The sequence below is a fragment of the Myotis myotis genome, unplaced genomic scaffold (assembly GCF_014108235.1).
Source record: "Myotis myotis isolate mMyoMyo1 unplaced genomic scaffold, mMyoMyo1.p scaffold_m19_p_9, whole genome shotgun sequence".
NCBI lineage: Eukaryota > Metazoa > Chordata > Mammalia > Chiroptera > Vespertilionidae > Myotis > Myotis myotis.
This window is the reverse complement of record NW_023416401.1, coordinates 64,979,436-65,101,331: the sequence shown is the minus strand read 5'-3', so window position 1 is coordinate 65,101,331 and position 121,896 is coordinate 64,979,436. Positions and strand designations below refer to the sequence as shown.

At 46.8% G+C, this 121,896-nt stretch overlaps 3 protein-coding genes and 1 pseudogene across 7 annotated transcripts; 2 read left to right on the top strand and 2 right to left on the bottom strand.

Moving 5' to 3' along the window:
- Nucleotides 1–398: 398 nt before the first annotated feature.
- RASSF2 (Ras association domain family member 2) lies at nucleotides 399–42,170 on the top strand. Of its 4 annotated transcripts, none has more exons than XM_036321871.1 (12): nucleotides 402–693; nucleotides 19,202–19,292; nucleotides 21,267–21,342; nucleotides 23,727–23,878; nucleotides 26,635–26,723; nucleotides 28,339–28,499; nucleotides 29,247–29,348; nucleotides 30,273–30,324; nucleotides 31,039–31,160; nucleotides 32,411–32,508; nucleotides 38,461–38,513; nucleotides 41,886–42,014. In XM_036321871.1, exons 2-11 carry the CDS (start codon nucleotides 19,234–19,236, stop codon nucleotides 38,495–38,497), a joined length of 948 nt encoding a protein of 315 aa, XP_036177764.1. In that variant the 5' UTR covers nucleotides 402–693; nucleotides 19,202–19,233; the 3' UTR covers nucleotides 38,498–38,513; nucleotides 41,886–42,014. The 4 variants fall into 4 exon arrangements, with proteins under 4 accessions (XP_036177766.1, XP_036177764.1, XP_036177763.1 ...); XM_036321870.1 differs by lacking the exons at nucleotides 38,461–38,513; nucleotides 41,886–42,014 and adding exons at nucleotides 11,894–11,965; nucleotides 33,671–37,583 and having other exon boundaries at nucleotides 405–693; XM_036321869.1 differs by lacking the exons at nucleotides 38,461–38,513; nucleotides 41,886–42,014 and adding an exon at nucleotides 33,671–37,583 and having other exon boundaries at nucleotides 406–693.
- Nucleotides 42,171–64,332: 22,162 nt separating this feature from the next.
- Nucleotides 64,333–70,062, bottom strand: PRND (prion like protein doppel). The gene is made up of 3 exons (XM_036323131.1): nucleotides 69,995–70,062; nucleotides 68,128–68,220; nucleotides 64,333–67,880 (listed from the first exon to the last, which is right to left on the bottom strand). The coding sequence occupies exon 3, from the start codon at nucleotides 67,867–67,869 to the stop codon at nucleotides 67,321–67,323; it is 549 nt and encodes a 182-aa protein (XP_036179024.1). The 5' UTR covers nucleotides 67,870–67,880; nucleotides 68,128–68,220; nucleotides 69,995–70,062; the 3' UTR covers nucleotides 64,333–67,320.
- An 8,415-nt stretch (nucleotides 70,063–78,477) lies between these two features.
- On the top strand, nucleotides 78,478–80,946 carry LOC118662465 (annotated as a pseudogene).
- A 2,086-nt stretch (nucleotides 80,947–83,032) lies between these two features.
- LOC118662646 (prion protein) lies at nucleotides 83,033–99,445 on the bottom strand. Of its 2 annotated transcripts, none has more exons than XM_036321268.1 (3): nucleotides 99,308–99,445; nucleotides 96,298–96,393; nucleotides 83,033–85,370 (listed from the first exon to the last, which is right to left on the bottom strand). In XM_036321268.1, exon 3 carries the CDS (start codon nucleotides 85,358–85,360, stop codon nucleotides 84,578–84,580), a length of 783 nt encoding a protein of 260 aa, XP_036177161.1. In that variant the 5' UTR covers nucleotides 85,361–85,370; nucleotides 96,298–96,393; nucleotides 99,308–99,445; the 3' UTR covers nucleotides 83,033–84,577. The 2 variants fall into 2 exon arrangements, with proteins under 2 accessions (XP_036177161.1, XP_036177162.1); XM_036321269.1 differs by having other exon boundaries at nucleotides 99,312–99,355.
- Nucleotides 99,446–121,896: the final 22,451 nt, after the last annotated feature.

The window sequence follows — 121,896 nt, the reverse complement described above, 5'->3', positions numbered from 1 at the left end:
GCCTGGGAAATCCGGGGAGCTCGAGCGGGGCTCCCCAGGACAGCGTGACTGTTCCCTGGGAGTGGCTGTCACAGCGCGGGGCCAAGACCCCATCCCTCTTGGAGAGGGCAGAGCGAATGGGGGAGGGAAACCAGCGCATCCTCCCCGCCCTCGCACACTAACCCCCTCCACGCACTCACCCCCCCGCCCCCCCCCGCTCCCCCACTCCCCGCCCCCCCAGAGCCCGGAAGAGGCACTGACAGTCCCAGCTCTGACTCAAAGGCAGGGAAGGAGGGGACGCTCAGCCACCCCATTGTCTGGGAGGGAGGGGAGAGGCTCCGCCCCCCGGGGGGAGGGGGAGGGGGAGGGGGAAAGGCGGGAGAGCAGGAGAGGAAGAAAGGCGAGGGAAGAGGGGTGTGGGGAGAGATGGAGAGCTCAGGAAAGAAGTGGAGGGAGGATGATCACACCGGATAGGGGAAGATAAAGGCTTAGGGGCGGGCAGAGGGCGAGGAGGGCGGAGAGGGAGCGAGGAGGGCGGGGCGTCCGACCCCCAATCTCGTGGCGGTCGCCGGCCCTGCCCCGCCCCGCCGGATTTGATCCGAACCCGCTGAAGGGTGGCCGAGGCGCAGGCTGGAGCAGCCCCCCTGCCGCGGCACCCCGGCTTCCAACCTACGGTCTCCGCGGCGCGAGCGATGCTGCGGGCTCGGAACGCAGGCAAGGCTCTGGGCGCGGGGCGCGGGGGCGGGGGCCAGGCTCCGGGCGCAGCACGCGGGACGCCGGGTGCGGGGTCCCCGCGGTCCTCTCTCCCCTGCCAGTCTCCGCCTCCCCGAAAGTTTCCCCGCACGGCCGGGTCCAGGTCAGCCCCTCTCTCCTCGCCTGCCCCCCGCGCCCCCGGTCTCCTCCCTCCTGCCCAACCGCTGGGGGTTCCCGTGGGGTTTCTGGGGGTGTGGACTCCCCAGGGACTGCGTAGGCATGGAACCCCAGCCGACCTGCCTTCCGGCCGGAGAAAGTTGTGGCTCCAAGTTCGTCCTCCCGCCCCGAGCCCGGGGGTCCTTCCTTCTCTCCGCAACCTGGGCGGCGGCTGGAAGGCTCCTCCGCCCCATCCCCGGGGTCCCGGCGACTCCCTGGCGAGGTGGGGCAGGGCGGCAGGTGCAGGGAGGGGAGGCCCCCACAACCCTGGTGAGTGCCCGGACTCCAATCCGGTCCTCTCCTTCCCGGCCCAACGGACAGTCCGTTCCTCAGAGGCGGGTTCCAGCCTCCCCCCAGCCCCCCCGGGCTCCCTCTGCCTCCACAAGGGCTCAGGGTGCTCGGGGCCCCTGGTCCTCGGGACACTTCCCCTCTGCGGTCTCCCGCCCGCCTCCGGAGCTGGTGCTTGAGGTCTAGGGGACCTCAGCTTTTCGTCCTCGGCGCCGGAGAGAGGCAGGTGCCTTGGGCGGACGCGGCCACTTCTGCATTTCGAGCGCCTGCTTTGCATTCAGCTTCTAAACTGGGAGAAACCGGGGACGGCCGAGCGGCGCAGTGGCCGGGCTGGGAGGCCCAGGGTCCCCTCTTGCCCCAGGGCGCTCTGTGGGGCCTGGGTGGTTCGCAGCACCTTTGCACCTCCGTGACAGGAGGAACTGGGCAGGCGGCTGCTCGCGGCTGCCATGCGCTTCATTTCCAGGTGGCCGGAATCTGGGCCCTAGAACGTGTTCTCCCAGAGGACAGAGGCTGTGTCCAGAGCCGGCCAGGCTTATAGCGAGTCCCTTACATGTAATGAATGAACGTCTGAACCAGTGAGCTGCCCGGTAACAATTTGCGCTGGAGCGGGACTCAGTTCCTGCCACAGCTGATCTTGGTACAATGGGAGGAAAGAATTAGAAACAATGATTGTTTTGAGCAGCTGCCTCAGCCAGAGCCAGGAGCCTTCTTTCCAGATTATCTGGATGAGGAATCTGGGGTTGGAATGATGGTACTTACCAGTCCACATTGACCTACCGGGAACTTTTTCTGCAGGGGGTCTGAAAAATTAAAGACACTTCTCATGACGAAGTCATATTTATTGCGTTGTTTGAGGAGAGTTCTTTCTTTTTAGCTCGTGTCCAAAGGCAGTGTCCTAGGGACAAAGTGTGGGTGGGAGGTGCCCATTTGGGAACAGAGACCCTGGAGTGGGGCCATGAGTCTGCACACCAGCTGTGCTTTCTCCTCTAGACAGGCCAGCTGATGCCTAGGAGCTGGGGCAGGGAACCTGGAGGGGGGGAGGGGGACGGGGTAAATTGAACAGGGAGGGCCTCAAATGATAGTTGAGCTCAGAGAGGTGGGGTATTTTGGAAAGAGAATAGTTCTTGCTCTGGGAGAAGGAGGCATAGCAAGCAGCCTGCGGGGCACCTGGGAGTCTGGGCTGATACAGGTTGGGGCTCTCTGTGCTGGAGAGGCTGGGGGTGACTCCTGCTCCTGCTTCAGAAGATGGGAGAGCAGAGGGAGAGTATTGGGGAGATCGGATAATTGTGTGGTGCAGCCTACACATATCCCTTGCTCCTCTGGCTTCGTTTTCATGCTGGTGAAATCTGTTAGAATGATGAGGGGCACTTTTGGGGAGCCTGGCTGAGAGGAGGTCAGGGGATCTAGGGCCCCCAGTCATGCCCTCCTCCTAGGGAAGGTGGGGTGTACCTTTTCCACCAGGCTGAGTGGGCCAGGGCATATGCAGTACTTGCACCTGCTGCATCTCTAGCTGGCAGCACCCCACCTTCCTGAGGGTGGTCTCCCCCTGCCCTGGGTCTCCGTAACTCACCTCTCTGCTTTTCTGCCTGGCTTCTGTTTGGGGGTTCAGGCCTTCTCTCCAGTTTGTGTTATCTTGGGAGTGGTAGATGACCCTACATCTTGTTTTTGATCCCTCAGTCCTCCTCAGCTCTCTGATGCACTGGCCTACTTGGGACTTTTCAGTCATCTGCTGGTTTTGCTTGGAATTCTTGGTCTATTTCCTGGTGCCCTGGAGCCAAGATTTGTGTCTGCTAGCAACGAAAATAATTTTATGGCCCTAACCGGTTTGGCTCAGTGGATAGAGCGTCGGCCTGCGGGCTGAAGGGTCCCAGGTTCGATTCCGGTCAAGGGCATGTACCTTGGTTGCGGGCACATCCCCAGTAGGGGATGCAGGAGGCAACTGATAGGTTTCCCTCTCATCGATGTTTCTAACTCTATCCCTCTCCCTTCCTCTCTGTAAAAAATCAATAAAAATATATAAAAAAAATAATTTTATGGTTTGGGGCCACCACAACATGAGGAACTGTATTTAAGGGTCGCGGCATTAGGAAGGTTGAGAACCACTGGCTTAGGAACGGCTGAGAGAGTGGGCTAGAGAGAACCCAGGAGCACACATCCTGGCATCTCTGCGGGGTGCCCAGGGCTGGACCCGGGACCTTGCCAGAAAGGGGTCCTGTCACCAGAGGACCTCGGCCTGATCATTGCTTTCAGTCCTGTCTAGGGTACTTTGGCAGGACGTGTGCTCACTGGGAGGTGGGGTGTAGAATCAGGGCCAGATTGCCGGCGAACCCCATGGAGAGAAGGGGATTCGAACTGGGTGTTCTAAGAGCAGCTGCGGGACTTGCCCACGTTTCCTTCTCCCCTCCCTCTGAGGGAACCCCGGGCAGGCCTCCGCTGTGCAGTTGGGATGGAACAAGACCCCCAGCCTCTGTCTGTGTCCGTAGCTGCTGAGAGCTGCTACAGCTGGTTTGTAAAGCCAGGGCAGCGGTCCTCTCCCCCCACCGGCCACAATACGGTGCAGTGATTTACCCAATGGCACACTGTCCTATTTAAACACCTCCCTGCCTCTCCAGAAGAATTTAATAAAACAAATCTTAAGATGGGTTATGCTCCCACAGACCCATGATTGTGGTTTTATTTATCTGGCCTGCTTGTGGGTTCCCATGAAGCATGTTGAGGGGTGGGGATGGGGCAGGAGGCAGAGGGAAAGCAGGACACAGAAAACAGGGACAGTCTTCAGCCTCGACTGGCTGGGGGACTAGGGGGTCATGTTGGTCATCCCTCGGATGGCAGACTAAGCCTGTAATCACAGGTTGATGCAGCTGCTGGGATGATGACAGCTTGGGGCTCAGGACTCCCGCCCAAGGCAATTGTGGCTAAACTTCAGAGGGCAGCCTCTCACAGGAGAAGGGGGTGGGGAAGGGCATTTGGCCTGTTCCCGAGGGAAGAGCAAAGGAACTTAGAAGGGCTTTTCTATTCTACTAATAGAAATTGGTAAAAAGATACCCTGTGCTTTCCTTGGACATGTCCACCCAAAGTGCTTGGACAAAGTAAGTTTACTTCACCAGCAAGTTTACCCATAAGTGGCACTCATTTGAGTGTTTGTTTGATTAATGGCTCATTTCTTCAAGAGTAATGAAAACAGTGTTGAATTTGGAGTTGAATTGTATTTGACCATTTCCTAGCTGCGTGGCATTGAGCAATGGCAGCACCCTTCCCATGTTCCTCTGGCCTCGAGCAATGGCTGATGGGAGAAGGTGCATAAACACTCCAGCTCCCTCGACTCTTGGTTGGGGTAACTTCGGGGCATGTTGTCTGCTGGCTCACAGGTAACTGGCTCCCTCCATTGGCTGCCTTCCCTTCCCTGTGCACTTTCTCACTGCCTTCCACTGGCCCTTGAACCCTTATCTTGGGGTCAACATCTGGGGAATACCACCCTAAGAGAGGCTTTAGTCCATAATTAAAGTCATCGGGAGTCTCTTGAGTTTCAGTTTCCCCAACTGTAAGACAGAACTGATAACTGTCTCACAGGGATATGGTGCTGTGAGCTCAGCTCGGGGCCTGGCAGACAGCAAGCATTCAGGCAAACATTTACTGGCGCATTGATTAGTACCGAAGGGGCTGTGGTGGATTAGGGAGTGAAAATTATAATGGACCATGGAGAATTATAATGCTGTCCTTAGGTTAGGTGGGGAACCCAGGTCAACTGCTCATGGTTTTCACATCTAGATTGTGACCTGTGATGTGCTGAGGAATGTTTGGCTGGGCAGGAAGGTGAATAAGCCCCGTTTGGTGGCGTTTGCTGGTTTCTGTGATGTAAATTTACCCACGTGGCAGATTTCAAGCTACTAACATGGCATCGCTCAACACTGAATTGGGATGAGATGTGCTTCATCAGCGCTTGAGAGCCGGTAGGAGTCAACCCCAGCACATGTCTGGTCATGTGTGAGCTGGGATGTGACCTCAGATCTTTTTTTTTTTTAAATACATATTTTCATTGATTTCAGAGAGGAAGAGAGAGGGAGAGAGAGATAGAAACATCATTGATGAGGGAATCATTGATTGGCTGCCTCCTGCACCCCCCACAGGAGCCGGAAACCCAGGCATGTGCCCTGACTGGGAATCAAAACGTGACCTTCTGGTTCATAGGTTGATGCTCCACCACTGAGCCACGCTGGCTGGGCTGATCTTAGATCTTGATTTCCAGTTTCGTACACAGGGTGAGGAGGATAAGAATTGTACTAGGCGTCACAATTTGGAGTATGTCCAGCCCTGGCCGGGTGGCTCAATTGGTTAGAACACCGTCCCATACACCAAAATGGTTTTGGGATCCATTCCCCGGGCAGGGCACATACCTAGGTTGTGGATTTGATCCCCAGTCAGAGTGTGCGGGGGGAAGGCAGTCGATGGATGTTTATCATCCCCCACCCCTTTCCTCTCTCACTAAAATCAATTTTTAAAACCCAAAACATATCCTCAAGTGAGGATTAAAAAAAATTGGGAGTATGTTCAACACTGCCCTGAACTGGCTGATTCACTATGTGTGAAATTTCTGGGTTCATTGAAAGATTACTGGAATGTTTATGCTATGAGTCTTTCAGTTTCCCTATCTCCAGGGCACGGGGTTAGATGATTCCACAAGTTCCTTTTAGCCTTTGGTCTCTTTAGGAAGGTTCCATTGCATTCTTCCTTTGTCCACACAAGAACAAAACCTTTCACAAAAGAATACCTTTCGCGTGTCCACACGTGTGTTGCCCACTGTGGGGCACCCGGCACTGGGCCATCCTAGGTTTTGCTATAGTCTTTTTCTGCTGGCCCAGGGAATTCGGTAGGCATTAACCCAGTAAAATTCCGCCTTCCTTGTGTACCAGTGTCACTTCATCACACAGGCATGGTGTGTCCCCAGAGGAAGCCCAATGGGGACAGAGCGGAGAGATGATTTCTCATGGAAAAGGCAGTCCCTACTTCCCCGAACCACTATGCAATGTCATAGATGCCCAAGTGGAATCCAAGAAATGCCCACGTGGAGAAATGGACTTTTATATGACAGAATTCAACATCCCTGCTTCAGTTTTTTGTTGACAGTCCTCCCAAGGGAGTCTTGGACTCAACAATTCCACCTGTAGGAATTCTTACCCTAAGGATTCAATTGGACAAGTGCAGAAGAATACGTGCACAGCGATGTCCTTTGTAGCATTCTTTATAATAATAACCATCAGAATAAAAATGGAGACTAGATGTCCAGTCATAGTAAACTTGTTAATTACAGTATGTCTATGTACTTTGGAATACTACATGGCTACAAAACGTATAGGACTAAAGAAGTATATATATTAACATGGGAAAATATGCAGGCTCAATCCCCAGTAGGGGGTGTGCAGGAGGCAGCTGGTCGATGTTTCTCTCTCATTGATGTTTCTCTCTCTCTCTCTCCCTCTCCCTTCCTCTCTAAAAATCATAAAAACATACAAAAAAAGGTGATACATATACAATGGGGCCTTGACTTATGAGTTTAATTCGTTCCGAGACCGAGCTCGTTAAGAGCTGGTTAAGGAGCTCGTTAATTCAAATTACTCTATCAACTCAATGCAAAAAATCAGCCGAGAGGCAGCTGGTATCTCAAAAAACTCGTTAGTCGGGACACTTGTAAGTCAAGGCCCCATTGTATTTCTAAAGAGCTGGTTCCTAAACATTATGCTATTTTTATAAAATATATCATGTCATCCATTTATGTTTGCCTCTGTGTGGGGAGCAGCTACAGTGTTTGGACAGGCTCAAGCCTTGGACTGATGAGAGGGCACAGTCCTCTCATTGCCACATGCAAGTCCCAGCTTGGAGGGCAGGGCCCTCCCAGCTCAATTATAGCCAACAGCTATAGTTGTAAGCTTGAACCTATGGTCCGAACATGTGGCCCCATGTGCCTGAGTGATGTGGGCTTGGTAGAGTTCAGGTGCATGTAGTTGAGTAGGATTGAAACCCAGGAGAATGTTGTAAACATCTTGGTCACACCCTTACTTTGCCTCGTGGAATCCGGCTATAAAATAAAGGCATGGCTGTGGGCGTGGTCGCTGTCTCTCAGAGAAGCAGCGTCCCACTGAGACCCAGCTTTCATTCTCTAGTCTGTCTTTTCTAAGCCTTTCAGCCGCCCCCACTCAGGTTCACCCTTGGCTGTGCTGGTGCGGCACACCTCTGAAATGATGTTTGGCAAAATGTTACTGCTGCTGAATGCCTCATCATCCCAGGGTTTTTGTATGTGTGTGAGAAGGGTGGGTGGAGGAGATGAGGGGATAGAGAAGTTGTGCTTGGGGTTCACAGCTCTCCTGCAGTGAGTGAGGTCCAAACAAGGTGAAAACCATCTTCCTTAAAGATTGTGAACGAGAGCGTCAACCTTTCTATTTCTATTTGTGTGTTTCAAACTCTGCTAAATACCCACATGGTGGCTGTGGGTATGGCTGCTGGATGTTTGTGCACAGTCAGGGTCCGCTGTCCGCTGCTAGAGTCCGGGAGGCCCCCAGAACTCCGGGGAGATGGGTGGTAGCCTCAGATAATGGGTGCTGTCTTCCTAAAGCTCATACACATCTCACAGCCACTCATATGGACATTTGGGACAAGGATTGCTCTCTTGTGCATGTGCTGGGTTGTGTGTGTGACGGGGCAGTCAGACACAAGGTGCAGTGGGGTGGGGGATGCGGGGAGGCAGGGGAGGAGGTGTGTACGCTTTATTCCTGTCTGAGGTGAGAGGAGGTTGGGAAACTTCTGGACCCAGAACCAGGAAACCAGTTCATGACTCTGTTCAGGGGTCACAGGGGTGGGTCAAATGGCTTTGCTCTGGGACAACTAGTGCTGTGGGGAATGCCCTACCTTCTTTATTGCGGGAGCTCCCGTGAGGGCCTGTGAGGCTTCCACTGAGTTGAGGAGAGAGTGTAGGTCTGGGAGGGACACGTACCGCTGGGCTCTCCAGGGCTTTCTTTACCTGGTGCCTGGCTCTGCCTGTTTCCTGTCTGCCCAGGAGGAGGCTGCTCTTTCACTCCCAGAAAGTTGGGGAAATGCAAAGAGTTTACAAATGTAAAGAGAGGCTTCTGAAGGCCATTTTGAGGAGAAGTTCTGCTTTTTTTGTGGTGCTGGTTTTCTGTCAGGGTTAGTCAGCTGGGGACAAGGCAGCGGGGGAGAGTGTGAATGTGGTTTTGTGAAAAAACTTCCCCTCAGTCTCCTGGAAATGTTCTGGAAACCCCAGGACGTGCCCTCTGTCCTGGCAATTTGAGGGGCAAGAGATCTGCTGTGTGAGGGATCTGCCGTATGCAGTTGTAGGGAGCACACAAGGTTAAAGGGGAGCGGATGTAAGGTGCCCCCCAGTGGCTGCCCAGGGGAGGGCTCAGAACTGGGGACCCTGCCTCCACTCTCCCCTCGGGACTGCTGCCCAAGTGCAAGGAACCTCCCTTCTAGGCTGGAGGAGGCCAGTGGTCCTGGCTGTTGGGTTCCAATTCTGGCCCCAGGTAGCAGGGAGGGGAAACCCGAAGGTCTCAGCATTCAAGGTCGGTGTCAGCCTGTAGCACCAAAAAAGGAAGCAGTGCTGGGGTTCCCTGAGGAAGGGGATGTGAGGTCAGAGATGAGTCTTAGAGAAAGAGCTCAGTAAACAGGAAGTGTGGCCCGAGAAACCTGTGCTGGTCGGAAATGGGGAACAGGAGGTGCCCCTCCTCACCTGCCCGGATAGGTCGCAGGTCCCTGCAGAGCTGAGAGGCTAACCCACACCCAGCCAGTTGGGGCTCTGAGCACAATGGGGTGATACAGGCCCCGATCACATGGGTCTCCACTTAAATCCTGTAATTACTGGACTGGAGAAGAGCTTAATGTGCCCTTCCTGAGTTAGGACACGAAACTACCCTGTAAAAGGGCCCTCAGTCTTGAGAGATGCAGGTCAGGGAATGCTTCATCTTATTTGCCTCATTAGGGCCAGTGTCACCTCCACCAACTTCCCATGACTTCCTCTCAGTCACACGGAATTTCACACTCTGTTGGCTTTTAGCCCATGAGGGGTGCATCCTGGCTGGGCCCCTCTGGTGGAAGGTGATGTAGGTGCTGCTTTAGAGAGGCAGATGTGACCATGCTCTTCCCTGGGGGTCTGTAGATATCATGAGAGAGTTAGCTGTCTAGGTCTTTGGTTTCTCTGAGCCAGAATCTAAGTCGCGCGCACGCGCGCATGTGTGTGTGTGTGTGTGTGTGTGTGTGTGCGCGCGCGCGCGTGCATATACACTCCATACACACACTCTCACAGATCCATACTTATACATTCACACACATACACACAGCTTTTTCTGTCTGGAGTTTTTACTTCCTTTATGCCTTTTTTTGGTCTCACTCCAACACCCCGATTCTCTGATGTGAGGCTATGGGCCTTTGGGCTTCTTTCTAAACATCTATCCAGATGTTGGGATTTCCGTCTTTCTTCCTGGGGTGGTTGTGGGGATTAAGTGAGTCAGAGCAGGTAAGAGCCCGCAGTAGGCTCGCATTTATGGTAGCTACCTATTATTCACATGTGTCGTCTTATTATGAGCACAATAATAACACTGTGATTGTTCTGCTCCGGGTTTATGGGGAACAGGTGTCCAGGCCTCCTGTAACTAGTCTGCTAGTTCTCTTTTCTACCTGCCTTTAGGTAAGTGCCTTTCTTGTCAGGCAGGGCAAGCCACCTTCTCCCATATGCCTTTCCCTTCCTTCTTGTATGATGCTTGACACTCTTTGAGGCGGGGAGGGGCCAAGCCTTTTATTCAGTCACAGTAAAGCTGAGAAAGTGCAGTTCATGCACCAGCACACTTGACCTTAACTTTCCCCTGGTGGTGTTTGATGCTTAGGCCCTTTCCTGAGCAGAGTGCTTGGGAGAGCTTGGGTGGATCACCCGGCCCCCCAGGGTGGGAAAGGGGATGGAGGTACATTTCGGGAAGGGAGGCTCAGGGATCAGTGGGGTGGGCAGGTCCCAGAGAGGACAAGGGCCTGGCCAATAAGTGGGCCTTTTATTGAATAACTCAGGCAGGCAGGAGGCAAAATTGCATCCTGTTTCTTTCCAAGGCAGCCCGAATTGCCCACGTCCAGGACAGGCTCGGGTTCGGGAATCGGGAGGTGGAATCTCTTGTAATCTCTAGATCTTGGCAGGGCCCCAGGCCACAGCTCAAGTCTCATTCCTCGTGTGGCAACAGGGCTGGGGTTTCCTGTTTGCCATCTACATTTCTTCCTGCCCCGATAGCAGGGGGCCGAAGTGCAGAGGGGCCAGCACTGTCTCCGTCAAAGCTGCTTGGCTGCGAAGCAGAGTCCTCAGGAGACCGGCTAGGGCGGTCTTTAACTCTGTAGCACGAAGCACTGTGTGGGATAAAGTGCTTGTCCAACCCAGGAGATACAGATTGTCTCCAGAGGGCAAGGCGGAGTTCAGAGGAGAGGTGGGGAAGGCCCCAAAAGGGGAAGTCTCCAGCGAGCATTTCCTTTGCATCTGGGCCTGGGGCTGGCTTCCTGGCTTCCTGGCCTCTGTGGTGTGGTGCCTGGCTTTGCGTGACGGGCCCTTTGGGTTGGCTGTGCGCCTGCATACACTGGCCCTCTGGGGGCTCAGCATTGTCCCCTTACCCCTTCGGAATATTAGTTATGGGGAAGGGGGGGCGCTAAAGGCCAAACTCAGTTTGCTTTTAGAAAAGTCTGTCCTCTCCACTCTCGAAAAGCTGCTTTGAGAGGCAGGTGTCGGTGTCCTCGGTCTCTGTTCCTGTCAGATTTCACGCTGGTTCTCAGCCCCGGTTGTACATTGGCAGGACCTGGGGAGGCTTTTAAAATGCTCACCCTGGGCCCCACCCAGAGCATCTGATGTTACAGCCTGGACGTGGGTATTTTAAATCACCATCCTGCCTCCCCCAGCCCCACCCTCTGACCCTGGGAGAGTCTAAAGAGGACCTCTGAGATGTCCTGTGGTGTCTCAAGGTCAGCTGCTCCTCGGTCCCCATTAGGTTTCAGGGGAGGCCCTGCCAAGTGTGCACAGCCCTCTCACTGCTCAGGGGTGGTCCTGTGGGGTGGCCCTTGGTATTTTCTGTGGAAATCACGCCCCTCCCCACGCCTGGCCCTTTTCCTAGCTATACTTCCTTAGACACGGACTGCCTGTGTCCTATAAATTAGCTGTTGTCCCCACCTTCCATCCTACTCTGGGAGCTCAGGTGGGAGTGGGGAGGGGCCAGGCTCCTGCTATACAACCAGGAAGACAGTTTAGGAGACAAAAAAAACACAAACCACCAAAGGGGGTGTGGTTCTTCATCTCACCCTGGACTTTCCTGCCAGGGTTTGCCTACCTTTCTGTTCTGCATTTGTGTGTCCCCCCCCCCCCCCCCTTTCTCTTCCCCTGGGGACTTTACAGATGATAAGTGAGCTGAGAGCCACTTTGTCTCTGGGCTGGAACTGTATAGCGATTAGCCCAGTCCCAGGGATGCTCCAATACCCGATTAATTGCCTTGTGTTTTCGGGGCACCCTGGCAGAGTGGGAGTGAGGGCACTGGAGCTTGGAGGAACCAAGAGCTAGGAACAGAGGAGAGTCTACTCTTTGGAGCAAGTTTTGTTTTATTTTATATTTGTTATCATTTTTTTGAAGCGAGTTTTGGATGGCTTTTCCCACCTGCTTGCGTTTCTTGAGAGTTGATGTTTGCCCTCTTCACAGGAAGCTGAGCTGGTGACTTCCATTTATCTGAGAGGCCTGGAGTGGGAGGCTGGAAGCGCCTGTGAGTGGGAGGTAGGTCTGTGAGAAGGAAGAGGAAGGGATCCTTCCTGCAATAACTTCAGGGTTTTGACTGGTCCAGAGCTTGGGCAAGTCTATTCCCCGTTCCCACAGCTCAGCCCCTCACTGCACCTGGCTATCCTGTGTGGGCAGCTCTTTCCTTCCAGCCTGAGGGTGTATGGGAGAAGGTGACAAAGCCAGGAGCTGCTTCAAGCCCAGACATGGGACAGGCAGTGGACGATGCGGTGCCCACCAGGATCCCCTGTACCTACCGCATGCTGTGGGTGTTGACGTGGGGGGCCTTAGCTGCTCCCTAGTCCTGAGAACTGCTCTTGCAGGGAAGTGCCTGGGAGCGCAGCCTGTCCTCTGAGGGCTGGCCTGGAGTCGGTGACTGACTGGCACTGGATACAAAGGCCTGGCCTGCTTGTCTCAAGGCGGGACAACTGTGCAGTTATTCACACCCTACAGCTCCCATGGGATCAGGCGGTGGCTGGACTCCCGCTGGGCCCACAGCACTCCCGGTCCTGCTTCCCTCGCTCCCTTAATGGGTTCTCCTGAAAGCATTTCCTCAGTAGTCACGTGCACAGGAACCCTCATTTCGGGCTGTGCTTCTAGGAGTCCTCATTTTGGACTGTGCTTCTAGGTTTTCCTTGGGCTGGCTGCTGAACCCACTCCCTCTCTCGAAAAAATAATGATAATGAGAATATTTGCCGGAGAGGCTCAGTGTGGCAGCTGGGGGTCCAGAGAGAGGAGGCTCCAGGTCCAGGAGGGAAGAGAGACACCAGAGGATGGTTTCTGTGCGGGAAGTGCTGGGAGGAAGGACAGGCTGAGGGGTGAGCTCCTGTCCCTACTCCCCCCTCCCTTGCCCCCCCCCCCCATCACAACTCAGGGGCAGTGGGGACAGTTTATGGGAAGAGCTGGGTTTTGGATCAGGGTCCCAAAAACGTGAGGGTGCTCGGGTCTGAGGAGGAGCGTGGGCACGCTCATGGCGGGTGAAACGCAGGCCCAGAAAGTTCTCTGTGGCTGGGATGTCATCATACTCAATGGTGTAGGAATCTTCCCTTTGTCAAGGCCTTCTCTTGAATCTTAGGGAGGGTCTTACCTCTGGGTTGTCTTTGAAGCAGGCAGCAAGTATGGATGGGCCTCCACATGGGACATATGAGGTTCCACGGACAGGCTGGATGGCATCGCCCAGGCCTTTAACGGAGCTGAGGAGAACCTGGAATATTCTGCAGGGGCATGTCGTCAATGCCAGAGACTGACTGGTCGGTGGCCCCAATGTGTCTCCAACAGGATTAGGTCCTGGGAGGCTCCCGGCCCACCTTGGCTCTTGTAAATGATTCTTACAAGGCATTTTGGCGTCCAGGTAGGGCCCATAAATTCTTTTTTAAAAACTTGTTGTTGTTGTTAATCCTCACCTTGAGGATATTTTCCCACTGATTTTTAGAGAGAGTGGAAGGAAGGGAAATAGGAGAGGGAGAGGGAGGGAAGGAGAGAGAAAGAGAAAGAGAAACATTGATGTGAGAGAGACTTGACTGGGAATCAAACCCCAGACCTTCCATGCGCAGGCTGACCCTCTAACCAATGAGCCACACCAGCCAGGACAGGCCTTAAATTCTTAGTAATAACAGAGTTGCAACAGCCAGCTGAGCGAATCCCTCTCTCGAAGGCTGCAGATATTGGCAGGCACCTCGGAGGAAGTGTCCTCCACATTCCAGCTCATCAATGGTCTTCCTCTGGCCCTTCCTTACGTGAGAAACAACGCTCTGTTAAGGAGTCTCGGACTGAACTCTGAGTTTCCGGCCTTTTGTCAGCTCTGCTGCAGTGTTGGCCTTAAAGTGTATGCAAATTTAGCAGGCTTTACTTTTTCTGTCCCCTCCACCCCCCAGCTGGCTGGAATAACCAGTGATTTGTGGTGATGGTTGGAAAGTTTGTCGGGGGAGACGCAGATGTTGTCCCGGAGGCAGACTAAGGAGGGGCTCGGTTGGGTCCTATAATCAGTTACCTGTAATTTCAGTTCGACAACGTGGTAGGCGATGTATTTTCCTAACACTTTTAATGCAAGGAATGTAAAAGTACCAAGAAAAAAGGTGGGGAGGAGTCCGGCTGGAGATAAAGATTGGACAACATGAGCCTTTAGGTCGGATTTATAGTGATGGCCTTGGTAGGGTCACCCGACAGATTGAGAGTGACCAAAAGTCTTGGAGAATTCCCGCATCTGGGCCTCACGACTACTTGATTTATATCTGTAACAGAGAAAAGAGTTTGTCCACCGGGCGCTGCAGATAGCCAGTTGCGCTGACACTGGTGCAGTGAAAGAGAGTGGCAGTGATTGTATAGCGCTGCACTGGGGAGACCGGGTAGCTTGTGCTGGAAAAACCCAAGCTCCTCGATGCTTTACAGACAAGGGCTTTCACAGAACAGAAACCATGAGCGAGGGGCTCAGGGTCCTGGGCTGTGTTGATTGGTCAGTTCTTACTCAAGCTTCAGCAACCTGATTGTTTTCAACCCCTGGGGGCTTCCTGTCTGGGTCTACTTGACTGTGGGAGAGAACACATCTTGGGGTTGTGAGTCAGTGACATTATCCTAAGAACAGTAGGAAAAGAACAGAGCTTTGCATTCCATGCTTCACGGTGTATGTTCTCCTGTTATCTTAAGCGGAGTATACGTACCTTCTGAAACTTGCTTTGCAGGCGGGACTGCAGGCCCCAGGACATGACTATATTGCAATGCAGCTATGACTCTGAAGGGCTAATTGAATAATTTTAACTAAAAGCTAGATTCTAATATGTCTAGTATGCTATGATTTGCTGTTCGCTTCTATCAGTTGGTAGGTAAAAGTAAAGTGATGAGAAAGATTTCATAGTTTATTAACTATTTGTGTTTATTTCTCTTCGAATTGTCTGTTCATGTCCTTGGACCAATTTTTACCGAGGGTAGAATCTTTTTCTTTCTGATTTATTAAAGCCCCGTACATAGTAAGTATTGTGCCGCGCCAGCATGGCCAAGGGTGAGTCCGAGTGGGGGCAGTGAAGGATGGAGAAAAGACAAGAGAAGAAAGCTGGGTCTCGGTGGGATGCTGCTTCTCTGAAGGAGAGAGAGCGCCAGCGCCCACAGGCCGTGTCTTTATGTTATAGCCGGGTTCCACGAGGCAAAGTAAGGGTGTGGTCAAGATGTTTACAACATTCTCGTGGGTTTCGGGCCTACTCAATTACATGCACCTGAACTCTATCAAGCCCACATCACTCAGGCACGTGGGGCCACGTGTTGGGACCATAGGTTCAAGCTCACAACTACAGCTGTTGGCTATAATTTTGCTGGGAGGGCCCTGCCCTCCAAGCTGGGACGTGCACGTGGCACTGAGAGAACTGTGCCCTCTCCTTAGTCCAAGGCTTGAGCCTGTCCAAACACTGTAGCCGCTCTCCACAAAGGATATTAGCCTTTTGTCACGTTTTGTAAATATCTTCTCCTAATTTGTCCTTTGCATTTTGACTTTGGGTAGGGAAAAAAATTTTTTAAACAGAAATTTAAAATTTTTACAGATTGGTATCAATTATGTTTTTATTATGCCTTCTGGGTTTTGTTTTTTCCCCCCAAACCCAAACACGTTCTTCCCCTTTGGCAGCCATCAGCTTGTTCTCTATATCTATGGCTCTGTTTCTGTTTTGTTTCATTTATTCGCTTAATTTTTTAGATTCCATGTATAAGTGAAATCATATGGTATTTGTCTTTGTCTGATTTATTTCACTTAGCATAATACCCTGTAGGTTCATGAATGTTGCTGCAAATGGCAAGATTTCATTATTTTTTATTAATGAGTAATTTTCCATTGTACGTATCATCTTTTTTTTTGTATGTTTTTATGATTTTTAGAGAGAGAGGCAGGGAGAGGGAGGGAGAGATAGAAACATCAGTGAGAGAGAAACATCGACCAGCTGCCTCCTGCACACCTCCTACTGGGGATTGAGCCTGCAACCTGAGCATGTGCCCTGACTGGGAATTGAACCAGTGACCTCTTGGTTCATGGGCTGACATTCAACCACTGAGCCACACTAGCCAGGCTATATCATATCTTTTTTAATCCATTCACCTATTGATGGACATCTAGTTTGTTTCCGTATCTGTTTGTTTTTGTGTTGTTATTTTATTTTATTTTTTTCAGATAAATACCCAGAAGTAGAATTGCTGGGTCATCTGGCAGCTTTGTTTTTAATTTTTTGAGGAACTTCTGTAGTGTTTTCCATAGTGACTGCACCAATTTATAATCCCACCAATGGTGCATGAGGATTCCCTTTTCTCCACATCCTCACCTACACTTGTTGTTTGCTGATTTTTTGATGATGGCCATTTTGACAGGTGTGAGGTCATATCCCATAGTGGTTTTAATTTGCATTTTCCTAATGATTAATGATGAGCATCTTTCCATATGTCTATTGGCCATCTGTATGTGTTCTCTGGAGACATGTCTATTTAAGCCCTTTAGCCATTTTTAAATTGGATTATTCATATTTTTTGCTATTAAGTTATATGAGTTCCTTATATATTTTGGATATTAATCATTTACGAGATACATGATGTGCAAATATTTTCTCCTGTTCTGTAGGTTTCTTTTTCATTTTGCTGATTGTTTCCTTTGCTTTTTAGTTTGATGTAGTCTCAATTATTTCTGCTTTTTTTTGCTTGTGCTTTTAGTATCATATCCAAAAATTTTTTTGCCAAGATCAATGTCCAGAAGCTTTTTCTCTGTTTTTATTTTCTAGAATTTTTACAATTTCAGGTTTTACATGCAAGTCTAATCGATTTCAAATTATTTTTTGTAAGTGGTGTAAGATAAGGGTCCAATTTCATTCTTTTGCAGGTGAGTTTCGAGCTTTCCCAATATTTATTGAAGAGACTGTTGTTTCCTCATTAAGTATTCTTGGCTCCCTGGTCAAATATTAGTCGACTGTATATGCATGGGTTTATTTCTGAGCTCTTAATTTTGTTTCAATTGGTCTATGTGCCAGTATCATACTGTTTTGGTTACTAGACTGTTGTAGAAGACCAAAGAAACCCAAGTGACACTTAAGAAGAAATGGAGTTACACAGCTTTATTACACCAGCGGTCTCAGAGGAGTTGCCTCCAAAGTCTGAGCAAACCAATATGGTGGAAGCTCTTTTTTATATACCCCTTTGGCTTCTTTGTCCCCCAAATATGGATCATACTTCCGGATCTTTCGTGGGCTTTGCAAAAAGCCCCATGTGTTGGGATGGGGGCCTTCAGATCATATCGAAGGGCCTGGCCTGGTGTCAGTGTTGATAACCCCATCCGGGGGCTCATGGTTTATGGCCTCTGTAAAATGTGAGCATTTAGGTAACAGGTCTTGCAAGACCAGATTGTGGAGAAAGGGGCAGTGATTTAATTATAGGTTATCAAGAATGTACTTTAAATTACTGGCACAGATTCAGATTACTAGCCCCCCCCCCCCCCCCCAAACATCAGGGTTACATTGGAATTAGCCACTTAGCCTTCTCAAGACCTTTGCAGTGTAGTTTGAAGTCAGGAAGTTTGATGCCTCCAGCACTGTTCGTCTTTGGCAGGATTGCTTTGCCTATTTGAAGTCTTTTGTGGTTCCATACAAATTTTAGTATATTTTATTTTATTTTTGTGAAAAATGCCATTGGAATTTTGATAGGGATTGTATTGGATCTAGAGATAGCTTTGGGTAATTTTGACATTTTAACACTGTTCTTCTGATCCATGAGCATGTGATATCTTTTATTTTAGTCTTATTCAGTTTCTTTCATCGAAGTCATAAGTTTAAGTGTGCAGATATTTCAACTCCTTGCTTAAATTTATTCCTACGTATTTTATTATTTCTGATGCTATTATAAATGGAATTGTTTTCTTTATTCCTTTTCAGATAGTTTGTTGTTAGTGTATAGATATGCAACTGATTTTTGTATGTTGATTTTGTGTGCTGCAACTTTACTGAATTCATTGATTAATTCTAACAGTTTTTTTGGTGGAGTCTTTAATGTAAGATCATATTATCTACAGAGACAACTTTGCTTCTTCCTTACTGATTTAGATGCCTTTTTTAAAATTTTACTTGCCTGATTGCTCTGGCAAGGACTTCCAGTACTATGTTGAATAGGATGGTGAGAGTGGGTACCCTTATCTTGTTTCTGTTCTTAGACAAAAAGCTTTCAGTTTTCATCATAGAGTATGATGTTAGCTGTGGGCTTGTCATATGTGGCCTTTATTATGCTGAAGTACATTCTTTTTATACTGAATTTGTTGTAATTTTTATCATGAAAGGATGTTGGATTTTGTCAAATGCCTTTTTTTTGCATCTATTGAGATGATCATATGATTTTAATCTTTCATTTGATTAATGTCATTTCATTCTATGGCATTTCATTATAATGTTGATGAAATGCCTTAGGAACTTACTCTTGTTTATATCAACTAGCCTATGGTAAAATTGTGTCATTATACATCGTTTTGCTTAAAGTTATAGAACCAATCGATGACATTGAGGCCTGACTGCATATATATAATTGAAATCTGAATATATATTTATTCAAGTAAATGTATATATATTAATATTTCATGCTTACATACTAGTATATATATATATATATTTAAAACACATTTTTACTATTGATAGTATTACAGATATCTCCTATTCCCCCTCATTATCCCCCTTGCTTACATATATTTTAAACAAAATTAGACTCATAGTTGTATAGCATGTGCTTTCATAATGTATTGTCATTTTCCCAGGTAATTCATTTGCCTTCACAGTATCATATTTTAATAGTGATTATAGATGTGTACGCTGCGATTTTTTGTCCCCAGCTCTGTTTGGGCATTTTTAGGTGGTTTACCAATCTTTAGTAGAATCTGAGCCTTCCTGTCAGATGAATCTCTATTCTGTGTTTGGAGGTCTCTTCAGGGAAGACTCACTGGTTGACCTTGGGACCAAGTTGGGTGTCAACATTCTCTATGGCTAGGGCACTCGTTCTGGAGCTGTCCACGGTGGTCATCTTTCCTTTGGGCATTTTTTTCTCTCAGAGGCTGTGGCAAGCAGAGGCAGCAGCCGGCAGTGTGGCATCTCACTAGCCCTGGGTCACCTTTGGGCTGCCCACGCTGTAGGTCTGGAAGGGGGAACAGAGAGCCATGTGCCCCTGGTCCCCTGGCCCAACTTCTGCTTATTCCTAAGGACACAACCTAACTCTAATCTCTGCTTCTCCTTTCAAATACAGGTCTCTCCTTCTGATGAAAAGAGGAAAGAAGAATGGACTACAGTCACCAAACTTCCCTCGTCCCATGTGGAAAAGATAAATACATTTCCAAGTAAGTCTTTTTGCTGTCCTGTTGTGTCCCCATGTGGATGGGAGCCACTGGCCGAGATGCCTCCTCTGTACATGAGAGAGCTGAGGCTCTTGTGTGTGAGAAAGAGCTAAGTAAGTAGCTGAGTGTGGACTAGTAAAAGCATCAGCAAGGCTGCTGCTCTAGATAACACGTCCCCAGAGTCTGGCCATAGAGAGTGAACTAAGGGGGGATCTTTAAGATATGGCACCTTTGAAAGCTCAGAAGAGATGGGGTCCTGGAGGGCTACCAGGAGGAGGAGTCAGCAGTGGCTGCTTACTGTCCTGTCTGTGGTGTCTCCCAGGGAGTCCCAGCTGAGTTGTGTCGCTATACTGCTGCGGTTCTGGCTCAATCACAAGTTCCCCCGAAAAGGAGAAGACAGTGTTATTGCTTTATAGGCAATAAAATCTCCTGAACTCAGCTTTTTGCTAATGTGATGGGGCTGAGCCAAAATGGGCTTTTTTGAATTATAAGTTTCAGGTTATATATTTATATCCAACACAGGGATTTACACATCCTGGAAGCTCTCTATCTTAATTAAATGTTTAATTTTTCTGAGTTCAAATTGTACTAATTTTTTAAGACACCCTTGGCCATCTACAGACACATGTTGTGTGAGATAATGGATCATTCCTATCGCTACACTGAAGGATTTCCCCAGGGACTTCTACTGACCAGTGATTTTGCATTCTAGTTTCAGATCTGAGTGTTCAAAAGTAGCAACAATTTTTTGGTTTAGGTTGTTTGGAGTCCATTTTTCACTAATTCATTTAGGCTTGTGAAGAATTACTCCAATTTATCTGGACTTAGCTTGTCAAGAGCTTCTTAGAATTCCCAGCCAGCTTTGATCTCTGGCATGGCCCCAAATATCCCCATTGAATGGCTCCATTGCCCCTTGTCTGAGCATAGACAAAAGCAACTAGCAGCCTCCTCAAGCTTCTCTCCCTCCCAGCCCTCATGCACTACCATGCATTTTTAGACAAAACTCAATCAGACTATTCTTAGGTTTGATGAGGGCTCACTCTGATCACAGAGGGATGAAGCCCTCTCTCTTCCAGGCTCAGTAGACCTGGGTCCCAGGGGGAACACTTGGGAATCAGTATTTAGCAGCTATGAAAGCCTGGTAACAGGCTTGTAGGTTAAAAAACATTTTTTAAATAAACGAAAAGCACCTAGAATAGAATATTGCCAGGGCCCAGAAACCCTCTCCTGCCCACTTCTAGTCACTGCTCCCCAAGGTGAACCACTATCCCGAATTCTAACACCCATTTCAAACTTTATATAAATGGAATCATACAATATGTGCTTGTTTGTGCCTGGCTTTTACTCAGCATAATATCTGTGAGATTCATCTATGTCGTGTGTAGTTTATTCATAGTCTCATTGCCATCTAATATTCTGTTGTGTGACGGTAGCTGCCTTTATTCATCCATTCACTGTCGATGGGAGCTTGTAAGTTTTTAAACACGTGATCAGGTCATGTCCATGAAGCATAAGTCCGTGTCTGTGAAGCATTCTCCAAAGCCCAGAAGTTCCTGAGTCTCACAAAAGAATCCTCCAGCGATTGTCCTCTCCTAACGCCCAGCATGCACGAGGGAGGAAAGGCTGAGAGGCAGGAGGCCTGTCTGTGAGCTCATTTACTGGGTTTGAAGAGTAGCATCAGAGCTGCCCACCTTCGCCAGCAGACAAGGCCCGCCTTGGTTTTCTAGAGTTGCTCCTTACGTTCAGTCTGTTGTAGGTGGTGTTTACTATTGTTCTTAATCCTGAAGGAAGATGGCGATGGGGGTGGTGGTAGACTGTGTGTGTGTGTGTGTGTGTGTGTGTGTGTGTACACACGTGTGGACAAGCACCCAGACTAGGGTGAACAAGGCCAGGTTAGAGGTGAGAAAAAGAGGGAACAACTGCATTATAAGTGGCTTCAGCTAAGAATGTTTTACCTCTTGTATTTTTTCGCCTAAGGAATGAGCTTCTCCTGCATCTGAAGACCTACAACCTGTACTATGAAGGCCAGAATTTGCAGCTCCGACACCGTGAGGTGAGGAGGCCCTGGGGAAGACCTATGAGGCTCCTTTTCTGGTGGGCCAGCCCAGTCTTTGTCTCCAGGTGCCATGGGCCTGGGGCCCTATGTCCTGGATCCCTGTCCCTCCTGCCACAGTGAGTGGCCTCTTATTTAGGGCTAGTACCAGCCTGACTGGGGGGAATCCTCCAAAGGGAGGCTTTTATGAAATGACCCTTTCAGATGGCTTCCAAGCAGGCTTCTGCCCTTGGGGCAATTCAGGTACTTCCCAGTCCTCTATGTTTACACATTTTGGCCCACGTCTTACGTTGCAACAACACGGGTACATCATCTAGGCTCTGGGTGGTACCCTTCGCCTTTCTCCAGAACTGCAGCAGCCTTCCTAGGTGTCTTCTTGGAAAGCCACTTGTTATCCACCTGTCTCTCCCCAGCCGCCATCCTGCATCTAAGCTTACTCCTCTTGTATCCATTTCTGTAAAACCTGTTATCAGATAGGTGGTGAGTTATACAGGAGCCTGGCAGAGTAATTTATACTCAAGTGTTCTTGACTGATAAGAAGGGATGTGTAATACCCTTCTAAACACATTTTCAGGTTATCAAGCCAGAGTGATTTAATCCATAGAAAAAGATAGCCGTTGGTAGAATTTCAGCCACTAAGGCAGGCTGGTTGGGGATGGGATGTGGATGCAGTGGCCTTCTCTGTGTCCCTCAAATAATTCCACTTATACAAAGCCCTACTGTGGGTTAAATTCTGTTTTATAGGAATGTAACGTAAAGCAATGATGCCAGCATAGACCATTTAGAAGGCCATATATGTCACTTGTACTTAAATAAAGCCTTTCTCCCCAAGATCCACAAATGTCCTAAAGTTGTTCAGCTCTTCTACATTCTTTTTTTTTTTTTTTAAATATTTTTATTGATTTCAGAGAGGAAGGAAGAGGGAGAGACAGAGAGAGAAACACCAATGATGAGAGAGAATCATTGATTGGTTGCCTCCTGCACCCCACCCCTCTACTGGGGATTGAGCCCGCAAACTTGGCATGTACCCTTGACCAGAATCGAACCTGGGACCCTTCAGTCCACAGGCCGACGCTCCATCCACTGAGCCAACCTGGCCAGGGCTCTACATTCTTTTATTCCCTCTCCCTCTCTAAGGATGATTCTGGGACTCAGGTTAGTTGTCCCCTGGACAGGTATCATTTTCACCCAGGGGGCTTTTCCTGAAGATGTGTCCACAGCTCGGGTCTGACATCTGTGGGCCCTGCCCAAAATAGATTTTTCTTCGACTTGGAGACAAGGCCTGACCCTTTTAGGCACTGACCTCAAAGCTTCTACTATTTAGTGGTTGGGCCATTAACAAGATTTTAGTCCTTAAACAGCTTTTTCGGGGTGTGTCCTATAGAATAAATTCCCAAAATGCTTGGTAATTAAAGGGTTTCATGGTCATAAATGAGATCCATTTCTCCGGATCATGCAAATGCCCTTAGAAGGCTTTCACATTTAACTTATTAGTGAACAACTCTTGAGTATAAATTTGGAATTCTTGAAAGATTTATTCACCTTTCACATAGTCACAATCTAGCACATACGTTTATTATAGGCTCTGGGAAGTTCTGCTGTTAAGAATTCTGATTAACAGCATCTCCCAACACATGATCACGTGACACCCTTTTAAAGGTAACAATTGAGCTGCTAGAGCAGCGGTTCTCAATCTGTGGGTTGCGACCCCTTTGGGGTTCGAACGACCCTTTCACAGGGATCGCCTAAGACCATCGGAAAACACATATATAATTACATATTATTTTTGTGATTAATCACTATGCTTTAATTATGTTCAATTTGTAACAATGAAATTGGGGGGTCACTACAACATGAAGAACTGTATTAAAGGGTCGCGGCATTAGGAAGGTTGAGAACCACTGTGCTAGAGGATTCTGGATTCTGCTAGGTGTTCTGTGTATTCTGTAGAATAAACTTGGGGAAATGTTACTTTAAATCTCCTTCAACCAGAAGGTCAGATTGCTAAATATATGTTGTAGCTTAAGACATCGTTTTTTTTTTCAGAGTGGGGGAGGGGGGGAAAGCTAATTCTGTTTGCAAGGTAGTCTCATTTACTTTAAGAGATGTATTCTTCTTTCTTTAAAGTCATTAGTATTAAAAACAACAACAACCAACACACTCTGTTCTTACAATTTGCACATGTGTACTTAATCTCGAGGCAACTTGTGTCCTGACCTGCCAGGTCCACCTCAGGGTGGTTTAGAGTGGAGAGAGTCTGGGAGCTGGGGTGTGAATATAACTCACGTGAACCCAGCCAGGATCCTGTCCGTTGTCCCCCAGCGTGATGCTGGCTTCCGCAGGGCTTTTCTGCTGGACTCACCACACCGATTGCTTTGTGGCAGGAAGAAGATGAGTTCATCGTGGAGGGGCTGCTGAACATCTCCTGGGGGCTGCGCCGGCCCATCCGTCTGCAGATGCAGGATGACAACGAGCGCATTCGCCCCCCTCCCTCCTCTTCCTCCTGGCACTCTGGCTGTAACTTGGGGGCTCAGGGGTGAGTGAGGAGGGATGGGACTGGGGATGTCTGGGGGTTCGGTGTGTTCTCGAGCAGGTGGATGCCACCTTCTTCCAGCCAGCCTTGACCCCCGCTGCTATTCCTACCTGCTCCATTGCCCAGCTGCTCTGCTCTGGGATAAGGAGAAAGGGGCAGGTGTGGGTGTGATCAGGCTTCCATGGAACCTGTCACCACAATTACTGAGTGACAGACAGAGTGAGGAGGGGAGATGCTGAGTCAGAGGGAAGTACCAAAGCCTGGGTGAGCAATGTGTCCTCCCTCATGGAGAATTCCAGAGCCTCTGAGAGGTGTTGGCAGCGGCCAGCCAGGCCCAGCCTGCAGATGTCTGACAGGACAACTGGGGCCCCGCAGCCTCCCCATGGGGACCACCTCACAGAGAGACCCTGCTCTGGAGACCTTCAGGGCTTTCTGTGTCTTGGGGGGATGGGGCAAGGAGGGGAATGTCAGGCCCTGTGCGAGGCAGCCAAGAGAGGTGGGTGGTGGCATGATGGTCAGTCGCCTGGGAGGTCCTCTCTTCGGAGCCCCCACTGGAAGGTCTGCAAAGACCACGCCTGTTCCTCCCCTCCCTTTACCACCAAAGGAGAAGCTGAGGGTTCTGGGAAGGCACACCCTCCTTACTGTCTTTCTGGGACTTCAGTTTTCAGGGTCAAGTGACTAGCCTTGTGCCATCTTGAAACTTGCTGATGCGGACTGCCTTCTGGCCAGAGCGTGGGTGGAGCGTGCCAACCTCTCGGCCAAAACCACAGTGATGTGTGTGTGTGTTTTTTATATTTTAAATGAGAACCAAGCCCTCTCTGTTGGCCACCTTGAACGTTTTGTTAAACTCCACAGCCAAAGCTATCTTTCTCTAAAATTGAGGGGAACCCACACTGGGACCAAGCCCTGGAGCGGACCTGGTTGTTTTCCAAGGGAATTCAAGGGGGAAAGCCTGCCCATCCCATCAGACGCTGGGGTGGCTGGTCATGGCTCTGATTTTGCTGGTTTCACACTCCGCTTTGCATGCAGAACGTCTACGGTGCTTGGTTTCCAGTGGGCCAGCCCCTTTCCACAGCCCCACCCTGACCCCCAGACTCGGTTACGTTCTGTTCCCTAAGTGAGATGATTTTTGAAATTCCATTGGACCACGTGGCCTTTGGCTGGGCCTGCTAACCGGTCCTTCTCTCCCCTCATTTGTTCCTTTTTCCCTTCCCCCGCGGCATCAAACTGGTGCTGGTTGGTTCTTGAAACCTGCAACTACTGTGAGAGAGTTCTCAGGAGTGGAAATAATGTTACCCAGATGCCTGCTGTGATAAAATGCGTACTTGGACCACGGTGTTAAGAAGGATGCTGAGACCAGTTTCTGCTTCAGCCAGAAAGAGGGCTCTGGACAGAGAAGGTGCCCAGTGTTCACCAGTGCCGAGAGTCTCTGACCAGTTCCATTCTGGGGTCAGAAGTTTACAAATTATGCTACAATAGGAAGTTCCTATAGGTTTTCAATTTTAAATTGATTTCAGAGAGGAAAGGAGAGAGAGAGAGAGAGAGAGAGAGAGAGAGAGAGAGAGAGAGAGAGAGAGAGAGAGAGAGAGAGAGAGAAACATCTGATGGGGAATTGAACTGTAAACTCCTGGTTCATTGGTCGATGTTCAACCACTGAGCCACGTCGGCTAGGCTAGATGTTCAGTTTTAATTGTCTTCCCTTAAAACGATCATTCCCTGAACATGAGTCCTGTCTGTCTACTGGGTCCCAGGGAGACCATGCTCTTCTCTCCATGGGATTATCCTAATCCTATATAATAAAGATGTAATATGCAAATGATTGTTACTTAATGACCAACCGCCTAACGACCGGATCACGGATCAGCAGGAGGGTGGGGTGAGCTCCAAGCAGGCGACAGAGAGCTACAGGAGGGGGCAGGGCAGCAAGCCAATGGGGGGGGGGTGTGGGGGGAGCTACAGGAGGGCGAGGCAGTGGCAGAGAGGTACAGGAGGGCAGCAGTGAGCTACTGGCGCACGGATTTGTGCGCAGGGCTACTAGTTGTTAAATATTCTTCTCTCTGGCGAAATCCTGTTGATTTGGGGTATGTTTCTTGGAGCTGCTCCCATTGTCCTTTTGGCTTTGAGGAGTTATTTGCCAGTTATGGCAATACCAGGTCTCAGCTCAGACTGCCTGCTTGTGGCCCTTTCTCCAGTGTGGCTCACGAGCACCGCTCAGTCCCTGCAACCCTGAGAACACTGTCATCGGCGCCCCTTCCAGCGCCGCCCCAACCCGTGGCAGCCAGCCCGTTACTTTCCATTCTGTTTAGATGCCAGAAGCAGTTTCTGAGTTACTCCTCTAACAGCAGTGGATCAGAACTGGAATCTTGTCTGAGAAATGAATGAGCATTATTGGGGATTTCCAGATAAGCTGTAGAACCTGCACCTGCTTAGAAACTCAGCCCAGGGAACACACGGATTTTGTTCTTTGCTGTTCCCCACCCTACGCTTGACGAATTGGGTGCTTATGTTGCTGCAGCTGCTGGGAATGAGCGTCTTCTCCCTCCAGAAATCCCCCACCCCACCCAGTGCTCAGCCTGGAGCTGGGCCAGCCTCATGGCACACTCAGCACAGCCCACCCAAATCCTTTATCACCTGATGTGTGCTGGTCCCCAGCCCGGCACAAGCAAAGTGCCCCCCATGCAGTGTGGGGTGGGGTGGGGTGGGCTTGGGGCATCTCCCCACAGGGGCTGAAGCAGCCTCTCTTTGTTTTCTGCCCCCAGCACCGTCCTGAAGCCCATCACCATGCCCGACATTCAGATCACAGAGGTGGATGCTCCCGCTGAGAGCGACCAGATGTCAAGCCCCACAGGTACCTCACGGTGGGAGGAGCCTCCAGTTTGGGGCCAGTGTGTGAAGACTGATGTGATAGATGCTGTAAACTGTTATTTACTTTTTGAATAAACAAAATCCACATGGATCAAGATTCAGAAATATTAAAAAGAATGAAAAGGTTTCCATATGGTTTCCGTTCAGAAATATTAAAAAGAATGAAAAGGTTTCTATGTGGTTCCCTCCATAGAAGCAACTTCAAGGCATCCTCCTGAGATATTCTTTGCAAATATAAGCAAATATACACCCAGAGACCTTTACGGCTGGATGTCAATTCTTTTTTTCCCCTTTTTATATAAGTGGTAGCACTTGCACATCCCTGTTTCTGTATCAGTTTGTCTTGAGGATTGTCCCATACAAATCCATAAAGAACTTCTGCATTCTTCATAGCTCCGCAGTATCCCATTGTATGGAAAAATGACCATTTCTGTAATCGTTCCCTATTGATAGACATGTAAGTCATTTCCAGTCTTTTGCTATGACAAATAAGATTGCAGTCAGTGGCCTTGTTGACGTGTCATTTCACACATTTGTCTGTGTCTGTAGGATTCTTTCAAGGGGGATTGCCAGGTCTGAGGCCATAAGCATTTGTAACTTTGATAGTCAGTTTGCAATACCTTGCAAGTCTTTTGTTGTGCTTGTCCTATGTCAGGCATTGTTCCAAGTGCTTTACATGAATTGACTCATTTAAACCATCACAACAACCCCATGAGCTGGGTGCCGTTATTATTCCCATTTTATAGTTGAGGAAACTGAAGCAAGAGAGGTTAGTGATACATAGCAATGGTAAAGTTGGGATTAGAATCTGGGAGCCTGGCTCTGAAGTGTGGGCTCTAAACCTTGTATTACATCTCAGTAAGTTATGCATTGTGTTGTTCCCCTGGCAGGAAATACTGATTTTATAAAATACTAGAGGCCCAGTGCACGAAATTCATGCACTGTGGGGAGGCAGGGGGGCGGGGGTTGTCCCTCAGCCCAGCCTGCACCCTCTCCAATCTGGGACCCCCTCACAACCTGGGACTGCTGGCTCCCAACCACTCACCTGCCTGCCTGACTGCCTGATTGCCCCTAACTGCTTCTGCCTGCCAGCCTGATCGCCCCCTAACCACTCCCCTGCCAGCCTGATTGATGCCTAATGGCTCCCCTGCTGACCCGATTGCTCCCAACTGCCCTCCCCTGCTGGCCTGGTTGCCCCTAACTGCCCTCCCGTGCTGGCCCAGTCGCCCCTAACTGCCCTCCCCTGCCAGCCTGGTTGCCCCTAACTGCCCTCTCCTGTTGGCCCGGTCGCCCCTAACTGCCCTCCCCTGCTGGCCTGGTCACCCCCAACTGCCCTCCCCTGCAGGCCTGGTCCCCCACAACTGCCCCTGCTGGTCTGATCACCCCCAACTGCCCTCCCCTGTCGGCCATCTTGTGCCCACATGGGGGTGGCCATCTTGTGTGGGGTGTGATGGTCAATTTGCATATTGCCTCTTTATTATATAGGATATGTTTGGGCAGAAAGTGAGTGCTATAGCATTGGCCACCAAAAGGGTACCGTATGCAAACTGCCACATGTTGGTGCTGGCAGACAGGGCTCATTCCCCCCTTCCTCTCAGACTCCAGGGACCTGAAGCCCGTGCAGGAAGACACCCCGCAGCTGATGCGCACACGCAGTGATGTTGGGGTGCGTCGCCGCGGCAATGTGAGGACAACCAGCGACCAGCGGCGAATCAGACGCCACCGCTTCTCCATTAATGGCCATTTCTACAACCACAAGGTAGAGGGGACAGAGTGGCAGGGGGCAGGGGGCAATCTGAAGGGAGGGACAAAGGTCCTTCCTAGGCAGCTGACACCTCAGGGCGACAGACACTGGGGAAGCCAAGTATTTACCATTCATTCTTTGAGTTGTGGGTGGGCTGCTGGCTCTGTGAGGAACAAGGAATCCCAGAGCAGGAAACCCCCTAGGTGGTGGGTGAGATGATCCCTCAGACACCCCTCATCGGATACCAGAAAATCCCTGTGTTAGCCTCTTCCTGCCTCCCAGCTGCTGTGTGGTCTGACTTTTCCATGAGCTAAGGGCACCCCCTAAGCAGAGTTGTGGGACTCAGATAGGGGGTATTAGGACTCCACCCCAATTAGCTGACCCTCCTTTCCTCCTCCTGCCTGGGTCACATCTGGCCCCAGAGGCAGGTGCATCGTGAGAGAGTGGTCAGAGTACTTGCGTTGAAGTCGCAGTGGAAGGGACTTTGTGTGTTTTATTGGGGGAGAGGGCCTCCCTTATCTAGTCCTGTTCCCTCCCCAACCCTGCCCCTTGGAGATCAGCCCCCTCGAGCTCCTGAGTTAGGCAAAGCCGAGGGCTCTGTTGACAACAAAGCCAATACTTGCCAGGTTATTCGAGGGCTGTCAGTGAGCACAGGTTGAGTGTGATTGTCCCTGTGCCCTTTAGTCCTGGGAACAGGGTGGGACTCCTCGGTTTTAGACCCTGTCCTTGTCCCCACCCTGAGCTGGACCCCTCTATTGGCAGACGTCGGTGTTCACCCCGGCCTATGGCTCCGTCACCAACGTCCGCATCAACAGCACCATGACCACCCCGCAGGTCCTGAAGCTGCTGCTCAACAAATTTAAGGCAAGTTCCCTCTGCTGGCTGGTTTCAGGAGGCAGCACGTGTGCCTCGGTGGCCCCAGAGGTGTAGAGGTGGGGGCTGTGGAGAGCGTGGTGAGGGGGGCACCAGGCAGAAGTTTGAGTTCTTTGGACCCCAGGCAGCAGCATCACCTGAGAACTCCTTACAAAAGCAGATTCTCAGGCCCCATGCCTGAATCAGACTGGCTGGATCTGAAGCTCAGAGGTGAGGCCAGGGGACCTGTTCCACAAGGCTTGCAGGGAATTCTGGGGCCACAGAAGCCTGAGCGGCTGCAGCCCTTGGGTGCTTTATAGACAGCTGGAAGGACTGCAGGCCTGACAACTAGTCTGGGGTCCTGTGCACTAAGTAGGTTGGGGAACCTACTTTGAAAATGAACCTTCAATAAGATGTGCAAATGATAGTGCATGAATGTTTTTAACATCCTGTTATTTTATATATTTTCCACAATCCCCTTACTATAAATCTTTGGGAGACCAGGTATTTTTATTTTAATGGAAGCCAGTGTCACCGAGTGGCCTAAGGGCACAGGCTCTGGGTTCAAATCCCACCCATCACCTACTTGCTGATTGGATGAGTTGGGCAAGTTACTTAAGCTCCCTATGCTTCTGCTTCTTCATCTGTAAAATGAGGATAATAGGACCCTATTATGGGGGACTAGGTGAGTTAAGACATAAAGTGTTAAAATGTAGAAACACCTCACCCAATCCAATAAATGGTAGCTCTTATCTATTATCACTGATAACGTCACCTGCTGCCCATTTCCTTATCATTTCTGAGAGAGCTGCAGATGAACAGCCCTCCCTCAAAAGAGCCACAAATCTATGTAGCTTTGCAGTGATGAGGCAGGATTGGCTCGGGTCCGGGTGTGTAACGTGTGCTCTCACCAAGCATCTTTTGCTTCTGATTCAGATTGAGAATTCAGCGGAGGAGTTTGCTTTGTACGTGGTCCATACCAGCGGTGGTAAGTCTGAAGAACATGGTGTACTTTAAGACTTTTAATTAACTCAGAATAGTAAGTTAAAAAAACACACATACACAAAACCAACCTCTGCCTCATTTTGCTTGTTGTTTATCGTTTGGAAACTTCCAAGTGCCGTTTGCCTCCAAGGCTGGTGGAATGCCAGGTGTGGTCAGTAAGCAAGCACTAGAACCTAACTGCCTATTAAAAAAGGAAGTGGCCGAGACCGGTTTGGCTCAGTGGATAGAGCGTCAGCCTGCGGACTGAAGGGTCCCAGGTTCGATTCCGGTCAAGGGCATGTACCTGGGTTGCGGGCATATCCCCAGTGGGGGATGTGCAGGAGGCAGCTGATCGATGTTTCTCTATCATCGATGTTTCTAACTCTCTATCTCTCTCCCTTCCTCTCTGTAAAAAATCAATAAAATATATTAAAAAAAAAAAGGAAGTGGATTTTCTTGGGAGACAGATAAAACCAATTCCTCCATTGCAGCATCTTCCAAAGGGTTCGAGGCACAGGGGTATTGCTGGGGAGAGGTGAGGGAACAGTTACATTGAACAACATTTATTAAATTGCACATTTGCAAATCAGTCTCCTGACTTGTATGGCCGCATCTCCTAAGGTGCCTGTTCCATTTGGGACCCTAAGTGGACCCCTACTTATGGTGACAAAGGCCTCAGGCCAAACTCAGGGCTGCTCTTGGCTGTGTGTGTTTCCAGAAAAACAGAAGCTGAAGAACACCGATTACCCACTGATTGCCCGGATCCTCCAGGGCCCGTGTGAGCAGGTCTCCAAAGTGTTCCTTATGGAGAAGGATCAGGTGGAGGAAGTCACCTATGATGTGAGTCCCCTTTTAGTAGATGGACTGTCCTCAGGAGGGTGGGGGTTTGTTTGGTTTACCTGCAACTGGGCTAGAGCTTGATTTTCTGGCTAAGGACCATGCCCCATGCTGTTGCCATTCCTCAATACAAGGTTTTGTCGAAGCAGTAATGGCCATGGTCCAGGAGAATAAATGTAAGGGACTAGTTTGAGGGTGCGCCCCGTGGGAGTTGTTGGAGGAATGTTCAAGCACGAAGTGATTTCTATAACAGGTATAAATGCCTTGAGCCTGTACTGTAAGAGGTCCTGTAAGAGGGCTGAGAAGTTTCTGAAAACCCTCTCTTAGCAACTTCAAGAAGTTAGCGGTGATTTCACCTTATCTTGTGTATTAGTCAGCTTTTGCTACAGTAAGAAACATCCCCAAATCTTAGCCACTGACAACAGCAAACACTTTTTGTTCAGGATTCTGCAGGCTGGTAGCAGCAGCTCTGCTCTAGGCTGTGGGTTGAGGATCTGTACTGCATGTCTCATTCAGAGACCCAAGCTCAAGGGGCAGTGGCTACCTGGGGTATGTTTCTCATGGCCAATGGCTGGGATGCATGAGACCAGGCCAAACCATGTAAGCTCATTTGAAGCCTCTACTCAGATTTGCTGTTATGTCATATTCATATACATTCCACTGGCCAAAGCAAGTCACATAGCCAAGCCCAACATGAAGAGGGTGGAGAAATATACTTCTCCAAGGCAGAAGAGTGGATAGAGTAGGGTAGGGATTCTGGTGGGGGAGGAAGAAATGGTTGTTTAACTTCAACTCACCTGGGAGCCACCCCCCACCCACAGCATCTCAGGATCAAGTTCACATTCAGATGCCTATTTGAGACCGGAGACACAGTCATAATTCTGAGTCACAATTCCTTAAATTCTCTTAGGGGAGAGCAGGGAGGTGTATTAAATGTTATGGGTTCAGGCCTTTCTCTGCATCGTGGAATTAGAAGAAAGTGCTATTCCATGTTGGACATCAATCACCTCAGCATGGATTGGATACGTGAGACGAGAAATGCGAGGTATGAGATGCGTGTCATGTATGGTATATGCAGACGCTTTATCAGCCTTGGAAGAATGAGGCGTGGTTCCTGCCTTTAAGGAAATCCAGGATCAATGCAGAAACAGATTCCCCAAGGCTCTGTGTCTTACAGGAGAGAGACGCCCAAAGGCATTGGAATAATGCTGGGAGGGGGAGGCACCCAGCATTACTTACTTCTTCCTCCCCAGGTGGCCCAGTACATAAAGTTCGAGATGCCTGTCCTCAAAAGCTTCATTCAGAAGCTCGAAGAGGAGGAAGATCGGGAAGTAAAGAAGCTGATGCGCAAGTAGGCATGGCCCCCGGGTGGCTGGTTGGGTTTCTCCTGGGGCCTCAGTGGGAGGGCTCTGTTCAGGTGCCTTGCCTGGGGCTGAGCTGCTGCACAGGCCGTGTCTTCTCAGCCTTCTTCAGGGACCTTCTCTTTGATGAATCCAAATTTCAGATGGTGACACCAAACTTCAGTGCCCTGGTCTCTCTGCTTCTCAATTTGTTGTGAGACATGGACATGTTCTGGAGACTTCAGGCAGGTTGTCTTAGCAGTGGCGAGTAGCCTGAGCAACCTACCTTTGAAGTCCTTTCCTCACACCCTTCCTCTCTTTTAACATTTCTCTTGTGGAAATTGCACTCGGCTGGCAAGTTCAGTAAAACTTCTCTATGGAAAGGATTTTATGATTTTTTTTTGAAATGCACAGTCATAACGTAGAATGTGGTAGAACAATTGATTGGTTTTTGTCATTAGAGAAGAAAGCCAGTGCTATATTTGCTGTATCGATGATAATAGCAAGTATGATAGCAGTTAACATTTATTGAACACTTACTATGCACCAAACTTTAAAAATAACTTTAAAAATAGTTTGTTGTGCAGTGCAAAGCCCTGAACATGAGGATTTTCCCCTTTAGCCCTGCATTGCTATAGTTCAGGGAAGGGATGGGGATATTACGTTCACCAGTGAGCCATGGGCCTCCAGGCCTGGTAGTTGTTATGGCCTCTTCTGTAAAATTCAGGAACTGGTATCAGGTTGAACCACATGAAGTGGTCATTTTTGTAGCCTCCCCCACCCACCCAATAATAGATAATGGTAATTTCATACGGTCCAGCCTAGGTGAGGGTCTGCTATTGTGAGTATAAAGGACTACGCACAGTGCCTCGGGCACAGTAAACACCCAGTTAATGGGCCCCTTATCATTGTTTCTGTTGTTATTCCACCTTCTCACCCTTCTTTGCCAGACTTTCTAACTATAGGAAAGCAATCTAGGTTGGGGTTATCTTTTTCAGTCCCTCTCACCCGGTTGTGGAAATGAACACAAGCAGCCAAGTGGCTAAAGAGTGGGCCACTGACAGAAGCAAAGGGACAGGACAGTCGCCCACACTGTGACCTGGGTTGGGAAGCAGGGTGGAGAGGAGGTGTGTGTTGCTTCCTGCTCTCCACCGCGGCTATTTCTGTTCCCAGGTACACCGTGCTCCGGCTAATGATTCGGCAGAGGCTGGAGGAGATAGCTGAGACCCCAGAAACAATCTGAGCCACAGAAAGAGGGGATCCAGACACCACAATGGCCGCTGATGACACGAGAAGACCCACAGGAAGCTGGGTGCCTTCCTTCCACAGAAGCACTGAAAACCTTCAGCTCCTGACAAGCCACCATTGGCAGCCTGGATGGAGAAGCCAGCTGACAGCTCCCCATCCTTGGATCTCTGCTCTTCTCCTTTCCTTCATTCACAAGGACTTTTGATTTTTGTTATAAGGAGGACCCAAATGTATATGTGCGCGCACACACGTCCACACACATATACTAGTACATGTCCACGTGCCTCCCTGATACAGTCACATGCAATTAAATTCCAAGCAACCAGCACAAGTGCCACGAGGCTGGCGGAGGTGCTGCTCGTGGTCAGGAACATCAGGGGAGTCACCAATCTGAGGGGCTTTATGCTGAAGAAAAACTTCTCCCCTCAAGTGCCGGGGAGCAGCCACATATACCTGCCCATCTTTAGAAAGGGAAGGGGCCTCAGCCAGCTCACAGTTGGGGTATTTACATTAGTAGGGATTCTCCCTGTAAACCTAGAAGGGTCTGTGAATGTGAGATCCTTGGAAGTTAACAAAATAACAGCCCATGCACTTGGGGCAAGTCTGATGGGAAGAGAAAGAGAAACCATCAGTGGGGTAGCTGCAATAAGCCCACAAGTTGTTACACTGGAAACTTGGATTTTAAATAACAAAGATGTATGTGATGAACTACGTGGATGCCTGTAGAGAACGGATTCTGCCTCCGTCCTTGCCTCCATGGCCACCTTCCTCTCAGCACGCCAAGCTGCTGACCCCAACTCTGGTGCCTCCCTGAGTTGAAGGAAGGATCTTATGAGACAGGCCTCACTCTCGCTGGTTTGCACATGGCACTGACTGGCTAGTGCGACTTGATCTGGGCTTGATCTGGCCTCCTGAGGGTAGTGTAGAGGTGCCTATGAGCCCAGCCCATTTCACAGCGTCAAGGGGGCTTGCTGCACTTCTGTGTGTTTGAAGTCAAGGCTTTGTTCCTTCCAAGGCTGGATTCTTGCAAGTTGCCCTTGCTTTGTGAAGATAGACTCCAAGGATGAGGACTTGTCCTGCTGCCGACCCACTGTGGGGTCCAGGGAAGCTCTTCGGGCTGCCCTGTGAAGCTTCAGAGCGACCATGGAACTTCAATTGCAGCGTCTCTGAGCAGCCACCTCGGTGATCTTTAGAGCAGACCCCAACTGGCGGGGGTGGCGGGGGGGACGGGACGGCAGGAACAGTCTGTCCCCCATGGCCCTGATCAGGAAGATTGCCAGGCAGCTGGACGCCAGTGTGACTGATGCTGTTTGATGAGGGGCAGACAGATGCTTGGAGAAGGGTGCCTGGCTGTGGAGATCAACCAAGCAAGGCCAGGAGCTCCTGATAGCAGGCGTCTGTGAGCCCTGTGCGGGCAGGGACGTTTCCCATCTCTTCTCCACCTCCTTGCCAAGAATGGTTTGAAGAGCTGGCCAGTTGAGGAAAGGAGAACCACTGATCGGTACCTGCAAGGAAGGTGGAGCTTTGTAGCAGTCAGTGCCTTTCCTGCTCCAGGCACCCTCCTGCTCTCTTCCACCCCTGTGGCCTTTGTGGCCGCTTAAGCTGGCTCACAGCTGGTCTTATTGTTGACTTTCAAAAAGATGGCATGCTGCCACCTGGCCCTTTGCCAGGGTCTCTTAGCAAGCCTACCTCCTCTGTTGGGACAGCACCATGAGCCCAGTGGGGTGTGGACTGGAAATCCGGCGGGCCTTAGTCTCAAGCAGACACGTCGGAGGGCTTTGCAACATGCACAGAATTGGGGAACAGGGTTCCTGTGTTACCCATGAGAAAGGGCAGTTTTGTGAGTGCAGACATACTTCCTGAGTGTTGCATTTGAGAAAATGAGTTGGAAAAACTTCTCTTCCAGTTGTTTTTAAGTGCTCAAAGCCTTTGTTGGCCCCAATGATTCTTCTTGGGGGCCAGGGAGAAGAATTTCCACCAAGCGAATACTAACCACTAACTTATTGGACAGCTTTTTCTGGGTTATAAGAGTTCTCCTTAATTTGCACTAGCACTACGATAGTGTTAAATGTGGGAATGTTGTACAGTGTCAGGTTTGCCTGGTCACTTTGTAAAAATGTGGTAAGGTCGGGATGAATAGGAGCGGAAACGGTTATTTTACACAGTGCATTGCATTTCATGCAGGCCGCACGTTTCCATCTTGGCCCAGCCTGGTTAGAGATCATTTCTCACGTCCTTAATAAACACGATCAGGAATTTTGGAAAGGTGCTTTGAAACAGCAGCAGCTGAAACAAATGCTTCTCCACAGCGTGGAGCTGGATTTTCTCATCGGTATCACATGGCCCTGCAGCTTTGAACTTCTCCACTGATCTGCGTGGGTTTATGTAATTGCGTGCAATGAACCTGAAATCGCGTGAAGAACAAAGGCCAATTTATAGGGTTTTCCCCTAACTTGTGACAAGCAGTGTAGCCACAATCGCTTTCTTTTGCCAGAGGCTTGTGTTACAAGGTGATCAAATGAAGGAAAACCTGAGTCCATCTGGCTGGGAAGGGGTTCCTGCTCCCCCAGGTGATGGTGGAGTCTAGCACAAGGTCACCTTCTCTGTGACCACATTAGTGGGAAGGTGATGAGTTAAGTGGGGGCCGGGGTTACCTGGGGGAGGGACTGGAAAGCACAAAGGATGGGCGTGGCTGTGCGGCTGGTGAGGAATGTGCACACTGGTCTCCGGGCCGGACAGGCTTGACCTAGATGTTGAGGTGGAGGCGTGAGGATCTCAGATTAGCTACCCATCCACGTGAAAAATGCTGAGACCTCAGGTTGAGATTTTGGTCTGAGACTTCAAAGAGAAATATTTTTATTCTAGTCTCCTCCATACTGGGGGAAAAAAACAACAACCCATACTCTCTCCTGGAGATATCCAGATAAAGACATTTTACGGCAAGTGTAGATAACACTTTGGCATGAAGTGACCAAAAAATAAATAACTGCTCTCCAATGCAAAAACTTCTTGGCAGGAATTCTTTTCTGTGGAGTTGGGTGGTTATCTGAGTGTCCGTAGCGTGGGATGGGCCACAGAAGGGCATGGAGCTCTTTTAAAGAAAAGAGCAGCTCTTAAGACCCCCCCCCCCCGGCACAAACACAAAACCCACCCCCACAGTTATTTCAAAGCTCTATAGCATGGAGAACCTGGTGTCATAGATGCATCTCCAAGACATAACTTTCTATATGAACAAGGGAATCTCAGTCTCATATAGACCAAACCGTGATGTGGGGGCTGAGACAGGAGACGGAGGAGATCTGAAGCGCCCCTGACGCAGCAGCATGAACTTTCCAGACTCTGCTTAAATTGTTTTACACAAAGTCTTGTTTGAATTAGATGAGATGGGAAAGATGTCCTATCTAGATAGAAATAAAAATAAATACGGCATTCCTTTCTGATGTAACTGAAAGCCTTTACCCCGTCACGGGAGGCTACAGTGCCCCCTGTGTTTTAAGCACAAGACACGGACAAGCTATGAAGGGAAAGCCTCCATTTACTTCTGAGTCAGATCGCAGACCTGTTTCCCGGGCTGCTGGTTTCCGTGTGTTTTTGCTAGTGTTTTCTAAGGGTTTTCCCCACTTGTTTTAGCTTCGTGAAGTGTTCTTTTCTTAATCATAACTTGACTTTTAGCAAAGGTACATGACCTGGTTTAATGCTTGGTTCTGAACTTATGAATCGATGGGTTTAGGTGTCTTAACATAATTTGACAAGGCCTCATAGGGAGCCGTGTAACGTTTTGATATGTTTTAAAGCATCTGACTTAGATCTTGTTAAATAAAGCACTTTTCAAAGAGCAGTCCCCTGAGGATGGTCTGTGTGTGTCGGCTGGGTGGGAGCTCTGTGCTATGTGAGGGTGTGGGATGGGAATGTGAGAGTGCGCCCAGGAGGAAAGTTGATTTCCTTGGCCTAGAGTTTACGGTTTGAATGGATTAGGACCTGGCTGTGATATTCCAAATAAGTGAAATGAGGGTGTTCCTATATACGTCTTGAGTTCAGGCCCTGGTGGAGACAGGAGTAACGGTGGAAAGGGCTGGGAACTATCATTCAATGAGGCTGGATGTTTGTCCTGACTTGTTGGGACTAACTCACGGAACCTTTATCTAGGACTTGGCTTTCTCCTCTACAAAATGGCCAAGCCACCTCTGTTGGAGGCAGCTCCCTTGGAGTCACCAAGTGTAGGACCTCAGACTAAGGCAAGTTCCGCCCTATGGTTAATTTTACCCGTCAACTTGGCTAGGCCACGGCACCCAGGTATTTGGTCAAACACTAGTCTAGATGTTGCTGTGGAGGTATTTTTAAACATGAGATTAATGTTTAAATCAGCAGACTGTGAGGAAAGCAGATTCCCCTCCACAATGTTGAAAACAGTCGGAAAAAGACAGATTCCCCTGAGGGAGAGGAATTCTACCTCCAGTCTGCCTTTGGCCTTGAGTGGCAACATCAGTTCTTCCCTGGGTCTCCAGCCTCCCCTATTGTGTGAGCCAATTCTTTAAACTAAATCTCTCTCTATGGATACACATTCTATTGGTTCTGTTTTTCTGGAAAACTCTGATTAACTCAGAAGAGTATGTGGTTGGTCCATAATGTTTGAATGTGTGATTGATAGTTACCTTCCTAGGAAACTGGCCATGGAGCATAAACAATGACCAATATAATTTTATTTCTACTTTTAGGAGATGGGGTGTTCCTCTCAGCACGCCAAGCTGCTGACCCCAACTCTATAAAGGTAACATCCAAGACAAGGTTTTAGCAATGCCCTCAAACAATGCTTATATGTTTTTTTAAAAGAGAAAGGTTTAGATAAATCACTATTCCCTTTAAGTGTTGTTTTGATTTTCTATATTTAGAGTTTTCACTCAAAGCAGTTGCTTTTTAGTTGCTGAATTAATGAAGCTGGGTGCAGTAGATGGGCAGATGGTTGACACTTCTAAGGCAGGGAGGTTTTTGGCTGCACAGCGTGTGGATGTAGATGCCAATGTAGGTGACATAGACAAAATATGATAAATGGTCCATGTGGGGGCCCCACTGAGACTCCAAATCAGGCAGTAAGCCATAGAAGTTAGAGTGCTTACAACCATCCAACAAATGCTAACAGCCTTCTGCCAACGGCGCCAGCAGTTCTTGCCTTGCTTTGTGGAGACAGATTTGATGAATAATTTGGCGTTGCCCATTTTAGGCAATGAAATTTTCACCGAGTGGAGTTTGCTGTGAGCACAAGACTTTGCTGTGAAGTTTTGAATACATTTGATTAGGTTTCAAATTCATTTGAACAGGCTTGGCTGACATGCTTAAATGCAAGCAAACCTACTGAAAATTGAGCTTGTTCTTTTTATTTTAAAATCATGCAACATAAAAATTACTACTTATGAATTAAGTTAAGTATATGTTATATAAATAGATAAATTAACTTTATATAAGTATATACTTTATAAGTATACTAGTGGCCTGGTGTACGAAATTTATGTGTGTGTGTGTGTGTGGGCGCGGGGGGGGGGGGGTCCCTCAGTCTAGCCTGCACTCTCTCCAATTGGGGACCCCTTGGGGGATGTCCAACTGCTGGTTTAGGCCCAATCCCTGTGGGACATCCAGCAGTCGTACATCCCTCTTGCAATTTGGGACCACTGACTCTTAACCACTCACCTGCCTGCCTGCATGATTGCCCCTAAGAGCCTCTGCCTGATTGCCCCTAACCCCTCTGCCTGCCTGCTTGATCGCCCTTAACTGCCTCTGCCTGCCTGGTTGCCCCCAACTGCCCTCCCCTGCCGGCCTGATCTCACCCCCAACTGCCCTTCCCTGCCGGCCTCTTTGCCCCTAACTGCCTCTGCCTCGGCCCCCACCACCATGGCTTTGTCTGGAAGGAAGTCCGACATCTGGAAGATGGCCAATCGACCTGATCTAATTAGCACATTACCCTTTTATTAGTATAGATAAGTTAACTTTAAAAGTTTTAAAACTACAGGCCCTTTGGTAGGGGCTGTAAGTCCTGGTTTGGCCAGGACAGTTCCAGTTCTGTCTGTTGTTCCAGTGTAATTGTCAACAGCACCCCTGTCTCTCTCACAGAGCCCCAGTTGGAGATGATTATGGTTCTCTACACACTGGCCCCAAAGCAGCTTATTGTAATTTTCATATGTGAGGTTTTTAAGATGAAGCCATACGTTGGAAAAAGTTCAAGTTTTATAAAGTATAACAGTTTATAAAGTTTAAACTTTATAAAGTTTAAAAGGTTAAGTTTATATCTTAGGATATCTAAACACATGTTCTGGTGGAAGGCAAACAATAATTCGGATATTTTATATGTCAGTGTTTTGATAATACTGATTCTAGTGTTCTTACATTACAAATCCATTTTTCTCAGTGGGTTTTAACATTGGGCACATTAGCATTACTTTGTGACTTTGAATGTCACCCTGACCATGCCTGCATATCCATCTAAGGGTCGATAGCACCCAGGTTTGGGTCTTTTACAATATCCGCCACTGAGAGAAACCTGGGCTCCCGGGATGGTAACGGGTGCCAACTTTGGGGCAGGATGAACAGAACAGTGTGGGCATGTTTTGCCAATGGAAAGTCGTTATGTCTCAGAGATGTCCGGGGTATAATTTCCAGAACAAACTGCTGATGAGAACTCCCACGCACAGCAAATATTGAATGCGTGGGACTATACAAAGTCTGGAATCCAAAATGTCCCCAAGGAAAGATTCTAAAGGTAAGGGACAGAATACAGAAATGTAATGTATTGTTCACTTATATTGGTCAAGTTCCTTAACCAAATTTTGGCAATAGCATGAGTTGTCACAAAAATAAATTTAAGCTGAAACCGGTTTGGCTCAGTGGATAGAGCGTCGGCCTGCGGACTGAAAGGTCCCAGATTCGATTCCGGTCAAGGGCATGTACCTGGGTTACGGGCACACCCTCGGTGGGAGATGTGCAGGAGGCAGCTGTTCGATGTTTCTCTCTCATCGATGTTTCTGACTCTCTATCTCTCTCCCTTCCTCTCTGTAAAAAATCAATAAATAAAAATAAAAAAAGTTAAAAAAAAATTAAAAAAAAATAAATAAATTTAAGTAGTTTGGCTAAAAGTGCTTGCATTAACTAAACAGAAAGAACAAATTCTAACATCTATGACCCATTAAAACCCCCCACAAAAGTTGAATTTAAAATGGTCATGATAGAGACTTCATTAGAAATATTAAATAAATTTTGCAAGGTTGCCAAAACAGTGTGAATATATACACATTTTACTTCTAGGTATCAGCAATAAAATCTCTTGATTCTAAAATAAAAATGAAAATGGAAAGGTAAACCTCTTTATGGATTATAAAGACAGAAGCTCTCCCCCAAATGTTGTAAGTAATGCTCATAACAAGCCAAGTAGGTATGCCTTGATTAAAACGAAAAAAGCCAAAGAGAACTTCTTCCTTCTTTTTGTGATAAGGCAACAGGTAAAATAAGAACATAATCAAAATATTATTTAACCATTACAAGTATAGTATACAGTTTATTTTAAAACTTAGAAAATATTAAAGTGAATAAAATATCATCTTCAGTATGATTGCAGGGCGATGTATAAGTCTATGAAAAAAGTTACCTTGGAAGGGGGAGATGACATTTTCTTTATGTTTGTACCTGGCTTTCTTTTCTTTATGTTTCTACATTCAAAAATATTGAAGTTCCAAAAGCACATATATATGCAAAAACACATAAAAAGCAAAAATTAAAGCCAGCTAGGCTCTCATCTCACTGCTGGGACCAGTTTCCTTCAGGTAAAAGGCCTCAACATCCCTGTTGTAACAGGAGGCCCAGCATGCAATTGAAATGCAGCCTGTATGCGCCCAAATCATGTGTGAGTGCATGTAATGTCACACACACACACACACACACACACACACACACACACACACACACACAGAATGGGAGGATTACACCCATAGTGCCAGGGCCTTTGAGAAAGGTCAGTCACCCTGATGTCTTGCGTGTACAGCAGCCTGAAGGGTGAAGGATGGAGTCTCTGGGTGAGAAATTGGGGGATTCCTTGAGTTTACGCTCAGTTACCCTGGATACCAAACCCACTTTCTAATTGTACTCTCAATGCTTTCAGGCACTGGACAAACAAAAGCTTTCAAAAGGAGGAAAAAAACCTATTGGAAATTCTGGAAACCCGAGGTTAGCCAGAATACATTGTCAGGCTATCCTGCTTTCAGTTTCTTGCATTCTGAAGTTCTCTTGATTGTGAGTTCCGACCCAGATGCACTGCCTGCGTAGCTAAGCAAGGCCTTGTATGGAAGATTCTGGATGTGTGTTTTGTCCCCCCGGGCACACAGGACACTTGTTATTCCCCATCCTACCTCGTGCACCTTAAAAAATAAACCCAAATGTATTTATTTAGTATATTCATCACAGGGGCTCGACCAGAGACAATTTAAAAAACAGAAACAAGACAAAAATGACATTGCAGTTTAAGATTCAGAGTCCTGTACAGAAAAGGGGAAAACCGACTATCCAAGGACAAATTGAGACAACACAAGGAGAAAGGCTGGACAGCCTGGGGCAGGGCTTCTGGCTGGAGACAGGCTTTGAGTCGGTTTCTTTTTTTTTTTCTTTATTGATTAAGGTATTACATATGTGTCCTTATCCCCCTATTGTCCCTCCCCTCTCCCCCCTCTCCCCACACCTCACTCCCGTTCATGCCCTCACGCCCCTGGTGTCTGCATCCATTGGTTATGCTTATTAAGGCTGAGAGTCTTTCCAGAGCTGGCAGGCAGCATGTGTGTTCAAAGGGCTATACCCCTGAAAGACCATAACAATGAAAAGCCACAAATAACCTTAAGGAAGTCAAGATATAATTAAAAAGCTCTGACACCAAATGCTAAATAACCTTCAACAGTTCCAAACCACTGTAAAACCTAAAACGTTTAAAATCTAAATCCTTAACAACAATAATCATGCTAAACGATCCTGAATGAATTTTTAAAATCCTATGCAGCAAGAAAAGGTCCTTAAGTGGTCATAAAAGATCCTAAATGATCCTCAGTGGCTCCTAACACTCCAGAGGGCCTAAGCCTTCACGGAACCTACTCGAAACCTGAAGAACCCACATGCTATTCAGTGGCCCTGATTGACCTTGAGACGTGAAAAGAGAGCTAAGTCCTTATCCAGCCTATCTAGGCCGAAGGGGTCCCTCCCCACCTGCTCCGGGACCCCATTGCCTCCAGCCTCCTCAACAATCGCCGTGCTGTGCACTCTGGCCTTCTGTCCTTCAAACATGCCAGACTTTGTATTCACCATTCTCTCTTTCTGGAACATTCTTTCTCCAGCACACCACATGCTTGGCTGCTTTTTGATTTAGGTCTCAGAACAACTTTTGCCTCCTACTGAGGCTGGTCCTGGGCGCCCCAATTCTATCAGCTGCCCTTCTGCCAATTACCCTCTGCTTCTATTTTCTTCAAAGCACTTCTCGCTGCCCAGATATATTTGCTGATTTATCTATCTCCTCCACGAGAGCTCAAACTCCATGAGGGTAACTCCAACATCTAGACCAGAATATGACCTTTGGCAGGCACCTTGGTAATGTTTGTGGAATGCATGAATGGATATCCAGGTGTATCCTAAACACAAAGACCTCAAGAGGACAAGAGCACTAATATTTTGACAACCCCAATATCTTGACCCAAGTTCCTTAAAAATCTTAATTTCTGCTCTGTTGGTTAGAGCGTCATCCCAATATGCTAAGATTGCAGGTTCAGTCTTCAGTCAGGGCACATACAAGAAATAACCAATGAATGCATAAATAAGTGGAACAACAAATCGATGTTTCTCCCCCCTCCTCTTTCTCTAAAAATTAAAAATAAATAAATAAACAAACAAATCCTGTGATATCTGCTAAAATGACCCCAGATCATTGCAAACTATCAAACGGGCAATAAATCACTCCAAATGCTTCTAAATCCTTTGTGATCCCCAAATATTCGAAATAATCTAAGACTTCAAACAATCTTAAAGTTTCTGAAGAGGCATACATTCATTACTCAAGATAACTTTAAGCCCTAAATGATCTTCAGTGACACTAAACGATGCCAAATGATATTAACCATCCTTAAAAAGCTCTAAGCAACCCCAAGAGAACCTACATCTTAGAAGTCTCTTAAAGACTTTATATTTAAACCCTAAACTATTTTAACTCCAAATGTGTAAAATATTCTGAATGAAAAATAAAATGAGCCTAATTCTAAGGACTCTAAAGAACCCAGTCATTTTAATGACCCAGTGGCTGATGTGTGATAACCCTAAAGCCCCAGTGACTGGAAATGATCTCCAATGACCCCAAATCCTTCTAAAACAGAGGGTTTCAGAGGTGCGGGTGGTGGGGGGGGAGCTGTCTTATTAAAATGTTGGCTGAGATTCAGCAGATCGGCTTGAGACTCTTGCCTTACTATCAAACTCCCAGAAATGCTGATGTTGCCGGTGCACAAACCACACTTTGAACAGAAGCTACATAAATCCCAATGACCCCCAAAATCCTAAGAGAACTAAAACTACCCCATATTCTAAAATGTCCTCAAAGATCCTAAACAAAACTAAACCCCAAATCCTAAGCAACCCTAAATATCCTCAAGTTTCTTAAATGATGCTTAAAACCCAAAGCCCCAAAGTATCCCACGTGACCCTAAACTAACTTCAACAAGTCTAACTGCCCCTAAGGATTACAGAAGACTCAAAAAGATTGTAAACTACAAACAATCCAGTCAAAGAATGGGCAAAGGTCCTAAATAGACACTTCCACAAAAGGACATACAGACGGCCACGAGACATAGAGAAAAGTACTCAAGCTTTCCCTGCCAATAGCGCTCTCGAAAACATGGTGAACGTTCCGAAAACCCACCGAACCTTCTGTAAAAAGTGTGGCAAGCATCAACCCCACAAGGAACACAGTACCAGAAGGGCAAGGATCCTCTGTATGTGCAGGGGAAGCAGCGTTATGACAGGGAGCAGAGTGGCTATGGTGGGCAGACTAAGCCGATTTTCTGAAAAAAGGCTAAAACTACAAAGAAGATTGTGCTGAGGCTTGAATGCGTTGAGCCGCAGATCTAAGAGAATGCTGGCTATTAAGAGATGCAAGCATTTTGAACTGGGAGGAGATAAAAAGAGAAAGGTTCAAGTGATCCAGTTCTAAGCTTCATTTTTTTAAAAATTATATGACAATAAAATCTTGATATGTTCACTTAAAAAAGAAGTACTCAAAGTCACTAATCATCAGAGATGTGTAAATTAAAACCACAATGAGATATCACCTCACCCCTGTCAGAATGGCTACCATCAGTAAATCAACAAACAAGTGCTGGCGAGGATGTGGAGAAAAGGGAACCCTAGCACACTGCTGGTGGGAATGCAGACTGGTGCAGCCATATGGAAAACAGTATGGCATTTCCTCAAAAAATTAAAAACTGAGCTCTAGCTGGCTGGTTTTGCTCAGTGGTTAGAGTGTCAGCCCGTGGACTGGAGGGTCCTGGGTAGGGTTACAGTCAAGGGCATGTGGCTCGGTTGCAGGCCCAATCCTCAGCCCTGGTCTTAAGCCCTACACCCTTGAATGAATAAGCAATATTAAGGTAGCCCAACCGTGGCACAGACTCTGGTTCTCGGGGTATGGAGCACCATAAAACCTCACCACAACATACCTTGTGTTTAGCCCCATGTGCGTGCCCATCATCTGAGGAACTAGTTCCAAAATAAGGTGAAGTAAATACTCCTTAGAAGTTTATTCCACTTTTTACCTGGGGCCCCAAAATCATCTGAGGACTGTGCACCATGGTTTTTCAATAGAATTCATCCTGAATTAAGACGAAAACAATGCGGATTTTAGGCTTTATAACATTAAATTTAAGCTGCCCTTAAAGTCATGAAGTTGCTTTTAGGCTAATGTGGCATTTAACATGTTGAAGGAAAAAAGTGAAAAAATCCCCGGGTGTCCCTTAAAGGACAAGCCAGGCAAAAAAAACCCAAAACTCATACGGGATGTTGTGAATGAATCCTGCTAGGTATCCTGATCTAAATGGCATCATTGCATCAAGGAAAATGGTCCCCAAATGCATCCCCTGGAAATTCAAGATCTAGAATACTTTCTTGGACATATTGAAAGATAATAACTTGATTTCAATGAACTACGTAAAGGAGCTTAAAGCCCTGGAAATAAAGGTTTGTCTCACACTGAGCAATAATTTCTTTAGCCAGAATTTGTAGAGAAAGTAAAGTCCATAGATCTAGCACAAAATCAATTCCACTAATTGAAAGTAGGTGTCAAGAAATAATGTTTTTTTCCACAGACAATAGTGTGGTGAAGGCCTGGGGCAGGGGTAGGAGACAGGTTACAGGGGTCAATGGGGGAAAAAAGGGCACATCTGTATCACTTTCAATAATAAAGATAAAATAAAAATGCTTAAAAACAAACAAAAATACTAAAAAAATTAAAAGAAAGAAAGAAAGAAAGTTAGTTGCCAGGCCACAGTGGCTCAGTTGGTTGAGCATCGTCCTGTGTACCGGAAGGCTTGCCACTCAGTTCCTGATCAGGACACACACCTGGGTGGAGGGGTCAACCTCCTGTCAGGGTATCGAAGGCAACCAACTGATGTTTCTCTCTCTCTTGCCCTTCCTTTCTCTAAGCATTTCCTTGGGTGAAAATTAAGAAAAAAAAGAAATAACGTTGAGTGAAAATAACTAGTTAGTAAAAGATACAGACAGGATGGCATTATTTATGTCACACACACACACACACTCCATATATAAACAGAAAAAGGTTGGAACAGTATATAATTGTAAAGATTACCTTTTGACTAGGATGGGTAGGGGTGGTGGTATCTTTTTCTGTGATGGATCAACTTTTTTCGAAACACCGTTTCCCTTTTCTTCAGTGATACACACGTACATAGTTTAAAGAGGCAAAAACCCTCTCTCTCCTGCTCCTCCGTGGCCTCCCTCCCAGGCCTCCCCACAACACTCAGGGCATTCAGGCGACTCTTTGTTGTCTTCCAGTTTATCGATCAGGGACACATTGATGTTGCCCTTTTCTGATTTGCTCATCTGGGGTCTTATTTTTCTCCATCTCCTTTTCTGCCTTCTTGTGCCAATCATAATTTTTGGTTGGACCCATGGCCAGCCTTGACCTTATATGACTATATGAAAATGCATTGTAAAGCTGAGCTGTGTCCTGTACCAGAATTATTTTTCATTTCTTAGCCAAAGCAGGGCTGACCCCACACCCCCAGCTCTCAGCGATCTTTCCCTCCTCTAAGCCATCTCAAGGTCACCATAGGTTTATGAGTCATTCCCCAAGCAGTTGGTGAACGGTGGAAGCTTTGGTTCTTTCCCCCCCATTGTTCATTTAACACTGGAAACAATGAAGGCATCAGACAGACAAGAAAGAGGAGCCGCTTGGCAAGTCCAAGGCCGAGCCCTCCTCTGTGAAAGCGTTGAAGGCATGAAACTGCCCCTTTTCCTGCTCCCCGCCCACGCGATTGCTCCAACTTGTCTCCCCTTGGGTGAGTGTGTTCTCAGATGATGGCAGATGGCCCCATTTCAGATATTTCACTTGGCTTTTCCTCCTGTAGGGAGTCCAGGCCACTGGGTGTTGGAGGTCACCTTGGAGTTCATTTCCTTCAGTCTTCTAAGCACACACAGCTGCGGACCTTTGGGTATCTGCCAGGCAGAAATGAGTGAAGGCATTTTGGGGACACACTGCTGAGTTTTCAGCCAACTGCCCCAATTCAGAAACACTTTTCCCTGTAGGCTCAGGGCTTGATTTATGCACCACATGGACCACCCCGTCACCTGTTCCCTGAGGCGTCCTTAGTCTGTGTCCACAGGGTGGCCTGTGGACTCACAGGAGGCAGCATGTACAGCGCTCAGGTCAGGGGCTGGGCAGTGCCTCCCTGCTGATGGCATTCGGCCTGGCCCCTTTTCTTCTGACTCACCTTTTGGTATGTTCCTGGGGCTCATTTTAGGGGCGTACGTTAGTGCCCACTTGCTGAGCACCCCAGGCCTTGAAGCCCTCCAGGTGAGCCTGGCTCTTCCTGGCTTCTAGGTCCTGCCCATTCCCTGCTGCTTTTCCCTCTATGGCCACAATGCCCACCCTGTCCACCTGCTTAGGCCAGTCCTACCACCAGTTCTCAGGTAGCTGCCTCCTTCTCTCTCTTCCTTAGACTCAGCCTGGAGGTGGCTTTGGGGTTCATGAGATTGGGGAGCTCTCTCCTTTCTCCATCTAGTCCCCCAATGGCTTCTACCTGCACTTAGAATGAACTTCTATACATCAAGGCCTTCATCACCAGCCCCTGGCTCCCTCCTCACACCTACCCTCCTGCTCCTCTCCCTCACACTTGCCTCCCCACACCCTCAACACATTCTCAGCTAGGACCCTTTGAACACACAGTTTCTCTTCCTGCCAAGATGCTGCAGGAAAAAGATACCAGTCATTTTGCCACGGCTACTTCATTCTTATTTTTCAAGCCTCAGCTCAATGTCCCTTCTGCAAAGAGGTCATCCTGATCACTCTAGTAATGTCCCCCTTCCCCAGCCACTCTTCATTATTTAAAAACGTTTATTATCGTGATAAAATCTACATGCATTGAAACGCACCCAGCTTAAGTGCACAGCTTGGAGAGTTTCGACAAATGAGTACATCTGTGTAGCAACACCCCAGTCAAGAATCAACCATTCCTCGGCGCTGTGTTATCACGTTGCCTTGTTTCATCGGCTTCCCTCAGCTCTGTTCAACACTGTCTTGTTCATTTGCTTGTTTGTTTTCTGTCTCTCCTTCTACCATGGAAGTCCCTATAAAACAGAGATCTTCTCTGTCTTTTTCACTGCGGCTCCCTCATGTTAAAGACATCCTTCTTGGTTTCCCTGAATGAATAAAGGACTGATCTTTCCATCTCTATGAGCATGTAGCCCCTGACTTATAATGCTGCACACTCACCCACGGGATTCTGTGGGGTTAGGCACTGCCCTCCGCCTGGTGGAAGGGACTCCAAGATGCAGTTACTCCTGGGGTGAGTAACACTCTAGTCCAGGGGTCTCAAACTATGGCCTGCGGGCCACATGCAAATACAAATATTGTATTTGTTTCCGTTTTGTTTTTTTACTTCAAAATAAGATATGTGCAGTGTGCATAGGAGTTTGTTCATAGTTTTTTTTAAAACTAGAGTCCAGCCCTCCAACGGTCTGAGGGACAGTAAACGGGCCCCCTGTTTAAAAAGTTTGAGGACCCCTGCTCTGGTCCCTCTGCTGGAATGAACTTGTTAGAGCTCTTTCCTCCGCCTGGCGCTGGGCCTCGCTGCTTCCCCATCCTGCACCTGCCCATTGAGAATGCCATCTTGGAAAGTCATGGTCAAGGCGGTGAAACTCAGTCCAAAAGCCGATGTTATTCATGTTAACCTTGAAACATTATAGGGTGAAGCATGAGTGCGTCCACTAGAGTTTGTGTGAGTGAAGGGCACTTTTCAAAATAGATTTCTGTTTAGATGGAATGTCCTCACAGACACTTCTCCCTGAAACCATGAAGAAGGTCTTTAAAGCCTATCTCCAGGAGTGGTAGGTGTGGAGGCAGAGGGCGAGGTGTCGTCCCCGGTTGGTACCCACAAGCTCTGGGACTCCCTGAGCATTCCATGGTCACTGTCCCATCCCTGTATTAGCTGAGTGTCACACCTTGCTCCACATCCCAGGACCAGCCCTGAGAAGGATTTGGGACCAAGAAAGACAGGGCATCTTTCAAACTGGTGGTGAATGAGAGTATGAAACACCAACTCTCAGAAGGCGTTCAAGTTCATCCTGAATCCTGCCAGGAGCATCCCTTGCCCATCAGAGTCGGTGGCTTTAGGGCGCCCCCTGGTGGTGCAGGCGCTGTGCTACTCCTGCTACTCCCACTCTCCCACCTCTTCTGAGCAGTGGCCTGTCGCCAAAGTGGGTGGGAAAAGACTACAACCCCCATTTTAATGAAAACCATTGATTTTTTAAAAACTCCAAAATAGTGACACTTTGACCTCGATGGCTTGTGTGTCAGCCCCATATCATGTTGCATAAGGTAAAGGGGAAGGGGTACCGGGGGACACATGAGAGCCTCTTACCTTGGCGAGGCCGCTGGAAAAAGCTTCTGTGGGCTCAGTGGCTTGTACATGATGCTTTTGACACATCCCTGGTGTGCTTTGGTGATTTCTGAGCCAGGCTGCTCAGGTTCGAATCCTTGTTGCACTGCTGAGAGTCCTGGATTACTTCCTGCCCGCCTCCATTTCTTCAACTGTTTAATGGGGGCACATATGAGGACCCATCTCCTGGGACTGCAGCAGGGACTAAATGCCTTTAAACCATTTAGAAAAGTGCCTTGGTGGGGACTTCAACTATTATTTTTTAGTTTTACTTAGACGAATACTCTCACAAAAATCCTAAGAAGCTTAACAATTACTGCAAAAATATAGGTAAAAAAAAAAAAATAATGCAAGTGCAAGAGGTAGAGAAGATAGACCACTAAAACTGATGACATTTAAAAGTGCATGTACTAAATAAATAAATAAATATCAGCACCCGTTAAGAATGCTCACCGAGTGGGTGTCCAATCTGAAGTCTGAGGACCACGGGTTCTGAACCTGGATGGGGACGAGCGATCCCCAATAGAGGTATGGGCTTCTCATCTCAATAGAAGATGAGAAATAAAAATATTAATCATAAATCAGTTGAATGACTGCCCTGATTCTTCATCTGTCCATGCATCCCCATGCTTGCCTGGACTCATTATGCGTGGAGGACACTGCTCCACTCCTTGACTTTGGGTTTGATCACAAGATTTGCTTTGGCCAATGGTATGTGGGTAGAAGTGACAGTGTGTCAGTTTTGAGCTTAAGTCTTAAGAGATCTCACACATTTCTGCTGGCTCTTTTGTTCCTCTGCCATTGCCATGAGAAAACAACTCCAGTCTGGTCCCAGCAGGAGAACGAGAGACGTGTGGATCAAAGCTGCCCCCGACTGACCCACAGCCATTCCATGAGGAGTTTAGCTGTCTAGCTGAGCTCAGTCTAGATCAGTGAACTGCAGCCAACCTGCAGATGTGAGTGGTAATGGAGAATTGTTGTTTTAAGCCATAGAGTTTTGAGGTGCTTTGTTACACTGCAATAGCTGACTGATACAAGTGCTTTGAATGGAACAAGAAGCTGAAATAGATGCAGCAGAAGGAACCTACTTTAGGCAGAATGGTCTGGGAAGGTCTGGTGGGGAGCTGACATATAGGCTGAGACCTGAAGGTTGAGAATGAGCTTCCCACATGATGAAGGGAGAGGAGTAAAAGCAGACAAAGTGCCTGAGACTGGAGAGAACTTGTGTTTCAGGATCTGACAGAGACTTGAGTGACTAAAATAGAGTTAGTCAGGGAAAGAGAGGCCAAGATGAAGTTAAGAGTTTGGATTTTATTATTGGTACAACAGAAGCTTTAAAAGTGTGTGTGTGTGTGTGTGTGTGTGTGATAGAGAGAGAGAGAGAGAGAGAGAGAGAGAGAGAGAGAGAGAGAGAAAGAGAGAGAGAGAGAAGCATTGATGTGAGAGAGACACATCAACTGGTTGCCTCCTGCATATACCTTGACCAGGGACGGGGATCAAACCTGCGACCCTTGGGTGTGTGGGATGACACTCTAACCACTGAACAACACCTGCCAGGGCTGTTCTATGTTTTTAATAGACCATCCTTATTCCTGGGTAAACAGAGGCAGGAATAACAGTTAGGAGCCTGTTGTAGACATCCAGATGAGATGGCAGCCAGGACCAGGTGGCGGCAGTGGCAGCGCTGAGAAGTGAGTGGACTAATGATGCATTCCCCTCCCCCAAAGCCAGTCCTGGGAATGTAGAGGAGAGAAAGGAAGGTAGGTTATGAGTATGTATATGGCATTGGACTGAGAGTGCAGAAGTAATAGCAGCACGCAGTCACTAATATCTGTTGCGTGCTTCCTATGTTCTAGGTACTGCCTGACTTAAGCACTTGGCATTCTCACTCCAACCCTATGGCAGGTCATTACCTACACTTTATAGGTGAGGAAACAGAGACACCAGGAGGAGCAGTGACTTGCTCAAGGGCACACACAGCAGGTGAGAGGAGCAGAGGGAGCTGGGATTCAGCACACCTCTGTGTTGGCCATGCCCCAGGGGAGGACCCCAGGAAAATGGGGCTGGAGTTAGCCTTTTAAAGCTTTTCCGAGGTCCCTCATTCAGATTGGAGTGACAACCCCTGTACACAGTGGCACCCTGGCTTGGATACCTGGATGCCCAAGGCCCTGAGTACCCCACATGCCATAAATTTCTCAGAATCCTTGTATCCCCATCCCCAACCCCAACATGCAAACTCATCTTTGCTCCCATCTCTGGATAGTGGCTAATTCATTTGAGAAACCTCTTTTTTGGCTAGTAATGTAAACACATGTGGTATTTTTTTTATTTTTTGCTTTTTAACATGAGTTTTATTTTTTAAAATATATTTTTATTGATTTCAGAGAAGAAGGGAGGGGGAGAGAGATGGAAACATCAATGATGAGAGAGAATCATTGGTCAGCTGCCTCCTGCATGCCCTGCACTGGGGATAGAACCCAAAACTCAGGCATGTGCCCTGACCAGGAATCGAACTGTGATCTCCTATTTCATAGGTCGACGTTCAACCACTGAGCCAGGCAACGTGAGTTTTGTTTTAAACACATATGGAAAAGCTCTGGTTTTTAAAAATAAGTCTCTTTTGAGATCTCAAAAGTCAAACTCTGGGTTTAGAGCCTGGTGTGGTGTTGGCAGCCAGGGGCTCTCTAGGGCTTTAAGGCCTGTCCCAGGCAGCGGCTCATTCTCACCCAGGTGGCTCCCTCCCCGGTACAATGAACTCCCGGGCCAGCTGTGACCTCTCCCCAGGCAGCCTCTGATTGTCCTCAGGCTCTTTGTTCAGGGGGTTTCCCTTCCTGCCAGCCCCTATTCTTCCCACCAGCAGGAAGAGCCGACAAAACCCGGAGCCGAAGCTTCCTTCAGCTGGCCCGCCGGTCCCTGGACCGAGCTTGCAGAAGATGATGGAACTGTGGGGGCTCAGGAGAGCCTGCGGCTGCTTCCTCTGGACCATCCTCATCCTCGCCTGCCGTTTGTGCTGACTGAGCTGTTCCGATGCATCCTCATGGAACGTTGCCTGTTGGAAGCACCTTGGGGTGATTTTTAGAGGGTGGAAGGGAGTGAGGGAGTGAGGGCAAGGTCCCTGCCTCATGGCAGGTAAGAAGAGAGACAGTGGGCTAAAACGGAAGGGAAGTCCCTGAACTTGACTCTCTCAGCTTCTGTGGCTCCTGGTCCCTCATTTCCTAAATGAGAGGGCAGAGCTCAAGGCAAGCCGCCCGGTGCTTTTCTCTCACACATGCCTTTGGACCTGCCTAAAACCCCTGGCCATCGGCTCACAGCCTGGAGGCCACCACAGCGGCTCCCTGAGGATTGGCTCGAGTCATCTTCACTATTTTATTGAATAAATTCCATGGGCTGACACTGGTCAGTAGAATTATGTATGTTTCAGGTATACAATTATCCTATACAATAAAAGCCTATGTGGTCGTGACACCCTCACACTGTAACAACTGATCACCAAGAGGCTGCGTGCGCAGCAGGTGCACACGGATGGGCGGGGCTGTGTGCGCGGTGAGGTGCACGTGGGTGGGCGGGGGCTTGATGCTGCATACCCATAGGTGTTGGCGGGTCTGGATCTGTGTGCGCAGCAGGCGTGTGCGGGTGGGTGGGGCTGCGTGCTCAGTGAGGCGTGTGCGGGTGGGCGGGGCTGGATGGTGACTGCTGCTGCGAGGGCCGGCCGAGGCTCAGGCAGCCCCGGCAGCTGGCAGTGGCAGCAGCAGTGGCATGATGGGGGCGGTGCCTTCCCTTGATTGGCCAGTCGCCTCCTGTAGAGGGAGGCCAGGCTGAGGCTTAGGCCCGCTCCTGGGGAGTGGGCCTAAGCCATCAGTAGGACATCCCTGAGGGCTCCTGGACTGTGAGAAGGGAGAGGCTGGGCTGAGGGACTCCTCCCACCCACAGTGCACGAATTTTCATGCACCGGGCCTCTAGTATAATACATAATCTCTATGTTGTGTTGTTTGTTCACCACCCCAAATCAAGTCTCTTTCCATCACCACTTACATCCCCTTCCCCCTCTTCCACCTCCTCCTATCCCTCTTTCCCTCTGGTAATCACCATACTGTTGTCTGTGTCTATGAAGTTGTGTTTTTTTTTTTCTTAATACCTTCACATTTTTCATCCAGTCCCACAATACCCCTCTCCTTTGACAGCCGTCAGTCTGTTCTCTGCCTATGAACCTGTTTTTTGTTTTGTTCATTAGATTCTACATGTAAGTGAAATCACATGGTACTTGTCATTCTCTGACTGGCTTATTATTTCACTTAGCACAACACTCTCCAGGCACATCCATGCTGTCACAAAAGGTAAGCTATCCTTCTTTTTCACAGCCGAGTAGTGTTCCATTGAGTAAATGCACCACAGCTTTTTATTCACTCATCTACTGATGGACACTTGGGCTGCTTCCAAACCCTGGCTCTTGTAAATAGCGCGGCAATGAACATAGGGGCACATATATTCCTAGGGTTGCATATGTTCTTTCAAATTAGAGTTTCAGGTGTCTTTGGTATCCCAGAAGTGGAATCACTGGGTCATCCGACAGTTCCATTTCATAGAGTCAGAGATGGAAACCATCAGGGAAGATTGCCTTTGGAAAAAAGGCCTAGTTTGTATTTCTGCACTGCCCCCTGCTGGCGATGCTGGAACAACATTCCTTCTGTGGCTGAAGACCTAAGAGAATGCCATATTGTTGCTCTTGGGAGTCAGAGGGCTCCTCAAAGCTCTGAAAAGTGTTGAGCTAGAGGGAGTTGGATTCAGCTGAGACCCTCCCAGCAGTGAAGGCCGTCCCTGGGATGCGAGTTTGAACAGCAGCGAAGGAGCAACTTCTCTGCTCTTCAAGGCATGTTAGATCCCATTAGTGCTTCCAAGACAAAAGCATGGGTTCTCTGTGGAAGGAAGAGATTCAAGAGCAGTGAAATTCAGGAGTCAGACAGGCACAGAGGCATTGAGGACCCCAGCCTGTGGACTCCAGTCCCTGGAGACAGTCTGGGCAGCTGCTGTGTAGAGGGACACAAGGTGACCAAAGCACATGGTTGGGTTTGGAGGTGCACACAGTATACCATGGGAGATGTACGTGTAAATGAATAATTACGTCACGAAGTGACAAGGAGGCTGGTTATTTCATCCAGAATCTTAATAAGACAGGTCTCTTGAAGGTCCTGTCTGAGCCGTCCGTAGGTGAGTAGGAATTCTGCGGGGAGTGGGGAAGGGTTTGAGAGGCTTTGGCAATAAGGCCTGTGTTGGGGGTTATGGAAGGTGAGCTTGGAGAACAAGGCAGGTCTGGTTATAAAGGACCCCCTGCACTTTGTGGAGGTGCCGTGACCTTCTGTGCATGGCAGAATGCCCCGAAGGGATTTTGAATTGATGTGGAGGACCCTCAGAAACAAAAGACAGCAGATGCAAAACAGACCGTAGGGATCACTTTATCCTGCTTTCCTTAGAGAATCAGAGGTGTGTACAGCCTGGATTGTTTCTGATGTATCTGAAGGATGTCGCACAAATCCCATATCTCTTTACAACAATTCTGTTCTTTGCCTTTTTTTATGGCGCAGGTAAACTCTTGGGCTTTTGTAGGAGTGGGAAGGCAAAGGCTTTCATCCTAGGTTACTTTGAGCCACATATATAATGTTGCATACCATTGATGGAGGAATAAGGAGTTCTTGTAAGAGACCCTGGAATCCCACCCTGCAGTGCTCCCCTCTTACCCACACCCTTGCTCCTGAAAGTGTGGTCCATGGACCAGCAGTGTCGGCATCACCTTGTTAGAATTGCAGAACCTCAGGCTGCCCCAAACCTGCTAAAGCCGAATCGGCTCTTAACCAAGATTCCCCAGGGGCTTCATGTGCTGCCCTACAGGGCACCGGACCAGCAGGGGGAGGGATCGCTGCTGGTCTTGCCCTTTTGTTCCCCAGCCTCATGGCATCACTCTCCTCCATATGCCCCCGTGTTCCCGCTGGACCGAACCACTTGCAGCTCCTCGCTCTTTTTTTTCCCCTTCAGTGATTGCCTTTTCCTATCGTCTCCACCTGGGCACCCCCATCCATCCTTTCAGGCTTGCTGTCTCGGGAAAACCATTCTTGCTAGCACCCATGGCTGGCACACACTCTCCCACACTGCACGGTTGCTATCCGTGTCTTCCCCATCACACCGTGAGCACCTCGAAGGTGGTTGCTCATTCACTGTGGTATCTGCAGGGCTGGTGGATGGTCAGGCATGCAATAGAAAGTCAATAAAGATGACCACAAACCGATCCTGAACACCAGCCACAGCCCCAGCTGCCACCTCTGCTCTTTCTGGGGCCACATACTGCTGGCTGTCCACTCCAGCCACTGCACGCGGGGTGAGGGATCTGCAGGGCAAGCTTTATCCACCTATAGCCCGCCCCCGCCTTGACAGGACCTCAGCTCTGACCGGAGAGGGCTGTAAAACTGTCTATAGAAAGAATGAACATGTGCAAAAGCTTACAGAGTAAATGGCTACATCAGTTGTGCTGGGGCCTTCATGCAGGCTCCCAAGAGGATTGTGCACATAGCTTCCACCTCCACAGTCAGCCACATCATGCTGCGAACTTGAATTTGGCCAGGTGTATTAAACATGCTTCTCATTTTCTGTATTTTGTGATGTTTTGACATCTTAAAAACATCTTTCTGGCTGGGGAGAGTACCCATCTCAAAGCCAACCATTATTTAGAGAGCAAAGGGCTTAGCGGGGAGACTGTCTTTCATATGCAAACTAACCAGTCCAGAGCCTGACCTCCACCTACTTATCTTCCCCCCTCCCCCCTGCAGTAGCACACTAGCACACTTCTGTTATATGTGCGCACGCACTTGTATACCACCAGAATGTAAACACCCGAATACAGGCACATTGCCTTTCTTGTCCACCATTATAGCTCTAGCATGGAGTAGACTAACACACAGTAGAAGCTCACTAATTGTTGAATGAAGGCATAGATGAACCCACTAAATGCCCAAGATGAGGCGAAAGAGGACATCAGCTAAAATGTTGAACATAGCCCTAGCTGTTTTGGCTCAGTGGATAGAGCATCGGCCTGCGGACCAAAGGGTCCCAGATTCGATTCCGGTCAAGGGCACATACCTTGGTTGCAGGCCCTCTATCCTTTGGCTATGCCATGGGGGGCAAAAGCTGAGAAAAACCCACCGACCTCTGCCTCCCGCTCCCTGTATGTTTTCCTCAGGGGAGCAGAGCTGCTGAGAGGGTTGGCTTAGGCACAGGCAGGGGTCAATGACGATTAAGAGATGCTAAAAGGGTTCGGGACCCAATTTGAATGTGTGTGTGGTTCCCCCCACACATACAAGCAATTCTCCTACACCAGCTGGGAGCCCTATAATTCCATTCACTTCTGACACTGTCTACCTGGAGATAGCATCATACCCCACAGGTTAAGGCCTTGGTCTTATAAGACTTCCTGCCCTACGCCCCCCTCAGATGCCAACCCCAAATGCAGGGCAGGATATAGATCATAGACCTAAGCTTCTAACCACCCCCTCCTTGGGCTCCAGCACTAAAGTGGCTCACAGAACTCAGAGAAACATTTTGCTTACTAGATTATTGGTTTATTATAAACGAATATAACTCAGGAAGAGATGCATACAGTGAGGCCTGGGGAAAGGGCACAGAGCTTCCATACTCTTTCTGAGCACCACTCTCCCCAAATATTCAACTGTTCACCAACCAGAAGCCTCCCAAGCCCCATCGTTTTGGGTTTGCACGGTGACGTCATTGCATAGGCATGACTGATTAAATCATTGGCCATGGATGAGTGATTCAACCTCCTATCCTTTTCCTCTCCCTGGAAATCAGTGGGTGGGACTGAAAGTTCCAACTCTCTGTTCTTGGTTGATACCCCTGGCCCCCAGCACCCATCCTTAGGTGCTTCCCAGAGTCACCTCACTAACAGAAACCCAGGAGTGTTGGAAAGGGGCTTGTTATGAATAACAAGACACCCATCACACTTTTGTGCCTCGGAAATGATTTCAGGAACCGAGGACAAGAGATCAAATATTATAGCACAAGATGCTCCCATTGCTCAGGAAGCTCTAAGGGTTTGGGGAGCTGTGAGCCAAGCACCAGGGATGAAGACCACATATATACGAGATGTATTTTGGTTATTTGAATGACCAAATCTGTATTTCTTATAAATCACATCACAGATGTCATAAGCTCTGTTATTTTGTTCTTGATTGCCAAGTAGCCCTTAGCCAATAAAAGGCAGTTAAAAATCAGAAGCCCTAATTATGGATTTGGAAATTCAAGCACAACACAATCGTTATGGCCTTGTTTATCCAGGACCCTACTCTGGACCGTTCCCTCTGCTCAGTCCTTGAAAATCTCTCTCCTTGGTGCTGTTTCTTGAGCCAGAGACCTGGGGGCATAACACCCACCCTGTTGGATGCTGACGTGGCCTCTGACCAGCTCCTGTGCTCCCCTCGCCATAACCTCCCACCCTTGCCCACCTCCCCGCATCTAGGGAGACCAGCTGGGTTAGGTCCTCTGGCCCCGACCTATTTCCCGCTCTCTTGAGTTCCTCTCTGGCCCTCTGCCAATTCCCTTTCACAATTGTGGCCATGGCTGTAGGAGTTAAAACAATCTGTTTTGTGAAGAAGGAAATCCTTTCCCACAAAAATATTTGCATTAAAATAAGATCTGGGAATTCCAAGGATGGACTGGGTGAGTGGGTGGATGGAGATAAGAAATTCCGACCAGAGTAGAGGGAAGCACCTTGGGGGACACAGTGACAAGGACGTTTTGGAGGATAAGTTGTTTTGAGGGTCGGCTCTGGGCTGGTGCAGCATCAGAAGGCTCCTTTCGAAGGAATGTATACAGTGCATCGGACCTACTTCAGCATGAGGCCTCCATGGGCCCAGGTGAAGGCTCTGAAGGGCTTCAGATCAGGCCTCCCCAAGATGTGCCACTTCGGCATATGGGTTATTTTGAGTTGAAGGCAATTGAGATTCTACGGGCTCACAAGAAACGTTTACCTCTCTCTTAAAAGAATTGCATTTGAGGCCTTGCCCATAATAAGAGTTATTGTTAGCAATGAGTTTGGGTTCTTGTCTCTGATATAAAAGTATTTATACCAGGGACACTGATAAAAGCAAAGGCAGATTTACTGAGGCTCTGCAGAGGGCAAGAACACTGAGATAGGGCCTCAGGTTCTGTGCCCTGAATGTGGCACTTCGGGGTTTTTATTCCTTGGGAACATGGAAGTTGCTGGGGTTAACCAATCCGGGTGTAGGTTGGCTGGCTTTTTCTTTTTTTGGAACACTGATGTCCTAGTACATGTCAGCCAAGCAAGAGGTTCCGAGATTGTGCAGCACTTATTATGGGATGCAGGAAGGAACCTGGCTTGGCTTTAGATCTGAAAAACAAACTTAAAAGGAGGCTGGTTAGTTCTCAGACCATTGTTTGTTTCCCCTCTGGGTTTAAATTATGCATTTTGTACTTAGAATGTCATTTTTATTTTATTTTTTAAATTTATCTTTGTTGTTGAAAGTATTAAAAATGTCCCCCTTTTTCTCCCATTGACCACCTCCCCCTCAACTGCTCCCCCCGCCCCCACCAGGCCTTCCCCACAATGTTGTCTGTGTCCATGGGTTATGCATATATGCATATAAATTCTTCAGTTAATCTCTCCACCCTCCCCCACTCACCCCCATCTTCCCTCTGAGATTTGTCAGTCTGTTCCATGTTTCTATGTCTCTGGATAGTTTATTTTGTTCATTAGATTCCTCATATGAGTGAGATCATGTGATACTTGACTTGCTCTGACTGGCTTATTTCAGTAGCATAATGCTCTCCAGGTCCCTCCATGCTGCCTCAAAGGGTAAGGGATGCTCCTTTTTTATAGCTGCACTAGAGGCCTGATGCATGAAATTTGTGCAAGAGTAGGCCTTCCTTCCCCTGGCTGCTGGCACTGGCTTCCCTCTGGCACCCGGGACCTGGGCTTCCCTGTGGCTGCTGGCAGGCACCTGGGCCCTGGGCTTCCCTGCGGTCACCAGCAGGCACCCAGGATGTGGGCTTCCCTTGCAGCCCCGGCTTCATCTGGAAGGACAGAAGGATGTCCAGTCTAATTGGCATACTACCCTTTTATTAATATAGACTAGGGGCCCGATGCACGAAATTTGTGCACTGGGGGGGGGGGGTTCCCTCAGCCCAACCTGCCCCCTCTCATAGACTGGGAGCCCTCAGGGGATGTCCTACTGATGGCTTGGGCCCTCTGGGAGTAGGCCTAAGCCACAGTCTGGCCTCCCTCTGTGGAAGGCGACTGGGCTGATCAGGGGAAGGCGCCAGCCCCATCACCCTGCTGCTGCAGCCACTGCCAGCCACCGCAGCCGCCAAAGTGTTTCCATCAACACGGACTCCAGTCCCTTCATGAAAAAAATGACAACTTTCTTTATGCATTTTCAAGATTTGTCTTTCATAGGATATGACATTTCTTTCTTTATTTCCTTTTTATCCTCATATGAGGATATGTTTCCATTGATTTTTAGAGAATGTGGAAGAGAGAGGAAAAGACAGAAAGAAACATCAATGTGAGAGGGACACTTTGATTGGTTGCCTCCTGCATGAGCCCTGACCTGGGCCCTGGCCAGGGAGGAGCCTGAAACCTAGGTATATGCCCTTGATCAGAATCAACCCAGACCCTGCCATTGGCAGGCTGAGGCTCTATCCACTGAGCCAAACCAGCTAGGGCAGGATATGACATTTCTTAGCCCTCCAGCAGTGGACCTTCGTTTTTTCCTCCAGGAGTGAGGTGGAAAAACCCTAGATCACCTTTTTGGATTCTTATTACTCAAGTTACCAAGAACATTACCAGTGGCATACAGGGAGCTTAACCAATGAGCTGTCAGAAAAGGTGTTTCCTCTGCAGTTCACCAGCAGAGGCACAACTGCTGGCAAGCCTAGGTTGGCATACCCCGTCTCTGCGCCTGCTCAAGCCTCCAATTCGGCTTGGGCAGGGCCCCCCAGCTCTGCTGAAGCCTCTGCTGGAGGCTTGGGCAAGGCCACCCCCCACCCCTCCGCTCAGGCCCTGCTCAAGCCTCTGCTGGGGCTTGGGCAGGGCCCCCCTGGCTCTGATCAAGCCTCTGCCGCAGCTTGGGCAGGGCCCCCCGGCTCTGATGAAGCCTCAGCTGTGGCTTGGGCAGGGCCCCCCGCTCCTCTCCAGCCCTGCTCAAGCCTCTGCTGCCACGGTGCCAAGGTCTGTAGGCCAGGAGTGGCCAGGGGTGTTTTGGGGCCGAAGCCACTCAGGGCCTACGCTCCAGCCTGCAGGCTCTGAGCTGCCTGGGTCCCTAGGATGTTCCTGGGACCCAGGCCGCTGGGTGCCTGCACATGCAAATTAACCCGCCATCTTTGTCAGGCTAATTTGCATACTCACTCATGATTGGCTGGTGGGTGTGGCTTGTGACCATCACAGAGGTACGGTCAATTTGCATCTTTCTTTTGTATTAGTATAGATAGTATTCCATGGTGTAAATGTACTACAGCTTTTTTATCCACTCATCTACTCCTGGGCACTTGGGCTGTTTCCAGACCTTAGCTATTGTAAATTGTGCTGCTATGAATATAGAGGTGCATATATTCTTTCTAATTGGAGTTTTGGGGTTTTTTTTAGGATATATTCCTAGAAGTGGGATCACTGGGTCAAACATTCCCAGGCAGTTCCATATTTAATTTTTTGAGGAAACTCCTCCTGGACCATTGCTTTATAGCTCCTAGTGACAGTTCTGGCAGGGCTTACATCAATGGAACAATTTGTCCCGGCAGGGTTTGATTCGATGGAGCAATTTTGGGGAACATTTTACTCCACCTGTTTCATTATTACCGGAAATAATGGAGTAAGTCTTACCACTTATCTATAGGGCAGGGCAAGTATCTAATTACTGAGCATCAGCTTTTCTTATTATCCTGCAAATGACCTTCCTCCTCTTGAAGCCCCAAGGTCCCTTACCTCATCCTGCTCAGAATGGCATATCTACTTCATTGTCCCTTTCTATCTCTAAACCTCTTATGTATGTGTGATCTCTGACTTTCTCATGTAAGTGGGGTTCCCATACACACAAATGTCATTAAATTTGGTAATGTTTGTTTGTTAATTTAATCTCTGGTGTGGATTTAATTATTAGACCAGCCAGAAGAACTTAGAAGAGTAGAGAAAGATTTCTTCCTCCCCCTCAGCTTCCACTGTCCAGAGGAAACAGCTGAGTCTATTTTTCTGGAGCAGGCTTTCAATGGTCTGGGATAGGCTTAACGATGCCTCAGAAACAATACTTTATTCCACCTTTTCAAGGAATTTTTAAAAGTATTTTTACTTATTTCAGAGAGAGAGGGAGAGGGAGAGAGAGATAGAAACATCAATGATGAGAGAGAATCGTTGATTGGCTGCCTCCTGCACACCCCGTACTGGGGATCGAGCCTACAACTCAGACCTATGCCCTGACTGGGAATCGAACCATGACCTCCTGATTCATAGGTTGATGCTCAACCACTGAGCCATGCCTGCTGGGCTTCAAGGAATTTCTGATTTTTTCCTGTTTTGCAGGTACACGTCATTCCCAGTGGCATCTGAGTTTGACTCCCTTCTCTTCCACCAGGGAACGTGGTACCCAAATGAGACCAGGTCTTCTACCAGCAATGAGAAAAGGAGAAAAACAAGCCGTGTGTTGTGTCTGCTGGCATGGTCTTGGGGCAGACAGAGCAAACGCACAGCTGCTGGCATGAGCCGAGTTTGCCAGAAGTCTGCTCTTCAACAGAGCAGTGCCTGAGCTTTCAGTTGGTGAAACGGAAATTTGCCATGATGCCATATCTGTGTGTCTTCTCCATCACTTGCCCAGCTGTAGTGTCACCAGTGTGTTACCACTGCTTGCATGTGGGCACATGGACCCTGCTGTCAGCATTTCAGCTGATACCCTGGCAGACTCTGGAATGTGCCATGCAGCAACACGTGGGCATCTTAAGGTGTCTCTGTCCAACCATACACAACACATGAAGAAAAAGTGTTGGGTGGGGATTCAAGATGTGACCAAACTGCAGGTCTGAAGCAGGGCCAGGGATCCCTGACCCAACGGGCCACTGTTCCAGGTCAGTCACTTATTATCAGAAAGCTTGAGGTAGTGTGGGCACCTCAAGACAATTAGTGGCCACTACCTGGGACACCTCACTAGGACCAGAGGGCTGGGTGTCTGAATGTTGCCGGGCACATCCTAAGCAAGGTGGGGTGCAAGGGGCTCCAGGGAGATGCTGTCCAGGGGCATCAGTATGCCGGGGTTCTTGTCCCAGCATCAAGAAGGGCTCAGGAATTTGGAGAAGGGGCTGTGCATAGATTTAATAGGAATCCAAAGACTAATAAAGAATCTGGAGACGAAATATAATTTTGAAAGGCGTTGGGGGTCAGAGGAGCTTAGCTAAAGGAGCTAAGATCCAAGATTTTAAGTCGAAGGTCTTAGGTTCTCCCCGTCCCCAGGACCCCATGCTTTTTATTAACACATCTTGTCCTGAGGGGAGGCAGAGATATACACTTCAAAGGGTATACAGAAACATTGTCAGAATGGGGGAATTAGCCTACGGCTGTTCAGGTGTTTGGCCAGTAGGAGGCAATAACATGTAGATTAAGATTCCCTTTAACTGTCGGGCAGCCACAATCAATTTCCTATTCAGGTTTGGGGAAATGCCTTTAGCCATTCCCAACAGGTGACTACATGTGTGACTCAACCCTGTTGAGTCCCCAAATCTCGTCAACCTTTTGATGAAACTCTTAAAATTATGACATGCTGGAATTGGTTTCTGGCACATCAGGGGGTACTTTAACCAAGTGTGCTTGATGCCTGCTCCTTTGGGTCTTTATGACCTAAGAGGACATTCTCACTGACAAATACTTGCTTGTGTAATTTTACTAGAGATTTATTAAAAAAACAACAAACGTTATGCCTTGTCTTGCCATTTGGGAGTATGGAGTCATGCAAACATACCACTCTGTGAGCAGGAAGCTTGCACACACACTGCCTGCTTTTCAGGGTTCTCATCCAGATGTTTTGAGCCAAGGACCAAATTTAGAATGGGAATTGCTCACAGTTTCAGGACTTTCAAATGGTCCATGGTCAGAAATCACGTGGGAACCTCTAGGTGTGTCATCTGCAAAGGGGAGAAGATGCCCAAGCAGCGCTTGTAGAAAAATCAGCTTCTCATGCTTAAAGGACATGGGAACTCCTACAAGTTCACGCCATACACACTGCAGGTGGCAATGGGAATTGCTCCTCCCATGTGAGCATTATCTAGTCACGTGGAGAAAAATTTAAATTACTCACAGTTTTGTTCCAGAAATTCTGCCTCTACAAGTCTCTTCCACAGAAATAAAAGTAACAGATTGCAAAGTTGTACGTATAAAGATGTTTATTGTTTTCAGTGGTAAAAAACTGGAAACAACCTGAAGGTCCATCAACAAGGAGATGATTAAATGAACCAGCGTCCATCTGTACTGTGGAATATTACACAGCAATGTAAAAGGATGAGTTAGCTAACTAGCTAGCTGCTGAACTGGAGAGAGGTTCTTGATGCCGTGTTAAGTCACAGAGGTGAGTTGCAGGGAAATAAATGTGATCTGTATGATTATAGTATTTTTAAAGACTTAATCAAACAAAAAACTCTCATATATCTGAACACAATGAAAGTGCAGGCGTCATCTCAGGCAGAAAGGAGGGGGTTTAGGGAAAGTAGAGGGGGAGGCAAGAACAAAAAATCTTGGAAAAATGAAAAAAAAATAAAGTTGAGGGAAAATTTAGAATATAAATGCTGACCTATATTATTATTGCAAATATGTACATTTGTATATGCAAATGGATAAGGGCTAGGAGGTTAAAAGAAAAAAGGAAAACACTGACTTAATCAGATGCTAGGATTGTGAGCAATATTCTGTTTAAATTTCTGTTGTAATTTTAATGTCACAATAAATGTTTTTTTTTTTGTAAGTCAACACTAAGAAGGAACAAGAAAGCAATGGTTGGTGAAATCATTCACATTTCAAAGGACTCTCGAGAATAATTCAGAAGCTTCTCACAGTGTCTTGCGCATAGTAGGCACTTGGCGGTCCTTTGCTAAAATGAAGACACAGGCTCACATAGCCTTGGCTTGACCTCATAATGCATAAACATGAGCAGGGATGCTCAAGCACATACAGCTTTGATTAAAAGCTCCATAAATAAAGTGTACATCTGAATCACCATGTACAAATTCATTTCACGCCCCGCTTAAATCTGAGTTCTGGAACTATTAAAGAAATGAGAAATGACAGCAATTTTAGAAAATGTGCTACATATGGACTAAGTGTTTTCATATCAGAAATGAAGTCATTTTGCTTATGTGGCTGTGTGTGCCCTTGTAATTAAACTCAGCAGAGCCTGGGCCTGAAATTTCAACATCAGTTTATAAGTAATTGTTCTTTCTGTCTGGATTGTTATTGTTATTATTTAGAAAATAAGAATTTTGTGGTCAGTACTTTACTTTGTGAAAGGATTCAAGAGGATGCTGGAAGTGGGTGCTGGTAGAGTGAGAACCAAAACCATCTGGGGGGGGGGGGCTCTGCTGTTTCAGTGCAGGTGGGCATCTCCCAGGGGCAGGCTGCTCCTCTGGGGTGCCCTGCCCCCAAGTCCTCCACCCCGTTTCTACGTTAAAAGCTTCTAAATGTATCCTTGAGAAGAACACAGATAACAGTGGGGGCTCAGAACAAGAGGTGCCCTTATCAACATTCATGTCCTAAAAGACTTCATACAAATGGTCTGATAATGCACTTTTTTTTTCTCATACAGACTCTCTTTATAGGAGAATTGATAATATTCAGCTGCTGTTATCTCCAAATATGGTTCAACAACTCCCGGGGGGGAGGGGGGGGGTCTCTGAGAGCACCCCAGAGGGCCTCTTAGAGCTTTCAATTCATTATTTTTATTGATGCTGTATTCATATTTTAAAATATGTACTTTAAGCTAAAATTAACAAATGACATTTTATAATATATATATTTTAACTAATAAACAGATCAGAAGTGATGGGTCTATTCTTGCTTATGGCATGGGTTAATTATTTTTAATTTTATTTTTCAATTACAGTTTGCATTCAATGTTATTTTGTATTAATGTCAGGTGTATAGTATAGTGGTTAGACAATCATATACTTGACAAAGTGGTCCCCCGATATTTCAAGTGCCCACTGGGCCCTGTAAAAGTTGTTCCAATATTATTGACTATATTCCCTATGCTGTACAGCATGGACGGATTCTTTATTAGGTCTCCCTTAAGTTTATTTTTAACCTTTTTGGCTAGGAGGAATTATTTTTTCGTAGTGATCAGTGGTTCACAAAAATGATGGCCTGTCCTCAAAGTGGTGGTAAAAATACTGCTAGAGATTGTGTGGAGTCCCTGGGTAAAGGAAGGATACTGAAAGATGCTCCTACACATGTCCCTAAAACCATGCACAGAGTCAGGAGAGTATTAGAAAGCAAGTATGTTACTTACAAAATATTTTCTTAAATACATGGTCTGTTTCAGAGATGGGAACAGCAAACATTGATCCTTCTTGTGGGGTAAAAAAATCTTCACGTGACAGACAGATCCTGCCATGGCTCTAGTCTGCTCTGGGAATCAGCTTGGCAATATTTCCTTACAAGATAATCTCTGGGCTTGTGTCTAGTTTTATTTCTATTTTAGTTTAATCCCTTTGGTACATTTTAGTATAATTAGAAGACTTAAATGAGACCTCCATGTAAGAAAGGTATCAAACTACATGACCATCAGCTCCGGTCTTCTCATACTTCTAAAACTGGCATCTCCCGTTTCATCAGAGATACATTTGGATGTGGCCTTGAGGGCCATCAGGGATCACAGGACAGCCCTGGGAGTGCCCAGAGCCCAGAGCCCAGAGCCCAGAGTGGGCAGTCTGGGTTAGACAAGCCAGGGTTGAAGTCTGGTCCTACCTCTCAAAGCCTCAGTTTCCTCTGTGCTCTGGGAATAACGCCTACCTCTGAGAATTGCTGGGAAGTATTGCGAAGTGCTTGGCACAGTCCCTGGTGCGTTCTTTCACCAGCTCACCAAACATCTATGGTGTAATTCGGTGTGCCAGGCACTCCGCCGGGAGCTGAGGATGCAGCGCCGACCGCGCGCCCTCGGGGCGGCCTGCAGGGAACTGAGACCCGAACCATCACATGCAAGCAGATACCCGGGCGGACACGGGGGAGGCTATGGAAGCGCGGAGGAATCACTGCTCTCTGGTACCTTCAGAATAGGGGTGGAGACCGGGGCAGAGAATTGGGATGACTCTGTGGTTGGCTCGCCCGCTTAGCTCATCGCTGCGGCTGCCCGCCCGCCTGCAGGCTTATTTCACAATGAACCAAATGGAAACCAGCAGGCAGGGCATCACGGGCCGGTCCACCGCGACCCAGAGACCCGCTCCGTTTTCCAACCAGAAATCGCAGTGCTTGACGGAGCAGAGCTCCCGGACCAGCCGCCACAGGATGCGCCGGTGAAGCCGGTTGTCGGGTCTCTCCTGGGACAGCTCCTCCTGGTTCGCAGCCTGGGTGGCGTTGATGCAGCCGCTGACAAACTTCTCCCGGGTCACGTTGGCCTCGGAGCAGCCGTTGTAGTGGATCTCGTCGGGGAACTGCCAATAGTTGGCCTCGTAGTACCTGTTGGCCTCGGCTCCGAAGTCGATATCCAGCTTGCGGCCGTGCTTGATGAAGGCCCCCGGGCGCAGCTGCATCTCCACCCTCTGGGCCTCCGTGACCTGGGAGCTGCTGGGCGGGGCGGCCGCCTTGCGGTTCCACTTGATTCGGTGCTTTATGCCTCTCGCCTGCACGGTGGCGAGCTGGCTGAAGAGCAGGACGCAGACAACGGCCAGGCAGCACCCACCCAGTTGCTTCCTCATGGTGCCAGAATCTGCAACAGCAAAGGATGAGGCGGTCAGGTCTCCAGCGTGGTTCCCGGCTCCAACCCTGTCCCCTCCCGCGTGGAGACTTTAAACAAGGAGCGACACCCTTGCCTCTGTGTTTTTGCGTCTGCCTGGAACTAGACCCATTCAGGGCGGTGACCCTGGCTTTCTCAGACAGATAAGAAGCTGCAACTGGCAATTACACAGCCTTTGAATGTGCATGGGAAAGCGAGTGATTGCTGACTTAATACATACAGGTTGTCTTTGGTGCTCCCAAGTTCTTCAAATCAGGGGGCCCCTGGGAGGCAGACAGTAGAAGAGCTGGAATCAGAAGCTTCTGGGAATAGACTGTATTTAAAAAACAACCCCACACTTTGTTAACCAATGTTAACACATAAAATGAATCTATACCCTGCCAATCAGAGCAGCTTACATAATGCAAAGGCTGTGTTATTATTATTATTGTTATTATTATTATTTTATGGCTGACATTCTTATATAGGCTGTGCTTTTTATCGTTCCTCTTTATTGCTCTGAGCTGGCACTGGCTTGGGCACTTTCTGCCGTCTATTCTAAGTCACTGGCTGCTGATCCCAAAGGCCTTTAAGGTAATGAGAGAGAGCGAGGAGATGAGTGTGGGGAGAGAGGGATGGGATGTACGGGGACCCTGCCTCTCTCTATGGCCACGAGTAATCCTTCCATGTTTCATCTCTGGGCACAGTGTGACCCCATCCGCCTCTCCCAGCTAGCTTCTTCCACACTATGTGTCAGCCTCTGACATTGTCTAATTACTTTGCACATGGGAAAGGTATAATATGACCCCCATTTTATAAAAGTAGTACCGGGAACTAGAGAAATTAGGTAATTTGCCAAGGCCACACAGTGGCAGGAGGCAGGTTTGAACGCAGCTCTGTCTGACACTGTTCCCACCATGCCCTCTGCCCTCCTGGGCTGCCGGAGGGGCTGGTGCGCAGATATTGTGCTTTTGACTAACTGGGCATGAAGAGCAGCCCAATAGGCCCTAAGCGGAGCAAGCAGCTTGGGGGGCATTTCAGAGGAAATGAGATGATGGGGAGGAGAGGAGGGCCAGGGGAGCGCTGAGGTGACCCTCGGGTATCTGGAGGGCTGCTGATGACATCATGGAATGCCCCTCCCTTCCAGCCCCACCATCCGAGAGTCTGTGGCATCTGGCTCCTGAAACTACAATAGTTATTGTGGAAATCCACCTCCCAAGGTCAACCACGGACAAAGGTCCAGGGCATTCCAGCACCTGGACCTTTGTCCGTGGGGAGCAGGGGCATGGGAAGTTATTACAGCGGAGCGTGCTTAGGCTGTCTCCTAGATAAGGCTTATTGTAAGTCCGTAAGTGCCAGAGCTGGAGGAGGTTGGAAAGTTACCTTGCTTAGCTCCTAACACACCCTCCACCATCCCCTTGCAGTATTCCTAACAGTACAAGTCTGTTAAAACACTCAAATCTAGTGAGACACTGATCCTTATGTAGAAAAATAGGGAAAATCAACCCAAGTGTTTTTCTAGCCTCCTCAGGGCATCTGCAAAGAGGCCTCTGCTAACATTTCTTAACATGCAGGCATCGCCTGGCTTCTGCCCCAGGGTGGACATGAATGTGCCCACAGCAGCCTATGCACCCAGGCCCAGCACCCCACCCCTCATTGCCCCCTGAACACAGTGAGCTTAGAGCAGCTTTCTCCAAAGAGTTTCAAGCAAACACTCATTAACCTCCTAAACTGGGGCCACACCCCATGTCATAGCCCTTACTCCTTGGGAAGAGAAATCTTAAGTAAGAATAATAACATCAATTACAGGCGCATCAAATTAAATAAAAGCATAGAGATCTTGAGAAAGAAATTAGTCTTTCTAGGCAAGGGCTTAAAAGCAAGAGAAAATCCCAACCAGCCAACCCTACAATAGCCTTTTATTATAGCACAGAAACATAGACATGCAGCACCTGGATGACTAACCATTCTCACAAGTGTCCCCTGACTTGGGACCCATCCCAGGAGATGGGAGTCAAGTAATCATTGCGTGGTTTGCAGTCTGATTAGAAATGAGCAACCCCGACCACAGAAATGGAATCCTGCACACACTCTGCCTCCGCACCTACCTTGGACTCTCCCTGGGAGCGTGCCTCTGGCGCGGTGGCCACACTGTCCTGGAGCACACCCTCTTGGCAGCCAGGCCTGCCCAGCTAAGTAGGAGCTGGAGAGGGAGTGGCATTTTGCTTCTCTCCAAATATGGCAGCCTCCCCTCCCCGCAGGACCAATCGGGAGTCCCCGGGAGCTCCTTTGTCTTGAGAAGGATGGAGCTTCTCATCACTTTCTACTCATATGCATCACAGGAAGATCTTGATGAAGTTCAGCAAAACTTGAGAGTTGCCTTTTATTTTATTTATGTATTTATTTATTTACGTACTATTGCCAGTTTATTATAAAGGATACAGATAAACAGCCAGGTGAAGAGGTGTAGAGGGCAAGGGCTGGACGCATTCCAAATACCCCAAAGAGTTTGGGGCGCATCACCCTCTCAGCATGTGGAGGAGTTCACCAACCTGGAAGCTCTCTGAACCCCAAGTATTATTATAAAAGCTGCTCCTTCCTATCACCCCCGCCACTCAGGAAGTTAGACAATTGTAGAAGCTTTGTGCCAGGAACTGAGGACAAAGATGAAACATATATTTCTCATGACAGGAGAACGTCGCAGCTGGACAGATGGATGGATGCGTCTGTCCAGTTGAGGCTATTTTTAAAACTGGTGTTTTTAGAGGTGCCCTTTAGAATGGAAAGGAAAAGCATTAGAAGGAAAATGCTTTCCCATCAGTATCTACAACAGAGGATGGATTCAACAGGCCTTGCTGGATATGCATACTGTCCTGCACCTCTAGACCAGCCAGAGCAAACAGGTGCCCTTTGTGGGAAGGGGCAGGTCAGGAAGAGGGCGAGTGTTCAGCTAGAACCCACAGGGAGTGAGGGGCCCGGCTGGCATTGGGTAGCAGGTGAAACAGGACTAATGGTGGGTGGAAGGCCAAATCAGAGGACGTGCCTGCACTTTGGGCTGCTGGGGTCACGGAGGGGAAGCATGAACCACTGAATTAGTCTAAACGTCAATGAGTTGAAGACCTGTGACAGGGAACAGAGAGAGATAGGTGGTGATGAAACAAACACAGTTTAAAGATGGAGGGGGCTGAGAGCGGGTTTCTTCAGAGTGTCTCTGTCTCTACATGATGCTCAGTGTAGCCGGGAGGGGACCTAGGGAATCAGTCACTCCTTGCATAAGGGACTGTGCATAGGTAGCTATTACCACTCCTTATACAGAGGGTCTTGTTCAGGTGTCCCTGTTATGATCATTATTGCAACTTGAAATAAAATGTGAATTGCGGATGTGTGCATGGAGCCTGATTTGCCTGTAAATAAAAGATGATCTTCAGCCTGAACGTGACTCCATCTATTCTCTAGATTTGCTTCAAAGCCTTTTTGCGAACCAAATTAAGCGATTAGTTCTAAATCGACCAGCAGATGGTGCTAGGAGAGTTTGCAAAGACTTTTCACCCTGGAGGTAGGAAATCCCCCAGCGAACGCTGCGCTTCTGTGCTCCAGTTGGACCTTCCTTTCTCCTCTGCCTTTTCTTTTTAAATTTTATTTCATTTTACTCTTCAAGAAAACACACCACTTTACCATTTTTATCTAGAATCCTAGATATTTGGTCTTGTGAACACAAACACAGTAGTGCAAACTTAGTATAATCTATTTGCAAAATGCAGAAGAAAAAGAAAAAAGATCTCAATATTTCACTCTCCAGAGACAAGTGTCAGTACAATTTTGTTCATTGTGTAGGTGTTTAGGGTCATAATTAGGGTTTGGGGTGTTCAGAGCTGGAAAGGACTCAGAGTCCTCCAGTCCAGCTTTCACACTGTGTGAGGTCATGGGACCCAGATAGGCCCAAGGCCACCCAGCCAGGCAGGCTGTCCCTGCAGGCCCATTGCCCTGTTCTAAACTGTGTGCACTGTTCACCCTGTCTGTCCCCATCTGGTACCATCACCTCCCGGCTGCCTCCATCCCTTTCTTCCCATCCCTTTCTGAGCATGACTTTGCCCAGAGCACAGTGGGAGGTTGGTTTAGAGCTGATGAGGCTGCAGATTCTTCTTGTGGGGGAACAAAGAGCTGTTTTCGGAGGCACAGAGGAGTGAGGACGACAGAAAATGTTCAGAAGAAGGGAGGAGCTCTGGAAGCTGCAAATGAGGCAAGAAAGCTATTAAGCAGATGCAGAGAGTACAGAACTGCTCCAATCTGCCCTGCAAAGAAGAACAAACAGCCAAGGAATTAGTGTGAGAACATTAGTCTCTTTAACTGAGCTGAGAGACACTTTGAATTGTGTCTTCTGGCACCCACAATTATATTAGGAATATATAATTTATTTATCTTTGTTAATACTCACCCGAGGATATATTTACCATTGAGATTTAGAGAGAGTGGAAGTAAGGGGAAGAGACAGAGAGAGAAACATTGATGTGAGAGAGAGACATTGATTGGTTGCCTCCCACATGCATCCTGACTGGGGCTGGGGATTGAGCCTGCAACTGAGGTACGTGCCCTTGATTGGAATCGAACCCATGGCTGTTCAGTCTGTGGGCTGACACTCCAACCACTGAGCAAACCAGCGAGGGCTAAGAATGTAATTTAATCTTGGTCATGTTTATGAAAACAAGAAGAATGGGATTGCTTCCACATGGCTGGGTGCTCCATGATGCAAAGGACTATAATATATTTTGCACAAATGGAGAAACAATAGGAAATTATGTGGATTAACCAAAAAAGCAACAGGGAGAGGCTGAGTTCTAGAATGCACGAGAGGGTCATTATTATTCCATTCCTAGTTTGATTAGAGCTCAGACCTTTGGAGAACATTTATAAATAGATATAGTGATTGTTAAGACACAATGTCAAACTGTGCCCAGCAGGGTTAGTGCGTGGGAAGATCATCCACCATATCTTGGCTTTTGGAAGATTTATCAAGCGTCTGTTATGTGTTTGGGACCATGTTGTGCCAAGGAAGGCAGAGCGTAGAGATGGATAAGGCAGCTAATGGAGCCCCTGGTCTAACGGTAGAGAAATAATTGAAATGTGTTTTGGAAAATAATACTTATTAGAAAGCTGTGTAGCTGTCCAAACAGCCATACTTAATTTTTTTTTCTCACAGAAAGCTATACATATCCTGACTGTACAGCATTATGTATTTTTACGAACTGAACTCACCCATGTAACCTATACCCAGATTAAGAAACTGAACATGACAGCATCTCCAAAGGCTTCGTATATCCCCGTTGGGTCATTGTCCCCTCCCCTATACTGTCCTGACCTCCCACCATAGGTTAGTTTCACCTGTTTTTGTACTTCATATAAATGGAGGTATTTAGAACATAATCTTTTGCGTCTGTCTTGCTCAGATGACATCTGTGAGATATCGCATTGTGTGTAGTTGTAGATTGTTCATTCGTTGTGAGACTACTAACATCTCCATCCCCTTGTTGGTGAGCATTAGGGTGATTTCTGGCACAAACAGTGCTGCTGTGAACTTTCTTGCACGTGCCCTTTGGTGGACATGTGATCAACCTTCTGCTGGATGTGGTCTCTGAGAGGTAGCCTTGCTGGGTTATAGAATATGGCCACGTTCAGCTTTCATAGTCTGAGAAGTTTGATTATTGCTTTGTGTAAATCTTAAATGCCACCGTCCTCTACAGCATGTCCACACTTCTCTTTGGACCCCACAGCATTTGACACATACTGTTCACATGCCCAACTGAGCTCACAGAAGCTGAAGGACTGTGTTTCATTTGCACCTGTTTGCCTGCCACCTCGCCCAGTGCCAAGAATCATCAAGATGGGTCACAGTCAGTGTGGAAAGTGGTGAACAAGTCCCAGAACCAACCAAACTAGAAAATGCAGGGTGAGGCCACTTCTTGATATTGATGGCTGCAGGAATGAGATCTGGCAGATGGGAAAGAGGGACCCAACACTTTAAAGAAATGCTTTTATTGAAATACTAGAGGCCTAGTGCATGAATTCGTGCATGGGTGGGGTCCCTCAGCCTGGCCGACGATTGGGGCCAATTGGGGGGAGGTCTGGCCTGCCCCGGGAGGCACTGCAGGAGGTTGGCTGGCCAGGTGGAGTGACCGAAGGAGGTTGGCCAGCTGCCCCTCCCCACATTGAGGCCATTGGGGGGAGGGTTGGATGGGGGGAGGGACCACAGGAGATTGGCCCCAGCAGCAAGCTAACCAACAGCCAATTCTGCAAGGAATGGGCACCCTCCTCCCTCCTGTCTGGGTTTGGGGTGTGGGTGAACCAGATTCGGGCTGTCAGGGCCCCAGCAGCAAGGTCTGGGTCAGTATAAGTCATAGCTACCAGCCGGTTGTCTGGTCATTCTGGTCATTTGATCATAACGATCACTTAGGCTTTTATATATATAGACTAGAGGCCCGGTGCACAAAAATTTGTGCACTCGTGGGGGGGGGGGGTCCCTCAGCCCCACCTGTGCCCTCTCACAGTCTGGGACCCCTCAGGGGATGACCACCTGCTGGCTTAGGCCTGCTCCCTGGGGGATTGGGCCTAATATGGCAATCAGACATCCCTCTGGCAGCCCGGCAGCCCTCGGGGGATGTCCACTTGCCAGCGGGGAGCAGGCCTAAGCTGCAGTCGGACATCCTTAGCACTGCTGAGGAGGTGGGAGAGGCTCCCACCACCACCGCTGTACTGGCAGCCATCAGCCTGGCTTGTGGCTGAGCAGAGCTCCTCCATGTGGGAGCTCACTGACCACCAGAGGGCAGCTCCTGCATTGAGTGTCTGCCTCCTGGTGGTCAGTGTGTGTCACAGTGACCAGTCATTCCCAGTCTTTCTGCTGTTAGGGTCAGTTTGCATATTACCCTTTTATTATATAGGATAGAGGCCTAGTGCATGGGTGGGGGCTGGCTGGTTTGCCCTGAAGGGTGTCCCGGATCAGGGTGGGGGTCCTGCTTGGGTGCCTGGCCAACCTGGGTGAGGGGCTGATGGCTGTTTGCAGACTGGTCAAGCCCCCTCTCCTCCGGGGGGGACCCTCACCCCATGGAGGTTTGGCCAGCCTGGGTGAGGGGCTAATGGCTGTTTTCAGGCTGGCCACACCCCCTTTAGGGTGGGGGGTCTGCACTGGGTTGCCTGGCCAGTCTGGGTGAGGGGCTGAGGGCCATTTTCAGGCTGGCCAAGCCCCCCGGCGACGGAAGCTCCCAATTTCTCCTTTTTTTCTTTTTTAATTCTGGGATTTATTTACCTTCTATAATTGAAACTTTGTAGCCTTGAGAGGAGCTCAGAGCTGGCCAGGGCGGGCGGGAGGGAAGCTTGGATTCCTCCATCACCAGGGGCAAACAAGCCTCCTGCTTGCGCCAGCTCCATGGCCACGGCAGGCTGAAATCAGGTATCTGGGGTTTATTTACTTTCTATAATTGAAACTTTGTTGCTTTGAGTGGAGCTCAGAGCCGGGGCCATGGCAGGTGGGAAGCTTGGCTTCCTCCATCATTGGGGCAACCAAGCCTCCTGCTTGCTCCAGCTCAGTGGCTGCTGGCCGCCATCTTGGGTGGGTTAATTTGCATATAGTCACTCTGATTGGCTGGTGGGCGTGGCTTAAGGCATAGCAAAGGTACAGTCAATTTGCATGTTTGTCTTTTATTATAGACTAGAGGCCCGGTGCACAAAAAATTGTGCACTCGGGGGGTGGGGGCATTCCCTCAGCCCAGCCTGTGCCCTCTCACAGTCTGGGACCCCTTGGGGGATGACCATCTGCTGGCTGAGGCCTGCTCCCTGGGGGATTGGGCCTAAGCTGGCAATCAGACATTCCTCTGGCAGCCCGGCAGCCCTCGGGGGATGTCCACTTGCCAGCGGGGAGCAGAACCAAGCTGCAGTCGGCCATCCTTAGCTCTGCTGAGGAGGCAGGAGAGGCTCCTAACACCACCGCTGTACTGGCAGCCATCAGCCTGGCTTGTGGCTGAGCAGAGCTCCTCCATGTGGGAGCTCACTGACCACCAGAGGGCAGCTCCTGCATTGAGTGTCTGCCTCCTGGTGGTCGGTGTGTGTCACAGTGACCAGTCATTCCCAGTCTTTCTGCTGTTAGGGTCAGTTTGCATATTACCCTTTTATTATATAGGATAGAGGCCTAGTGCATGGGTGGGGGCTGGCTGGTTTGCCCTGAAGGGTGTCCCGGATCAGGGTGGGGGTCCTGCTTGGGTGCCTGGCCAACCTGGGTGAGGGGCTGATGGCTGTTTGCAGGCTGGTCACACCCCCTTCAGGGTGGGGGTCCCCTCTTGGGTGCCTGGCCAGCCTGGATGAGGGGCTGAGGGCTGTTTTCAGGCTGCCTGCACCCCCTTCAGGGTTGGGGCCCCCACTGGGGCGCCTGGCCAGCCTGGATGAGGGGCTGAGGGCTGTTTTCAGGCTGCCCGCACCCCCTTCAGGGTTGGGGCACCCACTGGGGTGCCTGGCCAGCCTGGATGAGGGGCTGAGGGCTGTTTTCAGGCAGGCCAAGTCTGCAACTGAAGCTCCCAATTTCTCCTTTTTTTCTTTTTTTTTTATTCTGGGATTTATTTACCTTCTGTAATTAAAACTTTGTTGCGGCTTCAGCTCCGAGGCTGGCTGGCTGAAAGTAAGTATCTGGGATTTGTTTAGCTTTTATAATTGCAACATTGTTGCATCCGGAGCGCAGAGCTAGGGCGCAGCGGGGAACCTTGGCTTCCTCCATCGCCGGGGCAACCAAGCCTCATGTTCGCTTCAGCTGCATGGCTGCTGGCCGCCATCTTGGTTAGCAGTTAATTTGCATATCACCCTGATTAGCCAATGTGAAGCGTAGCGGAGGTATGGTTAATTACCATGTTTGTCTATTATTAGATAGGATAACTAACATGCACAAAAAAAGTGCACTTTTACATGCACAATTCAATACATTTTCACAAACTGAACAACCTTATGTAGCCAGCAGAATATTTAAACCCTCATGCCTGATCCCCACCCACCTGAAGGATACCTACTGTTCTGACTTCTAATGCCCAGGCCATTCTGCTTTTGTATTTTATACAAACAGAATCATGCAATATGTGCTCTTTTGTGGCTGGCTTCTTTTGTTCACTATTATGTTTGTGAGATTCATTAATATTGTTGCCTGGAGATGTTATTTTTTCAGTTCTCATTCCTGTATAAAGAGACCACATTTATTTATCAATTCAACACTTGATGAACCTTTGGGTTGTTTCCCATTTGAGGCTGTTATGAATGTAGTTGCTATGAAAATTCTTATGTACAACTCTTGGTGAATGTAAGCTCTCATTTCTGTTGGGCAAATCCTCAGGCGTGGAATTGCTGGGTCAGTGGATAGGTGACTATTTAGCTTTAGTAGAGACTGCTAAAGAGTTCCCCAAAGTTGTTCAACCAACTTAGATTCAGCTGTTTGGGAGGATGCCAGTGCTCCCCACGCACCTACTGTGTGCTGCCCCCTTTGTGTTGAAGACTTCTTTTAATTTTTTAAAAAATTCTCACTGAGGATATGTTTATTGATTTAGAGAGAGAGAGAGAGAGAGGGAGAGAGAGAGAGAGAGAGAGAGGTGAGAGAGAAACAACAATGGGTTGCCTCTGGTATGGCTCTGACTGGAATCCTGGAATCAAACCTGAAATCTTTTTGGTGTATAGGATGATGCTCCAACCAACTGAGTCACCCAGCCAGGGTGAGACTTGTTTTTTTTAAAATATATTTTATTGATTTTTTACAGAGAGGAAGGGAGAGGGATAGAGAGTTAGAAACATCGATGAGAGAGATACATCAATCAGCTGCCTCCTGCACACTCCCTATTGGGGATGTGCCCGCAACCAAGGTACATGCCCTTGACCGAATCGAACCTGGGACCCTAGAGTCCGCAGGCCGACGCTCTATCCACTGAGCCAAACCGGTTAGGATGCAAGACTTGTTTTAATTTTTAAATAAACAATGACAATAATTTGCTAAGTTTTAATAAAGCTAAGAACAAATGATAAAGATGAGAGGAGATTAGGCCTAACTTTGTCCCCCTAATTGCAGGGATTCTTAACCTGGAAGGGAGCTACCCATGGATAGAATTTGGGAGATACATGAACTTGGATAGGAAAAAAAAAATCACATCTTTATTTCCACTAACCTTCACCTGAAATATAGCCTTTGCTCCATGAAGAGTGGCCGCAGCATTAGCTGTGCCTGTGAGTATCACCCACTAGGATCACAGATGTTTTTGTCACGTTAAGGGCATGTGGCCAGCAGCCCAGTTTGCCAAGGAATGAGGGGGCTTCCAGACACAGGATTTTCAGTGCTCAGATGGGAACGTAGGGGGCAAACCAGGACAAGTTGGCCATCCCTACCCCAGGTGAAATCCCTTACACTTATCATTATGCAAATATTAGGTAGTTAGTAGGTCCACCAGATCTTACTTAGTGCGTTTAAAAATATTTAATCGGTGTAAAGCTGTTTTGATAATAACTATATTTTAGCATTTGCTTTCCTGTGTAACCGCTATTTATTTTATATACTTAAAAACATTCTGCTGAGCCCGGGGCGATGTCTGCGGGGGCAAGCCAGCGAGAGGAGTGGGCGGCGGCGGCCAGGGAGCCAGTGCGCGTGCGCAGCGGTGGCCTCCCCGGCATCCGCCACCTGGGAGCGGCCGGGCGGGGACCGGGAACGGAACGAGCGAGCCAGCCAGGGGGGTGGGGCCCGCGGCGAGGCCCAGCCACCAGCGGGCGACAAGGGGACCTGGAGCAGCAGCTGCAGCGGGCGCGGCTGGCCAAGCTGGCGCAGCGCTACGACATGGCCTCCTCCATGTAGACAGTGACAGGGCTCAAGGAACCTCTCCTTGAAGATGGAAACCTCTCCGTGGCCCACAGGAATGCGGTTGGCGCCAGGCGATCCTCCTGGAGGGCCAGCAGCAGCGTTGAGCTGAACACCACGGGCGATGGAAATGGAAAGAAGTTGGAGAAAGGTTACTCACTGGGAGAGGACGGAGGAGGAGCGGGGAACAGTGTGCAATGGGGACAAGCCCCTCCTCGAGAGCTGCAGCGATTTCCAGGTATTTTACCTGAAAAGGAGAGGCCATCCCCACCGCGACTTGGCAGAGGTAGCTTCTGGGGAGAAGAAAAACAGGTGGTCGAAGCTTGTGAGGAGGCCTACAAGGACGTTGTTGAAATCAGCCAAGAGCACGGGCAGCCGATGCACCCAGTCGGACTGGCCTGGTCCCCATCTTCATGTTACAAGGTGCAGCATGCACCGGAGCGGGCCTGCCCCTCAGCCAAACAGGCCTTCCAGGATGCCGTAGCTGAGCTGGGCACACTGAACGAGGATTCCTAAAGGATCTAACGCTCATCATGCGGTTGCAAGACAACCCCACCCTGTGAGGGACCGGCTCAGCGGATGAAGAAGCAGGAGAAGGCAACTGAAGAGCCTTTGGGTCCCTGGCTCTTCCTTCACCCACCAGCCCCCATCATCGCTGATGCTTCCTTGCCACAATCACTCGATATCTAGTGCTAAACCTATCTTATCGGTATTGGCAGCACAGCTACTCAGATCTGCTCCCTATCCCAGCGTCTCTGAGCTCCTGACCCCAAGTGGAAGTGACACATAGGTGTGAGATGACACACAGGGAGGGAGGATCAGGTATACACACCTGAGGGAAAGCCAGATGGAAGGAGAACCAATGGAGGGAAAGCCAAAACATCACATGTGTGATTCAGATGGGGCATCCAGTTCTCCAGGGATCCAGCAAGGCCTCTGAACAGGGCAAGCAGGTCAAGGTGAGTCAGACAGAGATGTAATATGGGCAGTTCAGATGCTAAGGCTCAAATGAAGACCTCCATTTTTCAAGGCCTGGTATTCACACTCCCCAGTCTTGCCAAAGACTTAGCTCATAGCAGGCAAGGGCGTGTCCTTACCGGTCAGCATAACTTGCCGGTGAGGTGGGGAAAGAACAGCTGGGGCTACTTGTGCTGGACAGACTGAGAAATTAGGAGAAATGCCTTCTTTGGGCAAGGCATAAAGTTTCCACCAGGTGGATGAGAGTTGTTGAACTAGTCTGTATGATGAGTAATTTGTAATCTAGTAGAAAAGGTAATCACTAGGCTTGTCACAAAGCAATTTGCCAGGACGTTCGTTCATTCATTCATTCATTCATTCATTCATCCATTCATCAAAGATCCATAGCTTTTGTTGAGGAACCTTTGGTATTTAATGTGAGTTAAGGGGGCTGAATTTCTGCCACATATGGGTAACAGGTCTGTTCGCCTAGTTAAAATTCCATCAGCTCTTGATACCAGTTGGTCTTCTAGTATAACAGATCACAGAACAGGCAAGCAGGTTTTAAACCCATTGAGTTTGTGGCTAAGTAGTATTGCTGTGGTCACCTTTGTAAAGGCCAAGAGTGTCACATTACATTTTTCAGCTTTCATAGACGGTGTGGCCAGGAAAGCCTTTGGGCCAAGTGTTCACAAACACGGCTGACCTGAGGCTCTTAGTGCATATGTACATTTTCCTGGAAAACCTGTGACAAAGACAAGTGGGCAGAAATGTTCTTATAACAAATTAAATCTCAAACAATACCTAAACTTCCCCCTACTCTCTCATCATTTCTATTATTAGGTAGGTAGTTCTACACTTAAAAAAAAAAAGCTTCACTGAGATATAATTCACATGTCATGAGATTCACCATTTCAAAGTTTACAACTCAGAGATAGTAGCATATTCACAAAGTTGTTCATTGATTACAAAATATCTTTACCACACCAGAAAGAAACCCCATACCCATTAGCAGCCAATTGTTCCCACACATCTCCCCAACTTCTGGCAACCATGAATCTACTTTCTGTCTGGATTTACCTAATCTGGATATTTCATTTAAAGTGAATCATATATGCCCCAACCAGTTTGGCTCAGTGGATAGAGCGTCGGCCTGTGAACTGAAGGGTCCCAGGTTCGATTCTGGTCAAGGGCATGTACCTTGGTTGCGGGTACATCCCCAGGAGGGAGTGTGCAGGAGGCAGCTGATTAGTGTTTCTCTTTCATTGATGTTTCTAACTCTCTATTCCTCTCCCTCTCTGTAAAAAATCAATAACATATATTAAAAAAATAAAGTGAATCATACAATATTTACCCCTTTGTGTCTGGTTTACTTCATTCAGCATCACATTTGTAAAGTCCATCCATGTTGTAGCCTGGGTCAGAATCTCATCCAGCCCCTTTATGGCTGAATACTATTGTGTAGTCTACACTCTTCACCCTGAAGGACACATACACTCTTCCATTTGATGTTGTGGTTTTATCACACACTAGGAGAGACTGAATAAGACATTGTTTCTGTTGTTCAATTATTCTTCATGTGATTATGCCAAAAGTAAGATGGCGGTTTTCCGTGGGCATTTTCCATAACTTGGATGAACAGAGCCAAACAGCCTGTCCTGATTTATTCATTGAGTTCATTCCCTAGCATGTTCTGGGGAAGGTAGCAGCCAAAGCTGGTGGGTATTAGATGTGTAGCAGAGTCACAACGGGCCTCTTCTATGGGTGGGAGAGAAAAATCTTGCTCCTAAAATCCTCAAAGCTAAGAATGATCTCTGACAGACTTTAGGGGGTGTGGTGGGGATCTGGGCTTGGCTGAGCATGTAACTATTCATTCTTTTCTTCATTCATCAGCGCGTGGGATAAAAGGAGATTCAGAGACATGCAAGAGAACAGGGGAAATGGGCATTGGCTAGAAAAAGAAATCTCCTTTCTCATTGGGTTCTTTGGTCTGTGAGTCTCCACCATGGGCAAGGCCACCTGACACACAGCTGGGAGGGCCTGGAATCTGTGAGGCTCTCCCTATATCTTAGAGTTGGCAACTTTGGAAGGTGAGCCAGGGCCATAGAGAAACCTGAGTGGACACATTCCATGTGTGGGCAGCTACTGAGCAGGGTGATAGGCATGCCTAGCGTTCGGAATTTGGCAGCATAGCACCCACGGAATTACAGCTAACACTCAGTTTTGTTAATTAACTCCATCAGTATAACTCAAATGCCAGGTGTGTTTGCAGAGTATTTGTGTGTAGGAGGCAAATTATCTAGCTTAGGGTTTTAGATCCTCCTTAGTAGGAGCCAAAATAAACAAATTTGCTCATGAAACACTTCATTTTGTGCCAGGTATGGGGGTGATGGCTGGATTTCAGGTGCTGGACCCAGAATGAAGCATTTCTGTTTGTTCTACAATGGGCACTGAGTAGGCACCCTTGACAATCCTAATTGGAGTGACGATGGGCAGTCCAGTCTGTTGAGGGCACAGAATCCAGATGGCATTTTTATTAGGAGAATCCTGGCAGTGTGTGTGAATATGGGGCCCCCACAAGGCACAGTCCTGGGAATACCTTTGAACTTGGTTGAGAGTGACACTGCCACACCATTCCTAGAAAGATGGTATCATGGGCTGAATTGTGTTCCCACACCATTCCTATGTTGAAGTCCAGTCCCCAATACCTCAAATGACTATTTGGAGACAGGACCTTTAATGAGTTAAAGTTAAAATGAGGCTGTTAGGATGGGCCTTAACCCACTATGATGGGTGATGTTCTTATGAAAAGATTAGGACAGAATACCCAGAGGGGGGAAGACCATGTGGAGACACAGGGAAGAAGACGGCCAGCCACAAGCCCAGGAGAGAGGCCTCAGAAGACACCAATCTCGCTGACACCTTGATCTGACTTCTAGCCTCCAGAATGGTGAGAAAACACACCTGTTGTTTCAGCCACCCACTCTGTGGAACTTTGTTATGGCACCCCTAATGAACTAAGAGAGATGGCATAATCAGCAAGGAAGGCAATGAAAATGGGGTCCTGTAGGTTTTTCAGAAGTCATGGGGTCATGTAAGGGTGTTAAGGGTTGGAGTTAATGAAATTGATCTCTTCGCCCAATACCAAATTTAAGATAATGACTGTTTGCTTATTGTTAGTTTTTAAAGGGGGGGGGGGAGGGGCAGATCTGCCAGGACAGTTAGGGAGAAATGGCCCTGGCCCCAAGCACCCTGGTGGCCTCCAGCCTGGGGCTCCAGCAGCCGGTGGGCCATACTCTAGTGACTATAACTGCCAACTCCACAGAAGAGGCTCATTTTAGCTCCTGTTTAATTGTAGTCAGATATTAAACATTTATAAATTTTTATACAACAAATCAAGTACATGCAAAGTTACAAATATAGAAAATATAAAGTACATGCATATTCCAAAGACCACTTTGGATCCTTATAAAAAACTATTCAGTGCACATGGTAAGCCTAAGGACCACGCAAAAGGGTTCCCCACATATTTAGTACCTTACACAACAGGTAATGCATTAGATACTTCAGATATTAACTGCTCTAACCAAAATTTGTCATATGCAACATATACACATATATATGCATATACATATACATATATATATAATTACATAGAATACCCGCACAGTGTAAGCCAATAACATTGCAGAATAGTAATATAGATCTGCTAGGCGACAATATTGAATGATCCAGGGAATAATTTTACTTAAATAACAGGAACAGAATTTCTTTTTCCACTCAGAATGGATCATATTTCTGTCATCTCCAACCTAAGATTTTTCTTTGTGGATTTATTCCTTATTTTCCAACTCAAAATCCAATTACAGACATGAAGGATTCAACCTAATTCTGGTTTTTGACAACTATGAGACAGCAATGAAGAAACGCAAGCATTTCTCCATTACATAATCTTCTGTGATCATGGTGTTTTTACAGCTAGTTTCCTTTATATTAGTATCTCCTGGTTTCACCCAATGTCAAAATCATTCCTATTTCCAGGTAAATGAACAAAGGAGATTTGTTCTTACTTAGTGTCCAGAAGGTAACCTAATTTTTAACTGCCTTAATTATCTAGTGGATGTTACTAATGGAAAGGAATGCCACATGTAGCTACCCTCCAAAGGCACCACTCCCAAATGTTGGATTTTTTTAGTCCCAGAAGCCTTTCATATCATGTTATGATCATTTCCTATGAAATGTCCTCTGCCCAGAGGTCTAATGTTGCATGAATATTACTCTTGATGCAATAGCTGCTGTGTAGCCTATATTGTGAAATGCAAAAGAATGTCACAGTTCTCTGTAGACACAGGGCTGAGCCTGGGCCCAAGAGCTAAGGATTTCTAGTCCTATTTTTTCAATGAGTATCCTTCCAAATTTTGCAGAAATGCTATTTAAACAGACAAATGCAGTCAGGTTTGCTTAAAATGAATGAGAAAATGTGTCCAAATTGCTACAAAAACACTGGCAACTAAGACGGGGCATTAGTATACTGAGCTGTAGTGGGGCAAGGAGCCGGAGGTATCTAGGCAAAAGTATTTGAGTACTGTTTTTAGAATATGTTAGCCTCAGTATTGCACTAGGCAAAAAATAAGCCTAGGCCATGGAATGATTATTTGCTGTCACACTTTTACCAGCCTGGCACTTGCACTAACCCATGAAGGACTTAATCAAAAGGGGCTTGAATACATAGTGTGCCAGGCCTGCTCTATATTTCCCTGTGCCATCAAGCCAAGGGTATTAGCCTACGGGTGACAAATGGAGAAGCAAGAACGAGACACCACCACTAAAGGGCTGCAGGTAGATACCCCTTCCCTCCCCAGACAAAAAGCTGCCCTCACCCCACTATTAGGAAAATGAGGAAAGAGATGAGGAGGATCACAGGAGGGGAGGAGAAGAGGATCACGCTCGCCCCTCTTTGGTAAGAAGCCTGGTACTCTTTCTGGTACTGAGTGGTGCACATCTCCTCCACCACACGCTCCATAATCTTGACGTCTGTCTCGGTGATGTTCTCCCCCTTGGTGATGGTGGTGACCGTGTGCTGCTTGACCGTGATGTTGACACAGTCGCGCACAAAGTTGTTCTGGTTGTTGTACTGATCCACAGGCTTGTAGTACACTTGGTTGGGGAAACGGTTCATGTTTTCACGATAGTAACGGTCCTCATACTCATTGCCAAAATGTATGGGGGGCCTGCTCATGGCACTTCCCAGCATGTAGCCCCCCAGGCCCCCCACCACTGCCCCGGCTGCGGCAGCTCCTGCCACATGCTTCATGTTGGTTTTTGGCTTATTTGGCTTGTTCCACTGATTGTGGCTGCCACCACCATGGGGCTGACCCCAGCCTCCACCACCATGGGGCTGTCCCCAGCCTCCACCACCATGGGGCTGTCCCCAGCCTCCACCACCATGGGGCTGACCCCAGCCGCCGCCGCCCTGGGGTTGACCCCAGCCGCCGCCCTGGGGTGGGTAGCGGTTGCCTCCAGGACTACCCTGCCCCGGGTATCGGCTCCCGCCGGTGTTGCCTCCTCCAGGCTTCGGTCGCTTCTTGCAGAGGCCCACGTCACTCCATGTGGCCACAAAGAGAAGCAGGATCCAGCCGCCCACGAGGCTTTTCACCATGATGACTTATCTGCAAAATGAAGAGGGTGTCAGAGTATTAGGTCTATGTTAAAAGCACTGAATATTTGCTGCCTAACAAATGGCTGCACGGCAGTGACATCAGCACCTCCGGCACATGCTCTTCACTCTCTGTTTCCTTCGAAGCACCTCTGACAAAAGTAAACTGTCAAGTAAAGGGTTAACACAACACTTTCTCCTTCTAGGGATGATTTTGACCTTAATATCATTTCGGCTCTGCTTCTGGGAAATGTGATAAAGGTGGAGTGTCAGCAACATTGCTTATGGAAAAAATAACCTCTGATTTAGAAATGCAACCGGACTGGGAAAACCTAAGGACACCTGGTGGGGTTGCCATCAGTTTGGGCTTTCGAGCAGTGATCCTTGCACCTGGCACATCCTTGTGGGGACCCTGGAAGCTGTGCCCATTGGGCTATTATAAGGGACAATGGCTCCTGTGGAGCCTGGGGCTTCTATGCCAAGGAGAACCTGCCTGTTACCCACCAATATGGGTCTCATGCCCTTAAGCCTGAGCAGGCACTATGGGGTTTGGGGGTGAAGACAAGACCCGGGCTGCTGGGTGGACCACTGTACAACCCTAGTGCGGCCCCTATGGAAGTCTGTGCGTCTAATGTCCTGTTAGGAAGCTCCCAGGTGGGTGCTGCTGTAGTGAAACACAGCTGATTTCAGCCTTTTCTCCCCTGTAAGAATGTAAGCAGGAAAGAAGTCTCTTTGCTGCTATTTCCTCTGGGGCCAGGGCAGTGCTTAGCACAGAGCACGCACACAATAGATATTTGTTAAGTGCAGGAATTAACATCCCCTGAACATATAAATGCCAACAAGAATTTGCTTAAAGGAAAACTTTTTTTTTTTTTGAAACAGGAAACAAGCCAACTTATAAATTCATCTTTCTCTCTATACATGGACAGACAGATGGAGCTGCTTAAAGTGGGGTAAAGATGGCTGTGCTCACAAGATCTGCACTCACTCACTGGCTGAATAAGTTTAGCTCAGCAGGTGATGGTTTAGGAGTGACCTATTTTCTTCTAATTTTTGGTACAGAGAAACATGTCTTATATAAAAGGGCTTAAGAAAAAACAAATAACCCAAATATCCTGTGTGATAATTTATGCCCCTTTGCAGAATCCAATTTTAAAAAAATCTCCTTTCAGACAAAAGATCTCATTTATCCTGGGTGCTCAGGCCTAAGGGCAGAGCTCTAAGCACACAGTAGAATGATTATTAAGCAGTTTCTATTGTACCCCACGTCAGAGCATACGCTCTTTAATATCATTAGGTGCCATAAAACCCAAAGTGGCATATGCTGAAATGCTGATGTTACTCTTATCCCCAGCACTGTTTATCTTCAAATGAAAGTGGAATCAAGGACTAGAAAATGATTTTTCATAACCTTCAGAAAAGAAGGATGAAATAAATAAATGAATTAACATCCTGTTTATGTTTTTACTATCATAGAAATATCTTGGAGATCAAAAGTATGTTTGAAAGTTATGAGCCAAGTTAAACTGCTTAGATCAAGCCAATGTAGGACTTTTGGAGGCTGTTGGGTAAGGATCTGAGGGGAAGGGTTCTGGCACATGGCCTGCTCTCCATCTGCTCATGGCACCCAGCTCCTGGCCTCCATGCTGTTCGCCCTTCTGCACAAATACCTCCGGGAACTAAACTAGGGGATTATCACCCTCAGTCAATAATGCCCAACCAAAAGGGGTTCTGTGTCAACAACTATTTCATTCATTCCCATGAGCCAAACTCAGACAACACCCTAGAGCAGTGATGGCGAACCTTTTGAGCTCAGCGTGTCAGCATTTTGAAAAACCCTAACTTAACTCTGGTGCCGTGTCACATATAGAAATTTTTTGATATTTGCAACCAGGGTAAAACAAAGACTTATATTTTTGATATTTATTTTATATATTTAAATGCCATTTAACAAAGAAAAATCAACCAAAAAAAGAGTTCGCATGTCACCTCTGACACGTGTGTCATAGGTTCGCCATCACTGCCGTAGAGCTATTCTTGAAGTTTTTCTTTCTCACAGCACACACTGACTCTATCAGCAAATCTTATTAGCCTATCTTGAAAACAAATCTTAAATCCTGAAACCTGTCACCTTTTCCAACACTACCATCCTAGCTGAAGTCTTCTCCATCTCTTCTGGCCGGAGTCTTTACAGCCTCCAACCAGCTCCCCGCTTCTGCCCAGGTCCCCATTGTGTGTTCTCCACTCAGTGGCCTGAGAGAGCCTTTTCATATTCAGGTCACACCCGGCTACTCCTTTGTACTCAGGATAAAACCCAAGTCCTGAGCATGCCAGGCAGGCCCCACACGACCTCTCCACTGTTTCTCACATCTGGCAATACTTTCTTATCTTGGGTCCTTTGTACCTGCTGCTCCCAGAGCCTGGAAGCTTCTTCCTCCAGTTCCTCTTATGGCTCTGGTCTGCTTTGACGACACCTCAACAGGTGTCCACGCCACCCTACATAAGTCAGCACCCCGTCATATCCCTCACCCTGCTTCACTTTTCTCCAGGGCAGCAATGCTACTTAACATCTATTGTTTACTGTTTGCTTATTGTTCATCTTCTCCAGGACAGGAGTTTTGTGTTGTGCACAACAGTATTCCTAGTGCCTAGATGTCATGTCTAACTCATAGACATGCAAAATAAATGTTGAATGAATGAATGAGTGTGAAAACATCTATGATAAAGCATACAAGATAAGCTAAAAATTAAATTTCTATCTACAGTGAACCATATTTATGAATTTACAAAACGTATTCTTTTCTGCAATGGCCAACTGTCTACCATCTTCAACTCAGTTAAATAAATATTTAGTTCATGTACCAGCCACCATGACAGACTCTGGGTGAAGATGTCACCTGAAATGATTGAGGTGGGAGGCAGAGGAGGCTGCAAGGGGAGTAACACAGTCTGGTGTTGATCATGCCTTGTTCAGGGCTGTAAGAGTTGCGGCTCTGTCAGCTCAACTAGACAGGTAAGCAGGTGATGACACCATAGTACAGGAGGCACAGAGAGGGACTTGGTCCTCAGGGAGCCAGACACAGGAGGTGGATGGGGCCACAGAGCATTCAGAGTGGAGACAGGTGGTGAGAGAGAAGACTGGCAGGTCTGGAGATGACAGGGTTTCATGGAAGTGAAGCTTCAATGTGCAGTGGAGAGGCAGGTAGAGGTCAGGTGACAAAGGGCCTCCTAGGCAAGGTGAGCAGCATCCTGACTTGCCTGGGAGAGTTTACACCTGTTGTTCCTGCACTAATATTAATAGTGCCCCTTTCATTCTCAAGAGTGTCCCAGTTCGGATGCTAGGTTATACAGTCAGCCCAATTACAAGGCATGTCAAGTAGTCTGCACTTGATCCTGAAGGCAGTGGAGAGTTTGGAGTTTTCTTTTAGAAAGAACATTGTGGAGAATAAAATGGGGATTGTGTGTGTGTGTGTGTGTGTGTGTACAGAAACTAGTTAGAAGGGTACTGCAATGATCGAGGTAGAAGAAGATGGCCCTGGCCAGGGGGTGCAGGGTAATGGATGGTTTTACGTAGATGTTAGCTTCTGGAGAGCTTGGTGTTTGATGTGGAAGGTGAGAGACTGGAAGAATTGAGGTTTCTGGATTGGGCAGCTACTTGGACAAAATGCAGAAGGCAGAGCAGGTGCGGAGGGAGATTACTGAAGGGCTTGGCTTTGGCAATGCTGTTATCAAGCTACATGTGGAATAAGAGATATCAGTAGATAGCTTGACAGCTTGGTGAGTCTAGAGTTGAAAAATGACCATGGACTGGAGATACAGGCAATAGGGAACCAGAGACATGGCATGTGTTGCTGATTAGAACTTTAAAACTGAATGCTGAATAAAGAATATAATATTCAGTATGTTATTATGTTCACGCTATTGAATCATTCATAGAATATATTAAGACTAGATCATTTTAAAACCAGTTGAGAACAAAAGTAACATTTAATTATGAAAAGCATTAAAAATAACAACTACATTTTGAAGTAGAGAATCATTTCTAAGAATAAAAGGGACTCAAAACTTACATCAGACCTTGGAGAATCTCTTTCTATTTGTGATAAAATAAGGAAGATCTTATAGTATTTAACCCAAACCTCTTATTCTACAAATTAGACCACTAAGGTTCAGAAAGGTCAAGAGTTCGCTAGTGAACTTACTGGGAACAAAGACTAGGCTTCTGAATCCCTGGCTGTGCTGTGACACTAATCATCTCAGATACTCTCTGTGAAGGGTCAGGTTGTGGCCCAATCCTCTGGTACATTTAAGACATTAAGTATTTGATAAAAGTAAATACCTATTTATCACTAAGAAAATTCCTACTCAACAGAGTAGGAACAGGAGGGAACTCCCCTAACTTGATAAAGGTTATTTAACAAAAACAACAAACATAACGGATAACCTCTGAGTATATTTACTTTAAATCGGAAACAAGACAAGTCCAAGTAGCTGCCCAATCCAGAAACCTCAATTCTTCCAGTCTCTCACCTTCCACATCAAACACCAAGCTCTCCAGAAGCTAACATCTACGTAAAACCATCCATTACCCTGCACCCCCTGGCCAGGGCCATCTTCTTCTACCTCGATCATTGCAGTACCCTTCTAACTAGTTTCTGTACACACACACACACACACAAGGTCCATTATCTTAGGACACATGCAAAGATAAAGAAGTAACCAGTGTTAAGAACTGCAAAAAACCAAAAAACAAAAAAACCCCCACCAAAACACCCCCAAAAACCCCAGCTATCATTATTTGCAATGACTATAATCATATACGTAGAAAAGCCAGCAGTCTCAACAGAGGTAATGAGACCCACACAAGATCTCAGCAAGGTTATGGGATACAAGGTTGCCTACAAAAATCAACAGTATTTCTCTACACCAGCAATAGTTGACTAGAAAAAAATTTTTTAGGAAATAAGACATTCACAATAGCAACCCAAACTGTAAAGTATCTAGATATTGACTTAACTAAGAGAAAATAAGACTAGGGAAAAAATGTAAACTCTAAGAAAGAACATAGAAGATAATCTATTAGAATGGAAAGGCTTTTCATGGTCTTGATCAAGATAACTTAGTACTAAAAAGATGTCAATTACCCCTAGATGAGCCTATAATTTCAATAAAATGTCAATAAAAATTCCAATTGGATTTTTTTGAGGAGCTCAATAAATTTACACGTGGAAAGAAATGCCCATAAATGGCAAACTCAACCTTAAAATAAAGAGGAAAGAGAAAGGAATGCGCCATATCAGACATTAAATTATACTAAGGCCTAGTAAAATAAAGACCATATGGTAAAAGTCAAAGAACAGATCAACAGAACAAAAAAAGCAGACCAGCAAAAGTTTAGAGATTAAACCCAAGTATGTATACTTTAGTGGGGACTTGACATATAACAAATGAACACTACAAATCAATGGAGGAAGGAAGGTTTGTTTAGTAGATGCTTCCAGGGAACTAGAGAAAATTTAAACAGGATCCCCACCACTGCATGTATAAGTGGACTCTAGGTGGATTGCAGACCTGCCTGTGAAAGGTAAAAGTATGTTAGAAGAAAATACAGGAGAATGTCTTTGTGACCTGAAGGAGGAGGGGAAGGACTTTTTAAACAAAAAGCAAAAACAGTGAGGGAAATAATTGAAGAGTTTTATTACGTAAAAAATTAAGAAGTCTTGTTCAGTGCTATGAAGAGCACAATGATCAAAGTTAACAGAGAAAATACACAATGGTAAAAAAAAAATGTAGTATTTAAAACCAACAGAGAATTTATTTCTAGAACCAATAAGGAATTCATACAAAGCAATAAGGGACAGAAATTCCAATAGAAAAATGGCCAAAAGATATAAAATGATAATTTACAGAAGATGGAAAACCAAAGAGTATAACAACATGTTAAAAAAAATTAAGAATCAGATAAAATTAGACAAAAAATCAGCCAAAAGAAAAAAAGAAAGAGAGGGCAGGCATGTTAGAATAAAGGCACCCACATGACTATCAAAGGAGTCTGAGTGGCCCGGCCAGTGTGGCTCAGCGGTTGAGTTTCGACCTATGAATCAGGAGGTCACGGTTTGATTCCTGGTCAGGGCATATGCCCAGGTTGTAGGCTCGATCCCCAGTGAGGGGTGTGTAGGAGGCAGCCTATTAATGATTCTTATCATTGATGCTTCTCTCTCTTTTTGCCTTCCTCTCTAAAATCAATACAATTATATTTAAAAAAAATCTGTCAGATGGATTGCCTTTCTATTAAAAAATAAGTTACAAATATCGACTTTAGAATTAACTCATTCAATAAGTATTTATAGAATAACTAGTATGTGCCAGTTTTAAAAGAAACAGAAAACTTGAGTTGATCAATAATCATAGAAAAAATGGAGAAAAATGTCAAAAATTAAATATGATTACTTATTGATTTTTTCAATAAATATGTCTTATGAGGATATTCTAAAGTACTAGCATTGTGCGAGGAGCTGAGGACAGAATGGTGCATAAGATATTTAACTTAGTAGGTTCAAAGACCAAAAAGGAGGTGTATCTGGAGCTGATGGGACCGGAGTGGGTGAAAGCCAGCTCACCAGGACCTCATAGGCCATAGAGAAAATTTCCATTTCATTTTGAATGCAGTGGAGAATCATTAAAGGGCCTTAGAAGAGTAACATAATGGGGCTGTTTTTTAAAAAGATCACCCTGATTGTTGTGTAAAGAAGAAAATTTAGGGGGCAAGAAAGGAAATGGTGAGACCAGCTAGGAAACAATTAAAGGAAGATGGCAGTGTGGCCTGGGATGGTGACCATGTTGCTGAGGAGCTACGAGTAAATGAGACCCATTTTGAACCAGTTAAGACTTGCTGATAGAGTGGATGAAGGAGTGAGAGTTAACTAGGTTTGTGCCTTTGTGTCCAGGCCCATGGTGGCAATGAATTAGGGGAAACTGGTGGAGGGCCATGTTTGGGAGAGAAAACCAAGAGTTTTAGTTGGGACACATTAATTTTGCTCCACCTATGAGACACTGAAGTGGAAGTATGAATTGGGGCAATTGTTAAAAGAATCTGGAACTTAGTAGAGATAAGCATTTGGGCATCTTCACCTGAGAAGTAGTGTTAACAGAAAACTTGAACTGATCAATAATCAAGCCAAAGGGATAAAGGTCAAGATTCAAACTCCAGTATTTCGAGTTGATCTTGCTCTGTTACCCAGCCTCCCGCAATACGGGTGACAAAACCTAAAAGAAAATACCACCAAACTGACTTCAACATTTTAGTAAAAGAAGAATACATTGTGACCAATAAGGTTTATTTAAGGAATACAAGGATGGTTCAAAACCAGGAAATCTATTAATAGGTTAAGAGATAAAAAAAAGATTCTCTGCTAATGTTGAAAAGTTTTTAATTAAAATCAACATTCATTTCTGATTTTCAAAGTTGAAGTTGTTAAAATGGTTTCTACAGAACTAGAAGGTAGTCCCTTTCCATCAACAAGAATCACTATCACAACATATAGCCCACACCCTATCTTAATTAAAAAAGGAAAAGCATTCTCATTAATGTAGTAAACAAGGTAAGAATGCAAGCAATCACTCTTGTTATAGAATTTTTAACCAGGTATGTTTTTCTACCTGGAAAATCAACCCAAAGCATCTCAAAATACACAAGTGAGCCTATTAGGGTGGCAGTTTTTGAAATCAATATTTAACAAAAGAGTCCCCAAATTAACTGGAATTAAGTTAGATTTAGCATGGAAAAAACAATCCACCCATAATGACAAAATAAATATGCCTTCCAAAAATAAATAAATAAATAAATAAATAAATAAATAAATAAATAAATAAATAAATCTAAGAGTTAATCTAATAAATAGTACTTTTGTGAGGAATGTGATAAAATTTTAATTAAAGACATAAAGGAAAACTAGGAAAAAAGAGAAAGACATAAAGTCTTTGGTTGGGAAAACCAATACTGAAAGATACCACTTCATTTCAAAATAATCCAGAAAGTTAACATAGTTTTAGTAAGAATTCAAAGGAGATTTCAAAGAACATGAGGAAATGATACTCAAAATTAAGAAGACTGAAGAAACTATTGAACAGGAAGAAAATCTAGGGCACACTTAGCCTGCCAGGTATTAGAATGCATTGCAAAGCTGCAATAAATAAGATCACATGGCATTGGCACATGAACAGAATGACAGAGCAATGGAACTACAGAAGGTCCAAAAAAAGATCCATAGATTACCCCAATCATCCTATTCCCTCCCATGTGTACAAGGAGTCAGAGCCGGTAGGAATCTGCCCAGTGGTTGTATGCCAGGGGTCAAATTTCTGATACTCATAACATGTTACAACTTGAAACCTAGTTAAATTGGGAAGTGGCACCAAACAGCGTCCCCACCAATCCCCACCGCCCTGAGGAAATTTCCTGAGTTAAGTAGAACTCATTTGTTATACAGTAGATCCTCCTTATCTGTGGGGAATACATTCTAAGACTCCTAGTGGATGCCTGAAACCATGGATAGTACTGAAACTTACATATACTATTTTTTTTTTCTGTATATACTTATCTATGGTAAATTTGATTTATAAAATAGGCACACTAACAGACCATTAACAGCTGATAATAAAATAGAACAATTTTAACAATATACTATAATAAAAGTTATGTAAATGTGGTCTCTCTCTTCTCTCAAAATATCATCCTTGCCCTAGCTGGTCTGACTCAGCATCAGCCAGAGGACTGAAGGGTCCAGGGCTTGATTCCAGTCAAGGGCATGCACCTTGGGTGTAGGCTTGATCCCCTGTGCTGGTCAGGGCACGTGTGGGAGGCAACCAATTGACGTCTCTCTCACACTGATGTTTCTCTCCGTCTCTCCTCCATCCCTTCTACTCTCTCTAAAAATCAATGAAAAAAATATCCTCGGGTGAGGATTAACAACAACAACAAAAAATATATATTTCACCCTTCGTGATGTGAGATGATATAATGCCTATGTGACAAGATGAACTGAGGTGCTCAGACCTGTGTTCAATTTAAAACTCATGACTTGCTTATTTCTGGGAGTTTTCCATGTAATATTTTCAAACTGAGGTTTACCATGGGTAACTGAAACTGCAGAAAGCAAAACCATGGATAAAAGGGGACTACTGTATTTTAATTTTTTTGAGGTCATTGCCCTTTACAGAATCTGATGCAAGCTATACCAAATTTTGCAAAGTATTTTGGGCTTTTCACTACTCTGAAGCCCAGTTCTGGATTGAACAGGGCAAAGGCCCCGAACCTGATCCATCTCAGAATTACTTACGGAGCTTTTAAAAAGCAACATTGCTGGAGCCTATCCCAGGCCAGCAGCCAGGGAGTTTCTAGTGATGGGATTTGGGACTTTACAATAAAACTTCCCTGGGAATTGCGCTTCTAGCCAGGCTTCGGAGCTAGGTCCTCAGAAGCCCAACGCTTAACATTATAATGCTTTTCATAAAACGGCACACCTCCCTTGATGTGATCACATAATACAATGACAGTAGTAAGTAGAATACCAGAAGTAAAAAGATGAACAAATTGAGAAGAAAATTCTCCCCACTGTAGGAACTGCTACACACACTATTTACTCAAGGATGACTTTATAATGCTGTAGCCATAAGCTCATTAGATACAGGCATGCTCTGAATGTTTAATACAAGGCAGTTCACAGCTGATATAGTCATCTTGGAAGAGGAAATAAGATCCGAAAAGGGAGAATGGGATAGGTAAATTAAAACTACAGCTTAGCAAAACTTTCCCCTCAAAACTTTTCATCAGTTGGTTGATAGTCACCTTCAGAGTTAATTTGGTGCAGGAATGTTTACGTTATTGTTTTATTTTTATACTAGAGGCCGAGTGCACAAAATTTGTGCAGGAGTGATGCTCCCCTCAGCCCAGCCTGCACCCTCTCCAAACTGGGACATCCCTCTCACAATCCTGGACTGCTGGCTCCTAATCGCTTACCTGCCTGCCTGACTGCCTGGTTGCCCCCAACTGCCCCTCCCCCCGCCATCCTGGTCACCCCTTACTGCCCCCCCTGCCGGCCTGGTCACCCTCAACTGCCCCCCCTTGCTGTCCTGGTTGCCCCTCATGCCCCCCCTCCCCCCCGCCCCCACTGGCCTGGTTGTCCCATGCAGCCTGCTGCTCAGTCATTTGGTCATCCCTCACTAGCCCCCCTGTCGGCCTGGTTGCCCCATGCATCCTGCTTGTTCAGTCATCGTTTGGTCTTTCCTCACTAACCCCCTTGCTGGCCTGGTTGTAGGCAGCCATCTTGTGAGGTCATGAGGGTTAATTTGCATATTACCTCTTTATTATATAGGATTTTCAGTTTTTTAAAGTTTATCTTTATTGTTCAAAGTATTACAGATGTCCCTCTCCCCAACCCCTGCTCCCCGCCTCCCATTGACCCTCTCCACCCTATTCCCCTCCCCCACACCCAGGCCTTCACAGCACTATAATTTTTTTGAGAAAATTCCATACTGTTTTCCATTGGCTGCACCAGTCTGCATTCCCATTATCTACTTTCATCTATTTCTTTAGCCCCAGGCAAGTTACTTTTGTGGCCCTCTTTCTAATGTCTTGACAATTTCTTCAAAATAAGTTTTCTGACTTGTAAACAAAAGATTATCAATTCAGTGCTTTTTTTTTTATTATTTTTAAATGGCTGCTGCCTTATATAATTCAGCATGATTCTAGAGAAAACTGTGGCCTTTTCTCTGCAAAATCAAGCTGATTTTACAAGAAAGGGTGTTGCTATAGGTGTGAGGTACACATACAGGTCTCCAGAGCAGGAGCTTGTGATCACAGCCTTTCTAGACCCTATTTTCTGAGACAATTGGGGACTTTCAACCATCACAAGACCAAAGACATTCCACAGGGTACGTACATCTGTTGTGGCTCAGCTAAGTTGGATCTGTGCCTCCAGGAAGACGCTTCTTCGGCTTGGCTGAAATTGTTCAGTTTTCAAATATACTCAGGAGACCTTAAAAACAAAAAGAAAAAAACTGGAACTGGTAAATAAATCTGAAATATGATCCCTTAAAAGAAAAGCTTAATATATAAATTTTCAAACCACCAATAAATCTATTCCTGAAAAGGGGAAATATTTGATAAGAGAAATGAGGTCAGCTAAAAAAGCAAACATGACACTGAGATCATTCTTTCACACATAAAAAGCAGAGTCCATTTCATTGAAAAAGTTATTTAGAAAAGCAATACATCAACAAAATTAAAATCACCTAGAATTATTAAAACTTCCTTGTTTTTTTTTGCCAAAGCCGGTTTGGCTCAGTGGATAGAGCGTCAGCCTGCGGACTGAAAGGTCCCAGGTTCGATTCCGGTCAGGGGCATGTACCTGGGTTGCGGGCATATCCCCAGTAGGAGATGTGCAGGAGGCAGCTGATCGATGTTTCTCTCCCATCGATGTTTCTAACTCTCTATCTCTCTCCCTTCCTCTCTGTAAAAAATCAATAAAATATATAAAAAAAAAAACAAACTTCCTTGTTTTTGCTTTTCCTTTTAGATTTTGCACATATGCACTCATTATAAATAGTTTAGTCACCTGCACTTAGACCTGTCAGTTTCTTCCCATGTACCACAGGCTTTAAATTATGACTTTTGATGATTACATAAGTTCCATTCTGTTAATATGCCATGATTTCTTAGCTCTGCAGTCACACATTTAGATTGTTTCCCATTTGGTTCTAATTTTGTATCATTCTGCCCCAAATATGTGCTTGTTATTTTATTTTGTTTGGCTTCCATTGCCAAGTAAATGCCCAGGAATGAGATTTCTGGGTCATAGCTTCTAACTTCTTAATGTGTGACCTGATTGCTTTACAAAAAAGTTTAACATACTGATTATGTCATACCCCACCGGGTTGCCCCTCATGGCCCCCCCCCCCCCCAGTGGGGTGTGACTAAGGAAATAAATGTATATATACCAATGGTCTACTTTACATAGATGGTTAAAGTTAATCTTTAACAAACTCTGGAAGTAGGTATCCTTTCCTCTATTTTATGAATGGACAAAAGAAGGACTAGGAAATTAGGTAACTGGCCCAGTCATGACGGCAGTTGCAGAGCTATCTTTCTAACCTCAAAGGCCTGCCACCTCCCCAGATAACTGGAATATGCAAATTGCAGGGGTTGCTGTTAACAAGTAAAATGAAAATCCAGACTTGCTGTACTTTGTGTTTTATTCTGTAAATGATTCATCATTTCACCATTTATCTGTTATAATCTTGACATTTTCTTTTCACGAGTATGAAAAACTTGTGTCAGGTACAAATAATACATAAATCACATCCTAGCTCTGCTTTCTTTCGCTTTCCAGTTAGTTCTTGTTTTATTATAAGAGCCCCTCAGTGTTTGTGTGGATAAAAATGTTCCTTTTCACTGTTTTCTTTCCCTTCAAATTTGAGCGAGTCGTTAATTTTTCCAGAAGTCTGACATTTTCATTCAATTTTCTGTTCCTACATTTTCTGATAATTTCATTTGTAAAAATCATTAATCCTATGCTACCTGGAGTTTGTTTTTGTTTTGTTTTTTGTTTTTTTGCAAGGAAAGGGCAACATCTCCAATGCTCAGCTTGGGAGAACTGCGTATTAAACCATGAGGCTCTGAGTACAGAGGATAATCATGATCAGGGGGTGAGGTTGCATTCTGCTATGTATGAACCTGGGGATGATGAAATGAAAAACAAAGCAGAGGCTCTGAGATGGTTAGGGGAGGAGGTGATGGCGGTGGGCTTACGATTTAAAAAAATCTGTTATAGCTTCCACAGAGTAAATGGAAAAAAACAACAACACAAAAGGGGCAGTGCTGCCAGACTTCTCCCCGTTACTTAATAAACAAACGTGAAGGCGCCTCCCGCACAGATGGAGGAGGATGGCTTTGCCAGAGGCGCCGCCGCCCCCCGCCCCCCCCTGCCCCCCCCCCCCCCCCCGCGGAGCCCCTCCAAATGGCTGAGTCCTCTCCTTCCAGAGGAGCAGGAAAGAAAGAGAAAAGCGAAGGCTGCGGGGGCGCCACACGAGGGGCGCAGGAGACCCTCGGCCCCCGAATGGAGGCCAGGGCCACCCCGAGACCCCGCCCCTCCGGGACCCGAGGCGGTGTCTGCGGTCCGGAGGTGGCGGAGCCCTAACGGCAGCGGCCTCCCCAGGGACCGCCTGGCCCGGTGGGTGGCTGGCCCGGCCGCCTCTCGGGAGGAGCTCGGCGGCGGCTGGGGATCCCCAGGAGCCCCCGCCCAGGCGCAGGCGGCAGGCGGGCGCCCTCCCCCACGCCGCGCGCCCCGGGACATCTGCAAGGGCGGCGCCTGGCCCAGGGGCGCCCTGTCCGCGCCCGGCCTCGGCCCGCCAGCTCCGAAGGGCGGCCGAGTGGCGCGGAGCCCGGAGCCCCGAGGACCCCAGCGCCTCCCCGGGCTCTCCTTGCCCAGGGCCCCGAGAGCCTCGGGTTCCCCGGCCACGTTAGTGCGCGGTGATCGCCCCCAGACCCGCCCACTTTCCCGGACCCGCAGCCCTTCGAGTCCTGCGACTCGCCATCCCGCTCCCGCCGTGGACACGCGTGTGGGTGCGTGTGTTCGGGGAGGGGGGGTTGCGGTCAGACACCTCGGTACCACCTACATCCCCACTAGGGGATTTGGCTAGCACGCCCCCACCCCCATTCCGAATGAAAGGGGTGCCCGAACCAGAAAGGCACAACCAGCTGCGTCATCGAACACCACCGCGCACCCCGCAGGCCGGCCGCGCCCCGCGCCACCGCGAAGCCCCCGACCCTCCCCGCCGTCAAGGTCGGCCTCGGGGGCCGGGTCCCCACCCCCGGGTCCACCGCGCGCCCGTTCTCAGGCCCCCGGTGCCCGTCCCCCCGCCGGGAGCTCCGAGGGTGACTTGGCTGTTTACCTGCCTCGGTGGGAGAAGCTGCTCGCTGCGCCGCGGCTGTCAGCGACTGGCGCGGGGCGGGCGGCGCGCGGGCCCAGGAGGCCGTGCGGGGGGCGGGGGAGGCGGCGGCGGGCCAATCGGCGCGCGGCTCGCTCGCACCCGGGCGCACGGCGCGGGGGAGGGGGGTGGCGGGCGCACCAGGGGGCCCGCCGGGTTACCGAAAAGGTGTTGTTCTGCCGAGCAGGGGATCTGAGTCACCAGAAAGAAAACGAGTTGAGATTCGTTTAAACACCTCTGTCAGCTGATACCTCTCCCGGTGTCATCACTACCAGACGTTGCTCATTGACTATTAAAAACCATATTGAAAGGAGAATTCGTCCCAAAGCGCCTACTCCCCTGTTACATAATGGAAAACTCGAGAAAATGGAACGTTGGGGAATGAGAAAGGAATTTCTGGAGCTTGGGCCACCAGAAATTTCTGAGGAGGAAAAAATGTTTGCTACCCTGGTTTGAGCCCAATGTTTGCAAAGTTCCATATAAATCATTAAAATGGGAGGCCTAGGAAGGGGGCCTCTAGCCATCACCTGCTCCTTCATGTAGTCAGTTTCTGCTCCTCCTTATATGCAAAAGAGATGATTTAGATCATGACAGTTACGAATGAGAAAAATGCACGCCGTTGAGCAAGTCCACTCTGCACACTACAGAACGGTGTATTCTTGCTCATTATTCCTGCCAGGAAATCAGGGGTTTGTCTCCCGAAAGGGATGGTCAGCGATGATGCAGTGATAGAAGGACAGGTGGTAGGGTTAGGGGGACCATATAAATTACTATCCAAATTGGGGTGCTTTTGAGAGTGAGAGGAGCACCAAAATTAAGCCGTGTCAAGGAACGTAAACCAGCACTATCCTAGGAAGAGAATGGGACATCTAGCCCCCTCCTTAAGGGCAAAAGTCTCCAAGACAGGATTTGGATTAAATACTTGTATCCCTGGGCCATCACCCAAGTAGGAGGCGATAGAGTGGTGAGGGTCGGGAGAAGCCAGGAGAACTGTACTGAGTGGAGTGCTGTGAAACAGCTGAGGGTGACATGAGTTTGGGTGGGGCCCTGAAAGATCTGCTGGGAAGGGTCTGGAAGATGTGGCTACTGGAGGGAGATCATTCAGTAACAGAGAACTGGATTTTGGGCAGTTAGAAATGAGCATTGGGCAGCAGTGCCAGCCTGTTTTCTATCCATCAGTCTTATGTAATGACTAGAGGCCTGATGCACTAAATTTGTGCAAGAATAGGCCTTCCTTCCCCCGGCTGCTGGCACTGGCTTCCCTCCAGCACCCAGGACCCGGGCTTCCCTCCCAACCCTGGCTTCATCTGAAAGGAAGGACTTCCATCTGGTCTAATTAGCATATTATGCTTTTATTATTATAGACTAGAAGCCCGGTGCACGAAATTCATGCATGCGTAGGCCTGGCTGGTAATCAGGGCTGTTAGGGCCTTCCCACTGCTGGCTGGAACCTTCCTTTGTTCCATGCTACCCCCTGGTGGTCAGGAATCATTATAGCGAGCAACTGAACTCCCAGTCTCCTGGTCAAACTCCCGAGGGGACACTTTGCATATTAGCCTTTTATATATATAGACTAGAGGCCCGGTGCACTAAATTCATGCACTGGGGGGGGGGGATGTCCCTCAGCCCAGCCTGCACCCTCTTCAATCTGGGCCCCTCAGGGGATGTCCAACTGCCGGTTTAGGCCCACAGGGATTGGGCCTAAACCGGCAGTTGGACATCCCTCTCACAATCCAGGACTGCTGGCTCCCAACCGCTAGCCTGCCTGCCTGCTTGATTGCCCCTAACTGCTTCTGCCTGCCAGCCTGATCACACCCTAACCATTCCCCTGCCAGCCTGATCGATGCCTAACTGCTCCCCTGCTGGCCCGATTGCCCCCAACTGCCCTCCCCTGCCAGACCCGGTTCCCCCAACTGCCCTCCACTGCCAGCCTGATCACCCACAACTGCCCTCCCCTGCCGGCTATCTTGTGGTGGCCATCTTGTGCAAGGGCATGATGGTCAATTTGCATATTACCTCTTTATTATATAGGATTATGTTGACAGTACTTATAGAGCCTTACTTCTTTTCTCAGAGATGGCTTATTGGGAAGGTGAAATGGAGCAGTGTAGCATCTCTGAGTCTGGTGCTGGAGTGGGTGACCAGATCAGATTAGGTAAGAGGCTGGCTTCCCCCTGCCATGCGGGACTCTGGAAAGCTTGGTTAGAAGATGCTGAACTCAGCTTTTTGTCACAGGAATTCTACGTCTACTGGCTGAAGGCTCTGCTTCCTTTTCTCCCACCAGGAAAAGGCTCAAAAAGCAGAGAGGATTTTAAAAAGGCAGAGATGAAGGAACCAAAAGGGTTGCCTTATGTCCTATTCTGGCTATTACTGCTATGTAACAACCACCCCCAAGCAACCAACATTTTCCTTTGCCTGTGAATTGTGTAGGCCAGGGAGTCCGACAGGCAGAGGGGTCTTGGCTCTGCCCCATTATACAGCGGGGCCTTGACTTACGAGTGTCCCGACGAACGAGTTTTTCGAGATATGAGCCGTCTCTCGGCTCATTTTTTGCTTTGAGTTGTGAGCTAAAATTCGAGTTATGAGCCAGCTTCAGATACCCCACCGCTAGTTGGTGCAGCGAACGTCACAGTGAACGCCACAACATCAGCCCAGCATCACGTGTCTCACTCGTTCACTTTAAGCGGTTAGCTCTTAGTTGAAACATCAGTGTTGTGCTCGCATTTGTGCTTGCAGTTATTTTGTAAAACTTCATTTTTGGGTGTCCGGAACAGATTAATGGCATTTCAATTCATTGTAATGGTGAAAATTGATTTGACATACGAGTAATTTGAGTTACGAACTCTGTCACGGAACGAATTAAACTCGTAAGTCAAGGCCCCACTGTACTTGAAGACTCAAAATCTGAGAGTGACTTGAGAGCTGAGGGTCAGAATCACTTAAAGCAGTGGTTTTCAACCTTCTGGCCCTTTAAATACAGTTCCTCATGTTGTGACCCAACCATAAAATTATTTTCGTTGCTACTTCATAACGGTAATGCTGCTACTGTTATGAATCGTAATGTAAATATCTGATATGCAGGATGGTCTTAGGCGACCCCTGTGAAAGGGTCATTCGGCCGCCAAAGGGGTCGTGACCCACAGGTTGAGAACCGCTGACTTAGAGGCTCTTTCACTTGCATGACTGACAGCTGGACTAGATGATTAGCTGTGCTGATCAGAGTGCCTCCACATGGCTTCTCCATGAGGCCTGGCTTCTTCCCTACATGGCTGTCTCAGGTTTGATGGATTTCTTACATGGCTTCTTAGGACTCCAAGTGTGTGTTTCAGCAGACAAAATGGAAGCTACATTGCCACTTCCCACCTAGTCTGAGAAATCACGTAATCTCACTTCCACGGCATCCTATTGACCAACGTAGTCATATGTCCACCCAGAATCAAGGGTAGGAGTATAGATCACATCTCTCAGTGGGGGGAGTACCAGAGAATTTGTGATTAAAAAACAAACAAACCCTGCCATATGAGGGTTAGTGGTCTGGCCTGTAGATTCTTAGGGCCTTTCACTGACCTTATGGACCACACCAGGGTGGGCAGCCCACAGAAGGAAGCTTTTTAATGGCCCTACATCGTCCCTCATCCCAAGCCCATTTACAATCTCCTCTCCTGCCGCCACACCACCATATCCCAGGGTAAGCAAGGAAGGCCATTTTCCGGACTTTTACAATATGGCTGAGGCTCTGGGGCTTGCCTGGTGGCCTTATGGACCTCTGCTGTGCTAAGTTTCACATCAAGTCATTCTTCGGAAGACTCCCTTCACATCTCCTGTGTCCTGGCTCAAAGTTATTTGTCAATATTACTTAGATCCTCCTCAGCAAATATGAAGATGCTAAAGAAGTCAAACTCTAAACCTATCTTATTCACAAAAGGAGAACTGTTTCATTCAACAAATAATTTATTGAGCACCAAGTATGAATTAGATAGTTCAGTTCTGACCTCTGACATCAGAGGGAATGTCGGAAACCACATAGAAAGTGGCCAAGTCACGAGGTCCTAACAGCTTATGACAAGGTGTTTAGATTTTAATTAAATGTGATAGGAAGCTCTTGAAGCTTTAAGCAGGGGAGTAACATGACCTGATTTGACTAAAAGACCACTCTTGTTGCAGTATGTGGCAAAAGTGGAAGCAGGAACTCATAGGTGGCTTTTGCAGTGGTCCTGGGAGAGAAAATGGTGGCTTGAACTAGGGTGGTGGGCAGGGGGTGGATTCTAAAATGGTCAAAAATAGAGGAAGACCAAGTTTTAGAGGGATCACATTTTAGAGAAGTTCCTTTCCTTTTGGTTATGTTGAGTTTGAAATGTCTGTGTAACTCCCCCAATGGGTGAAACTGGGGATTCTGGAACTCAACATGGAGGGTTTAGGAGGGAGGGAGGGTTGTTCCTGAAGATGTGCATTCAGAAGTTGTCAGTATATACTAGTAGATGGTTTTCAAAGTCATGGGCTTGGATGATAACAACAAAGAAGAAAGTGTAGTCAGACAAAAGAATTGGAATCAGGACCGAATCGTGGGGAACGCTAACGGTTTATATCAGCAGTTCGCAATCTTAGTGGTGTCACCTGAAGGACTGGATAAAACACAGATTGCTGGGCCCCACCCCAGAGAGTCTGACTCAATAGGTCTGGGATGGGGTCCGAGAATCTCCATTTCTAACAGGTTCCTAGATGCTGCTGAGCCAACTTGGAAATGGAGGAAGAACAAGACAGACTGAGAGAAGTGACAGCCAGTGAGGTAGGAGGGAAACCAAGAGGGTTCCAGAAGCTGAGAAGAGTGTGTTTCAAGAACGCAGGAGTCAACTGGGGAGAGACCGAATAGACAGGAAAGAGCCCACTGGAGTTGGTGACATGGAGGTCTTTATGGGGACTTGATGGGAGTAGCTTCAGTAGAGTGATGGGGACAGAAGTAAATTAAAGAGGGAATGGAAGGTGAGGGGATAGAGACAACTCTTCTGAGTTTTATCCAGAGGGGAGCAGAGTATTGGGCAGTAGTTGGAGGAGAGTGTAGGCGACAGGGAGGGTATTTTGAACTCTCACAATGAGGGATCTCTTCAGGGATATTCATGTCCTTAAAGACCCGATTCCTTCCCTCTCTCCAGTCTGCCCTCCCAGGCTGGAGTCTGATGGCTGCAGCAATTTGAGGTACCGCGTCAGAAATCAGTACAGACAGAGGAAGAGGACAGCCAGCTTATTTCTGTGGTCTCCTCTTAGGAGTGAGGGACATTTTCTCTAAAGATGTGTGCTTGTGAATTGAAAGAGAAGTCAATAGATTGAAGTCAATACAGTACAGGGCAGCTCATGTCTGCGCACTCTTTTTAGAATATATTATTGTTTTTAGAGAGGAAAGGAGAGAGAGGGAGAGATAGAAACATCAATGATGAGAACCATAGATCGGCTGCCTCCTACATGCCCCCTACTGGGGATCGAGCCTGCAACCTGGGCATGTGCCCTGACCAGGAATCCAACCATGACTCTGGTTCACAGGTTGACGCTCAACCACTGAGCCACGCTGGCCAGGCTGTCCACTCTTTAATGTTTCCTCGATGGCTAGACTCCAAGGTCTGGGATTAAGATTATGTGAAAGGGCCCTGATCACGTTTCTGGGCTGCAGTCCTGCCCAGCCATTTGTCCCTTCTTTAACTGCAGTGTTGAAACTCCACTCAAGCTGTTTCCTCAGCCCTGAATTTCTTCACCCTACCTCTCTTCTGTGGGGTTCTAGTTCAGATGGGTCTCCCTCTGAAATCTTTCCTATTGCCCCATCAAACCCAACCTTCTTATTCCTGCTCTGGTAGCAACTGGTTTGTACCATCCAGTCCCGTTTTGGTCAGCCCCATTATTTATCTCTCAGTCTTTAACGAGGTTGTAACTGCTGGGAGGAGAGCCTCCGGGCTTTGCAGATGGTAGGTGCCCAGGAAAATCAGCTGAACATGTCCTAAGTGTGGTTGCCTTCCCCAGCCATTTGTTTTATTCTTGTTCTTATTTTCCCCTTGGCTCCAGCAGTATTGTTCCTGTTCTCTGTCTAGTTATGTGTGAGGTCATCTAGAACCTTTGCCACACTGGGGTCCTTCACTTGCTTTCTTCTGCATCACAGGTTTTATGGAATAAACTGTTCGATTTTGTCAGCATTCCTTTGTCTCCCCCCCCCCCCCCCCCCCCCCCCCAGACTTGGCTTCTGACTGGATCTATTGTTCTGGAAACTGGAGCTTTCCTGTATTTAGAGGGCAGTTCCTGGAACATCAGTAATCTTTCTTGTCATCAACCAAATGATTCTAACACCCAATTCCAACATGGGTGTGTGTGGTTTCCGCCACCATTAAGTCATGCTCTGAAGATAGGTGGGTGTCCTGTAATTCAACTCAATTCCGACATCAGATCCCACAGGTTAAGCAGCAGCGGTTCTCAACCTGTGGGTCGCGACCCCTTTGGCGGTCGAACGACCCTTTCACAGGGGTCGCCTAAGACCATCCTGCATATCAGATATTTACATTACGATTCATAACAGTAGCAACATTACAGTTATGAAGTAGCAACGAAAATAATTTTATGGTTGGGTCACAACATGAAGAACTGTATTTAAAGGGCCAGAAGGTTGAGAATCACTGGGTTAAGGGTTCAGTCTCGCAAGAGTGGCTCTCACAACTCATAGAAACATGACACTTACTGGATCAAAGGTTTATTAAAGAAGAAGTAACTCAAGAACAGCCGGACGGAAGAGATGCATAGGGCCAGGTATGAGGGGAGGATATGGAGCTCCCATGCCCTCTCCAGACACGCCACTCTCTCCAAATCTCCACACATTCACCAATCCACACGCTCTCTGAACCAGCCTCCGGTCCCCTCCCTGGAAATCCGGGGGTGGAACTGAAAATTCCAAATCTCTATCCATAGTTGGTTTCCTTGGCAACCAGCTCCCATCCTTAGGTGCTTTCTAAAAGTCACTCACTAATATAAACCCAGTTGTGGTGGAAAGGAGCTTGTTATGAATAAGGAGACACCCATGTCACTTTTATGGCTCCGAAATGACTTGAGGACAAGAGACCAAGTATTATGATGAAAGATGCTCCCATCGCCCTATTGCACAGGAAATCCCAAGAGTTGTGGGAGCTGTGAGCCAGGAGCCATAGGTGAAGGCCAAATATAGATGAGAAACATATTTTGGTCATCTGAATGACCGGATATATATTTCTTATAAATCATAACATCACACGGGTGAAGTCAGCTGCCACCCTCGGCCCCCACTTGGCGTGTACACTTACCTTCTTTTTTCATTGATTCTGCATAAGGCATATCAGAGCAAATTGATACAGCCTAGGGGAGGGTGCTACTGGAGAGAAGCTTTTCCTCTCATGCTTTATTAACCCCAAATTAATACTGATACACGAGGTAGGTAACGGTTTTATCATATGCTTCAACACCTGAGAGGAGTAATAGCACCCATTATCCTCTCTGCTGCAGAATCTGATATTCTTGCTGTCAGTGTAAGAAATGCCCAAACCTGTGGAGAATCTTTATTGAGTTTATTTGAGCCAAACCGATGACAACTGCCGGGAAGCAAAATCTCAATGGATTGAGAAAATGCTCCAGACAATGGCAGATTTGAAGTGATTTTCAATCATTTTCATCTCATGGCACACATAAACTAATTCCTAAAGTTATGCAGCATACCAAAATATATCTTTTGCCAATCTGACTAAAAAATAGGTATACTTTAAAAAAAATTTTTAAATATGTTTTTATTGGTTTCAGAGAGAGGAAGGGAGAGGGAGAGAGAGATAGAAGCATCAATGATGAGAGAGAATCATTGATTGGCTGCCTCTTGCATGCTCCCCATTGGGGATCAAACTGTGACCTTTTGGTTCATGAGTTGATGCTCAACCACTGAGCCATACCAGCTGGGCAGGTATACTTTTGATTCATTCACACCAGATGATTATTGTGTTGGCTGTTGTCATTTTTTTTTTTTTAATCTAAGGCAGTGGTTCTCAACCTTGGCTGCACATTAGAGTCACCTGGGAATCTTTTTAAAATCCTGATTTCTGGGCCTCATCCTCTGACTTTTCTAGGCGTTTCTCCGTTCTCTGTCTCATGTTTCCCACTTCCTCATTATGCTTCCTGAAATTACCTCCCAAATAAACCACCCGAATCTCAGTGTCGACTTTTGGTGAACCCGAAGCTAAGACTACAAGTTTTGTAATTTGCCTCTGTTATTAAGAGTTGCTTTTTTGAATGCCCATGTTGCTTCAACAGTACATATACAATCAGATATTTGGCTATTGACAGCTTTGGACTAGGCAAGACTGTTGTATTCCTGGGAAGGATGCAGTTAAAATTTGCATAAATAATTGACTTGTAAAAATAACACATTGCAGAAAAAAAAAACCCCAAACAGTGCACAAGTAGAATTAGAAGCATGATAAAATATGGAACTGTTTTCCCCCTCCATATTTTTGTTTTATTTCTGCCTCATAAATGTCTGACACTTGTAGAGGGAAGGAAGAAAGGCCACAACTCTGAATGAGTAACATGAAAGCAAGCCCTGGTAAAGGAGAAGTCGGTTGACCATTCCCCAGGAAATACTCAAATAGTAATGAAAGGAGACAGGCACCGTAGAGTAGTTGTGGGAATAAATGGCGTGGCCATCTGGGACACAGTGTGCATGTGGTAGGGAGGCACACGGGGGTCATGGTAAACAGGAGCAGAGCGTGGCCCCCAGATCGGTGACCTGGGTATTGGAGGGGAGGGCTTACTTCTAAGACTGCAAGTGGTTGTGAAGGGCTTGTTATGGATGTTTGTATGGTCCTCAGATGGGCTTTACAAGTGCAAGACATCCTTTGCTCCGGTGTGGTACGGTGGGGCGGGGGAGGGGGAGGGGGGTGGCGGGGGGCATGGGTCTGGCCCCTGAACAGACCCTTTGGGCTTCCTGGCTCTGGCTGCTCAAAGCCACTCTGGTGGAAAGCACCTGACAATCAGAACGTGGCTGGCGAAGCTCCTGCAAGATTGAAAGGATTTGGACGTCTCCCTGCTTTTTCGAGGCTGCTCTGGGAATTGGTACAGAGCAGGGAGTCTGGCATTTAGCTTCTAATCTGATTGCCTTTGCCAAAAACACCCTTGCCTTGTTTTTAAAACATTCTGTACTCATGTCACTCTTCTCTGGGAGCAACACTTTCTTGTCAGCTGCAGCCCAGGAAGCTAGCCCTCTGACCCCATGCTTGCTCTTTCCTCAGGGATCTATGGGTTCTTGTGGCCATGGGTTTGGCTTGTGTGAGGCTGACCAGCTGGGGGAAGGGAGGGCTCAGGTGGGGTGCCTCAGCTTTAACCTGAGCTGTGTCCCTCTCTGGACCACAGCCGAGTCCATCAGGGGCCTGGCGGTGGGGTGCCTGCCAGGATCCCCAAGGGAGAAGGTTTGTCTCAGGGGAGACATGTCAACCCGACAAGCTTGGCCTCGTAGCACAGAGAATTTGTCCCTTGTGTTTGTCTGTTTTGGCCCTGTTTAGGGGTGCCACGAATGGTAAAATGGAACGTATTTTTACCACATGAACCTTAAAAGTCTCTGAGGAGGAGGAACAGGTGTTCTTACTTCTGCTTGGGACTCTGTGGGCCGCAGGGTCGGAAAGCCCTCAGGCATCCTGCGGTTCCAGAACCTCCGCAGCGGTGACTGGCGTGGCCTTGGAGGACCCCGGCTCCCACAGCCGTGCAGCCTGAGAAAGGAACTTGATCTTCACGAATACACATAAACATACGTCTCGTGTTCCTGAAATCCAGGCAAAAGGTGCTTTGCTGGGAACTAGTCCTACATTAGTAGACAAGGAACACAGATGTTCCCCAAATCTGTCTTGAGTGCTGAACTTCTAACTCACATTCTAGACCTTCAGCTCTTTATTTGTCTCAGTGGGGACAATGAAAACAAAGAAGCATTTATAAAGGAAGCTAATTTCCTCTTCGGGTCTCTCCTCCCCACCCTCCCCGCCTGTCTCTGATGATAACGCGACTTGCTGGTGCTGACATCATGCCGAGGTTATTTCCAGTGACATTACAAATGGACCTTGCTTTTGACGGGTTTCTGAAAATTTGCATTGTAATTCAAGATTTTTAAAAAATGACAGTGTGGCCGAAACCGGTTTGGCTCAGCGGATAGAGCGTCGGCCTGCGGACTGAAGGGTCCCGGGTTCGATTCCGGTCAAGGGCATGTACCTGGGTTGCGGGCACATCCCCGGTGAGGGATGTGCAGGAGGCGGCTGATCGATGTTTCTCTCTCATCGGTGTTTCTGACTCTCTATCTCTCTCCCTTCCTCTCTGTAAAAAAATCAATAAAATATATTTTTTAAAAAAAATGACAGTGTGAAAATATGTCAAAGCAGCATTAACCTTTCAAACGATCATTTTGCAGGGCCCATCATTCCTTAATGCGTTTTGTAGGGCCCTATTCTCCGATGCTGGGCTTGCAAGGCACATCTTCAAGCACCGTTCACGTCAGCCTGTGGGCCGCCAGCACCTGGCAGCCCCTCTGTGCCCTCCCCTCAGCCGGAACTTTCCTTTTGCTTTGAGTATTGGCAGCCAGGGTCAGCTTCCGGGCCTGCTGCTCTGAGCACAATGTTCTTTCCCTCAAAGGCCATGGTGTGACTTACTGTCGGTGTCTCACACATTAAAATTCTAACTCTCCCAACGTCTATTCTCTACTGTGTTTTCAGAAATGTTGTGTACTCGTCCTGTGGGATTTTCTTGAGAGGCAAATAAAGACTTTAATTGTTTTCATCTTCGGATGGACTGTTATTCCTTTGACTGTGATTTTATGCCAAGACTGAACTGAGAACAGGAACTGGCTTTTTTCTCTTTTCTTTTTTTTTAAAAGAACGTTACCTTTTATTTTTAATTACAGTTTATATTCAATATTATTTTGCATGAGTTTCAGGTATACAGAATAGTGGTTGCACAACCATATACTTCACAAAGCGTTTCCCCTGATATTTCCAGTACCCACCTGGCACCATACACAGATATTACAATATTATTGGCTGTATTCCCCGTGCTGTTCTTTACATCCTGTTCTTTACGTTCTTTGGTATTTTGTAATTACCAATCTGTACTTCTCAATCCCTTTACTTTTTTTTTTACCCAGTCCTCCAACCCCCTCTCCTCTGGCAACTATCAGTCTGTTTTGTGTGTCTATGAGTCTGTTATGACTGGTTTTATGCCAGTTGTAAATGGCTTGACTAGGATAACAATGGAAAATGCCAGAAAATTTAAAAATGAGTGATATCTGAACCGCCCCTCCACCCCCCCGCCCCCGCACCAAATAGTTAATGGCATACAGTGGCAGCAAAATTGAGGGGCAAATTAATAATTTGAATGTAAAAATGGTTGGAGGTTATGTCAGAGTTCCTACTCAGTCCGTTCTTTTGAATAAACTAAATGAGACAAACCAGGACTGGAAATGCTACATTTAAAGCAATCTAAAAAATCATTCTGAAGACTCTCCTTCTGATTATTCCGATGGGGAGACTTATCTTGAGACTGAAAAGGGGGAGTGAGCCTTGGGGTAGGAGGGACCGGGAGGCTCAAGGGTTAGGAGGGAGTCAGAAACCCTCATTTCTGTTAAATGCAGTCAGGTCTCCAGATCGATTTAGAGCGTATCTTGGGGAAGTAAAGACTTGTGCATGAGAGTGGAGTGTCATCCCTGTGGCTCCAAACCCAAACCCAGCCTCCGCTTTCTTGGCAATGGTCCAAGATGGCAAGGAGGCCCTATTTAATCCTACTGTGCCAACACTAAAAGATGGCCTTAACCATCCCAGAGGTTGAAAATTTGGGTTTGTCCCCACAAGTCTTAAAGCTTTGGGTGGTGGAGGTGGGGTTTCTGGAATACTACAGGTAAACCTTTGGTTTAGTCTTTGGCCAGTACCTCCAGGTGATACAAAGTCGAGGGAGGGTATTAGAGAACAAGGAAAAGAAACCTAACTCAGCCCAACTCCAGTCAAAGGCAGTTGGTTATAATGCAGCAATAGATGGCAACACCCACACAGGAGGCAGCCAGGCCTCATGCAGTGGCGTTTAGAACAGTTTCCTCTCTCTCTTCCTTTTTTATGAACATAAACTTTAAAGTAGTTTTTAATAATTAAAATTTTTGGCAAAAGCAATCATGTTCTCTATATAGTATATCCACAGAAAATAAAAATTTTATAGAAGATATAATTTTATAGAAGATATATTATATCCACAGAAAATAAAAATATTAATAATTCTATTGCTTCCAAATTACGTTTACATATCTTTTTTACTTACCCAAATATAATCATAACTTTTGAACCAGTAATTTCCCCCTGCCCCATATAACAATACATTATGCAACACCATTTAGCAGAACATCCCATTATGTGGGGCGTAGAACATTCTTGCAGCTAAATAAGTTGCTAGGGGTAGGACATTCACAAAGGATGGGCACATATTTTTTTAAATATATTTTATTGATTTTTTTTTTACAGAGAGGAAGGGAGAGGGGTAGAGAGTCAGAAACATCGATGAGAGAGAAACATGGATCAGCTGCCTCCTGCACACCTCCTGCCAGGGATGTGCCCTCAACCAAGGTACATGCCCTTGACCGGCATCGAACCTGGGACCCCTCAGTCTGCAGGCCGGCGCTCTAGCCACTGAGCCAAACCAGTTAGGGCAAGGGCACATCTTTTTAAGTGAGCTCTTGAAGCATGCAGCCAGAGTGGTCTTACACATTTATACTCCCAATAGGTTCTGAATCTCCTTGCACAGTATTCATTTTTTCTAATCCTTGCAACTTGTTTCTAATCATTATGAAATCAGTAAAATGGTATTTAATTATTTTTTAATTAATGAATAAAGCTTGTTGATCGCTATAAAAATCCTGGCTTTTACACGGAACCTCAAGAGACCAAGTGAGGAGGAAGCATTTCCTAACACTCTCTCGAGTCATTGCCTGTTGGGTTTCTTGGTCTCTTTTCTCTTGCTTACTTTTATAAGGAATCCAGCTACTCCTCCTAGTATTGATTTTATCCCGTAAGTTTCTGGTAATCTTTGTGAATGCTGTTGTAGTCACCTGGAATATTCTAAAGATATTTTCCTTTATAAATGAGATAGAAACATGTGGAATTAATTATGATAGAAAGAGTGGAAAGTGTAGAAAGTTGAGAATTCTTTTCTGATCAGACCTTTGTGAGAAATTGTTTTCATTCTGTGGACCCTGAGAAAGAAAATACCTACCAAGAAGGACTCCTGGTGGTTTACTGGGCTCAAATTAAAAAAACAGAGCCTAGCAGCCATTTCTATGTAGGGGGCCTCGCACGCAAGCCGCACTTCATGGAGAAGCCTGCACTAAGCTTCCTGCCTGTAATATGTCCCTGCCTCTGAGTCAGCCCTTCTAAGAAGTTACTGGTATTGGATTTCAACCAATAGGACTGAGGCTTTCCCTGTCCAAACAAAGCTGTGCAGCTATAGCCCCATCAGCATCCTCACCAATAAATCAGAGAGGCTCCATTCTGATCAAACAGGACAGTGCCTTTTTGAACCAATAAAACTATGAAGATATGGAGTCCTTATCTGCAGAGCAAACTAGCACAGTGCGCAGCAGAGCAGACTGGCATGGAGCAGAGGAGCAGAGGAGCAGAGCGGAGCTGAGTGGGAAGAAGCAGAGCTGTGAAGCTGGAGCGGGGCCTGGCTCCAGGGCCAACTCGCGCCAGGACTGCTTCTCCCCAGGGCCACCTCCCAGCCATGTTGGCCCACAGCTGTGCTGCTTCATAATTGCTCTGTAACAGTATTGATCTGTTCCACAGGCACCCTGTTCTCATAGTCGTGGTGTATCACAGTGGTCGGCAAACTGCGGCTCGCGAGCCACATGCGGCTCTTTGGCCCCTTGAGTGTGGCTCTCCCACAAAATACCGACTTCTGCGCATGGGCCATGAAGTTTCAATCACACTGTACATGCGCGCCCGCACGTGGTATTTTGTGGAAGAGCCACACTCAAGGGGCCAAAGAGCCGCATGTGGCTCGCGAGCCGCAGTTTGCTGACCACTGCTGTATCACAATTGAGCTGTTTGCATTGAATACATTTTCTGTCTTCACTGCACCCCAAATTGGAAATCCCTGTTGGTGTTGAATTGACACCAATGACATCGGTCGACAATTATCTTTTTCTTTTACATTCCAAACTCCACTAAGATAGGAATCATATTATTCATCTTTCTGTCCTCAGGAATGTATTAGCCAACTTCATAAATTTTTAAAAGTTCTTTTGTTTATAATGTAACTTCTCATTTCTACCAAAGTGATACATACTACAGAGTCAGTGCCACAGAATTTGTGAGGAACTTAGCAGCCCTCTTCCTCTGCCAACTTCTCTTTCCTAGAAGCAAATACTTTTTTATCTTTTAGCTAACTATTTTTGCTATTTATCCCTTTATTCCTGATAGCACACTTCCATTGCTACTCCCTGATTTTTCAGTTATGAACATTACCTTCTGACATCTCATTATAGAAGACAGAACATTTATGTCTTTGCCCTTCCTGCTTGTCCACCCCCCACATTCACCCCTACTCTCCCCGACTCCACCCCATCATCGCAATGAAGATATAGTATAATTTTATATAGATCAATATTTAGAGTTAAAATTGCCATGATCTGAAAATGCTATTTACAACCAAGTCATGTAAAAAACTATGATTTTCTTTTCCTGCTCAACTTTTTGTTTTTCTAGAGTTAATAACTGTTTTGTTATTGTTTGTATATACTTCTTGTATTCTCATCCATCCAACCCCAAACTATTCTGCAGTTGTCTAAATCTGTCAGTGCATTCAGGTACATCTGGAACTCATTTCCTTCTTCCTAACAAAGACTCTCCTGCAGTCTTCTGACTGCTCTCTCTTCCACCATCCTGAGGATGCCCGAGGCCTCTCCCATGCTAGGTCTCCTCTTCTCTTTTTGGTGTCCCTTGTCTTCCTCTTTATTCTCTCATTTTGGTGGAGTACATTATAAGGGCAAATAAAAAAAAAATTAAAGACTAATCCTGTCTATCCTTACTAATAAAAGCCTAAGTAGTCATCACACTGTGATGCCCTCACACCATCACAAGATGGCTATGCGCACAGCGGGTGTGCACAGGTGGGCGGGGCTGGGCTTGACACTGCCTGCACAGCATGAGGCCTGCCTGGGAGTGCTGGGGGTCCCACCTCCCGGTTCCGCGGTGCAGAGGTGGGGTCCCTGGCTCTGGCCTACCTCTTTGGGGGCAATCCATCAAGGGGCCCTGGATGGTTGGGTGGGGCCTACCTCTTTGGGGCGATCAATTGCTGGGCTCCTGCATTGTGACAGGGCACAGGCCAGGCTGGGGGACTCCCCCACCCCAGTGCACAAATTTCGTGCACCGGGCCTCTAGTTGAAAATAAGAAACTTTCTCCTTTTTCTTTTCTCTATTATATGTATGTAAATCTCTTTATAAACTAAACAAACCTCTTGGCAGCTTTATGACCCAGAAATGTCTTCACAAATACATGAGAGCCATCTCTTCAAAACATAAATTGTCAAGGGAGATAGCATCTCTATCTCCCAGTGTCTGTGGGAGGGCAGGAGCCTACTTTCTGTGGGTGTCTGCAAAACTAGCTCTTGTCATAAAGACAGGACAATTTAGTTTTTCCTTTGGATAAACTAATTAGCAAGCATAGATGGCTAGCCCAGTTACCAGGTGAATTTCAGATAAACTATGCATGACCAGTGGTGCTGCCAAATGCTTTTACTTGAGGACCAATTATTGTTTATCTTGAAATATCTTGATATATATATAATATATATATATATATATATATACAGCTTGTGTCTCTTTGGCTACATAAAAGGGTAAATTTTTTTCTGTCTTTGCAGTCTCTTAGTGAATTGCCTGTGATGCGCATTGCATTCTGGTTTAATGCTTATTCAGTACTACCTTTGTGGAGAGGTTTTCTAGATGGGAAGAAGATTTTGTTTTTAATATTTTCCCAACAACGTTTACGAACCTTGAAGGTAATTTCCTGAGTTATTGCATTTCTGAAAATCTTTATTCTAGCTTCAAACTTAATTTTTAGAATTCTAGGTTAGATATATTTTTCCCTTCAGAATTTGGTAGCCATTGGTTGCTATATTGTCTCTGGTTTCCAGAGTTGCTGTTGGGAAGTCCGAAACGATTCTGATTCATGGCCTCCTGTGTTATGTGACCTGTTCTGTCCTCTGGAAGCTTGTAGAAAATTCTTTGTCTCCAGTCTTCTTAAATTCCATAGCGATGTGCTTTGGGGTTGGTCAATTTCTTTCTTTGAACTGAGTACTCACAATCTCAAAATTCATATTATTTTAATTATGAAAAATCTGCTTATAAGTTTTCGCCTCTAGTTCCTTTTTTTGTTTATTTATTTATTTGTTTGTTCATTTATTTTAATGGAGTACTAGTACCTATTAATCAGACACTGGGCCTCCTAGGCTGGTTTTTTTTTTTTTTTTTTTAATCTTTTCTCCTCATGCTTTCCATTTGTGTTTTCTCCTCTACTTTCTGGGAACTTCCTTAACTTCATCTTACATTTCTTCTCTTTTGTGCCTTAGTTTTATTGTCATGATTCTAATTTCTAGGTATTCTTTTTGTTCTCTGGACCAATGCTCTTCATAGCATTCTGTTACCACTTCATGGGTAATATTACTGCAAAGTGTTTTTTTTCTCCTTGCACAGTTTCAGTCTCCTCCAACAGATTATTTTGAGTCTGTTTTGGATTTGTCTTTTGTGGTCGATGCTTTGCTCAGATGTCTGGCTGCCTGCTCACATAGAAGAGGGAGCGCCTAGCAGCTGGCTGGCGGCTCTTGAATGCACACGTGGGGCCTGCTGGCCTCAGCTGTCTGAGTCCTCTCACTGGAAACCTGTCTCGGTTTCGTGTTTGAATGGCGGCCGGCATTCCGGGAACTGAATGAGGAATAAGGCTGCATGAGGCTGTCTCAGCATTCAGAATGCCCACATTCTCATAATTCCTTTGTTTTTCAGTGTGGCAACCCTGCTTTCCACTGAGCTTGCAGTCCCCTTACTGGTCCTCTAGTCATCTTCTTCAGGAAATAAATGCCCACCTTCTGCAGAGGAGAGGTCCGTGACCTGGCTAAACAGAGTGGGGAGATCTCGGGATCTTGAGAAGGCTAAAAGGCTAATTCCAATGTAACCTTGATATTTGGAGGGGCTAGCAATCTGAATCTGTGCTAGCAAGCCCAGTGCACATTGTTGATAACCTAAAATTAACATTGCCCCTTTCTCCACAAACTGGTTCTTGCAAGACCTGTTACATAAATGCTCACATTTTACAGAGGCCATAAACCATGACACAGCCCCTAGAGGGGGGTTATCAGCTCTGGTGCCAGGCAAGGCCCTTAGGTATGGTCTCAAGACCCTAACACCTGGGGCTTTTGCAAAGCCCAAGAAAGGTCTGAAGTATAATCCATATTTGGGGGACAAAGACACCAAAAGGGGATAAAAAAGGGGCTTCCACCATATTGGTTTGCTCAGAATTTGAGAGGCAACCTCCTCTGAGTCCACCGGCATAATAAAGCTGTGTAACTCCATTTCTCTAAGCTTTGCTTGGTTTTTCTCCGGTCTTCTATAACAATCTGACCACTTTTTCAACAGGATTTCAATCAGTCCTCTTTACATCTGGCTTTTCCTTCATCTCCTTGCCCAGAGGGGCTGGGTGTCCCCAATTTCTCAGCTTTGGAGATTTAACAGAACAGGGTAGCTTTCTGCTTTCCCAATGTGAGCTGAAGATTCGATTTAGGATCAAAGACTTTATTTACTTCTCATCCATGTGCTTTTTAGTTTCCAAAATGTTGTTCTGTGGTCTCCTCTCCCAGTCATCCTTTGTTTGCCTATTTGTGCTTTTGCGCTGCCATTTTCACCTGAATGTACTGATCACTCCGTTCTTCTCCAGCCATGCTCCTCCCTGGCTTCTGGAGCACCACCTTCCTGGTTCTCCTGCCCTCACAGGCCCCTTTCCTCCCTACTGTACGTGGATACATGCCCAGGACTACAGCCAAGGCCTCTGTTTACTCTCTCCAAGTTACCTCACTTAGCCTCATGGCTCAAATATTTGCATTTGCTAGTGACACCCAAATGTACATCCCTAGCCATGACTGTCTCTAGGTGCTGTGGGGCTGTGTTTACAGCCTTGCTCTGGAGGGGAGTCCATACCTGTGAACATTGGCCAAGCAGGCACAAGAGGTGGCCTGAAGGCGGCATATTTCCCCTGATGTATGAGAGGTCTTGTAAAATCGTTGTGCTAGACAGAAGTTTTAAGAAAATCCTCATTCTTTGAGGCTCTTTCCTCCACCCTCCATATGATTATGACTCAGTTTCAGGTCAAGACCTGCCAGAGTGCTGGAGAGATGGGTGGGGAAACCAGATTCTGGGTGATGTTCTAACATCTGAGGAGAAGCTCTGGCCCCTGGTTTCTTGTCATATGAGATGATCCCTGGTTGAGGAAACAAATGGCCCAAAGGGGCAAATCTGTGGCCCTGAACCTGGGAGTGGGCAGTGTGGAGGACTCCAGCTCATTCCCACTTCTGACCAGGTGTGGGGTTGTCTCTTCATCTGGGGGGTGCTCTTGGGTCCTCTTTTTTCTCCTCCCCAGCCCTTTCACACACTTTTTCACTCCTGCCTTTTACTCTTGGTCTCTGAGTAGTCTTGTAGCAAAATCAACTGCCACAGCCTGCTTGTGTGGCTCAGTGGTTGAGCATGGACCTATGAACCAGGGGGGTCATGGTTTGATTTGCGGTCAGGGCACATGTCCCAGTTGTGGGCTCAAAGCCCAGTGTGGGGCATGCAGGAGGAAGCCAATCAATAGTTCTATCATCATCATCATCATCATCATCATCATCATCCTTTCTCTCTCTCTCTCTCTCTCTCTCTCTCTCTCTCTCTCTCTGAAATCCATAAAAATACATTAAAAAAATTTAACTACCACAAAGGAAATAATTAAGAACCTGAGTTTACATGTTTGAAATTCAAATCCAACAGAGCTATCTACTTTTGACTTAGGATTATTTTCACTTTTGCCAAAGGAATCCATTAAGGCACAGATTTATATGGAGTGACCAGTGGGTGATAGTTAGGTCAAAGGGAAGAGGGAGGGGGAATACAGGAGAGGAAATTCCTTGGGAATTATGGAATAATTTTATATAGCATAGTTAGGGTTAGAGACATGAGATCTCAAGATGAAAAAAATAAATGTTTGTCAAACCAGAATTACAATCTGAGACCTTTCTGCCACCAAAGCACCAGGTTTCTACAGTTTGAGCTGAGAAGTTAGAAGGCAACCTGTAGCAGCAGCAGTCACCTTTTAGTAGCCTGCACTGTGGGAGCCCTGATGGTAAAAACCGTGAAATTGGGTGCAAGGATATAAGAGGTCAATGCTAAGGGTGTGACAAGGCTGTGGGGCCTAGCTGTAGGATAGGAGAGTCAAGGAGTAATGCCTACAGGTTCAGTGGAGAAGCCATGTCTGCAAATAATCAGACTACAAGGAAAAAGTAGAGTGTGATGGCTTGCTATTCAAACTGTGGTCCATGGACCAGCAACATCAGCATTACCTGGGAGCTGGTTGGAAATGCAGAGTCTCAGGCCCATCCCAGCCCACATCAACATCTGCATTGTATCAAGATCCTCAAATGACTCCTGTGGACACTGAGGTTTGAAAAATGCTGTCTTCAGTGTTCCAAATGAAGTGCTGTTGGGCATTCAGAGGAGAGTAGGTGTCCAATATTTATAAGTTTCTGAAGATATTCTACTCATGACTTGAAAAGGTCTATATGTCACTACATTATACAGTAGCTAACCATGGAGATCTAAGGGACACTCAAGCAGAGTGTCAGGGATGTGTTGCTGGACCTTGTGCTAGGGTGGACCTCAAAGTTTGGACCAGATGTCTCTCAGGTTCCTCTTCAACACCAAGGTTTTACACTTCTGTGCAACAACCCTCCTCATTCACATATCTTTGCCTACTTGTGCTAGTTTTCTCTTGGACACATTCTTACAAGTGGGCACACTTAAAATTTTAGTAGATATTGCCAAATTTCTGAACAAAAAAGAATACTCATTTGTATTTCTGCTACCAGTATTGAGAATACATGCTCTCCACCCGTTTGCCAACATTACTTGTTATTAATCTTTTAAATTTTGGCATTTGGACACACACAGAATTATATTTAGTAACTTACACTTACCTTATTGGGAGATTAAACTCCTTTTAAATTGCAGTCATTAGTATTTTTTTCGGTAATTAATCTCTTCATATACTTATCTAATTTTTCAATGGAGTGTTTTTCCCATTATTGGTTTGCATCAAATTTTATATGTTAGGAAGTTAATTTTGATCTCTTTTATGTGTTACAGATATTTTCTTTTAATTTATTTTGACACGTATACCTTTGCTGTATAGATACATAAAACTGTTATGTAGTCATATCTATCTTGTCCTTGTGGCTTCCAGATTTCAGGTTCATATTTAGGAAAGCTTTTTCTCTGTTCCAAACTTGTAAAAATATGTGCACCCATAAAACAGTGCCTTTTCTTCTCATTTTAAAGAACTAAATCTTCGCTTCATGTAAAAGACATTTTGATTAAAAGAAGTTAAGACTTCACTCTATTTTGTTTTCTCCAAATGGTTAACAGATTACACCTACAGATTTTCTTATGGAACATTTTCCCCATTGGCTTGAAATGCCACTTTTAAATAATGTACTGAATTCTCATTTGTACTTTGAGTTTAGTTCTGTACTCTCTATTCCATTTACCTCTTTGCTAATTCCATGTTGTTTTCTTTTAAACAACTACTATCATAACTTTATGGCTTATTTTAATATCTGAGAGAACTAGCCCATTTACATTGCCCTTTTCTCCCCCATTCCATCCCAGAATTCTCTTGGTTCTTCTCATATGTTTATTCTTGTAGGCAATAATAATAATAATAATAGAGCTAACATTTACACACCTACTCTATGCCAGGTGCTATTAAAAATACTTTACATGTATTAAGTAATTTAAATTTTTTATTATTAGATCTTTTATGATTTTCATTTTATTTTTTATTTTTAATAATTCTTTATTGTTGAAAGTATTACACATATCCCTCCTTTCCCCTCCCATTGACCCCCTCCAGCCTGCCCTGGCCCCCCAGGCCTTCAGCACCCTATTATCTGTGTCCATGGGTTATGCATATATGCATACAAGGTCTTTGGTTGATTACCTCTGAGTTCCATTTTACATGTGAGGAAACAGGTGCAGAATGGTGAGCAACGTGCTGTTTTGGTTGAGGTTGCGTTTAAGATAGTCTGTATTAGAAAGGATTGGTTTTTTAAATAACATTATGTCTTCCCATAATGAGCGGGATAAAGCTGCTTCGTTGGCTTAATAGAAGGGTTACCTGAGACAGCACAGAGCCTAGCAAGTGCCTGGACCATAATTACAAAAAAGAGGAGGTGTTTAGACTGATACAGTCTAGTGGCAGTGGCGACCTATATTAGCAAACCAAAATCTAAGCCCGTAAATGCCTCAAGGTAATGAAATCAAAAGCTAAGGACAACAAATCACAAAGAGCCAACTGTGCCTGAAGCTACAGACAATCAATAATTCCCTTACTTTGATTTCGCCTTTTCTCTGTAACTCTCTCTCCTAGCTCCTGTCAGTTGACAGCTCCTAACAACTTCAGTTTGGCATTGCCTGACTCCAACAGAATTTGGTGCAAATAAACTTAAATATTTTTTAATATGTCTCAGCTTCTCTTTTAATAATTATTAGTGCTATTATTTGTTCAACCATTTTATGTTTCTCAGATTTTTATACTTTTCTCTGGACTATGGACATTTCTCATCAAGAATTTGCCCATGTAAATGATGCTTGTTTTTATTGCCCTTGTATGTGGGATATTTTCTTTCATTGTATTTTAAACTGGTTTCTGTTTGGGTTTAGAAAAGCCTTTGGTTTTTGTATGTTAAATTCATAACCTGTCACCTTACTAAGTTCTCTAATTGTTCCTGTTGATCCTTTCAAATTCCAGGAATGCCATCATAGCATCCACCAATTATGATAAGAAGGCCTTCTTCTTTGTGTTTGTCATTTTGATCTTTCCTCTAATTGGATTGAGTCAATTAGGCTTTTAGAACCCTGGTGAATAAAGTGGTGATAATGGCCACCCTTGCTTTTTCTTACTTCTAATTGGGGCTGTTTCTAGGGCAGCATCATGAAGCCTGGTGCAGTGGGAAATTCTACCTTTTACCATTACTAAAGATTAAAAAAGACTAAATAGAAATGGATATTGGGTTCCACCAAATACTATTTTGTTGTTTATCCTCTTATTAACACTTGCTTTATAATACATTTTCAAAAGTGAGCCAATTAACAAATATTGGTAATGTACTATTATCTTAATGGCTGCTGGATTGCATTTGCTCATATTTAACTTGGAAATGTGCTTCAATATTGCTAAGAGTGCCTGAGTTGCAT

Bases quoted from the DNA above. Each gene is read 5' to 3' on its own strand.
- RASSF2 (XM_036321870.1), top strand. From the start codon at position 19,234: ATGGACTACAGTCACCAAACTTCCCTCGTCCCATGTGGAAAAGATAAA. The intron at 26,724-28,338 runs GTACCTCACGGT...CCTTCCTCTCAG, and splicing joins CCAGATGTCAAGCCCCACAG to ACTCCAGGGACCTGAAGCCC. The intron at 32,509-33,670 runs GTAGGCATGGCC...TTCTGTTCCCAG, and splicing joins GTAAAGAAGCTGATGCGCAA to GTACACCGTGCTCCGGCTAA.
- PRND (XM_036323131.1), bottom strand. From the start codon at position 67,869: ATGAGGAAGCAACTGGGTGGGTGCTGCCTGGCCGTTGTCTGCGTCCTG.
- LOC118662646 (XM_036321268.1), bottom strand. From the start codon at position 85,360: ATGGTGAAAAGCCTCGTGGGCGGCTGGATCCTGCTTCTCTTTGTGGCC.